Here is a 144179-nt window from a genome sequence, read left to right on the forward strand (position 1 = left end):
TCGGCATGGGCTTGGGCTCCTTGAGAGGCCTGAATCACACCCAAGCCCACCAGGACAGGCAGTCTGAGTTTACTAGAATAGACTGAATATTTATGTCCCCCTGAAATTCATCCTAGTGGGAGGTGATTAGGTCATGACAGCCAAACCCTCAGGAATGAGATTAGTGTCCTTTTAAAAGAGGCTCCAGAGAGCAAGCCAGCCCCTTCCTCCATGTGAACACAAAGTGAGAAGGTGTCATCTAAGAACCAGGAGGTGGACCTTCACCACACACAGAATCTGCCTTGATCTTGGACTTCCTAGTCTCCAGAATTGCGGGAAACAAAGTTCTGTTATTTACAGGCCATCTAGTCTATGGTATTTTGTAATGGTAGCCCAAACAGACAAAGGCAGTTGCTTTCCTGCTATCTTCATTCTCTAGCCTCTTAGGACAAAACTCTGCCACTCCTGTATTTCCCGCCCATTGAGCTTTTCTTTCCGCCTACGTGTCCCTCTCTGAATGATACGCCTAGTTGTGGGCTACGGTTTACCATCTCTCTGGCCAGCAGCACCAACCTCAACAGCTGCAACAGACTGTAAGTGAGCAATGAAGAGAGAGGCCCCAAAGCCCATGCCAGAAGCTATACATGTGAAGATTGTCAATCAGAATATAAAGACCACACCATGGGGAAAGGCAGTGGGTTTGTCACTGGGAGATCAGATGCAGGAGAAAGTTGAAGGAGTATAGGTTTTCATCTTAGCATTGGAAGTCCTGAGCCAGGATAGACTAGGCCAAGAGGAAATACTAAAGAGCTCTCCTGGCAGAACTCCCTGGAACTCAGTGGCAAGCAGAACTACGGCAGTACCCTGGAGCTTCCAAACAGTATTTCCTGCTTTTGTAGGCTTCAATAGCTCAGGCTTAGTAAATTTACTAAGTTTGTCCCTGCCATTTTTCTTCTTCATCAGAACAGTAATAGCAGGAAACAATAATTACTGATCAGCTAAAAACATACAAAAATCCAACCAATAAAAGGAAAATAGCAGGAAGCAGTCAGTGTAGGAGTTTTCAGGCCCTTAGGAAATCACCATAGTTCAAAACTGTTCTGTATTAAGGGTGATGCTACGGCTGGGCGCAGTGGCTCACACCTGTAATCCCAGCACTTTGGGAGGCTGAGGCAGGCAGATCACTTGAGGCCAGGAGTTCGAAACCAGCCTGGCCAACATAATGAACTCCCCATCTCTACTAAAAACACAAAAATTAGCCGAGTGTGGTGGCACATGCCTGTAGTCCCAGCTACTCGGGAGGCTGAGGCAGTAGAATCGCTTGAACCCAGGAGACGGAGGTTGCAGTGAGCTGAGATCATACCACTGCACTCCAGCCTCAGTGACAGAGCAAGACTCTGTCTCAAAAAAAAAAAAAAAAAAAGAGTAATGCTATGCTATTTTATGTTTAGTATCATTTTCCCTGGCAATAAAGAAAAAAATTGATCAAAAAGATTTCCCTCCCATGACTAGAAATGTAAACTTGTGTGCTCAACAAACACACTTCAGGTCCCTGGAAAACTCAGCCCTCATCGTCTGTGAATAGATGACGGGAACTTGTCCGACCCATGGCCCTCCCTCTAGTTCTGCTGGCTCAGGTGAGGCCACTCATCAGAAACTGCAGAGGAATGTCCTTAGGGCAGAGCGAGAGGGTCAGCTGGCCCAGGCCCCACCTTCACTGCCTCCATGGAGGGAGCAGCTGGATCTCCTGGAGGCAGGAGCCAGGCAGCGTCTCCGCATGGGCTTGGGCTCCCTGAGAGGCCTGAGTCACACCCAAGCCCACCAACACAGCTGATGGCACATCTCTGCCCTCCTCCCCGCAGGCTGCGCTGTGTTCCCTGATTTCCTTCCACTCAGCATCCACTGCCCTGGGTGCTCATTCTCCCATGTCACTGGGATGGAGGAAACAGTGAATGATTTCTCAGACCTGCCCTCTGGCAGAAGGGGCACTTTACCTCTGGCAACCCCTGACAGGTGCCCCGGACTCACACCTCCACCATCCTGGTAGGGAAAGTAAATGTATGAAGCAGTCCACAGGAAACAGCTGGGAGTGGTGGGAACTGTGGCCAGCTCCAGAAGCCATCCCCCAGTGCCAGTCGTTCCCATTCCATTTCTTTTTTGTTTGCATCACCAGCCTGTTCAAACAAACTAGAAACTATCCTCATTGTTTGCAGATTCTGTACTTGTGCATTCCTCTACTTGCTACACTGTATATGTAGCCTCCAAATGAATACTTGCCTGTGTTTATGGGTCATTTGCAGGCATGCATAGAGCAGCAAAAAATTGGAGGCTCCCCACCCGCCTGTCCCCAGATGAGGTCAAACAAGCCACACCCTGCCTTCCTGTTTCAGCTATCATACTGTAAATAAGTGTCCTTTCTGCTACCTATTTATTGCCACGTTTCATCTTTTGGTGGGGTTTTTCTCTGTGATTTTGCTGTTTAAAATGGCCTCCAAGTGTAGAGCGGAAGTGTTGCCTAGAGTTCTTAAGTGCAAGAAGGCTGTGGTGTGCCCTGTAGGGAAAATAATGTGTGTTAGTTAAGCTTTGTTCAGGCATGAGTTGCATTGCTGTTGGCCATGAGCTCAACATTAGCAAGTCAGCACTGTATATTAAATCTTTAAGAAGAAATACACACAAAACAAGGTTATAGATTTATTGGCTGACAAAAGCATTGTGACCAGAAGCTGTAGGAATTTAGCCCTGTATTTCTCTTAGGAGTAATTGTTCACAATCTGCCAATTCAGTGCTTGCAGCTACTATATAGAATATAACTGCCAATCATAAGAAGAATTATCTGTATCTAAAAGCCCCTATTTGACTGTCAGTTTGGGAGTTTCTGTTTGAACCTTATCCTAGTTCTCAGACTTCCCTCTTGTGGGACTTCTAAGGTATAATGGACTGTCACTGGGATTCAACATGAAGTACTAAAGTTTGTGTATGATGTTTTTTGTTTGTTTGTTTCTTTCTTTCTTTCTTTTTTTGGAGATAGAGTCTCACTCTGTCGCCCAGGCTGGGGTGCAGTGGTGCCATCTTGGCTCACTGCCACCTCTGCCTCTTGGGTTCAAGTGATTCTCCTGCCTCAGCCTCCCGAGTAGCTGAGATTACAGACACGGCACCCGCCACCACGCCCGGCTAATTTTTGTATTTAGTATAGACAGGGTTTCACCATGTTAGTCAGGCTAGTCTCGAACTCCTGACCTCAAATGATCCGCCTGCCTCGGCCTCCCAAAGTGCTGGGATTACAGGTGTGAGCCAGTGCATCCCGCCTGTGTATGATGTTTTAGAGTATTAAATGTAATTTGCAGTAATCTCTATAATAACATCACTTACATTCTGCAGTGCCTTCTAGAATGGGAGGATGTATTAGTCACAGCCCTCCTTCCTCACCTGCCAGTGCTTTCTGTGGCTAAACCCAATGGGAAGCCAGGTGGGGAGGGAGTCCAGGGTCAACCTCCAGGGCACAGGGAAGGGTGAGGAATAGGCCTGGGGGAGGGCTACAGGGGAGAGTTAAAACAGCACAAGGAGCCAGGTAGGAATCAAATAATCCCAAAATTAAAGTAAATATACACACTAAACACTCAGAAGGACAAGAACTTGATGTCCTAATGGCTTAGGACACAAAAGCATGACCCTGCAAGGGGGTGAGAAAGCAGGGCTTGAACTGAAATCCGAAAGATGAGGACGGGAGAAGAATCCCAGTAGAGGTAATTGCACGGCATGTGCAAAGGCCGCCAGAGGGCTGGGAGCAGAGGCAGTGTTCACAGAGAGTGGTTGGTAAGGATGTAAATCCACAGTCTTTTGAAAGGCAATTTGGCTGTTGCTATCAATTTTTAAAATATGCATTCGGCAAACCTCCACTAGGTTTCTATTCCAGCAGCTCTACTTGAGTGTGGCACAGAATAGTGTTAATCTGATGTTGAGGGCAGCGGTGTTTGTTATAGCAAATCTCTGGAAACAAACAAGGGAATGGTGATATCAACTATGAAACATTCATCTTACAAACAGCAGGCAGCAATGAAAATGAATGAAGCAGATAGAGATATGGTAGTTGGGAAATATCTAGAAGATACAGTCATTACAGAGAAAAAAATTGAGATGAAAAAGCATAATTGCATTTATGAAAAATATATTTTTATACAAATATATTCAAATATAACAGCAATGGAAAGATCTGAACGGATACACCTCATCCCAACAGGACAGTTACCTGTGCAGTGTGGCCAAAAAGAAATTTTTGCCTTTTTAATCTACCTACTAACTTCTAAATGATTTGAAGCCTTGCGAAGGTAATTTGTGTAAAATTTCCATAATTAAAAATAAGTACAGTATATTTTAAAAACAGAAAATAAGATTTTTTTGACTCAAGCACTGCTGGTATCTGTGAATTTTAGTCTTCGAACAGATAAGCGTTCCCAGAATAATTCCTTCCTATAGCTTATCCCTGTCCTTAAAGATCCTTTAGACCAGTGGTTTTCAACGTTGGCTGCTCATAGAAAAAACCTACGAAGCTTTCAAAATGATCATGTTCAGTCCCCTAGGTTGGTTGTGGTAGGAGCTGGTTATTTATTTACGTATTTTAAAGCTCCTAAATGATTCCAATGTGCAGTCAAGGTTGAGAACTCCTGTCCTATGGTATCTTTATTTCATGGGTCAGAAAGTCAAAACCTGGCCCAGAGGCTTTAGTCACCTTGGAATTGCCATGCCCTGGCAAAGACTAGTGGCTGGAAGGGGTATTGCTAAAGCCATCCTTACCCAGCACTATGAGTTATTGTCAGAGAGCAGGTATACACGTTAGCGTCTGAGTTCAGAAGATATCACTGACCGTCATAAGACTGTAAAAGCTACATGAGCAACAGGGACTTTGAAGACATACATAATTACAGAAGGTTTTTACTTGCCTGGTTATTTATTGAGCACCTACTATGTGCTTGGCCCTTGAAAACAGAACACAGACTCTATGCTTGAGTAGAGGTGAAAGGATCAAGAAGAACTTCTTTTCTAAAATAAGTGTTTTATTTTTTGTTTTTAGAATAAATAGAGACAGGGTTTTGCTGTGTTGCCCAGGATGGTCTTGAACTCCTGGCCTCAAAAAGTCCTCCTGCCTTGGCCTCTCAAAGTGCTAAGATTACAGGTGTGAGCCACCACTCCCAGACAAGAATAACTTAGAGTCGGGGAAGCTTGAGGTGTGTTTGAGACTGTGTTTATAAGGTGGACAGGATACTTCGTTTCTATGCAGGCAAATGATTGCCCTTTTGAGATTTAGTCACAGTGGGCTTAGCCTACGGGAAATTCAAAAGAAAAAGTAAACATATCTGTATGCTCAAAGAGTACATTCTCGATTTCTAACAAAGCATTATGAAAGATGACCATTGGGGAAGGTGGGTCATCCACAGATGACCAACTGTACCAGTTTGTCTTGTGTTCTGGACTGAATAGGTGCCTCCAAACTCATATGCTGAAGCCCCAACACTTTGGGAAGTCATTCAACTTATATGAGGTCATGAGTTTGGAGTCCTCAAGGTGGGATTTTAGTGCTCTTATAAGAAGAGACCAGAGAGCTTTCTCTCTCCCTCTCTCTGTCCTCTCTGTCTCTTTCTCTTCATTATGTAGGACACAGCAAGAAAGCAGCCATCTGCAAGCTGGGAAGAGAGCCCTCACCAGAACCTGACGAAGCAGGCAGCCTGAGCTCGGACTTCCAGCCTCCAGAACTGTGAAAAATAAATGTCTGTTGCTTAAGTCACCCAGTCTATGGTATTTTGTTTTAGCAGCCCAAACAGAGTAGGATGTCTGGGATGTGGGACTTTCCCTTTGAAAAGAGGGACGGTCTTGGCAAACAATTCCTGGTTGTGTAGGACTGAGAGGTTTCCTGGTACTTGGACTTTCTGTGCTAAGACTGGAAAAGCCCCAAGTAAGCCAGATGAAGTGGTTGCCCTACTCACCACACACAGTGCTCCTCTTTCCAAATATGGGGTTTGCTCCTTTTACAAGACAGAGGTAAGATTTTTGGCAACTCCATTCCAGGAGGTATCCCAGATGCTACCACCCCCACGGTTTGGGCTCTGGGGTAGAAGCATTTGCAAACAAGAGTGAATCCTCCTTGGCATAGGGCATGCTGCTTTCAGAAAATTGAAGCAGAAGGTTCTTCCATGAGCAAAGCCTCCATGGCTTTCACGACTAGTCAGACTGAGGAAGCGGCCCACTGAGAGGCACCTGAAATTGTATTTATTTTCTATTAATATATCTGGGCTTCTCTCGAGGTACCAAGTAAGCTTGATTAAAGTTCTCCTACAAATGATCCCCGAGTGGCTGCTTCCTTGCCTGTAATTCAAAGTCAAGTGCGGCTCCTTGTCAAATGGTTGCCAGGAGATAGCACAGGAGCCAACTCCCCATCTCCTCTGCCATGGCAACGTGCCGTTATTTCCTCATCCATCTTCCTTCTGCAGGAGTCTAAATTTCTGAGGGTAGTGTACCACCCTTAATTATTTAGTTAATCTTGCAGAGAAAAAAAAGAACCATCTCACCTTTCTTCTGCACAAAAAGCCCTTCTCGTGTGATACCAGCCTACCGCTAATTTTCCTTTGTGATCCTGCGCTGGAGTGGCCATTATTCTTTCTTATCCTCTCAAGGCTAAAGTGAAACACTTCTCAAAGCAGTAATACACTTTGAACCCATAAGAGTATAATCACTCACTTAAATGGTGGCTTCTCAAAAAGCAGGCAAAGTCTTTGTAATATGTCCCTTACCCAAGAGCAGGAAGCATGTTAAACACAGAGTTGACAGAACTGGGACTCACTAAGTGCCTCAGTTTTTCTATCTGTAAAATAGGCATGTACTCACTGGTAGGTTACTGTGGGGATTGAGTAAGTGAGTCTGTTAAGCTCTCAGAACAGTGCCTGGCAAATTGGAAGTGCTCAATAAATGTTAGCTCTTATCACTGTAAGAATTACTCCAACTTGTATTTATTAAAAACTTTAATCAAATTTACAGAAAAATAATATAAATTTTAGGACTGTTCTGGTTGTGACCACACAAGTAAAGGCGCCACATGGTTCCAAGTTGAGTTGTTTGGTTTCAAACAGCTGGTTCTGAGGGCCTAAAGACAGCTGCCAGGACTTGCCCTGTTACTTGGATCTGTTTTTCCCTGTTGCCTTCACACTCCAACAGGCACTCTCACAGCCCCAGACTGACCTCCTATCATCTGGCCATCCCAGTGGAAAGAGGGCTTCTCTTTTCCAAAATATCCCACAAGGATTTCAGGCTGGGGGCTCCCGGACTGACATCTTGTGCCTGTCTCTGAGCCAGTCTCTGTGGCCAGAGGGATGGGATATACAGACAGGCCAGAACCGGTTCTCAGCTCCACCCCTGGAGCCAGATGGGGTAGCAGGGTAGATGAGGGGGTCTGAGGACCTAGGGTCACCCTGACCCAAACCGCATCAGCTAAGAGTGAGGTAGGGGACCCCCCCCAAAGGAAAGCCAGAGTATTAGTACTAGAAAAAGGGGAAGAGATGGCAAAAACAACAGATACGTGGTACAATATCATTCCTGGTATATGGAATTATTACATAGTTTAAATCTAGTGGATTTTAACAAAGAATGAACATCAGAATTATTTATGGCTTTTTAAAAATTTGGAAGTCCAGCCTCAACTATGGAAATTCTGACTGAGAGGTTCTAAAGCAAGGCTCAGACATCCACATTTAAAAAAAAAACACAAAACTTCCCAGGTAAGGTTGATATAATGTGTAATGTAATAAATAGGTAAGTTTTTCCTTCTTTCTTTTTTTTAAGTCAGAGAGAGTCTCACTCTGTCGCTCAGGGTGGAGTGCAGTAGTGTGATCATGGTTTACTGCAACCTTGATCTCCCAGGCTCAGGGGATCCTCCCACCTCAGGCTGCTGAGTAGCTGGGACTATAGGTGTGCACCACTATGCCTAGTTAATTTTTGTATTTTTTGTGAATATGGGGTTTTGCCATGTTGCCCAGGCTGGTTCAAACTCCTGAGCTCAAGACATCCAGCCACCTCAGCCTCCCAAAGTGCTGGGATTACAGGTATGAGAGGTAAGTTTTCTTTTGTGTTTTTTTCTTTTCTTCTTCTATTTGACAAAAGCAGCATGCATGTTCTATATACTTCTAGAACTTTTTAAATCCCATGCCCATGAATCTGAAGTACACTAGAGTACCATAAAGAAAGAGGAAATACTGAATAGCACCTTCCTTATGCTACACTGATCAGTTACAGCCCTATAGTGATAAGTTACAGCCCTCATCTCAATCCTTCATCTAGTCATTCATTCATTCATTCATACATTCATTTATTCTTCTCTTACTCTTTGCTTGGTATGAGATATTCAGTAATCAAAGACACCACTTCCTGACTCAGAAGCTCCTGGATTTCTGAGAAGAGAAAAAGACAAACCCAGATAGTGACAGGACAATAAAATAAGAACCGCAATGTATAATGCTCACATGGGGTGATATGGAATGCAGAAAACCATGGAGAGGCTACTGTTTACCCATCTGTATCCCTCACTAGATGCTAAGCCCCATGAGGACAGGGATTATACATTTTCATTTAAGTTTCTCTCAGGTCCAAGAGAGGCTAGGAGGGAGTGAGACTGAGGCAAATCCAGGTTTTGTGGAGCTCAAACGTTTATACAATTTTTGAGGTACTCTCTAAGAAAAATACTAAGACATACCGAGACAGATGGATATTTATTTAGAATGAGAAGAGAAATCAGAACGAACTAGTGGAGTCCTGGAGATTCCTGTCCCTTTAGTGTGAGGTCTCTTCGGACAACAGAGAAATACTTGCTTTTTAACTTTTTTTTTTTATTTTTTACAGATGGAGTCTCACTTGTTGTCCAGGCTGGCCTCAAACTCCTAGGCTCAACCGATTCTCCTGCCTCAGCCTCCCAAAGTGCTACAATTACAAGCGTGAACCATTACGCCCAGAAGTGAAAAATACTTTCAATTGCTGATGAGTTTTGCTTCCCCACACAGAACACGTTTTACATTCCAACAGCAACTGGCATTCCAGAGGCCCATGTGAGTAGGGACCTTCAGGCTTCAGTTTCAAGAGCTTCAGGATAAATCCACTTCTGACAGAGTATTTCTTCCCAGCTCTCCCGCTATGGGCCACAGTGCCACACAGCTCTCACAGTTTTGGTTCTGGAACCTCTTTCTTCCCTTGTCCATTCAGGCCTCAAAGAGGTAACTGCACTTTAATGTAACCAGCCCTGGGGCACTGCTCTTACCCAGCAGCTTCCCTCCACCCCGCCCACAACTTTGTAATTAGTCCCTTCATTAGGGTCTTTTGAATGTTCTAGTTTGAATGTGCCATCAGTTTCTGCTAGGACTGTTCATTGATACAGAAAATACAATGCGTTAATTTATATTGTGCATGGGTCAGCACTCTCTCAGTATTACTATGTGACGTACACTATTATATTATATATCCCATATTATGCATGTAATGTCATTACTATATGCATACGATTCCTAGCTCCTTTTAATTCATTGGCATGAGAGTTCATTATTTTTATTTCTCTAGTGATAGAGATGCTAATACAAATAGAAACCTAAAAACTAAGACAGAAAAGAAGGAAGTCAGGCCTCCTCATTGGAGAAAATCTACCAAAGGCCCGTGAACAGTGAGTCATCCTCTTCCAGTCTCTACAAGTGAGCCCCCAAATCAAATGAGGACTCAGAGGCAACCCAGATCACCCATAGCTCAGGGACTTAGGCTGCTCGGAGGGCAAGAGTAGCTTCAAGCACAGAAAACTCACTACAGGCTCCAGCAGGAAGAGAAATCAAATCGCCCCAGCAACTAGCACTGTTCTATAATGTACCTGAACAAGCAGCATTCAGGGACATCCCGGAGCTCCAAACTCTAGCCAGTAAGCAGAATTTTAGCAAACCAAAGAGACCAAGTTTCAGCAAATCAACTCAAACTGGCTTAAGACAAAAAATGTAACAGCTCATATCACAAAAAAAAAAAAAAAAAAAAAAAAACAGGGGTAGATCTTGCTTGAAATGTGGCTGGATTGAGGTGCTCACAGGGTCTCACCAGGAATCCCTCTCTCTGCACCTTCTCCCCCTGCCCTTCTCTTTTTTTCCCTTGCTCTGTTTCTCTGTTTCTCCCTCAGTCTCTCCTTCTCAGCTTTACTTTCCACAGGGTTGATTTGCTTCTCAGTCGGTCTCTTCCCAAGTAATGGCAAAATGACCATGAACACCTTCAATTTTATATCCTATGTAATGGATACCTTATTTCTTCACAGCAACAGCAAACAGCCCAAAGCTGGGTCTGATTGGCCAAGTTGGGTCACATGTTCATCCCTATACCAGTCATCTTGGCCACTGTCTAGATTGGAATCGGGATGGGGTTTGCCCCACTGAAGCTACGTGGACTGAGAGAGGGGAAAGGGAAGTGGATGCTATCAGGAAAAGAGAAAGAAATCCTAGGAAGGAAAACAGCACAAATATCCATCACATCATGGTTGTAGGGCACCAGGCTAGATCTAAATGCCTCAAATCTAGGACCTACAGACAGATACTGGACCTAGGCCTTTGAGGCTTCTGCAATTGCAAGGTGGGGGAAAGGAGAAAGATGAGGTATCCCAGCTTGGCCACGGCTGACTCTGACCTCTCAAGTCACTTCCTTTCTTTGCCTTTAATGGCCTCAGCAGCAAATAGAGGTATTGGACTAGATTTCTAAGGGTCTTCCTGGATCTAGAGAAATCAATCCTTGAGTATGCAGATGTTTAAAACCTTCAAATCCCAGATAAAAACAAAGCAAAATTCACCACCAGAATAGAAGTCAGAAATATGAATTATTTTTTACTTTGTTCTTCCAGCTGCAGAGGCTAGCAGATCAGCATCCTCAGGCAACCACCAAATCACCCCATCTGGAGATCTCATCAAGGTGGCTTATGGGCAGACATTAGTGAGACTCATACATATTTCTCTGTCACACGCTGACCTTAACAAAGCACCCAGAGACATTTTCAACAAAGGATTTGACTTGAGGTCGGTAAAACTGGATGTGAAAACAAACTCATGCAGGAAAATGAAGCAGGCCTTAGGAAATAGAAATAGGGTGATATGGTATGACTTTCACAGAAAGTCAGGAACATCAATTACACTTAGGAAATATAAATTATTAAAGACCAGATTTGTCATGGTTTGAAATGGACATTTAATACTAACTCCCCAACAAACACAGGAAAGAGAAGGGATCAAATCAAGACTGTTTGCAAACAGGACAGTATAAACTTGATGGGATGTTGACTTTGATTTTGTCAGGCCTGCCATCCTTGGATCACTGTCTTTGGTTTTCAGAGCTGTCACATTGACCAGATGACCACTGACAGTGCCACATCAAAGCTGAGAAGGAATAAGTTTGCAGTGGGCAATGGCACACGGATGCCAATGCTGGGCAGCATTGAGAGTTTCAGTCCATCAAAAGTATGTAAATACCTGGATATCCAGCTTGGACAGCACGCACTAAGGGAATCCAGCTAACTAGCCATTGACCCCACTGCTCCATTTTCTGAAGAAGTCAATAATTCCACTCTAATTGGAACAAACCCCACTCAGCCCCTGAAGTCTGGTATGACATTCTCGCTGGCTGATCTGGAGTTGGATTCTGGCTGTGGACAGCAGGTTTGGCCTTATTATATTTCCAATTTTGTTTTTCTCAAGGGGATGATATAATCAAGGATGATTAGTACAGGAATATTTAAACAATTACTTGCCTGCTGGTTTCTGTTTAAATTGATTACTCAGTTACAACGCAGTCAACTACACATTATTTAAATGTATTTGTTTGTAAAATGCTGTCCACCAATAATGAAATAGACCTTCACTAAAACTACTCTTCCCTGCTCTAACTCTGCCCAGACCTTCTGGGTCAAGGTTATATTATCTATCTCGTATTATAGCAGTGGTTCTCAAACTTTATGGCTTCAGCACCTTTTTATATACTTAAAAACTGAGGACACTGAAGAGTTTTTGTTTATGTGGGTTAAATCTATGAATCTTTACCACATTAGAAATTAAAACTGAAAAAAAAATTTAAACATGTTTATTAATTCAAATAAAAATAACCCTACTTAATCATAATACAACTTTTTATGAAAAATAACCATATTTTCCAAAGTCCAAAAAAAAAAAAGAGCATTGTGGTAATGTCTTCCAGTTTTTCAGATCTCCTTAATGTCTGACTTTGTTGAAGACTACTGGATTCTCACATTTGCTTCTGCACTCAAGCTGTTGTGATATGTTGTTTTGGTTGAAGGACATGAACATTATCGTGGCTCACATAGACATACAGTTGGAAAAGGGAGAACTATTATAATAGCACTCTCAGATAATTGTGGATATTCTCCTTTAATTCTATACCAAAACTTGACAAGTAGAAGTTTCTTAAAAGTTAGTTGCAATGTGGAATCTGAATCCACATGAACCCTTTATACTCTGTGACTTTAAAACCCGGTGATCTATCTTGCATTGTTAATGATTTTGGAACATCATGCATTGGTGACCTGAAAAATATTAGTCCTCGGAGTTACACAGATCTTCCAAATATTTTATAACAAAAATAAAATATATTTTCTTTGATGCTAATTCCCCAACAAACACAGGAAAGAAAAGGGATCAAATGAAGACTGCAAACAGGACTACCTAAACTTGATGGATTGCTGACTATGATTTTATCAGGTCTACCATCCCTGGATCACTGCCTTTGTATTTCAGAGCTGGAACATGGACCAGATGGCTACTGACAGTGCCACCTCACAGCTTAGAAGGAATAAGTTTGCAGTGGGCAATATTATATAATGTTTTACATATATAGTTATAAATATTATATAATATTTTAAGCTACATTCATTAATATCACTATCAATCACATCAAAAGAGTCTTTAAGTATCAGAAAGCTGTTGAGCTCATAACGGAACATCATGTTCCCCAAAAGTCTAATTTTTGCTCGAAACAACAAATGTCATCATTGACAAAAAAAATTGATTGCCTTCCTTAAAGTCACAAACTTACTTTGTTACTTTTCAAGAAACTATGTCAGTTACACAAAACTAATATCCATAGTTTGTCCACCAGATATTCTTTTAAGTAAAAATGTTATTTCATGAAAAAGGTGGCTAGTTCAGCTCATAAATCAACTGCACAATTATTTTACTCAAGATACACACCCTTCAATATGCAGCAGTCATTTTTTATGCAGACAGTCCCATTTTTCCACTGGAATGTTTTCCAAATATTACATAATATTTAAAAGATATGTAATCAAGAGCTTAGATTTAATGCAAGTAATAATTTTTATGGGTTTATTAAGGACATTCTTAATGAAACTGGCTTTTTCTTTTAACTGCAAGTGCATAATGATGAAAATACAATCACTGCTAGTGCAGTTTGGTGGTGATGCCTTGATTCCTTTCAATAAGGCCTCAGCAGTTTTACCGATCATTGCTTTTACACTATCAGTGTAAATGTCAACATGGTGGAAAAGGGAAATCGTGGTTTGGTATTATATGATTTTCTCCAGTTACTGTCCACTGCTGAGGGACTGCATAGGCAAGCAACTGGGTTTTCACCAAGGCTGAGATTCTGCCAAGCAGGTACAAGAAGGACAGATTGGACTACGGAAGTCAAGAGTGTTTAAAAGGGAATGTATGCACTTAGGGATCTAAGTTGAGAAGGAAGGAGCTGAGAGCATAGAGGACAGTGGATAGTGAGACAGTGGTATGCCCAATGGAAGGATGGGGGTGACTATTCAAGCAAGATGATTCCTATTGAGATGTCAGAGGTACTGTAGTTATTGATGATCTCATCTTGGGTTTGACCCTGTGACACACCCTGTGATGATATGAGTGACTGACAATAATAAAAACAGTAACTAGCATTTATTCAGGCACTATGCTAAGTACTTTACAAATGTTGTATCATTTCGTCTGAATAAAATTTTAAAAATTTATTTTCTAAAATACAATTTTTTAGAAAGTCATTGACTTGGACTAGGCTCTTGCACTGGGCCCAACAGACCAAACCAGTATAGAAGCTGATCCCAGTAGCTGAGCTTCAGTTAATTGCAGGAGGCTCTGTTAGCAATTAATCAGTTAAGTTGTAACCAAGTAAGTTGCCTTTATACCTCAGTTTTTCTTTTCTTTTTCCCTCTTCCCCCAATCCTATACCTCACTTTTCTATAAATGCTGACTTATCATTCGCTTGGTGGGGGTCCTCTGAACCTGGCTCTGGGAGTTGCCCGATTCAGGAATCATTTTTTGTTTTCTTTTGCTTACTTTTTCTTTGCTCAAATAAACTCTATTTGACATAATTGGTCTGCAATATGTTTTTCTTTTAACAGCTCTTTATGTAAATTCTATGAGACAGGTACTATCATGATCCACATTTAAGTGATGAATAGTGGGCTTTTCATCACTATACAATAGTTTCCTATGCCCCAAAGAGCTAAGGCATCTGGAAGTGAGGTGTAGTTAGTCTTTGCCTTTGTAACAGAAGAAAGTTTGTATTTGGGAGGTGATGAGAAGGAGGAAGACATCATGGTGAAGACCTCAGTAATTAAGTTTGTGGTTATTTATTACAGCAGAAATAGGAAAGTAATATAGTAGGGCACCATTATTCGTCCTATTTAACAGATGAAAAAACTGAGTGAAAAGTTCACATGACTTAAACCTCACGCATTTCAGGAGGAAATGCAAAATGGTACAACCCATGGAAGACACTTTAGCATTATCTATCAAAATTACTGATGCAGGCCAGGCACGGTGGCTCATGCCTGTAATCCTAGCACTTTGGAAGGCCGAGGCCAGCAGATCACTTGAGGTCACGAGTTCAAGACCAGCCTGGCCAACATGGCAAAACCCTGTCTCTACTAAAAATACAAAAATTACCCAGGTGTGATGGCACACCCCTATAATCCCAGCTACTCAGGGACTGAGGCAGGAGAATTGCTTGAGCCCGAAAGAGAGAGGTTGCAGTAAGCGGAGATCACATCACTGCACTCCAGTCTCGGAGACAGAGCAAGACTGTGTCTCAAAAAAATAAATAAATAAATTACCGATGCATTTACTCCACTTACCCCTATCCTACAGATATGCCTCCTTTGCATTAAATGGCACATGTTCAAAATCATTCAAAGCAGTCTTGTTCATTAGAGAAATATACTGGAAAAATATATTTGTTTATCTCTGGAGGAACAGTGAAATAAGCTTCACAGTGGAACAGCATGCATCTGTGAAGAAGAGTGAGGAAGCTCTCTACAGGCTGATATGGAAAGATCTCCAAGATATACTGTCAAGTGAAAAAAAGCACAGTACAGAATAGTATATATAATGTGCTACCTTTTGTGTATGAAAAGGAGAAAATAAGAATATACACCCATATTTTCTTTTTTTTCCCATTTATTTATTTTATTGCATTTTAGGTTTTGGGGTACATGTGAAGAACATACAAAATTGTTGCATAGGAACACACGTGGCAGTGTGATTTGCTGCCTTCCTCCCCATCATCTACATCTGGCACTTCTCCCCTTGCTATCTCTCCCCAGCTTCCCACCCCCCACCGTCTCTCCCCTATTTCCCCCCAACTGACCCCAGTGTGTAGTGCTCCCCTCCCTGTGTCCATGTGTTCTCATTGTTCAACACCTGCCTATGTACACTCATATTTTCTTATACTTAAATGAAGAAACATCGGAAGGATACGCCAAAAACTTAATAAAACTAGTTACCTATGGAAGACAGGGCTGTGTGGAATGAGGTTAATGGGGAAGGAGAGGTACATTTTTCAATGTTCATCTTTTCCTATCTGATTTTTTAACTGAAGGAATGAATGAATTTAAGTAATTTACTGGTCTAAGGTTTCACGATGAATTATAACAGTAGCAGCAGGAATACAAACAGCAATAGTGGCAGCAGCTACCCCTTATTGAACACATGTTATGTGCCAGGCATTGTCAGGTCTTTCTCATCAGGTCCTTGTTATAACCCCTATGATGTAGGTGTCATTATTCTTCATTTATAGATGAAGAAACTGAAGCTCAGAAAGGTTGAATGACTTCCCTGTAGTCAGTCAACATGTAAGCGGAGGAGCTGGCATTCTAGCATAGTTCTCTCTGACTCTAAAGCCTGTGCTCTTGGACACCATGTTCAGTGCCCAGAAACCACTTCCACTTATAGCATAGGGCTCTTAATATTACAACGTACCAAGGCTGGGCACAGTGGCTCACTCCTGTAATCCCAGCACTTTGGGAGGCTGAGGGGGAGAATTGCTTGAGCCCAGGAGTTCAAGATCAGCCTGGGCAACATAGTGAGATCTCACCTCTACAAAAAAAAATCAACAAAATTAGCTGGGTGTGGTGGCATGTCCCAGCTACTTAGGAGGCTGAGGTGGGAGGATGGCCTGAGCCTGGGAGGTAGAGGCTGTAGTGAGCTGAGATCACACCACTGCATTCTAGTCTGGGTGATAGAGTAAGACCCAGTCTCAAAAAAAAAATTGTTGTAACATGGCATATCATATACATGTTGGTGACTGACTAAAATGGGACCCAAGCTGGCTAAGTGAAATAGGAGTGTTTATTCTATTTTTGCTACGCTCTTCTGTGCAGCTTTGGAAACTTAATTTGGAGACAACCCATTGTTTTTTAAAAACTCTATAAAATGATATAGTAAAAGCAGTCTCATTAGTGTTTGCACCATAAAATGAAATTGGCAGGTTCTTCCTTACTTTCCCAGCTAGGATCCAGATCCAAGCCTCCTGAGTTCTCCATCTACCCTACAGGCTGGACCCTAACATCTACAAGGTCTGGGGCAAGAATATAATTGGAGATCTGTGTACCATATTTGTGAATATGTATAAGTTATATGTCAAGCTATCAAATAAAATATATGCTATCCATTTATCTTAACAAATACACCTTCAGAACTATGTGGAATGCTAAGAGAGAAGTTAATTCTTTTTTTTTTTTTTTTCATGTCCTTAACTTTTAGGACATGTTTTTCTTAACCTCATACTATTGACATTTTGGAGAAAAGTTAATTCCTGGGTTCCTAAAAGTTCTGAGCCCAAACACGATATTGTCGAGATCTCTGGCCCCTGGTCCATGAACTATGCAGCTTCTCTTCCCATCTCCAGCTTCCCTCTATGCCATAATGGACTTCAAAATCCCAGTTGAAGCTGAGCGTCTGTAATCCCAGCACTTTGGGAGGCCGAGGCAGGCAGGTCACCTGAAGTCAGGAGTTTGAGACCAGTCTGGCCAACATGGTAAAACCCCATCTCTAATAAAAATACAAAAATTAGCTGAGCACAGTGGTGGGCACCTGTAATTCCAGTTACTAGGGAGGCTGAGGCAGGAGAATCACTTGAACCTGGAAGGCAGAGGTTGTAGTGAGCCGAAATGCACCACTGCACTCCAGCCTGGGCAACAGAGTGAGACCCTGTATCAAAAAAAAAAAAAAAAAAACCCAAATTCCCATCAATGTTAGACTGAATAAAGAAAATGTGGCATATATATACACCATGGAATACTATGTAGCCATAAAAAAGAATGAGTTCATGTCTTTGCAGGGACATGGATGAAGCTGGAAACCATTATTCTCAGCAAACTAACACAGGAACAGAAAACCAAACACCACATGTTCTCACTCATAAGTGGGAGTTGAACAATGAGAACATACGGGTACAAGGAAGGGAACATCACACACCAGGGTCCATTGGGGGCTGAGGGGCAAGGGGAGGGAGAGCATTAGGACAAATACCTAATGTAGATGACGAGTTGATCGGTGCAGCAAACCACCATGGCACATGTATACCCATGTAACAAACCTGCACATGTATCCTGGAACTTAAAGTACATAAAAAAATTAATGGAATACATCCTTAGCTTTTGGGAGTTATATGTACTGCTACCGTTTTATTATACCACAAAATAATTTGCGACTCTCATGTACACTAAAAAGGACTGTACCTAAACTACAACAGAGAAATAAAAGCCAAGCTTTAGATTTATATCAGAAGAAACACTCAAACATTTGTGTTGTTAATTGCAGTTCCCAGGTAACAATACCCACTAGACAAATTACAGCCTACTATAAAATCCTAGTCCACACGTCCAGGCTTCATCTACATACCCATGAACAGCCACTCCTTGGCCACCCTGTGGTCCTAGGAGTATGTGTGCAGTGGCACATTCTGTCCTTGGGAGGATGGACTCAGAGACCCACACAGAATCTGGAAGCAGACTCAGAGCCACTGAGAATTCTAGGGCCATGGTCTAAATGGTGAGAGAGATGGTTACAAGTAAGCACGGCTTCTTGACCTCTGGGACTCCCTGCCCTAGGAGGGGCTGAGGCCAGAAGAGAGCCACAGTCAGTGTCTGTCTGCTAAGCATGGGGTGCAGAGAAGGAATATTTATTTCTCAAGTTGAAAAGAAATACTACCCCTGCCCCCAGAAGTGTCCACAGAAGGGATCCCAGGAGATAAGTAAAATGCAGAGTTCAGGCTCAGTCAATTGCTTAGTGAACTGAAGATTACTATTTGAAGAGAAAGAATCAGGATGAACTCGTGTAAAATGGGCAAAGAGTGGAGGAAAGCAACTAGACTAGACTCAACACACTGGTGATGCGTTAGACACGTCTGAGCTCAAATGTAAATGATTGACAGTTGAGCAACAATGAAAATTCACCATTTTACTTTTTGTTGTTAATGTCAGAATATTTAAGCCACGCACGTGCAGATGCATGTATGCAGTTTTCATTTTAGAATTCATTCCCTCAGGCCATGAAAGTCCATTTCTGGGTTGTTTGTGCTTGTCAATTACAACGAACTCAGTGTCTCTTAGGTACCTAAAGTAATCGGTGTTTGTTGTAAGGCCTCGATGGGTCATACTGTTAACCTAGGTGTATCCCCAGACAGTCCCTCTCCCTGCCCACCAAAGAGGATTCTGACTGGGCCTGCTCAGTCCAGTTCTTACTCCTGTCTTTCTAAGTCAGACTTTGGGATTTTAAACTTTGAAATTGGGAGAAAAGGGAAAGGAGGATAAAAACTAGAAATCCAAAGGCTGGGGCTGGGGAAGAATTGAGGATGTGAGGCTGTATGGGGGAAAAAAATGTATTTAAAGAAATTTTAAGATGTTTTATTTTGGTCTATGTGTCCTCTAAATGGTGTTTAAGAAATACAAGTTGGAGTTTCTTAGAAATTACATTTAAATGTCGCAGAAGCCTCTGTCAGTGGTGACTTGGTAATGAGATGAGACCTCACAGGTGAAGCCTTCATGAGCTTCCAGCTGTCTGTGGAAATAAGGATGCTGGGACTCTCATAGGAGCATGAACAGGCATATTAATGCATCTCATGTCGACCAGAATATAATGCCAACAACCTTTCATGTGGTCTAGTACCAAAAGAAGCTTCAGCAGCATCGTCTGAATCCTGAGCGGCACAGCCTGGCCAATGCCCCCTGCCACACCCACACATATTCACACAGCTACGTTATATGACCCTCTTCATCTACACCTTGGCTTCTACTACTCCTGCCGCTGCCAAACAGCCAACAAGAATTTTGCTCAATTCACACTTTCTATGATCTCATGGCCTCTGCATGCTGCTCTCTTCTGTGTTCCAGTTTTAGTTTCCGCTCCTTTCCATATGGTCATTAGAGCAGTTCCCAAATCCTCTGGCTCTCTCTCCTTCTAAGCAAATGGTAAGATCACATTTACCTGCTCCATGAGAAGCTATGTGTGGCTATATGATTTCTTTTGGCCAATGAAATTGAGTAAAAGTGATATATGTCACTTCCAGGGGGAAGCTTTATGAGCCAGGGTGTGCTTAACCACATCTCTCCTTTCCCTCTGCCTCAGTGCCCAGAATGCTCCAGATAGTGGCTGCTCCATCCAACTAGGTCCCAGAGTGAGGATATCAACATTGTGGACTAGAACATGCAGACACTGCATGATAGACACATGGCATGAACAAGAAATAAGCTTTGGTAAATCACTGAGATCTGGGGGCTTGTCACTGCAGCATAAACTAACCCAGTAATTCTCAAAGTGTGGTCCCTAGATCAAAAGAAGTAGCAACAGTGTAGCCTGAAATTTTATTAGGAATGTAAATTCTTGGGTTTCAGCCAAGATCTATTGAATCAGAAACTCTGGGGTGATGGCTGGGTGTAGTGGCTCACACCTATAATCCCAGCACTTTGGAAGACTGAGGTGAGAGGGATCACTTGAACCTAGGAGTGACTAAGACCATCCTAGGCAACAGAGCGAAACCCCTTCTCTACAAAAATAATTAGCCAGGCATGGTGGCGCATGCCTGTAGTCCCAGCTACTTCGGAGGCTGAGGCAGAAGGATTGCTTGAGCCCAGGAGGTCAAGGCTAGAGTGAGCTATGATTGTACCACTGCCCTCTAGCCTAGGTGACAGAGCAAGGCTTTGTCTCAAAAAATAAAAAAGAAAAAAGAAGCTCTGAGATGCAGTCCAGCCAATCTGTGTTTTAGTAAGCTCTGCAAATTATTCTAATGTCCTCTAAATTTTAAGAGCAACTGACCCAACTGATTCCTCTTCTATTACTGATCACCTGATGCCCTGTATCCAGAAATAAAATATGCAAAGAGAGAACCTGTCTGGCCTAATTTAATCATCATCACCCTGCCTGGGCAGAGCTCTTGTTACCGTATCACCTCATGAATTATTGTACAAACATTAAACTGACCATCTTGGGTGATGTGCATCCCTTAGGTTCAATCAACCCCATCCCAGTGGCCACAGTTTGGAAGAGGCAAGGAGGGTCACTGATACGGAACACGGGCATGCATGCCTGCATAACCACCTGGAATTGCCCACTCAGCAGGGGCCAGAGGTTGGCAGTCTCAAGAGGGGCCATGGGTGCAGCAGGCACCATGAGTGTTCTCTTCAATACGTTATAGCACATACAGAATATATAACAAAATAGATGACCTTAAAGGAGTTGGAGGTGATTTGGGGTTCATGGCTTCATCAAAGTATTATATATCATGGGAGGGTTGCTGGCTGGGAAAAGCCAGCTAATTTGAAGTCTAGAGGTCTTCCAAAGTGATATATTGTTTAGGAGTTCAAGCCTGGGACAGTGGTATGCATTCCTTGTATTGTTATTTCAACTCACCCCTGGATCTACAAAAAATTCCTGGAGTCATACATGTGCCCTCTGATTTCCCTTTTGGTTAGTCATATATGGCCTAGAAAAGCTGTACAAGAAGAAATGATAAACATAAAGGCCAAGTAGACTGTAAAAGTTTAGACATAAATGGATTACCAACAAAAGGACGAACAAAAATCACTGATAAAAAGATAAACTGAAGTGATTTTTCCGAAGGACCTCATCATTTTTAAAAATGGACCTGGTAATATGAATCACCTTCTTTGTAATTGACTCTGACCTCTTTCTCTGACACTTGGAATTCAGGATAGGTAGTTTAGATATTTACCTTTTATGAATCAGGAAATACATGGTATCTATATTTAAAATGCAGCTAGTTGTACTTAATAATCTCATTCCTGAATTCCATTTCATTAATACAGCTTTCATTTCTGTATCTGTTGTTTTAACAATATGACAAATGGAAGGCTTGTGATTTAGACGCTGTTTCTAAATCAGTACTCTAAAATCTTTGGTTGACAGGTGCCTCCTGAGCGCAGTAGGTAGCCCGTCAGTCTCATAAAATCTTTAATTGTCTATCATTCATTCACATAAATGTGATGACTGCTCTAATTTCTTTGGGCTCTTCTCATTTGAGTGGGGTACAATTTTGCTGTGAAACAGTGCAGTCAGACTGTGCAGTTTTGGAGGTGATGATGCTGTTAAACACAAAGATAGAATTACTGTCAACACAATGGAGCAGCTTGTCCATGTAACAGTAACTACCGTTTATTGCTCTGAGGAAGATAGAAAAGATAGGGAAATAGGGGAAACTTTCTTGAAAGATAAAACGTCTTTTACATAAATGTTTAATATAATTATAAAATTCTATTTAAAAGCAAAGGAGTTGGGGCCGGGTGCAGTGACTCACACCTGTAATCTCAGCACTTTAGGGTGCCAAGGCAGGCAAGTTACATGAGGCCAGGAATTTGAAACCAGGCTGGCCAATATGGTGAAACCTCATCTCTACTAAAAATATAAAAATTAGCCGGGTGTGGTGGCGCACACCTGTAATCCCAGCTACTTGGGAAGCTAAGGCAGGAGAATCGCTTGACCCAGGAGGCGGAGGTTGCAGTGAGCCGAGATCGCGCCACTGCACTCAAGCCTGGGTGACAGTGAGGCTCTGTCTCAATATAAACAAATAAAGGAGCTGGAATGGGTTGTACTCATCCCATGGCTGTTTTCCCAGCCTTCTCTTTCCTGTTTTAGTCTGCCTTTTGCCAACCTGAGCCTACAAAGGACACCATACACACACACACACACACACACACACACACACAAATTATATCTATATATTTATATATAAATTTATATAGAGACAAATATATATAAATATGTATTTTATATTATGCATAAATATAAAATATATACATTATAAATATAATATATATATATATATATATATATGTATTTGAGACAGGGTCTCACTCTGTCACCTGGCTGGAGTGCAATCATAGCTCACTGCAGCCTCAAACTCCTGGGCTCAAGCAGTCTCCTTACCTCAGTCTCTCAAGTAGCTGGGAATACAGGTGTGCACCATCATGCTCAGCTACTTTTTAAATATTTTGTAGAGAGGGGATCTCAAGATGTTGCCCATGGCTGGTCTTGAACTCCTGCCCTTAAGCAATCCTCTGGCCTCAGCCTCCCAAAGCACTGGGATTATAGGCATGATGCACTGCACCCAGCTGCAAAGGACATCTTTTAAAGTTTAGCCCAGTCTTTCAGAATCTTGGGCACATTAAAGTCACCTGAGGAATTTAAAGAAACTACTAGACCTGTGTCTCCCTAAATAACATAAGGAACCCCACAGGGGATTTGCAAATCCAGGATGTGCGGGCTAGAGGGACCATAGGCATGTCCAAAGAGGTTAAGGCAAAAGGGAAGCTTTTAAAGGGAAAAGGGGAAATTACACATAATTTGTCGTGAGACAGAAAGAACATTGGTTACAGGGGCTTATCACAGGAGTTGATGCCAATTCATTAAGGAGACAGTGTCAGGCAAGTGTTCCATACGTCCAGCAAGCTTGTGACTCAGGTAGCAAGATGCAGTTTGAGAAGTCCTTGACTAAAGCTCTTGTTACAGGTATATGTGCATAAGAGCCCTTCTAAGAGTCTGTGTAACAGTTATCACAGGCATTTGCGCACTGAGGGCCCTCCCTTCTCATAATCCCAGCTTTGTTTATTTTCTGTTAGAGTTTAACACAAGTGACCCCATTTTGCTTCTGACAACTTTCATACCTGTTAATTCTAAATGTGGTTTGGGGTGTGTACATGCCAGATTTAGCAGGTAAAAATAAATTAAATTTGAATTTCAGTTAAGTAATGAATTATTTTTTGGCCGGTGCAGTGGCTCACACCTATAGTCCCAGCACTTTAGGAGGTCGAGGTGGGTGGATTATCTGAGGTCAGGAGTTTGAGACCAGCCTGGCCAACATGGTGAAATCCCCATCTCTACTAAAAATACAACAATTAGCCAGGTGTTGTGGTGCGTGCCTATAATCCCAGCTACTCGGGAAGCCGAGGTGGGAGAATTCCTTGAACCCGAGAAGCAGAGGTTGCAATAAGCCGAAATTAAGCCACTGCACTCCAGCCTGGGCAACAGAGTAAGACTCCATCTCAAAAAATAAAATAAAATAAAATAAATAAATAATAAATTATTTTTTAAGTATATCTTGAGCAATATTTGAGAAACACCTCATATAATTATCCATTATTCATCTGAAACATCTGAAATTCAAATTTAACTAGGCATTCCTGCCAACTGTGGTGGGGAAGAAACAGGTGAAGAGGAGAGTTGGATAAAGTTCTCCCAAGTGATGGCCACTTGGTATTTAAGATTGAGAACCTCTGGTTTTGCCCAACCCACCCCAACCTTACAAGAATAAGAGTTATTTTCTATCACCAGAGTTCTGAATAAGTCTAGAGTGGGGTTCATTCTTTTTAAAACACACATCAGATGGTGAATTTCCCATTCATTTATTTCTGCCTCTCCCCTCCATCACTTTGTAAGAGTATGCCATGATTGACAACCCTAGCATTGTCATTATGAATGAATAGCACATAATCTCCCATTATGTAAATGTCTCCCACCTCATTTGTGAATTAGTCATCAATTATGGCAGTAGGGAATGAAGAGGCTTAGTCAGAGGAAAGCTGCTTCCTTACTCAAAGTCATGGTGGAAAAAAGATGAATAAAATTCAAGTGTACCACTAGTTTTTAGGTTGGCACTCATAAATCTGATTTCAAGTGAGCCAAACATTTTTCCTGGATGTCAATAGGCATAGCTCTTTCCACAAGTGCAGAGGCTTATTAGGTTATGCTGATCTGGCAAAGCTAACACAATCAGAGGGGATTCTGGATTGAATCTCAATTTTTGGTTGCTGTAGTTGATTTAAAAGCACTCTGGAGGCAACTGGAGTAGAACACAGAGGGTTGCAGGATTACTAACTCAATTATTCGGGCAAACAGGTATGTCAAGGTTATCAGAGTGGGATGAGAACATTGGATTTGACTAAAACAGCTCAGAAAAGATACACCATTGTGTTTCAGGGTCAAAGATAACAAGTGATGATGACTTTTGAGAACAGCAACAATGTGAAACATCACAAATTCTTTTTAAATATGCTTTTAGAAACCTTTCAAATGATCAGAGTATAGTAACTTTATTATAAAATATTTGAAAAACACAGAGCCAAAAATTCATTCATAATTTTACTACTCTAATAGAACCACAGTATACATTTGGTTGCATTTTCTTCTAGATTAAAAAAAAAATTTTTCTTAGTGTGTTTCCAAGTGGTTGTCAAACATTCTTAAAGTCCAGCTACACTGGTGCCCTAATGCTGTTCATTACCTAGCAAGCAGCTCAAATGTCATTTTAAAGTTAGTCCTTGCTTTGTAAATCTCCAACTCTGTTTCAGTGGATGACTCACTTGTTACTTTGGAAAGCCCATAGATACCAACAGCTCTTGATCGGTGATTGCTTTCATCTCAACACATCATGGCCCCCTTATATAGTTCCATCATTTCCTTCACCCTCAAAAGGAGAGACAATCCCTCTTCTCCAAAGCTAACCCTTCACCTGTACTCTGATCTCCATCACTCCCTGCCCCCTGAGCTAACCCTCACCTGTCCCCTGGTCCCCATCACTCCATGGCTCCTTGGGAAGCACACCTCCCTTGATTATGGAGGTCTCTGTCCATATAATGAGATCTGGAATTCCTAACTTACTTGCAAAATTCCAGGTATGTAATTGTACAAATATGTGCAAAATGTAATTTTTCTCTACTTTTCTGTAATACCCCTCATTTGTTCATACAAATCCATATGTCATCGGATGGCAGAAACATAATCTCAGTTATTTCAGGGTTTCTTTTACCCACACATCTTCCTTGAGATTTTGTTTAAATTGTGGCAGGCTTATGTGACAATAATAATATGAAAAACAATGACTAACCCTTATATGCCACTAAGTAACTACCGTTTCATATGTCTTCCCCAACTTAACTCCTTTAATCCTTACAACAGCCCAAGATAGGTTCTACTATTATTGTCCTATTTTACATATGGAGAAACTGATACATGAAGAATTAAGTAATTTGCCCAAAGAAACAGATTTGTAAGTTTATGCCAGTGTTCATGCTCTAAATCATTTCCCTAGTCTCTGGTTTGGGTTTTCCTCCCAACATCAACCCAAACACGTGCCTGCTGGGTCATCCCTCACTCCTCACCTCAAAGCCCTTTCATGGCTGGCTAGCTTTCAACTACTGTCACCCTTCTTTTACGACCACTCTGTAGCTGTCTTACCTTGCTGAGCCTCAGACACTGATTACTTATCTAAAACCTTCTTGGTCTACATACAACATTCAACACTTTTTCTTGCTGACCCAGGTTCCCTCTACTACTAGGTCAAAATCCCCCAGCTCACTTGGGGTTTCTTTCCCCACCCCACCCTGAAGCTTGGCCCTGGAAGGCAGGGTTCAGAGACGCCCCCCTCAGGGACTCATGGTATCCATACGTTCCCTTCTGTTCTTTGACTCCCCTCTGCCTGGTCTGCAAAGTTTTATTTAAGTGAAAATTTAGTCTCAACCCTGGTTCCTCCCAAGTCTAAGGCTCAAAGTCTTCCCACAGATCACTGTAAGTGAGGCTTTTTTTTTTTTTTTTTTTTTGAGGTCTCGCTTTGTCACCCAGGCTGGAGTGCAGTGGCATGATCTCAGCTCACTGCGGCCTCCGCCTCCCAGGTTCAAGTTCAAGCAATTCTCCTGACTCAGCCACCTGAGTAGCTGGGATTGCAGGCATGCACACTCACGTCTGGCTGATTTTGTATTTTCAGTGGAGATGGGGTTTCACCATGTTAGCCAAGATGGTCTCAAACTTCTGGCTTCAAGAGATCTGCCCACCTTGGTCTCCCAAAGTGCTGGGACTACAGGCTTTAGCCACCATGCCCATCTCAAAGTGAGGCTTTTAAAACTCAAAACCCAAGAGCTGGTTTCTGTTTTTACCCTTTAACACTTAATTGACTAAATATAAAAAGAGCCAGAGGGTTCAATGAAACACTAAGAATGGCACCTGTTGCTCCATGATATTGAATAAGGGCTGAAATCTCTTACAAAACAGTTTCACATGAGTCTTAGAAATATTCCTGAAAGGATATTTTACCCACATATTCATGTTTATTTATTTAATGATGAATTCACTCATCAAAAATTTATCAAACATTTATAAAGCACTGTATTAGGGTTTCCTAGAGATACACAACCAATAATGTGTGTGTGCGTGTGTGTGTGTGTGTGTGTGTGTGTGTGTGTGTGTGTACACATATAAGGAGAGACACAGAGACAGATTTATTTTAAGGAATTGGCTCACATGATTGTTAAGAACTTCTACTGGCTGGATGAGGCTCATCCACATTATGGAAGGTAAACTCTTTTACTCAAAGTCTATTGATTGAAATGCTTTTTTGTTTTTTTGTTTTTTGAGACAAAGTCACACTCTGTCGCCCAGCCTTAAGTGCACAGTGCAATGGCGCGATCTTGGCCCACTGTGAACTCCGACTCCCAGGTTCAAGCAATTTTCCTGCCTCAGCCTCCCGAGTAGCTGGGATTACAGACACTTGTCACCATGCCTGGCTAATTTTTGTATTTTTAATGGAGACGGGGTTTCACCATGTTGGCCAGGCTGGTCTCAAACTCCCGACCTAAAGTGATCCACCTGCCTCAGCCTTCCAAAGTGCTGAGATTACAGGCGTAAACCACCTCACCCGGCCTGAAATGTTAATCCCACCTTTAAAAACCCCTCAGAGAAAGATCTAGAATAATGTTTGACAAAATATCTGGGTGCTGTGACCTGGCCAAGTTGACACAAAATGAACCATCACAAGCATCTACTCAACTGCTTTTCACTGAGAATGTAATCCAAGATAAACACAACCCCTGCCCCCCATGGTGTTTACTCAAAAACTTAATTCAACAACACCCAGATATACACAAATTCAAACTCAAATACAAAAGACTGAAACCAGCTCCTGTTCCATAGCAAGTATTGATAAGGAGGAGAAAGAGGCTAAAAGGTCTCTGGGCATCAAAAGCTAGGGACTGGGAAAAGGCAGCAGAAAGGGACTCTGGTATCTTTGAAGATAAAATTGACATCATTCACTGCTTTGTCAGGGTCATTGGTACTCCCACTCCTCCAACTAACTCTTCCAGGAGAGAATGGTTCCTATTAACATTAGGGGATGGGAGTAGTCAGGAGAGGCTTCACAGAGGAGGCAATGCTTAAACTAAATGTTGAATAATGGATACAAATACCTTTGGCAGAAAGAAGGGCAGGCAAAGGTCATTCCAGACATCAGAGGCCAACGAAGCCATAAATAAAGACAGAAGGGCAAATGTACTGCATTTGCTAGGCAAAAAGTACTTCCTGTGACTGTGGGATACGGCACAGTGGCAAAGCACAGAGACAACAGGGGTAAACAAGTACATCAGAGCCCTTAGTTCCCATAAAGGCCTGGACTTAGAAGTGAGAACCCATGAAAAGTATTACACTGGGAGGGGATGTGATCATTTTGGGTTTTAGAGAGATCACATACTAGCCAAGAGAGTCTTCTGAATGGTTCACTGTGGACCAAGACTAGAGTCAGAGACCATTAGAAGATGATTTAAAAATCCTGGAGTGAGGCAATGAGGGCCTGAAAGTGACACTAGAGACAAGGGAACAGGGTTATGATAATGCAGTGGGGTTAAAATAAGAAGACTTGGTGATTTATTGATTGTGGAGAGAGAGAGACAGGCAGAGAAAGAGGAGTTTGGCTTGGATAGTATATCATTCTCTGAGAAAGAGAACACAAGATAGAGGAGCAAGTGTTGGGGCAAAGAATCCCATTTTGGAACGGGGGCTCCAGCAGTGGTCCCTTCAATCAGTGGGGCTCTTGCATTCAAGTGGATCACACAGACCGGGCCAAGAGAAAACACACTCGTGGTGATTACCACAGAGGACACTCCCCAACCCCACATTCCTGGATCACATAAACCCAGAATTCTTATATAATATAACCCAAGAAACAGGAAGCACATTCTCTTAAACTCACTGGTACCAGACATAGAGCCTGTCTTTGCATACGGTAGATTAAAAAATAATTGGATTATGTGCCAGGCATAACCCAGAGCTGATAGCTTTATATGACTCAAGTTAATGCTTACTGAAACTCTATAAAATCAGTTCTATTATCATCCTAATTTTATGGGGAGACTACATAACTTACCCAAGGCTTTCCAGCTAATAGGCAGTGGAGTCGAAAGCCAAACCTTGGTATTTGAGCTGATTCAGTCATCAGGTTAGGGCCAAGAGGATGGAGCAACTCAGACATTATCTAAATCTCTTTGTTTTTATGCAATGCAGCTACCGAACAATGTAAGGATCTCTTGCCTTTTCCACAAAGGAACATTCAGTATAAAGCTCATCTGATTTATAATGTAGAGATGAAATCCTACAGTTTTCCTTTTGGTTTTCACTTTCCTTGGTGTTACAGTGGGAACAGAAACTGTTATCTGCTCAAAAAAACTGTGTCTAACCTCCTGCCAGTTCAGCCCAAAGGTCGGCCTGTCTTTATGAGCAAAACTAAAAGCAATCCTCTTTTCTTCTGTTACAGGTACATTGAACATACATTAAATGTAGTCATATACACGCCTTTTTAGATCTCGCACTTTCCCTTTAATTCTGCTTAGTGAAAGTCGTCTTTCTCCTCCCTCTGGATGAAAACCTGTGTAGCCTCCAAAACATTACTTTTTAAAAAAAAATTAATTTTAAGTTCCAGGATATATGTGCAGGATGTGCAGGTTTGTTACCATCAGTAAACGTGTGCTATCGTGGTTTGCTGCATCCATCAACCCATCATCCAAGATATTTCTACTCACTTTTAGGCTGCTTTAAATTGAAAACCAAGTCTTTGTTCAGAAAGCAAAAATTCTCAGTACAATATATTAGGAATCTCTTCAAGCCTCATGGGAAGGTAAGGCCTCTCTCCCTGAAGGTGAGCATATGAATCTTTCCCTTCCCTAACTGGCATTTCCCCACTCTAAGCTTGATCTCTTTCTCTAGCAGGGAGAGGGGGGAAATGTGAGAGCTACAGAAAAGTTGTTACTTGACTGACTCTCTGGTAAGATGGCTTAGAGCCCTGTGGGCCAGGCTGGAGCTTAAAAAGCACTCCCCTTTTCTTGTGGAATGCTTTTGAGGTTCTTTGGTTGTTCCGCAGCATTGGGACACTCTACTGCCGCTCCCTGTAGATAATTTTTATTTTACTGACTTAGCAATAATTGAAAGACATATGTTGGAAAACTTGTCAAATATATATATATACATACATACAGTCATGTGCCACATAAGGACATTTCAGTCAGCAATAAACTACATATACAAAAAATGCAAAAAAATACAAAAAAAAAGTCCAATAAGATTATAATATTGTGTATTTATGGTATCTTTTCTATATTTACATACACAAATACTTTCCATTGTGTTACAATTGCCTGCAGTCGTCAGTACAGTAACATTCTGTCCAGATGCGTAGCCTAGAAGCAACGTTACGCCATATAGTCTAGGCGTGTAGTAGGCTATTCCATCTAGGTTGTATAAGTGTACTCTGTGATTTCTGCACAATGAAAAATCACTTAATGAGGCATTTCTTAGAACATATCCCTGATGTTAAGTGATGTCTGTGTGTGTGTGTGTGTGTGTGTGTGTGTGTGTGTGTGTGTGTGTGTGTATTACATATTTTGAGGCAATTTGTAACAAATTTAGAATTATTACATATTTTAGTTTTTATTATAGTGGTCCTCTCTATATATTATTTTGTGGTCCTCTCTGTATATTATGTTGATAGTGGTCCTCTGTATATTATATAGTGGTTCTCTTTTGTCCCAATAATGTTTCTCATTTTTCACTCTTGTTTATCTGACATATGTTCCTGTTACCATAAAATGTTATGATTAAAAAAACTATCACAGCTGCCAGCCACAGTGGCTCACACCTGTAATCCCAGCACTTTGGGAGGTTGATGAGGACAGATTACTTAAGGTCAGGAGTTCAAGACCAGCCTGGCCAACATGGTGAAACCCCATCTCTACTAAAAATATATATATATATAAATTAGTCAGGCGTGGTGGCACATGCCTGTAATCCCAGGTACTCGGAAGGCTGAGGCAGGAGAACTGCTTGAACCCAGGAGGTAGAGGTTACAGTGGGCAGAAATCATGCCACTGTACTCCAGCCTGGGTGACAGAGGGAAACTCCATCTCAAACAACAACAACAAACAAACAAACAAACAAAGTCTATCATAGCTATCTTTTGGTTAGAATTTGCTTCTTTTAATTTCTTGTAATTTTTTGGTTTCAAACTTTGTGTATTCTTATAGTTTAAATATGTTCCTTACAAACAACATATAGCTGGATTTTGTTATTTCTGCCATTTCATTTTGTGCTTTCTATTTGCCCTAATATTTCTGTTTTTTTCTTTTATTGCCTTCTTTTGAATTAATTTTTTTTCTTATTCCATTTTCCACTTCACTGGCTTATAAGTTATATGTTCTATTTGTATTCTTTTTTCTTTTTTTTTTTTTTTTTGAGACGGAGTTTCACTCTTGTTACCCAGGCTGGAGTGCAATGGCACGATCTCGGCTCACCACAACCTCCACCTCCTGGGTTCAGGCAATTCTCCTGCCTCAACCTCCTGAGTAGCTGGGATTACAGGCACACACCACCATGCCCAGCTGATTTTTTGTATTTTTAGTAGAGACGGGTTTCACCATGTTGACCAGGATAGTCTTGATCTCTTGACCTCGTGATCCACCCGCCTCGGCCTCCCAAAGTGCTGGGATTACAGGCGTGAGCCACCGCGCCCGGCCTTATTTGTATCCTTTTAGTAGTTACTCTGGAAATTTTACAATGCCTAATTAGGGGCAGCTGAAAAGTGTCCCCCTCCACCTGCTCAAAGATGTCCACATTATAATCCCGAGAACCTGTGCATATATTATCTTACATGATAAAAAGGGCTTTTAAAATGTAATTTAGTAAGGATTATCTTGGGTTATCTAGGTGGGCCCAACGTAGTTACACAGACACTTATAAGAAGGAGGCAGGAGAGTTAGAATTTTAAAAAGGCAAGGTGATGACAGAAGCAGAGAAGGCTAGAGGATGCTGCACCAATGTCTTTGAAGATGGGGCTTGGGGAGGCAGAAGCCTGGGATGCAGATAGTCTCCAGAAGCTAAAAAGGCATGGAAATATTCTTTTGCAGAGCCTCCAGAAGAAAAATAGCCCTGCTGACCCACGTTAGACTTCTTTCCTCTAGATCTATGAGAATAAATTCGTGCGTTTTAAACCATTAAGTCTGCAGTAATTTGTTACAACAGCAATTGGAAGCTAATACAGACTTTGGTACCTGAAAGTGGAGTACCACTGTAATAAACACAAAAAGATGTGGAAGCAGCTTTGGAATTGGACATTAGGCAGAGGGTAAAAGAATACTGAAAATCCTAGATTGCCTTGAAGAAACTGTTAGTAGAAATATGAATGTTAAAGATTCTGCCAGTGAGAGCTCGAAGGAAGTGAGGAGCCTGGTAGAGAGAACACATCTTGTCTTGGAGAACACCTTAACCATCATAAAGATACCATTGGTAGAAACATGGATATTAAAGGCAATGTGGTGAGGGCTCAGAAAGAAAGAGAACATGTCAGAAACTGAAGGAAAGTGAGTTATATAGCAGGAGAAAACTTAGACCAATTGTGTTCCCTATAGTTGCGTGTAAATCAGAACTTGTAAGTGATAAAACTGGATGTTTAGCTGAGATTTCCAAGCAAAGTATTAAAGATTCATCCTGGTTTCTTCTTGTTTATATTACATGCAAAAGGAAAAGCTAGATTGATAAAATAGTAAACTAAAAGAAAGCAGGACTTAATGATTTAAGAAACTCTCAGTTTATCCAGATTGCAAAAGATGGTAAATTTAGGAGATTCACTGTTGGTACAGCATGCCAAAGATGCAGTTGGATAACATTTTGCTAGCGTCTTAACTCCTTAAAACAGGCATTACTATTATTATTATTGGTGGTGGTAGAAGTAGTAGTACTTAATATATTTAGATTTACTTATAAGATTACCAGTTTGTTTGTTCCCCATTCAGTCTTGCATTTCAGACCATCTTTTTGGAGTCATTTTCTTTCTTTTAGGAGTAGGCCGTTTAAAAATTTCTTAAGTGAGTCTCTGTCGATAGAAATTCAGTTTTTATCTGAAAATGTCTTCACTTCTCCCTCATTGTTAAAATTTTACATGGTGTACAATTCTAAGTTCACAGTTAATGTCCCTTAGCCTTTTGAACATATTCTCCTATTGTCCTATGGATCTCATTAATGCCGTAGGAAGTACACTGTCAGTCTAATTCTTGAGTTTTGGAGACATTCTCTTTCTTTCTCTCTAACAGTTCAAGGGATCTTATTTTTATTTTGTTGTTCTGTAGTTTTTCACTACAAGGTTTCTACAAATGAATTTTTGTCAGTTCTTCTTGATACAGTTTTTGATTCCTGGATCTGTTGGTTCATTCGGTCCAGAAAATTCTCAGCTACTATCTCTTGGAATATCTCTTCTCCAACTTCTGTCTCCTCTATTTTAGCACTACAGTTAGACTCCATTTAAACTTTTTTATTCTAACCATTGTGTTTTGTGCCTTACATATGCTCAATTCCCTCATCTCTGTGTGAAAGTTCTCGTCCACGTCACTAATTCTATTTTTAGCCACATCTATTTTGTTGTTTAACTTGTCCATTGAGTATTTTAAATTTTTTAATTTCATTTTCAAGTTTCATTTGGCTCCTTTTCAAACTTGGTAAACCTTCCTGGAGGTTTAAATCTATTATTTATTATATCTGTGGATTGTTGCTTATAGTGATATTTTTCCTCATGTGTGTAGAATTTTTTATTGCGAGGCAATATTTTGGGGATGTGCTTAATCTGTGGCAATATTGAGGAGATAGAATTGGGATGTTTTTCTTCAGAGAGGATTTACATTTCCTTTTTCTGGCCAAGAGTAGTACTATGGTTTGGATATAATTTCTTCCTAACAAAACATGTTAAAATTTAACTGCCAATGTAGCAGTGTCGAGTAGTAGTGTTTTTAAGAGGTGATTAGGCTGTTAACATGGGTTTCCCACAAGACTGATTTAGTTTGTGAGGCTGGATTCATTCTCAGAGGAACAGATTGGTTCTCCCAAGAGTGGGTTGTTATAAAACTCATTAGTCTCCTTTGTCCTGTCTCTCTTTATACACACCTGCTCATCTTTCTGCTTCTCTGCCATGTTGTGACTCAGCATGTGGCCCTCACCAGAAGCCAAACAGCTCCTGGTGCAACATTCTTGGACTTTCCAGTCAGCAGAACTGTGAGCCAAATGAGTTTCTTTTTTTTTTTTTTTGAGACAGAGTTTCACTCTTGCTACCCAGGCTGGAGTGCAATGGCACGATCTCGGCTCACCACAACCTCCGCCTCCTGGGTTCAGGCAATTCTCCTGCCTCAGCCTCCTGAGTAGCTGGGATTACAGGCACGCACCACCATGCCCAGCCGATTTTTTGTATTTTTAGTAGAGACAGGGTTTCACCATGTTGACCAGGATGGTCTCGATCTCTTGACCTCATGATCCACCCGCCTCGGCCTCCCAAAGTGCTGGGATTACAGGCTTGAGCCACCGCGCCCGGCAGAGTTTCTTTTCTTTATACAGACTCAGGTATTCTGTTAAAGCAACACTAAATGGACTATGACAGGGTGAGAGGAAGTAGATGAGCATTACCAACCTGGTACCACATTAACTAAAACCTTATTGGGTGACCTTGAATAGTAATTCTCAAAGAACTTCACAGAGAAAACTTATTTCTTCTCTTTTTTAATGAAAACAGATTTCATAACAGACTCCCTTTTTGGGCCAATGGATTTTTTTCCTAGTCTACCTTTACCCTAAGGGTCTAGATCCATCAAGACTTTTAGTGTAATGAGGGCATTTCAGCTTTGTACAAGCCCATATTATTATGTTCCATTCCCTTGTGGGATATTAATCCCGGAATCTCTAGGATTCTGAAGCCACACTGTCTGGATTCTAATTCCAGTTCTCCCACACACTATTGTGTAACCATGAGCAAGTTACTTAACTTCTCTGTGCTTCAGTTTCCTCTTCTATAATATGAATATTGGTCCTAGTTCTTCCCCCATAGGAATGTTATGAGTAATAAGTGAACTGCTATTATTAAAATTCATGGACCAGTACCTAGCCCATTGGGAGTGCTCTAAAAGTGCTTGCACGCACTTACTTACTTGGTATTAGCAAGTGCCTCCATGTTACTTTAAGGCTTACTCATTCAGTTTTAGCCCACTGAACTTTTTCAAAAAATGGATTTCAAGGATTTCTTTTATTTTCTTTCAAGCTGTTTGTTATAATTTATACAGAATCTAGTTGAACTACAGAAGGAAGCTTTTTGACTACTCAGTTTATGTATTACGGAGTCTGAGGGGAAGGAAGTGTCCAAGGCAGGTTTAAAGATTTGCCAGGGTACCTGGAGTCCCTTGAACATGTTAAGCTTTGCAGGAAGAGGAAAGGGTAAACACAAAACAATCAAGGGCTGTTTTGTTCCAGGCTCTCTTTAGAGGCATGACCATAAGCCCCACTTTCTGCTGTATTGAAAGCCTTACATGACTGCTCTGACAATGCTAAATGGAAATGGCTACTATCTTCTTTTCCCTATACTTTAGGCTGTGTGCAATTATCCATTACAGCATATGTATCATCTTATCTCTCAGTCAACCTTACATCCTCAGCACATAGCAGTTCTCCATAAATATCTGTTAAAGCCATGAATTAAGCTCATGCCTGTAATCCCAGCAGTTTGGGAGGCCGAGGCGGGTGGACAACTCAAGCCCAGGAGTTTGAGACTAGCCAGTACAGCAAGACTGTGTCTCAAATTAAAAAAAAGGAAAAAAATGCTTGAATGAATGAGTCCAAGACAAAGGCATTGGAGGAAAAAACATATATGAAGAGTGGACTCATTCTGTCATTTAAAAGTAAATATGAAACTTCCCCACAACTTTTCAACATGCCAAATTTTCATGAACAAGCCAATTGTTAAATGTTATTTAAAGGTATGGAAGTAACTAACTGAACAAAAAGCAAAGCATAAAAACTGGCTGCTTCTGAATAGTGCAAGGAAAGGTAAGAAAAGATGAATCAGCGATTTGTCCTTTTTCTGTAAAAGCCCTCTGAATGGTTTTATTTTTAACTACAAACTATTTAATTATTAACTATGTATAGCTTTACAAAACTTAAAATATTTAAAATGAAAAATTAGTCCACTTTTGGCCTGCTGTAAGTCTAAACATCCTACTGTGCTTTTGACCTCATACAGTGGAGGACAGCTCTTTCTCGTTTTGTTTGTTTGTTTTTTAAGTTTTGTGCCAAGAGTCCTGGCTACCAAAGAGTGTTGAACCCAAAGCTTGGTTAACAAATAAACAGAATGTTGAACCTTAATAAGGCAGTTCTAACGGAGCTAGCCTGGGCTGGACAGGCCTACTGACTGGTGCCTAAAGGTGGCTATAAAAGGACTAAGGAAATCAGTTAACTCCACAGTTTTCACAAAGTTGCTTGACATCAAAACTTTTATCCTTACATGCTTCACTGATCCTGTGGCAATGAAAATTGACATCCATAGTCATATTCTACCAAAAGAATGGCCAGATCTAGAAAAGGTAATGGTAACTAATTTGCTGAATTATTTCTGAAGCTTCTCCAGGGTTTCCCAATGCCTTTCTCTTCTTTGTGGAATTAGATGTCAAGTTTATCTGCCTTGGTCTGTGTCGGGGAGGTTAAATTATTTGGTAGTTCTGATTTCCTAGTTATTAAAAATGACTTTTATATTTATTTTGGAAGAACATTGGATTAAAGAAATAAGCACTTTCTCAGAGTCCCTTTTTTCCCTCAAATGAAGCATTCTTTAAAATTTCTGGTCAATTTAAGTTAGGCAGATTTACCTTTTTAAAAATCACATATTCAGCTGCTGGGAAGATACATGCCAACTACAGAATTTAAAGTTACAGTTTTAAGTAAAAGACTATTAAAAATGAAATGTGATCGGTTTTGGGGACTTCTAAAATGTATCTCCTTTCCAAAATGTTTAAAATAAGTTTTAGAAGCACCAAGAGATAGCTTTGTGAATTTTTTTTTTAGTCTATTTTAGGATACTGCCTGAAACCTTCACTGTTTGATGTTCTCTATTCTATAAATCTTTGTCATGAAGAACTAGGAAGTATGTACATCAAAAAACCCTAGAATACATGGCATGAAGCTTTTGCACAGTGACATCTCCTAAAGAATATTCTTTGTGTTTCTCTAAAGATGAAAATTTCCTTTTGTCATTAAGAACTTTTGAATGAATACAAAAAGAGGAAGGTAAGGAACATAAAGAAAATGTAAAATTGGCTAGAGATTTGTTCAGGCTTATTATCAGGTTTTATCCAATCTTCAGCATTCGGCCAGTACTTTCACACCACCAATAACGTTTCATCTTTTTTATCCCAAGTGAGGGAAAATGAATTAACCCGAACTTGAATTAAATGTGGTTCATTGTGCAAGTAGAGGAAACTATTTTCTTTTCATAGTTGTCTCATAGAAGGATGTTAATCTTAAGTACTGCTTTGTCAATTGGTATCTTAGGTAAGATGGGTGGCAGAAACTATGGATTGAAAAATACAAATGATACTGAGCCATCTTTGAAACATTTTAAAACAGGAAATAGTGTAGGTAACAGATGCTGTTGGTGTCCCACTCATACCCCTTGGCTTTGACACTTCTGTGCATGCTAGCCCACCTCCATCAGCCAGCGTCTGCATTTCATTGGTTGAGGCTTTCCCCTGAAATCTGCTTTGATCAAGCTATCCTAGCATGTCAGAAGTACTAGAAAATTAGCCCCCTGCATTCCCTCGGCCCAACAGCCCTTAACAGATAATTGACGGAGTTGTATATAAATACACCGAACACACCATACCCCACCCCTCGGTCACTAATAGCACTAATTCCTATGTTACAGCTTTTTTCTCTATTTGAGTATCAAAGAACATCCACATGAAATGCTTTGGAAACCACTATGGTGGTCTCTAGAGGACACTGCCCACCTGTACTCTCCCACTGAGAGAGCCAGCTAGCATGGTGAGCCCTCCAAGCAGGGCTCCAAGCTCCAGGGCATCCACCTCTTTGTCCAGACAAGGATTTTGAGGCTTAGAAAGAGCTACAGTCTGAATGTGTATGTCTCCCCCAAAATTCAGTCAAGACCCCCACCCACAAGGCAATGGTATTAGGAGAGACAGCCTTCCGGAGGTGATGTCATGAGAGCAGAGCCCTTATAAAGTAAGTCCAAGATATAAAACTGAATTCCCTGGAATGTTTTCAATTTGCTTTTTATTTGGCATGCTCATACATGCCTATGAGACACTGGTTATTGTCAAACACTTTCAGACTGTAAATACTTCCTGGCATATGCTTGGACCAAAACCACTCCCAGGGTCATAAATTTGAGACCCCAAGCTCAGCTCAACCTAGGATGAGAATGACAGGCTATGTCAAGCACAGACCTGGAGAAGAATAAAGTTGCCCTAAATAAGTTAGGTCTTTGCAAGGGGCCTGTGATATAAATTGGCACTTTATGCTTTCCAGGAAAAGGAGGGAGGGACAGACACAGAGTGACAAAAGGCTCTTTTCTTCACAGCTCTCCTTAGTTCTGACCCCAGGGTATTCCATTTGGGGTTGGAATAAGGCTGTCATCACTACTGCCACCCCCATCACAATCCCCACTGCTACTATCACCACGGCTACTGCTGCCACCACCATCGCCATCACCCACCACAGGTACCACCACTGCCACCATACTCACCACTACAGCCACACCACTACCCCCACCTCACTCCCTCCACCGTGGCCATTCGTGCCCCTACCATCGCCACTATCACCATCAGCATCATTGTTAGCATGAATGAAGCCCTGTCCACTGGCAGGTCTGGTGTCAGCAACATTACATGTACTGTCTCAGCTAATTCCCAAAAAACCTATGTCCCAGCCACTCCTGTTAGCATCATTTTATTAACACGCATTAGGAAACAGTGACTTGGAGACATTTCACACCAACAAAGCCAAGACCCTTGTAAGTGACTTGTTGCACGTGGGAGGATCCCTCTGCTCAGCCTTTCCTGCCTCCCTGCCCTTCCCCAAATGGAATACTTCTCTCACCTGCTAATATACAGAGTAGAGTTCCTTATACAATTACAAAAAAGTAAGAAAGAAAAAGAGTGAGGAACAAGAGGGAGAAAGCAGGCAGTAAAGAAAGAAGGAAATAAAACCTTTTCTTCTACATTAAGGATAAAAATTCAACAGCAAATTTCTAGTTGAGAGCGCATAGTTTTAAGTTTACTCTCAAGTATAACTGATTAAAGTCATATTCCACCCTTCCCGCAACACACCTGACTTGGCACTATTTTCCAGGGGGGAAGAAGGAAAGAATACAAGTGTATTGAATGCATGAAGGGTGGGAGCAGGGGTTGTGGGCACAGCAAAGGGGAGCCTGGTGCAGGGAGGAGAAGCTGAGCTCTATCCAATAGTTTCCCTTGCCTGCCCAGCCTGCAAAACTGGGTCTCCTGATGTTGCTGGGGAGGAAACAGAAGACAGATTTCTAAAGGTAGTATGATTATTTGGGGCTAGGACTCAGGAACAGACCTTGTACCTAGGTAGAATAAGACGGGTATAGAATTAATTCAAACCTTACGAAGCTGTTGAGACTCCAGGCACAGACACAGAGACACAAACACCTCTATACTGCACCGTGGCCCAGGCCCAGACCTTCCCCTCAGTGTAGAGGTGACAGGAGCTAGGGAAAGGGGTCCACCAAGACCTGACTCCCTACAGACAACTTCCCTACACCATGGCATGAAAACCAACTGCTGCACCCTGGCCTCATCCAGCCACAACAAGCAAGAGGTTGAGCTGATGTTCAGCTTGCTTTACTCATTGACCCATCACCGCTGACCAAATCAGAGCCATTAAGGATCTCTCTCATGTAGCTATCTCCTGCCTCCATTCCTTCCCTCTGACATCAAACTGTGAGAGCCATGCAGGGAGCGTGGAAATCCTGAACACTAGACGATCCTCTCCAATCTCACCCCAGGATAAGCTTTGCAACCTCCCTCCCAATACCGCAGCCCAAGGTGTAGATCAGCTCCCTCCCTGAGGCCCCCAGAGCAGCTGTGCATCATGGTCACAGTGCCACTCACACGCGATGATGTAGCCCTTGGACTCCTTGCCTACCCCAGCCTTAACTCCCAAGATTCTGTTTCACACGGATTGGAACTGCCCTTCACTTTTGTTTTCTCTGCCCTAGTAAGGCTGGTTGTAGATGAGACTGCATGAAAGCGTGAAGAATGAATAACGATATGATGGTATGATATGACAAAGCCAATAGTTACTTGAGTCATATTTACCTATGTTTTTAAGTCAGTGGCTTTCAACAGTTTTTATGCAGGATCCCCAGGAAGAAATCTATTTTACATTGTGACTCAGTACAAACACTTATATACATTAAACGGGAAGAAAAAGTGTTATGAAACCATTACCACATGGGAGACATCCTAATTTGTTCTATTCCTTTCCATTCTTTACTCTCTTATGTTTTCCAAAAAGCAGACCCTGAGACAAGAATTCAGACGCAAGTAGTTTGCTTTGGAGGTGATCCCAGGAAACACCAGTAGAGTAGGGAAGTGAGACAGGGAAAATAGGGCAGCCAGTGAAAGGTTTATATTCCAGAGCAGAATGTGTGCCTCATCTCCGCATTATCCTGACCGAGGTGGGGTGGTATGGTGTGTTCGGTGTATTTATATACAACTCCGTCAATTATCTGTTAAGGGCTGTTGGGCCGAGGGAATGCAGGGGGCTAATTTTCTAGTACTTCTGACATGTTAGGATGGCTTGATCAAAGCAGGTTTCAGGGGAAAGCCTCAACCAATGAAATGCAGACGCTGGCTGATGGAGGTGGGCTAGCATGCACAGAAGTGTCAAAGCCAAGGGGTATGAGTGGGACACCAACAGCATCTGCTACCTACACTATTTCCTGTTTTAAAATGTTTGAGTCTCTATCCACTAAACTGATATCACAATCTACTCAGGGATTGCAACCCACAGCTTGAAGAGCAGTATATTTCCCAAAAAGTGGTCCTTGGGGGCGATGTACTCCTGGTGGCCTGTGAAATGATTTTAGATGGTACATGAACAAATATTTTTTCATGTTAATCTTCATTTTAAAAATTCAAGCTGCATTAAGGGAAAAGATAAAACCAGCACTGCTGAGATACAGAATTTTTCTTCCTATATAAATATATTGGAGGAAAAATGTAAGTGAATTTAATTGTAAATGTTGAATAAGCGCTACATGGGTATGGGGAAAATGCAAAGGCAGTGCTTGAAAGATGGAGCTCAGGATCCTCTGCGCTAAGGATGCCCCTTGATTGCAGCCCAGTCTTTGCTCCGTGACTCTAACTGTGCTTCTCCCCACTGCAGAGGTTTGGCTATGGAGGCTGGGTGCAGCTCCAACACCACAGCAAGGTGAGTTTCTTCCAAAGCATGAGCATCAGTAGGACTCAGGGACAGCTGGGCCATGGGATACCTCACTGCAGGCTGGGCCTCCAGGGAACCCCACTCTTCTGCCCATGTATTAGCTTTGTTGTAGGCAAGGGAACAGCACTGAGATTTCTCAGAATAATTGGGAAAAATGGAGAAGGCTTCAAAGAGCAGTATTTAGGAAGTAAAATTAGAATTTGAGAGCCCATTAGAAAGTCTCTCGTTCTCTCTCTCTCTCTCTCCCCCCCTCCCCCGCCACCAGTCAATTTTAGCATTTACTGACCTAGTTCAAGGAAGTGACCTAGTGCTCTCTACAGGTTATTATAGTACATTAAGGCTGACCAAAATAAATGGAACAGTTAGGTTTGAGCACAAGCTGGAGAAATTAAACATTGGAGACAAAGGGGAGGAGACAACGTAACTAAGGGTTGAGTTGGTAAAAGGAAAAAGCAAAAAGAAGGCTTGTGGGCAAAGCCTTCTGGAAATGAGGCCTGAAAGTGAGCTGGAAGTCTAGCTCTGCCCAGGGTGTGGTTCTGACTTCATTTTCAGAGGCATCATATACCATCATATACCCTTTCAGGGTTCAGAAGGAATATCCCTGAGCTTCCAGTGGGCACACAGACATGACTAATGCGGGCTCTGGAGGACTCATGGTCTGAAAATCCAGTTAACGTGCAGGGTTAACCCAATGCAGCCTGGAAAGGTTAGGACTCCCTTTGCACCGGGTGCTAAGGGGCAGAGATTTGGGCACCATGGATCAGACATGGCCTTCTGGAGGAAGTGATGCCCATCCCACATCTTGAAGCAGGTGGGAAGGTTTGCCCAAGGAATAAGGAAACCATGTTCTAGGAAAAGAAGACAGGGAACAAAGTCATGAAATATTAAATATATGTGAGCCCAGAATTCAAGCACTTAGCTATGGATGGTACCAGCATTTCTCAAACTGTGGTCCCACAATTAGCAGGTTCAGCGTCATCGGGGAACTTGGGAGAAATGCAAATTCTCGGGCCCTACCCCAGTCCTACCAAATCCAAACTCTAGAGGTAGGGGAAGCAACGTGTTTTAACAAGCCTCTTGGTGATTCTGATGAACATTCAAGATTTTTTTTAATTATTAATTTTTTTTAAGGTCACGGTCTCGCTTTATTGCTCAGCTGGACTGCAGTGATACAATCACAGTTCACTGCAGCCTCCAATTCCCGGGCTTAAGCAATCTTCCTGTCTCAGCTTCCCAAGTAGCTGAGACTATAGGTGCACACCACCATGCTCAGCTAATTTTTTTATTTTATTTTTTAGACAGGGGTTCTCACTATGTGGCCCAGGGTCCTCCCACTTCAGCCTCCCAAAGTAGCACATTCAAGTTTGAGAACCACTGGTTCTCATACATTCATTCATTCACTGAGTCACTAATTTTTATTGAAACTTGTTTTATGTTAGGCCCACCAATCTAGACACTGGGAATATACTGGTGAACGAGATAGACATAGTCTCTGCTCTGAGGGTGCTCAGATTCCAGGGTTCAAAAGTCAACATGATCAATTCAGAGAATGGAATATAAAGCAGTAATGTGATAGAAAGCAAGAGACTGGCTGGCTGGACAGTGACCTGGCAAAGGCTTTGAGGGTGAGAAGGGAACACCTGGAAAAGTGTTCCTGGCTGGGGGAACAGAAGTTACAAAGGCCAAGGGGTAAAGAGTTGAAGTGTTCAAGGAACAGAAAGGAGGGCAATGTGGCTGAAATGGAGTGAAAGGGAGACAGTAAGAAACGGGGCTGGCAAGGTAGACAGAGGCCCAGCCACATGGGGACTTGCAGGGCATGCGAAAGAGTCTGGATTGTATTCTCAAAACAATGCAAATTCTTCGGAGGGTCTTAGTGGCTTTAAAAGACCACGTTGGTTGCTCTGTGGAGAACAGAGAGAGGCAGGCAAGAGAAGGGAGAGCAAAGCAGAGGCAAGAAGCTGGAGAGGAGGCCAGAAACCTCATCAGACAGGGCCATGAGGGATTTAGGGGTTTAGGCACCAAAACGGACTTAGGGCTTTGAACTTGATCTTGAAGACAGTGGGGAACCACTAAAGAGTTTTAAACATCACTGTCTCTGGGACAGCTCATCCTCACCTTCTTCAATGGGTCCACTAAGTGCCAATTCAAACACTGTGCTTCACTTCTCCCATTCAAAGTGCTTGCTCCTAGCCTGGAAGCTGATGCTCTATGCTGGCCTCAAGTCTCTCTGAGGGAAAGTATATGAATGCAGCCGACGGCAAAGCTGTTAGGAAGCCCCAGCTGCAAGGACAGGCAGCTGTGATTTTCTTTTCTTACTCCATGTCCCTCAATATAGGATTTGAATGGCCTTCATTTCATTTTGTTTTAATATCCAGAAATTTCATAAACTTAGTAGCCAAATCTCCAAAAGAAAACAAGAAGGAATTTTTTTCCAGTCACATCTACTGACTTACTTATTTCCAGCAAAATTTGATACAATGGTAATCAAATAGGACAAAAGACTGACACACTCCCTCTCTCTCAACAACAAAACAACGCAAACCAAAACAGACTCAGTCTGTATTTTTCATAATTACAGTGGTCAGGGATTCTCAAGTCCATAGAAAATAATATGCAAATGTAAATAACATGCAAATGTATATGATTATGCAAATTAGGCCAAGTGCAATGAGAAAATCCAGGATTCTTATCCACCTATGTTCCTTTAGTGAAGAAATATTTTCTACCCCCAGGATTGACTTATCCTGGAGATTCCTGTTCTCTGAAAGTTCTTTCAAAAACATTTCTCTGGTTTGCTGCATTTCTCTTCTTAACTCTTGGTTTTTCAGTGTTCCCCAAACAGAGAGGTAGTTGTTTGTCATGGTAAAGCCTTGCTCAGAATTGAAAAACATCATTTGTCTTTTGATTGAATATTTATAAAAGTATAAGTAGCAGGTCAGTCCTTGGTTTGTATGACAACCTGCCAGGAGCTGCATGGGCTGGTGACAGAATTGTACCATGATGGCAAGGACACCTGGGAGCATTTTAAAGCCTCCATCTCAGGAGGGCAGACATGGGCCCATTTCAAAGCTGTAGGTCAACAGTATCTAGAAACACATACTGAGTTCATCCCAGGGCCTTGGGAACACACACACCACACACACACACACACACACACACACACACACAGACACGCAAACATTTACATCACACTTAGCATTTTTACCCACATTATCCCGTCGAACTCCTCACCATTATCAACTATATTTGTGTCTCCCCCAAATTCATATGTCGAAGTACTAACCCCCTTAAAAAATGAAATAGATTGCAAAACAAAATAGCAGAATGCACTGCTTATGGTAAGGGTAAATATTGTTTCATGAAACTTCTGTCTCAGTTTGTATCTGTACAAATAGATATATATGGGTATTGTGAATGACAATGAAAAATAGGTTTCTTTTTTATTGTTGTTCTGAGATGGAGTTTCGCTCTTGTTGCCCAGGCTGGAGTGCAGTGGCATGATCGTGGCTCACTGCAACCTCCATCTTCTAGGTTCAAGCAATTCTCCTGTCTCAGCCTCCCAAGTAGCTGGGATTATAGGCATGTGCCATCATGCTCCGCTAATTTTGTATTTTTAGTAAAGACAGGGTTTCACTATGTTGGTCAAGCTGGTCTCTAACTCCTGACCTCAAGTTTTCCACCTGCCTTGGCCCCCCAAAGTGCTAGGATTACAGATGTGAGCCAATGCGCCAGGCCAAAAAACAGATTTCTTAATGTGGGGTCACAGCCAAAACTGGCTGAAAGTCACTGATCTAGTCCAATACCCTCAAATATTTTTATTTTTAAGAGTAATTTATTATTATTATATAAGTAATATTTGAATAAATGCTCCTTTTTAGATTCACGTCATTAGAGATAAAGCTACAATACTCTTGGACCAGCACTCCCTGTTCTCAAAAGTACTTCCTTTTTTAAAAATAATTTCAACTTTTATTTTAGGTTCAAAGGATACATGTGTAGGTTTGTTACCTGGGTATATCAAGTGACGCTGAGGTTTAGGAGTACAATGATCCCGTCACCCAGGTACTGAGCATAGTAACTACTGGAAATAGTCAGTTTCTAAGGCCTCGTCCTCACCCTCCTTGTCCCTTCTGGTAGTCCCCAGTGTCTCTTTTTGCCATCTTTATGTCCACGTAAACCCAATGTTTAGCTTCCATTTCTAAGTGAAAACATGCAGTATTTGGTTTTCTGTTCCTGTGTTAATTTGATTAGGATAATGGCCTCCAGGTGCATCTGTGTTGCCGCAAGGATATATGACTTCATCATTTTTTATGGCTGCATAGTATTCCATGATGTACATGGAATATACATGGAATACTACATTTCCTTATCCAGTTCATTGTTATGAGCACCCAGGTTGATTCCATGTCTTTGATATTGTGAATAGTGCTGTGATGAACATACAGGTGCATGTGTCTTTTTGGTAGAACGATTTATTTTCTTCTGGATATATATCCAGTAATTGGATTGCTAGGTGAATAGCAATTTTAAGTTCTTTGAGAAATCTCCAAATTGCTTTCCACAGTAGCTAAACTAATTTACATTCCGCCCAACAGTGTAGAAGCATTCTGTGTGTGTGTGTGTGTGTGTGTATGTGTGTGTGTGCATGTGTGTGTGTGTGTGTGTGTGTGTGTGTGTGTGAAGAAGTCTCACTCTGTCACCCAGGCTGGAGTGCAGTGGCATCATCTTGACTCACTGCAACCTCTTTCTCCTGGGTTCAAGTGATTCTCTTGCCTCAGGCTCCTGAGTAGCTAGGACTACAGGCATGCGCCACCATGCCCAGCTAATTTTTGTATTTTTAGTAGAGATGGGGTTTCTCCATGTTGGCCAGGCTGGTCTCAAACTCCTGACCTCAGGTGATCTGCCTGTCTTGGCCTCCCAAAGTGCTGGGATTACAGGTGTGAGCCACCGCACCTGGTCCACATTCCCTTTTCTCCACAGCCTCACAAGCATCTGCTATTTTCTGACTTTTTAATAATGGTCATTCTGACTGGTATGAGATGGTATCTCACTGAGGTTTTGATTTGCATTTTTCTGATGATCAATAATGTGGAGCATTTTTTCATGTTTGTTGGTTATGTGTATATCTTCTCAAAAGTAATTCCTATTAGCAGTTTGGTGGGTATCTTTCTAGACCTTTTCCTATGGTTTTACTTAAATAAGAATGCACCTTTAGAAATGACAGAGTAGAGCCCATCTCCGTGGCAGGGGATCGGGCTGCCTTGGCCCCTTATCCCTCCCGTCTTTTCCAGCAGTTGGAACGCTTCCTGTTGTCCTCATGCGCAACTGCCCATCGCCCCTGTCTCAGAGCCCCTCACGCGTCCCCTCCGGTCTTTGGCTCATTGGCTGCCGCCACCGGGACTTCGCCAGCCTTCACGTAGTGACTACTGGCCGAAGGGGTGTCTGTGGCTCTCCACCGCCCCCAGCCCTGCCTCTCCCAGGGCCCTGCCATGGCAATGACAGGCTCAACACCTTGCTCATCCGTGAGTAACCACACAAAAGAAAGGGTGACAATGACCAAAGTGACACTGGAGAATTTTTATAGCAACCTTATCGCTCAACATGAAGAATGAGAAATGAGACAAAAGAAGTTAGAAAAGGTGATGGAAGAAGAAGGCCTAAAAGATGAGGAGAAATGACTCAGAAGATCAGCACATGCTCGGAAGGAAACAGAGTTTCTTCATTTGAAGAGAACAAGACTTGGATTGGAAGATTTTGAGTCCTTAAAAGTAAAAGGCAGAGGAGCATTTGGTGAGGTACGGCTTGTTCAGAAGAAAGATACGGGGCATGTGTATGCAATGAAAATACTCCGTAAAGCAGATACGCTTGAAAAAGAGCAGGTTGGCCACATTTGTGCAGAGCGTGACATTCCAGTGGAGGCAGACAGTTTGTGTTGTGAAAATATTCTATAGTTTTCAGGATAAGCTAAACCTCTACCTAATCGTGGAGTTCCTGCCTAGAGGGGACATGATGACCTTGTTGATGAAAAAAGACACTCTGACAGAAGAAGAGACTCAGTTTTACATAGCAGAAACAGTATTAGCCATAGACTCTATTCACCAACTTGGATTCATCCACAGAGACATCAAACCAGACAACCTTCTCTTGGACAGCAAGGGCCATGTGAAACTTTCTGACTTTGGTCTTTGCACAGGACTGAAAAAAGCACACAGGACAGAATTTTATAGGAATCTGAACCACAGCCTCCCCAGTGATTTCACTTTCCAGAATATGAACTCCAAAAGGAAAGCAGAAACCTGGAAAAGAAATAGACGTCAGCTAGCCTTCTCCACAGTAGGCACTCCTGACTACACTGCTCCTGAAGTGTCCATGCAGACCGGGTACAACAAGCTCTGTGATTGGTGGTTGCTTGGGGTGATCATGTATGAGATGCTCATCGACTACCCACCTTTCTGTTCTGAGACTCCTCAAGAGACATATAAGAAAGTGATGAACTGGAAAGAAACTGTAACTTTTCCTCCAGAAGTTCCCATCTCTGAGAAAGCCAAGGATCTAATTTTCAGATTCTGCTGTGAATGGGATCGTAGAATTGGAGCTCCTGGAGTTGAGGAAATCAAAAGTAACTATTTTTTTGAGGGCGTTGACTGGGAACATATCAGAGAGAGACCTACTGCAACATCTATTGAAATCAAAAGCATTGATGATACCTCAAACTTCTGTGAGTTTCCAGAATCTTAAGCCAACAGTGGCCACAAGTAATCACCCCGAGACTGACTACAAGAACAAAGACTAGATCTTCATCAATTACACATACAAACACTTTGAGGGTCTGACTGCAAGGGGGGCAATACCTTCCTACATGAAAGCAGCAAAATAGTACTCTTGCCACAGAATCCTACGTGGAGCAGAGTTCTTTGTGCAACATCATGCTTTTCCTCTCACACTCTTGAAGAGCTTCTGAGAAGTTGATGTAACCCACGAATATGTCATAGTAAAGTCTCCTGAAATGTGATAATAAGAGGATTTTCTCCCATAATCCATCTGAAAACATAAACGAAGACAACCATTTCTACTGCATTGGTCATAAACAGCTTTCCTGCTTCTTCTGAAGCATCATGAGCCAATTCGATAGGTGTTTTCAAAACAACTTGAGCTTTCCTAAGTTCATCAGAAAGAAGGGGAAAAACAGCCACCATCCAACATTATTGAGATTGTCGTGTATGGTCATCGAATATCAGCCAGTTCCTGTGATTTTGTGACATGCTGTCTGCCAAGCCCACCAAGTATTTCTTTTTCCTTTATAGCTAAAAGTCCCATAGTACTAAGGAAATAAAGCAATAATGACAGTCTCAGCAGCCAGTATCCTGGCTGAAGGAAATGATCTGCCACCCTGAGGGGGGTGATGGAAGTTTCTGCCCATACCTCAGCCTCAGGAGAGTGGCTTATAGCCTCCATTCAGGGTGCACTTTATTTATGGTACTAAGATAAAGACTATCAGTCCATTGATTTATCTCCTCTCTGCCCCCAATATAAAATACCCATGCTGCTTTTCTGAGTGTTGATGGGCGTTACCAGCTTGATCCACTGCTGCTCTTAGAAGGCCCAGAAAGCCTTTGGGAATTGCCAAGGAATCCCGGATCATGTGGAAAATCCTCACTTTCTCTTCACGACTGTACCAGAAAACCCCTAAAACAGATGTTGCCGTGGACCAGCAATACCTGCAAGTACTGCCAATGGGAACTCAGTTTATTACTTGGGAACCTAACAAGGAGAACCCAGGCAGAGGCAGGAGGCTTGGAATCCTCTTGGCTAAGGTGCTGTTCCTGTCCCTGCAAGGTCTCCAGAACCTCTTTGGAGGTGGTGAGGGAACCAGCCCAATAGAAGTACAGAGCCAGCTGACAAGTCTTTGTAAAGTTCACTCCTCAGTCCTTGGTGCAACCATGTTTTGTCTCTTCTCTCGGTACTTCTTCTCGCCCAACTTTAGCCATTTTGCCTTGGAATTATGGTTACAGTTTTTTCCTTTGCAGATGCCTTCCTGGAGGATACTCCTCCCCACCCTAAAAGGTCGCCTGCAAGTTAGGCAGATTGGGTCTCTCTGCTGTGGCGTTCTCTCATGAGAGACTCTGAATTTTAGCACAAAGTGCCTTCTGTTTCACAGCTGCCACCCCCTTTAGAGAAAAATGTAGAGGCTCCATATTAATGCATTATTACTTTTTTAAAAAGTTTTGATAACTCTTAAAGCATCATTTGCACCTGTGTGGGAATTTTGCCTATTGCAGAGCATTGTGGCCGAGCTGCAGCTGGGAGCCTGCTTTCTGCCAGTCTTGAGGTTGTGAAGATCAGCTTTGAAAGGAAAGTATCTCCTAGCTTAGCCATTCAGAAAAGAAAAATGGAGTATCAGAGTTACAGTTGTCAATGAAACTGCTTTGGGTTTTAACCTCTTAGAGGAAGAAAAAAAGGTTAAGGAAGTCTCAACTCTTCAAGATGATGTGTTTGCCTCTCAAACTTTCATTCACAGCCTGCTAGTGAAAAGGAAGTAAATGAGATTCTTTTGTGTAACTTTGTAGTCTCTTTGTATTACCAAATAGTTGGGGTGTTGATTCCTGTGTGTTTTGCAAGAGTGTGTGGTAAGCGGTGGCTCACACCTGTAATCCCGGCATTTTGGGAAATCAAAGAAGGCGGATCACTTGGCGCCAGGAGTTCAAGAGATAGAGAAATAACTGCAGTGTTAGGAGAGTCTTTTTGTTAGGGGGTGGCAGGAAATGATTTGTTTTACGGGAAAATGCCCACATTTTAACTTTTAAACTTCTGAATAAATTGTGTCAAAACAGTAAAAAAAAAAAAAAAAAAAAGAAAGAAAGAAAAGAAATGACAGAGTATTATTAGTATGTTATAGTAACGGTTTTTAAAGCTAGCTGAATCAGGTTCCAAATAGAAAACAAATGGCACACTTAAATCAGACTACTTTGAAAAGAGTTCATAAAGAGATTATTTATAAAGGTGTAATCATGAGGAAGTTATGGAGGTAGGCAGAGGTGAGATCATGCAGGGCCTTACAGGCCAGGTTAAGGAGTTTGGATTTTACCTTCAGGGAAATGGGAATCTATTCAAGAGTTTTAAGTGGGGCAGTGACAAGATCTGAGTTGAGGATTTTTAAGTTTACTGTGACTGCTTTGTGGAGACTATGTTGAAAGAGAGCCAGAATGGAAGCAGGGAAATGGGACTGGAGGCTGAGCAATCGTTCAGAGAGAGAGAGGATGAGGGCATGGGACAAGCCTGAGCAGTGGAGGTGGAGAGAAGTGGACCAGCCATTGTAGGCAATATTCTGGAGACAGAATCAATGGTATTAGGAAATGGATTGGATGGTGGCCTATCAGGCAGAAGGAAGGGAAAAATGATGTACTCTAAGACCAATGAGAAAAGTAAGGTCAGCTTGAAGGATAGAAGCCACCAACCCAGGGGGAAAAGCAGGCCAGGGGCTGAGAAGAGCAACAGGCTGAGCAAATCCAGTTTGGGTTGGTTGTAGTAGGGCCTCCCGGAGGGGCTGTCCTTCAGAACCTGGGAATGTGGGAGTTGCAGTGACTACAGAGGTTGCTTCCTGGTGACAAGGTCTGGGCCATTTCTGCCAACTCTGCACCTCAAGCCCCACCAGCATGGCAGCTGATGTGTACTAGAGGGATTGCTTGAGTGGGCACTGGGAGGACAGGGAGGAGAATGGAAATCTGATGGTAAAAGACTGAGTTTCAAAATACATTTCTGGCTGGGCATGGTGGCTCACACCTGTAATCCTAGCATTTTGGGAAATCAAAGAGGGCGGATCACGTGGCACCAGGAGTTCAAGACCAGCCTGGCCATCATGGTGAAACCACGTCTCTACTATAAATACAAAAATCAGCCAGGTCTGGTGGCACATACCTGCAATCCCGGCTATTTGGGAGGCTGAGGTGGAAGAATCACTTGAACCCAGAAGGCAGAGATTGTAGTGAGCCAAGATCCCACCACTGCACTCCAGCCTGGACAACAGAGCAAGACTCCATCTCAATTTTTAGAAAGGAAAAAAAAGAAGAACATACATTTCTGATGATACATGCAGTAACAGATATTTGAAATACCAGCCATATTTGGGCTTGTTTGGGGATAGTATTAGAACTAGAACTTAAAATTCAGAAGTTTACAGGTTAGGTGCCCTAGGAATCAGACTCCAAGGTGAAGTTCTGGCTTTAAAAATATTAGAGATGTATTTAAAATATGTTATCTGGATAGTAATAGTTGCATGGAGGAATTCTTTTTTTAAAAAAACTTAATTTTCAGCCGGGCGTGGTGGCTCACACCTATAAATCCAGCACTTTGGGAGGCCGAGGCAGGTAGATCACGAGGTCAAGAGATCAAGACCATCCTGGTCAACATGGTGAAGCCCGGTCTCTACTAAACATACAAAAATTAGCTGGGCATGGTGGCGCATGCCTGTAGTCCCAGCTACTCGGGAGGCTAAGGCAGGAGAATTGCTTGAAACCAGGAGGCAGAGGTTGTGGTGAGCTGAGATTGCGCCATTGCACTCCAGCCTGGGTAACAAGAGCTAAACTCTGTCTCAAAAAAAGAAAAAAAAAAAACAAAAACAATTTTCTTTTGAGAGTTTAGAGAAAAAATGAGATTGGGTTCTAGTTGTAAATTAAAGCAGCTTGCTCTCATTACTTGTTATTAGTTTAGTTTAAGATCTTGGTTGATGCTGAGATCAATGTTAAAAAAAAAACAGGACCCAAGAAATCCCTGTTTCCTCCTCCAGCAGCAAATGCTGACCTCTGAGGCACATCCACAGCCCTGCAGGGATACTGAGTTCCTGAATGCAAAGCAACAGAAATCAGGGATTGATTTCTTACAATGGCTGTCAGCTCTCAAAATTCTGGCTGAAAAACCAATGAGAATTGGAGGCTTATTATAGGGGCACAGCTGCTCTGCGGTGACTTTTACTCAGAAAGAGTTCTACTGACTTGCTACCATTCATTTTTCTTACCATGGATCTAGCATGAAGAATGTGAAAAAGCAAAGTTTGATAAGTCTACTTCTCCTGCCATGTAATGACAGGCATCCCCTATCCCCACAAGATCAAACTTTTTAAGAAATTATAGTAATTAACTTTAGCCTACTACATAGACACCAATCACCAAATATCGGCCTCGTGAGATGGAAAATGGCTTCATAAACCGGGGCTCTATAGCAACTAAGCATATGGTCTTGGACAAGTCACTGTACCTCATGCACTTATTGGTAAAATGCAAGGGCTGAACTAAATAATCTATTGCAGCTTTAAGATACTCTGCTTTGTTTGAAATCAAAAGTTACTCAGGCACCTTCCAGAGAAACCCAATTTCCTCCCTTGCAGTTGACAATACATGGTAAAATCTGGCTGTAATTTATTGAGTGTGCTCTCTGGCCTGGTGCTAAGTTCTTTACAAACATTCCATGATTGAATCTTCTTTATCACTCAATATTCTTAATTGCAAACAACAGAATCCACTCTAGTTAGTTTAATTAGAAAAGCAGCTCATAGAGTTCCTGGGATCAAAAGCTCTGAGGCTGTGCTAACATGATCAATGCCCACATCACAACCTGGTGAGCCACTCCAGCAAGGATACGAGTGTTGCCACTCCCTGTCACGGACAGGATGCTCATGCTAACGCTGCCGAGATCGGAGACTAGAAGCGTTGCCTCTGCTGCTCCATTCATGTTCAACACCTTAGACAACACCCCTGTCTACAGGTGGACCCTGCATGGTCCCTACTTCCTAAAACTAATGAGTGGTTGCATATAATTGGCAAAGCCCAGGGCACATGTCAGTGCCCCATTACAAGGGAGACTGGGAAAGCAAATTTTGGAGTCTACCTCAAGAAAGCAGAATTTGTAATTGTGAACATTTCTTCACACACAGGATGTGTTCCAAGGATGTTGGATGGCCACAAGCATGACAGTTACAATGATCGCATTTTACAGACAGAAAAAGTGAGGCTTAAACTCAGAGGGCCTGTAACTTCACTAGTAACCACTGCTAGTAAGTAATTTAATGAGATTTAAACCCAGAGCTGTCTGAATGCACTGTGCTCTTTGGCACCCTGCTACACTGAGTATTTTATGGTGATTATGCTTTCCCAGCAAGGAGCAAAAATAAATAAAACCTCCAATTTGCCAAATCAAAGTTTGTTTCTCAACTTTTTCTTTTTCACTATCACCCCTCTCCTCTCCCTTCTTTGTCCAATGAAAAGATATGTGTTCCTATATCCTATTTGTGCAACCAGTATTAGTCAGGACTCTTCGTTGCAGGCAACAGAAACCAACAATCATTAGTGTAAGAAGAAAAGAAATATGTTGAAATTTTTTAACCCCCTCAAGAATTACAAAGTATCTGGGGAATCAAGCTCAGAAAACATGCAGAAGCTCAGGGAATTCCTATGATTGAAGCCACAGCCAAGACAACACCACAGGAACAGCCTGGCTAGGAGGCTGCTGCCCCAGTTGGATACTGCCGCCAGCACCACTGCCAATAGCCACTGTACATGGCCAATGCTGAAATCAATGGCAGAATAAATTCAACTCTTCCTGTCTTTTTGCAGCACTTGATGCAAAACCAAGCACTGATTGGCCAAGCTTGGGGCAGAGAGGACAAGTATTGGGGCTTCTGCAGAGGGAGGCTAGGCCCTGCCTCCACCCAGACTCCTGGAGGAGATTCTCCAACCTAGAAAGTGGTTCAGATGCTGGCATGGTCAGCTGAGGATCAGAACTGAAGCACATCAGTCTTGGTGTCCTGCTGTCAGAGACCCATCTCTGTTAGTATGTGGAACCTGTCACAAATATGCAAGTCAACTTGCTCACTGACTTGTTCCCCATCCCTGAGAAATAAAATGTGGATCTGAGGTCTTCCTCATATATGTGAAAAATGAACAGACTATAGCACTTAAAAGTATCCAGCCTTCATGCAGGAGATGGGGATGGTCTTGTCTATGGAGTAGAAGGATGAAGGCTTGGATGCAACTCACGATCAAGCCAAGAGGAGGAGGAGGAGAAAGGAGAAGAAGGGCAGAGGACTCCAACAAGCAGAGCTCAAAGCCTTTGATCATCACACACCCCCCTGGACATTCTATGGGGCCCAAAGGTAACCTTGAGGCCCTGAAGCACCACCAAAGGTGGTGTGCCCTCAAAGCAGAGGAACACTGTCTAGCCCCTAATTAGCTATACAAAATTAATAAGGAATAATCATAATAACCAGATACTCCACTAAGTGCTTTATATGGATTATCTTATTTCATGCTCACATAATCCCTTTAATGTAAGTCACATTCATTTTTTAAGGTAAGTCAATATCATCCCTATTTCAAAGATGAACAAACTGAAGCTCGGAGATATTGTTTAACTTGCTCAAGGTCACATAATAAGTGGCAGAACAAGAATTTGAATTCAGGCAGTTTTATTTCCAGGGCCTGCCCTAGTTCTTTCCCTTTTCCTTAGGAATCACAAACTGGAGGCCCAACGTAGATGTCACTGCCATGTTCTACACACCATTCAGTTTGGCCCCCTCCACTGAGTATTAAAAAGCTGTGTATTCCATAATGGCTGTACCAAATAAGAGCGTACAAGGGTTCCTTTTTCTCTGCATCCTTGTCAACATTTACTCTCTTTTGTCTTTTGACAACAGCCATCCTAACAAGTATGAGATGATATCTCATTTCTCAATGATTAGTGAAGTTGAATATGTTTTCATATACCTGTTGGTCATTTGTATATCTATTCTGAGAAATGTCTTTTCAGGTCCTTTGCCCATTTGATCACCTAGTTATTTGTTTTCTTGCCATTGAGTTCTTTGAGTTCCTTATATAGTTTGGATAGTAACTCCTTATCAGATGTATGGTTTACAAATATTTTCTCCTGTTCCTTAGACTGTCTCTCCACTTTGCTGATTGTTTCCTTTGCTGTGCAAAAGGTTTTTAGTTCCTCCAGCATTGTTCTTCTTGCTCCAAATTGCTTTGACTATTTGAAATCTTTTGTGGTTTACATGTAATGTATGAGCTTTTTTCTATTTCTGTGAAAAACATCATTGAAATTTTGGGAGGGAGTTTATTAAATCTATAGATTGTTTTGGGTAGTATGAACATTTAAACAATATCAATTTTCTAATCCATCTTTCCATTTGTCTGTGTCTTCTTTAATTTTTTCATCAGTGTATTATAGTTTTCAGACCTTTCATCTCTTTGTTAGATTCATTATTAAGTATTTTTAAATATTATTTAAAATGGGACTGATTTCCTGACATCTTTTGCAGATAGGGCATTACTAGCATATGGAAATGCTATTGGCTTTTTACACCAATTTTGTATTCTGCAACTTTACCCAATTTATTAGTTAAACAGTTTTTTGGTGGAATGTTTAGGGTTTTCTATATATAAAACCATGTTGTCTGCAAACAGAGACAATTTAACTGCTTTCATTCTGATTTAGATAACTTTCTTTCTTTTTCTTGCTTAATTGCTTTGGCTAGAATTTCCTGTATGATGTTGAGTAGAAGTGGCAAAAGTAAAGTGAGCCCCCTTGTCATGTTCCTGATCTTAGAAAATAAGTTTCCGCCTTTTCACCATTTTCACCATTGAGTGTGATGTTACCTGTGGGATTATGTTGATAAACAATAAAGTTCATGTACAGCAATCCCAGCTTTATTCCTTCTATATCTAATTTATTTTTTTAAGTCACAAAAGGATGTAAGAATTTGTCATGTTTTTTTGTGTATATTGATATGATCATATGTTTTCCTGAAAAATTTGAAAATAGAACTTCTATATGATCCAGCAATTCTACTTCTGGCTATATATGCAGAGGAAATGAAACCAGTATGTCAAAGAGGTATCTGCATTCCCATGTTCATTACAGCATCATTCACAATATCCAAGATACGGAATCAACCTAAGTGTCCATCAATGGATGAATGGATAAAGAAAATGTGGTTATATATACATAATGAAATACTATTCAGCCTTTAAAAAAGAAAATCTTGTCATTTGCAACAACATGAATAGCACTGAAGGACATTATGTTAAGCACTGAAGGACATTATGTTACGTGAAATAAGCCAGATACAGAAAAATAAATAGTATGCATACATGTGGAATCTAAAAAAGTCTAACTTATAGAAGAAGCAAGCAAAATGGTAATTACCATGGGCTGAAGGGGTGAGGAGAGATTGAGAAGGTCAGAGGATATGAAATTTCAGTTAGACAGGAAGAATAAGGTCATATCTATTGCACAATATGGTGACTATAATGTATTGTATACTTGAAAATTGCTAAAAGAATAGATTTTAAGTGTTATCACCTCAAAAAAAAAAAAAAAAAGCGGCCGGGCGCAGTGGCTCAAGCCTGTAATCCCAGCACTTTGGGAGGCTGAGGCTGGTGGATCACGAGGTCAAGAGATCGAGACCATCCTGGTCAACATGGTGAAACCCCGTCTCTACCAAAAATACAAAAAATTAAGGCCGGGCGCGGTGGCTCAAGCCTGTAATCCCAGCACTGTGGGAGGCCAAGGCGGGTGGATCACAAGGTCAAGAGATCGAGACCATCCTGGTCAACATGGTGAAACCCCGTCTCTACTAAAACTACAAAAAATTAGCTGGGCATGGTGGCGCGTGCCTATAATCCCAGCTACTCAGGAAGCTGAGGCAGGAGAATTGCCTGAACCCAGGAGACGGAGGTTGCGGTGAGCCGAGATCGCGCCATTGCACTCCAGCCTGGGTAACATGAGTGAAACTCCATCTCAAAAAAAAAAAAAAAGTATGTGAAGTGATGGACATGTTAGTTAGCTTGATTTAGCCATTCCAGAATGCACACATATATCAAAAGATCATGCTGTACAGCATAAATATATGCCAATTTTTTGTCATTTAAAATGTATAAAAATTATTGTAGTATACCCAGGCAAGCATGATGCCTGATGGAAGAAGTAACTCAGCACCAAATTTTGTGCATGCTACTAGACTGAATTCTTTGCCCACCTCCTCCCACAAGTGTTGGCACCAGTGGGTCCTGCTCTGTTTGACAAATCGTATACTTCCATTAGCCATACATTGCTTCTCTATAAAATGAGAGGGTTGGACTAGATGGTCTACCTCAAAGGTTCTTTTCAATTCTAAATGTTATATTTCTAACATTTTCCAGACGCTGAGCCACCCTCTTGGATCTAGAATCCAGGAGTTCAGATCAGCAAGGTGATCAGCCATTCTCGGTCGTGCAGCCCAGAGAAACATAACCTCAACCTTGCTAACTCTGTGTCCAGTCATTGACACCCACAGAGCACACCCATTCAACTCCAGGCCAAAGAAAAGCATGAGGAAAGAAAGCTGATTTTTGTTAAATTACTGATTTCTACTTCCACAAGAATTAAGTAAAAATCTTTTGAAATATTAGGGAAGAAATAGGTTCTAAAGCACATGAGGAAAGATTAGTCCAAGTGGGCTTAGACTACATTTTAGTAATGTGGTTTTTCTGCCCCAGGGAGAAGGAAAGATGTTGAAAGATGGGAAGGTCTTCAGAGTGGTGCAAGAGAATTGCTGGGATCCAGAAGTTCGTGTTAGAGAAATGGACCAAAAAGGTACTCTAAGAAATGCTACCAATGTTAGCATCTGATGTAAAAGCAATGTCTGTGCTTAAAGTTTATTGACAACCTTACATGATGGTAACTTCTAACCCTCTTTTCTCTGCCAGGACAGGCTGTTCCAGCTTCACTGGGGGAGGGACAGGGCCCTCGACTACAATGCTTTTAGAGTTTATATTCAAAATGTTTTATCTGAGTTATACCCTGTTTTAAAATTGAATGCTATATCATGAAAAAGATAAAAGAGGCATTTTATTATTTTAAAAAATTAGTTCAAATGTATAGTATTTACTTATTATAAAATCAATTAAAATAGTAAAAATTGGAAATCACAAAACTACGAATGAAAATTGCCTGCTCAGTAAGACTTAAGATCCAATTTCTCTCTGCAGTTTGTCTCACTGCACTCTACACAGAACATTCCCACTGACACATCAGGGGTGGAAATAGAAGCAGTTAAACAAAGTTAATTGTGTAATCTCAGAATACACTACAATAAAATCAATCCAGAAATTTGAAAGAAGAGAATTAGGAAGTGTTACTTTCAAAGCTGAATTGCTAACAAGCTCTAAGAACATCTTGCACTTTTTACATTAAATTTAAAAATCAAATGATTCCCCACAATTTAAAAGAATTTAAGGCCAGGCACAGTGGCTTGCACCTGTAATCCCAGCACTTTGGGAGGCCGAGGCAGGTGGATCACCTGAGGTCAGGAATTCAAGACCAGCCTGGCCAACGTGGCGAAACCCTGTTTCTACTAAAAATACAAAAATTAGCCAGGCATGCTGGCATGTGCCTGTAATCCTAGACTCTTAGGAGACTGAGGCACAAGAATCACTTGAAACAGGGAGATGGAGGTTGCAGTGAGCTGACAACGTGCCGCTGCACTCCAGCCTGGGCGATAAAGTGAGACTCTGTCTCAAGCAAACAAACAAAAAATTTCAAAGTCCTTCTAAAATATGACATGATGGCCACTTTATGCTTCACCTGTAACTGCCTGGCTGACTGTGCCACCCGAGGAGAGCATGCTCCAAGAAAATGCCTGAGCCTTCCAGACACAAACGTGGGCTGCATCCTTGGGCTGTGATGGGGAACTGACCACCACTGACATTGTCAGAACTACACATTTCCATTGGTGGAACATTGCAACCAGAAAAGAAACAATTCAAATACACAAATAAAAGAACAGTTTAGCACTTCCACCTTCCTAATCAAAGACAAATTATAAGAAGTTCAAATATACACAGAGATGTTAGGAGACATTTTATTCCAAGGTCTGCAGAAAATGAATCAACCCATCAGCCCAAAATGAGTAGGTGGTCTCCAGCATATTGGAATTAGCTGTAGATACCTTCATCCAGGTATTGCTTTATATATTTTTTAACAATTAAAAATAGAGCCAGCTGTGATGGCTCATGCCTATAATCCTAGCGTGTTAGGAGGCCAAGGCAGGAGTATCACTTGAGCCCAGGAGTTCAAGATCAGTCTGGGTAACGCAGTGAGATCCTGTCTCCACAAAATAATAATAATAATAATAATAAATTAGTCAAGGATGGTGGCATGTACCTGACATCCTAGCTACTCGGGAGGCTGAGGTGGGAGGATCACCTGAGCCCAGACGTTTGAGGCTGCAGTGAGCTGTGACTGCACCACTGCACTCCAGCCTGGTGGCAGAGCAAGATCCTGTCTCTAAAAAAATTCTTTTTAATTAACAGTATATTTTAGTGGCATTTAAATTGAACTTTGCAGAAAACCTGCAGCACCTCTGTAGAGTACCCCACAATATAGCATATATCACCCTGTTCTAAAAGTATATTGGAGTGAGAGGAGAGCTGGAGAAAGAACATGCTTCCCTGACCTACAGCAAACAGCAAGGTTTTGTAGGAAATGTGGAGCTACAGCAAGGACCTTTTCTCCTTTTCAAGGAGAAAACTATTGAGCATGAGACTTGAATGACTGGCGTCAGAAATCACTGCTTATGGCTGCAGGATAAACAAAGGGCATGTGTCATCTTTGGTTTTTGTTGTGTGTTTCATTCCTTGGCTGTCCTTGAGAGAATTAGTCATGACCAACCCTCACTGAGTATTTACTTTGTGCCAGGCACTATTCTAAGAACCTAACATGTATTAATTCATTTAATCCCTACAACAACCTTAGGAAGTAGGCCCTCTTGAAGACAAAAGATTCTTGGCATCTTGGATGCTACAGTCAAACTCAGGGTCCCATTCTGGGTATTCCAGGTCATGGGACTCCTTCTAGGATCACTCAGAGGCTGAATTAATGGGGCAGGGAAGGTGGCTGAGAGACATGCTCTGCTGTACATGACCTAAAATGGAAAACCTGAAAAAGTCTTGCTTAAATAAAATTTCACAGGAAGGAGGGTAGAAATAGCTCTCCAGAAATGGGGTCAGTTAGTTTTCCTTGAATGATCTCATTTGTGTCCAACCTTTACTTATTTCCCTAGAATCTGGGGCTGGGGGCTGAGGGAGGCCTAGGGAGGGACCGAGAGAGGGACACAGGGAGGGAGAGCAGGAGGACTTTAGGGTGGAGGCTGGCTGCCGCTTGGCCTTGGGAAAGGAAGGAGTGCCCAGGCTGTTCTTCTCACCAGCTTTGCCTTTCTTTGTGTCCAAATCTAGGAGTAACAGTGCAAGCCCTTTCCACAGTTCCTGTCATGTTTAGCTACTGGGTGAGTGTGAAACCGTAAGCCATCTCCTTGGTGTTTAAGTTTCGTGTCCAGCTCCCAAAACGTGAACAGATGCCTCAAGTCTGGACACCAGTGCCACTGACCACCCCCAACAACTGTCCTCCCCTTTAGACATCAGCAGGGTCCCCTCTCAGAACTGTCTTCACAGCCGAGTCTTTGCTCCAGTATGGTAGCCAGTAGTCACATGTTGCTATATGACTTGCATTATAGTTCCACTGTACAGTGGTTCTAGGCCAGCTTTAATCTCCACCAGAACTTACGTGTCTGGTGGCTCATTCCTACAATGCCTTGCTGAAGTAGGAAGATAAATCATGACGCACTACATTACCTCTCCAAGGGAAAAAGACAACTCAGAAGGAGAATCCTGAAGTTGGATGCTCTTTCCCAAGTGAATAAATCTCAAGCACTAAAAGTTTCAGGCATGATTTCCAGCCTATAGAGGAAAATTTTTGTACGGAGCTGGGAGCGTGCTAAGTCCCTGCTCATCCAAGCAGATACTCTCGTGATTTAAGGAGCAATGGAAATACCACCTGTTCTAACACACTTCTCCAACCTGTGCTCATAAATCCATTATTAGCGAGTGACTCCATCCTTACCTGTTCCTGCGAATGCATTCACTATTTAAAAGTGCCCTGAGACCTCAAGATGCCTGAATTTATCAGACTGGCTACCACTCTGACTAAACAACTGAGACTGCAGGAGAGGATCAGATTCCTAGCAGTGAGCTGGGGACAGTGGGGTGACAGAAGAAAGAAAACAGTGAAGAAGGGAGCTTTAGGGAAACAGACAGCAAACTTTGTCTGCCTCAGCATTTTGCCAAGGACAGTCCTGAATGTCACAGCCAACAGAAAGGACAGAGAGGAGGACAGACAGGGACAGGACAAGTCAGTGAGTCAGCCTGGCCACCCTCAATGAGACGTGACAAGGAGGTGCCTTGATGGTGGCCTGGGGCCCTTGGCTAGGCCTAACCTCCTGGGAGGTGGGGGGTGGGGGCATTAAGATCTTTCTGCAGTTGGGGATAGCCCATGCTCATTCCATCTCTAGTGTAAGGATACCAGGCCCAGTAATTGTGTCCTTCCCTTCTGATTCTGGCCTCAATTTTTCTAATGAATCAGCAATACACTTGCAGTTTTCTTTGCTTTACAAAAATTGGCTTCCGGATCTTAGGTGGCCAGCACCTTTCCCAATCTGTGCCTCTGTTTTCTGATGTGGTAAAGCCACTGAAAATTGCAAATATTATAGACACAAGGAGGCACTGTTCAGAGCAAATGTCTAAAAGTAGGGTGTGTGTGTGTGTGTGTGTGTGTGTGTGTGTGTGTGTGTGTTTGAGACGGAGTCTTGCTCTGTCGCCAGGCTGGAGTGCAGTGGAGCAATCTCGGCTCACCGCAACCTCTGCCTCCTGGGTTCAAGCGATTCTTCCGCCTCAGCCTCCCACGTAGCTAGGACCAGAGGCACGTGCCACCACGCCCAGCTAATTTTTGTATGAGACGGAGTTTCGCTCTTGTTACCCAGGCTGGAGTGCAATGGCATGATCTCGGCTCACCGCAACCTCCGCCTCCTGGGTTCAGGCAATTCTCCTGCCTCAGCCTCTTTAGTAGCTGGGATTACAGGCACGCGCCACCATGCCCAGCTAATGTTTTGTATTTTTAGTAGAGACGGGATTTCACCATGTTGACCAGGATGGTCTCGATCTCTTGACCTCATGATCTGCCCACCCTGGCCTCCCAAAGTGCTGGGAGCAGGTTTTCAACAATGCAGTTTTCCCTTTTCTGTCTCCACCAGGCCAAACCTCAGGACACTTTAAACCTATGCCAGCTTTTAAACAATGACCTTGCCACCACCGTTGCGAACTACCCCAGGAGGTTTGTGGGTCTGGGGACATTGCCCATGCAGGCCCCTGAGCTGGCAGTCAAGGAGATGGAGCGCTGTGTGAAAGAGCTGGGCTTTCCTGGGGTCCAAATTGGCTCCCACGTCAACGAGTGGGACCTGAACGCGCGGGAGCTCTTTCCTGTCTACGCGGTGAGTAGGCGGGGCTGCTCAGCCAACGCCAGCCGTCCAGCGCCTGGGCCGGGGACACTGCTGGGTGCTGGCGGGGAGGAGGTGAAGCACCACCTCACTGGGAGGGGATAGCAGTGCCCACGACTTATCAGATATAGGTAAAAGATGTGGAAATAGCTCCCACAAAGGAGTGGGCCATTCCAAAGAGGAACTGGTAGAATGGTTCCTAGGCCAGCGCTGAGTTAACACAGTGAAATCTCTTGTCCTTCCTTCCCCCTTGCCCTCCTTTTAATCTTTCACTTGGAAGCCAAAATACCCTCTTCACAGCCAGTGTGCAAAAGAATCATGTTAATGACATGTAAAAAAAAAATATTTCGGCCAGGTGCAGTGGTTCCCACCTGTGATCCCAGCACTTTGGGATGCTCAGGCGGGTGGATCACTTGAAGCCATTGGAGACTAGCCTGACTAACATAGCAAAACCTTGTCTCTACTAAAAATACAAAAAAATTAGCCAGGCATAGTGGCATGTGCCTGTAGTCCCAGCTACTTGGGAAGCTGAGGCATGAGAATCTCTTCAACGCAGGAGATGGATGTTGCAGTGAGCCAAGATTGTGCCACTGCACTCCAGCCTGGGTAAGAAAAGCAAGACTCCATTTCAAAAAAAAAAATCTGCTTTGGAAAAAAAATACTTAACATTTGTCAAAATTATAAAATAATTTGAAAGAAATTGTGGAAAATACAGAAAAGTATAAAGATGAAAACAAACATTATCCATAATCCAGCCTCTCAAAGATAAATTGCCACTGTTATAGTACATATTCACTTTTTTTGATATGCATATATCTATATTTTAATGAAACTGAAATTCTGTTACACATGTGATTTTGTATGCTAATTAAAAATTTCCAACATAAGTGAAAATTCTTTTAATGCATACTTTTTAAATAACTGCAGAATATTCTAATATATGGCTATGTTTTGATTTATTTAACCAATCTGTAATTAAGATACTTTTTAAATCATATATTTTGGAAAATGTTAACATTTGGTGAAACTAGGTGGTGGGCATATGGATGCTCATTGTGTTATTATTTACACTTTCTATACTTAAAATATTTCATGGTAAAATGTATTTTCAAAAATTCAGTGCTATTCATTTCTAAAATATCCAACCTCAAGTGTCCATAGTTTCAGTCATCTCCATCAGTCTTCTTCTTCTTTCTCCACTTTCAATTCTTTCTATAACCAAACCTTCTCATCTCAGTGCTAAGATTCATGATGCATAATTCTTTACTCAATTGCATTTTTTAATGTTTTATTTCCCTCCTAGAATTATAATATTGCTTTCTATTATTTTCATTATAAATGCAAAATCTTCAATAATGACTTAATTAGATGTTTGTGGACTCACCAGGCAGTGTGATTACTGATCATTTACACATTTAGTATTTATGGAGGTCTAACTACAGGCAAAAAATTTTCCATGTTTGTATCTATGGCGACTGCCCACCAGTCAGGGGATTGCCTGTTAAATTGCCTCCTAATGACTTGAAAGATTTAATGTTCCTCAAAATATTGAACTCCCTGAAGCTTACTGGCTGCAGTGGCTTAGCTGATGCAGTGAATGTTTTTTAGAAACTTTAATGAATTTTAAAAGAGGATTTATTTACTTATACATCCAAGTTGTTTCAGCACAGTGTGAGCGAGACTTCAGCTGCAAGTCATTTTAGCATTCATTGGATTTGGGCTTATGAAGTACTAAGGGGCTTTGAAAGCAACAGCAGCCGGTTGGGGTCCAGATGGATATTTTCATTTGTGTGACTAGCTCGACCCATCAATCATTCTAACTGGGCTGTTTTGGGGACATCCAGTCTCTGAGGGGATTCAGGAGCACAACCTGTCCCCAGGTGACTCATGACATCTTGGGGGTGGCAGCATATTTGTTTGGTTAGCAAGGTTTGCCTGCCTCTCTGCTCTCTAGCTTGCGTCAATAATGTGCTGAAACGAATTATCATGAGCCAAGTTGGCTTTGTCATTTCAAGGTGATCCTGGCACTCCAAAGGTCTAACTGTCCCTTTATCTCCTACACCTCCCTTTTTAGTGAGTAAACCCAATCACACATGCTCAGGTAAGTTTTCAGGTGCAAAAGCAACTTCGTTACTGGTATAAGGCAGACAGAATGGTAATGCCAACTGCCCAGCTCCACCATCTATCAGCCACAAGGCCTGAGTAAGTTAGCCTCTATCTGCCTTAGTTCTCTTCTCTGTAAAATGAGGGTAGTAAAAGTGTGCAACTCATAAAAAATTAATCTAGTTAATAATTGTAAAATTCTCATAACAGCTGTGGCACATAGTAAGTTTGCAGTCAATGTTAGTTATAATTGCGAGAGTATAACTTCTTTTTCTATTCTCTACAAAGCCTCACATATAGAAGGAGATCAACAATATGTTAATTTGAATTGAACAGAAGATTGGTATCAAAAAACTACCTACTGGGTACTATAGTTATTACCTGGGTGATAAAATAATGTGTACACCAAGCCCCTGTGACATATAATTTACCTATACAACAAACCTGCACACGTACCCTGAACATAAAAATTAACAAGAAATAAAATTAAAAGAAAAAAATTTTTAAAAAGAAAAGAACAACCAAAGGCACATAGGATGAAGTTGTGTCAAAATGAGGAGTCAAATCCCACTGAGATACCAACCTTGTACCTTTGCCAAACCCAAACCATCCCAAGAAGTCAATATTTTCTTTCCAACCTACATCTATTATCAGAAACCAATTAGCTTCTCTCTCTTTAAAAGGCTTATATCTCTTCTGCTCCCCAGAACCTGTTGAATCAAAAGTCCTTTCTTCAAGTTACCCTTTTCGTGACACTTCCAGAATCCCCTGTTGTCCCAGACCTGGTTTTCCATTTAAAAAATGCTCACGTACACAACTCACATTGCATCAGCCTGGCTAGCACAAATATTTATGTATGAGAGTAGGATGAGTCACTGCAGAATCTCAATATATGTGGTGAAGAATTATTCTAAGGGAAATCTCTTTTGAATCTTGATGAGCACTAATATTCAATGCCTGTTGAGGGGACTTCTTTTAATTAAACTTTTTGTTGAATAAAGGTCATTCCATCCAGATGGTATTTCCATTTTCAGAAGGCCCTGAGGCATGCCCATGACATTCATCTCAGTACCTGTCTGGCTAAGGCATTGATCTCTCCCCTCTCTGAGGTCATCTCACTCACAGCCGACTATTCAGAGACTCTGCTGGGCACCTGGGGCTGTGTGAATGCCTGTAGACCCCAGGGATTTCACTCAGGGCTGGGCTGTGAGTGGTCAGGTGGCTTGGGTCAGGCCAGCCAGCCCCAGCCCAGCACTGACCCTTTAGCGCCAGTCCATCACTTCCTCACTTTCCACAGACTCAGGTTTTCAAGTGGGGAAAAGGAGGGGCACTCTCATCCTGACTCCAAGGATATAGTTATTTACAAGCTGTCCTTCCAAAAGAGTAGAACAAGTTGGAGACAGCAGGGAAAATTTCTCCTACATTTCAGGTGTGGGATTAGTCCTTGAGCATTTTGCTCTCAACCAAAACATTTGAATGATGTATGTTTCCTGACACTTGCTTTATCAAACGATAAATTAAGTTCATCAACTTCAACGGTGAATCTGCCAACCCCCTTTGTTAATTCTAAGTGTCCCTTTTATTTTCCAAGCAGGAGCAGTTTGTCAATATCTCTTTTATATAGATCATAAAACAATTTCAAAAGCATTTTAGTTTATTTATGCAGACCAATATAGACTCAAAGAAAAGCAGTTTCCCCAAAACAGTACCTGGTATCTGCTCACTCATCAAAGTAACTCATTCTCTCTCTCTCATTGCTTCTTTGAAGGCAGCTGAAAGGCTGAAGTGTTCCTTGTTCGTGCATCCCTGGGACATGCAGATGGATGGACGAATGGCCAAATACTGGCTCCCTTGGCTCATAGGTTTGTGTCTCTGTGGGGTCTGGAACAGAGGACCAACTCTTGGGTTTGTCCAATCATCTATGGAAACCTATTATGTCAAATAGGGAAAGTATGAATAATTAACAGGATTATGAGTAATAGCAGTTATCACTTGCTGAGCTCTTACTTGGATTAGTGCTATATATTACCTCATTTAATTGTAAACATATCCAATGCCATTATAAATAAATCATATATTTAATCTATGAAGTTGGCATTATAATGACCATTTCACAGATGGAGAAACTGAGGCTTGGAGTGTTTAGGTAAGTTGCCCAAGTCACACAGTTAATATATGAAAATGTAATTTACAGATATGTCTGACTCCAAAGCCTGTCTTGCTACACAGACTTCCAAAAAGGCTTCAAAAAATGTAACCATGCCTATCTAGTAGATTTTTTAGAAGATAATAATAGCATCAGCTCATTCAAATGAGAACCCTGGAATTAAAAGTATAAGGTCAACTTTCACCACCCAAAGATTTGAAATATTAGATAAAAGATGACCCAGGCTTGCAATTTTCCTAGTATCTGCTTCTCTCTTCTCTCCTCTGGTTCCTGCACTATCCATAGTTCCACAAAAGAGTAGAGGAGAAAACTCCATTTGCTCTATTCAATCTCTCATTACCAGTTGTGATAAGAAGAGATAGGAAACAAATGTAAAATTCTGGAGCTATCAGTGAAAAATACAGCTCATCTATAAATCCAATGAAAACTTGGTCCCCAAATGAAAAGCACTGGATTTTTTTTTCTTTTTCTTTTCTGGTTTTTTTTTTTTTTTTTTTTTTTTTTGGGACAAGGTCTCACTCTGTTTCCTAGGCTGGAGTATGTGGCACAATCTCCGCTCACTGCAACCTCCACCTCCCAGGTTCAAGCCTGCCTCAGCCTTCCAAATAGCTGGGATTACAGAGGTGCAATGCCACGCCCCGCTAATTTTTGTATTTTTAGTAGAGACAGGGTTTCACCATGTTTGGCCAGTCTGGTCTCGAGTTCTTGGCCTCAAGTGATCCACCCACCTCAGCTTCCCAAAGTGATGGGATTACAGGTGTGAGCCACAGCACCAGAACTGGATTTTCTTTAAGGAGACCATTCTTCTTTCTCTCCTCAGCCCAATTAGTACGATCAGTAGTTATGAAGTAGTCAAAATGGCAATCACCATGTAGAATCAAAATGGGGCAATATACTGTAAGTCAATGGAATTTTAGTTCCAGCTTAGTGTCTATTTCACTGTATTTCCTGTAGTAAATCACTTTACCTCCACGGGCCCCAGTCCCTCATCCGTAAAATGAGAATGCTGATCTGGATTCCCCCAAAGGTCTCTTTCTGCTCTGATGTTTTATATATTCCTGTGATTGTTGTTGGGAACCAAAATATTTAGTAAAGCAGTTTCCTACTCATTCCACCAAATTCTTGGGCAGTAACTAATAGAACGAGATAACCCAAGATGCCCAGATACTGTCGAGCTTCCAAGAAAAATGTCACCCTTATTCACAAAACTTTGATAAGTCCCATAAGCTTATTTATACTGCAACAGGAGAGCATCTGCATATAGAGTCATTTCATCATCCATTTATGCAGCACAAATACACTGATTCCTTCTAGCATGCCACACCCTGTCCCAGTCACTGAGGATATAGACATGAACAAAATCTCTGCCTTCATGAAGCTTATATTCTGGTCAGAGGAAGGAGATTCTAAACAAGTATATATATATATATATATATATATATATATATATATATATCACAAGCAAACAGGCTAATTTTGGAATTTTATTCTGGATGCAAAGGTAGTTATTAGTGGAGTGGAGGATTCTCCGCAAAGAAGGGTCATAATCCAATTCACACTGTAAATGTAACTCTGACTCCTGCATAGAGAATGGATTGTGGGGTTATGGTTCAAGTGATTACTGGAAAATAGAATCACGTAACTAGAAGAAAATGATGCCATCCATCTCTCTGCCTTCAGGAAGCTCTGCCCACAAACTTCTCCTAAATGGGTATAAATTCATCATGCTTCCAGAATTCCCAGGCAGGCGGTGCTAGGGGTATCTCTGCCTGTGAAGCAGTGACCAGCCCCAGGCAGAATGAGCATCCTGTGAAGCCTCACTCCACAGCCTACAGAGTCAGGCTTCCCCAGAAGGTGCAGTGCACAGCTGTAGAGCGGTCAGATTTCTGAGTCATGGTCTGAAAAGCAGTCAGTGGCAATGCAGCTTGGACTGGCTCCTCAGGGGTAAAGACATTAGACATGGACCAGCTGCTTCTCCTAGGAGCGCAAAGCACTTGAAATAATTCATTTTAATCCAGTTATTTTCAACCTCAGCTACAAGAGGCAGTAAAGATTTGGTAGGAATGATCATAACGATAGTCATTATTTAGTGACCCTTTACTAAATGCCAGGTGCTGTCTGCCAAATCCTCAAAACAACCCACTGCAGGAACTTGCCATATTACAGATGAGGAAATTGAAAGAGAGGCAACTAATATTTTTGTTGAGCACCTGCATTGTGAAGTTCTGTCCAGGAACTTGTCTGACATCATTATTCACAAGGCTCCACAATAGTCTTGCAAAATGGGCAACATAAACGTCATCTTACAGACGAAGCACAGGCTCAGGGCCATGAAATAACTTGCCAGAGGCCACGAAGCAGAAACTGGAGGAGCTAGGGCTCAGCTCGGACTCGGCGTACTCTATCTGTCTCATTGCATCCCAAACTGAAGTTGGGAGAATTAAGGCAAACGCCAGGTCCTCTGCTCCTCAACTGCTCTAGCGATTAGACGACTCTCCCTGCAAGTGGCAAATAGGACATTTTACGTGGTTCTCCTTGCCAAAGTAATGCCCTATATTACAGCCATACAATGCCAGGGTACAGGGGCCTCAAGTTTCTTTGCACTGACAATTCCCCAGCCAATAACATCACTGAACTTCTTCTTGTGTGGGGTGATCATCCCTGATCCTTGCAACTATTTCCTCTTCCAGGAATGCCAACAGAGACCACAATAGCCATTTGTTCCATGATCATGGGTGGAGTGTTTGAGAAGTTTCCTAAACTGAAAGTGTGTTTCGCACATGGCGGTAAGACCCTATCTTTATTAGTCAGCTCGGGCTGTCATAACAAAATACCACAGATTTGGGTGACTGTAAGCCAACAGAAATTTACTTTCTCACAGACCTGGAGGCTAGAAGTTCAAGATCACGATGTCGGCAGGGTTGGTTTCTAGTGAGGGCTCTCTTCCTAGCTTGCAGATGGCCACCTTCCTCACATGGCCTTTGGTTTCTCCTCCTCTTCTTACAAAGACATCAGTACACCAGTCCTATTGGATTAAGGCCCCACCTTATGACCTCATGTAACCTTAATTACCTCCTTAAAGGTCCTTTCTCCAAGTATAGTCAAATTTGGCATTAGGGTTTCAGCATATGAATTTTGAAGGAATACGATTCAGTTCATCGCCTCCTTCCAGCCATCATTCTAGTCACATGATGGTTTAGGGACCAAATTCTATTTTTGTAGGCAAGTTTAGTTTTGTTGTCACCATTTTTGTTTTACTTTTTCTGTTTTTGGTTTAAATCCCTCTAGTTAGATCATGAGCTCCCCAGTCTGCAATAGTCCCTACTATTTTTCATTGTTTACGAATAGGCCTATTTCATTCATTTACACTGCCTGCCTGGTCCCTGTAGGTAACTGAATTTGTAACCCTTCAACAGACACAGACACATAGACACAGACACACACACACACACACACACACACACACACACAAAATATCAAACTATACATGTTACTCTCTATGCCTTTCCTTCTCAACAGCATAGAGAAGACATCTTTCCATGTCAACAAATACAGAGCTTCATCATTTTTGATGGCTTCGAGTATGGCCTTACATTTCATGGATATGCCATCATAATTCAGATGGTCCCCAACTGATATGCTGTCTCAGTATTTTGATTATAATCACACTATATTTGAAAGCCTTAATTGCATATCTTTACACATTTGTCTTCTCTCTTTAGGGTGAATTTCTCAAGTCTGAATTTCTAGATGAGTTATTGTCATTTCTTCCATCATCTCCCAGTGTTCAGAACACAATAGGTCCTTTGTAATTACTGTTAATCAGTTGGGCAATGGTAACTTCTTCCATGTAACATCAAGATGAAAGGAATCCTTTACGAGGAGGGGCTAGTGTTGACTAGCCCCTCAGTCATGGGTTTTACTTGCAGGTGGTACCTTCCCCTTCACAGTGGGAAGAATCTCCCATGGATTTAGCATGCGCCCAGATCTGTGTGCCCAGGACAACCCAACGAACCCAAAGAAATACCTCGGTTCCTTTTACACAGATGCTTTGGTTCATGATCCTCTGTCCCTCAAGCTGTTAACAGATGTCATAGGAAAGGTAAGCCCAGTCTGCCACTTAGATGTCTCATGGGGAGCAGAACGCTGCATCAGCAACCCGTTACTTGGCCTCTCTCCAAAAAAGGGATGGAAGAAACACATTAGATGAAAGGAGAGAGACAGTGAGGTTTGGGATTAGGTTTGCTTGCACAGGGGATTCTCTCCAAGGCCTCCCTCAACACAGAGTATATAATACTAAGAACTATTATATATGCCAGGGAAATCCCAGATAATCTACATGGCTTGGTATTCTCCCACATCAGCTCCTCTTCCTGAGGGACATCTCTATATATACCCAACATGACACATGGCAATGTAGTAAGCAGGAAAGAACCACAAGTTTCAAAGTCAAATTGACCTGTGTTAAAATCCTGGCTCTACCTTTCACTAGTTGGGTAAATTGTGAATGCAATCATCCTCATCCACTATGTGGAGAAAACTGGAAAATTGAAAGGGTAGAAATGCATAGTTGGGAAATTGCATTGGACAGGGAGTCAGGGGGAGATGATGTAGGGTCCTGTGTATCATGCCCTGAAATTTCTTCCTGGAATAATATGGTTTTTGATTCTCTCATTTAATTAAAAGACCAGCATGGTGGTACTTTAAAGCCCCCAAGATAAAGTATTTCCTCTGATGTGGTCTCATCACAAATCTCTCTGTTGGTGGCACATCCACCTTTAAGTATTCTTTTAAAATGCTAACTCAGCAAGTTTGAGAATTTCTAGGGGAAAGGCCATAGTGAAAAGTCTAAAATATTTTGTATTTCAATTCCATCTTATTACTTACAGATATCTATAGAAGATTTCCAAATTTTCCCAAGAGAAAAATCTTTGAGGTTAAAAGTTAAAAATTTGCAATATGATACTTGAGTTGAGTTTAGACTCTAAGGTTTAAAAAATCATGTCTAGCAAAAAGAGGCCCATCATTTGAAAGTTGCAAGTAGTGTCCAGAATGACACTTTATCTTGCATTAATGCTGACTGTTTCTCTGGCTTGAGAAAATCACCAGAATATAAATGTTAAGTATTTTAGCTTGGTAATCAATTATGTGGTTGAGCTGTGTCTTTGAGTTGTTTAGCTTTTGTGTCACCCCTGCAGAGACGGATGGTTAGCAATTGGTTGTGACTGTTGATTTTTTTGGTTTGGATGGAGCATGATGAGGAGGTCAGTAAGCAGAAGACTGCACGGGGCAGAAACTGAAAGAAACTTTGTGGGCTCTGGACATTGAGCAATGGAGGAAAGGAAGAGGGAAAATCATGTGGGATTGGGGAAAGGGCTGTTCTTATTACATCCCATCAAGCCTAGAACACCTTAGTATTCTTGGAAACTAAAACACCAGGAGAAAACACCACTGGCAAATCCAAAGCCCAGGCCAATATCCATGATGGACATCAATGTGAAATTCTTCAATAAAATACTGGCAAACTGAATCTAAGAGCACATCAAAAGCTTATCCATCACGATCAAGTCAGCTTCATTCCTGGGATGCAAGGCTGGTTCAACATACACAGATCTATAAACGTAATCCATCACATAAACAGAACCAAAGACAAAAAACACATGATTATCTCAATAGATGCAGAGAAGGCCTCCGACAAAATCCAACAGCCCTTTACGCTAAAAACTCTCAATAAACTAGGTATCAGTGGAACATACCTCAAAATAATAAGAGATATTTATGACAAACCCACAGCCAATATACTGAATGGACAAAAACTGGAAGCATTCCCTTTGAAAACTGGCACTAGACAAGGATGCCCTCTCTTACCACTCCTATTCAACATAGTATTGGAAGTTCTGGCCAGGGCAATCAGGCAAGAAAAAGAAATAAAAAGTATTCAACTGGGAACAGATGAAGTCAAATTGTCTCTATTTGCAGACGACATTACTGTATATTTAGAAGACCCCATCGTCTCAGCCCAAAATCTCCTTAAGCTGATAAGCAACTTCAGCAAAGTCTCAGGATACTATAAGTACCTTCAACAAGCACCCAGTGCAATATACACTGGCCAGGGGACAGGAGCAGAAGAGGAAAAATATGGGAACCACTTCATGGTAACCAGCGGATAGAGTAGTTGGTGAGCACATGTGAATACATTCCTATTAGGGACCTCCAGAAAAACATAGCAGGTACTTTACAAAGTCCTTGGTGCTGAGATCTTACATTCAAACTATGAAAGCTTCAGCTATAATCATTTGGGCATCAAAAGCAAATGTGGCCGGGCGCAGTGGCTCACACCTGTAATCCCAGCACTTTGGGAGGCTAAGGTGGGTGAATCACCTGAGGTCAGGAGTTTAATAGCAGCCTGGACAACATGGTGAAACCCCATCTCTTAAAAAAAAAAAAAAAAGAGCAAATGTAACCTTATTTTATGTAATCTCATAGACTCATGAATCCAGGACATAGAAGCAGTATATATTAATAATTTAGGATTCTGTTTAAAATATTAATGCTTCTTCATTCTAGTCATACGCACATTAGCAAATTCTCTTTTAAAACAATCCCCAAATCAGAACGGCTAAGGAAATTCCTAGCTGGACATCTGGGATAGAGAGCAACCTGGCCAGATTTGAGCAAGAAGACAGAATGCTGTGGAGGCAGGTCTCTAGAATGAAAAAAGTGGAACTGATGAATTATTTGATCTGTCTGAGAGTTGGAAATACTTATTGACAGACATTTAACAGATCTGTTGATGCATTAGGAATGAAAGCAGGGTATATATAGAAAATTAAGCAAATGAAAGAAAAGGCAATACTTAACTCTAAGAAAACAAAAAAAATCAATATGAGGGGCAATAATCACTGTACATTATTTGACTCAGCAGTGAGCAATATTTGTTGTCATAATAGGGTAAATATTAAGTACTGGTTTAACTGAAAATCATAATTCTATTAAGAAAATAGAGACAGTGAAGTAAGAAAGAAATTCTCAATGACCATAACGGGGAATCACTAAATATTCTCTATCTAAAGTTAGTAAATTAAGACACAATTGTATAAGCTTATTATCTAGGATTATAAAGGTAATTGTCAAATGATGCAAGCTAAAATGGGAAAAGTGGCTACCTTAAGGGATAAGAGTTGGGAAACTGAGCCAGGGTTTCATTCTGTTACCCAGGCTGTAGTGCAGTAGCATGATCACAGCTCACTGCAACCTCCACCTCCCGGCTCAAGGCATCCTCCCACCTCAGCCTCCTGAGTAGCTAAGACTACAGGCACACACCACCACACCCGACTCATTTTTGTATTTTTTGTAGAGACGGGGTTTTACCATGTTGCCCAGGCAAGTCCTGGACTTAAGCAATCTGCCTGCCTCGACCTCCCAAAGTGCTGGGATTATAGGCATGAGTCACCATGCCTGGCCAAAAAATGTTTTAAAAAATAGTGGCTTTTGAAAATAGAGATGTTTAGTAATATTTGATTGTTTATGTATAAACATTACTTTGATAAGTACATTTTTTTTTTTTGAGACGAAGTCTTACCCTGTCACCCAGGCACGTTCTCAGCTCACTGCAACCTCCGCCTCCCAGGTTCAAGCGATTCTCCTGCCTCAGCCTCCCAAGTAGCTAGGATTACAGGCGTGCACCACCACACTCAGCTAATTTTTTGTATCTTTAGTAGAGATTGGGGTTTCAACATGTTGGCCAGGCTGGCCTCGAACTCCTGAACCCACCTCAGCCTCCCAAAGTGCTGGGATTACAGGCATGAGCCACCACACCTGGCCGATAAATACAAATTTTAAATAACATCCTAAGAATATACAGATATAGGTTATATATAAAGAACCGAAACAATTATCGAGCACCTACTATTTCTAAAACTCTGTTATTTGGTCAAAAAGTATTTAAATTATATAATCTCTTGGCTTCCTTCCACCTCTACAATTCTTTTGCTTTTGAATTCTTTGCTTTGATTTTTAAACATGGATGCAAAGAATGCAGGTTATAGATTATCAGTCTATCACTATGAGAAATAGAAAAAAAGAAAAACTATAGTGCCTCCCTATATTAACTTGATCACAGAAAATACACTTCACGTATTTAAGTGGATAGATTTTTGAGAAGTTGGTCATATGCTCATTATAGGTATATCATAATTTTGGCTGGATCCATTGGTAACCTACTGCTGCGTAATTACATACTCATACATCACTTAACAGTGAGGATATGCTCTGAGAAATGCATCATTAGGCAATGCTGTGGTTGTGTGAACATCACAGTGCCCTTACTCAAACTTTTGTGGTACAGTCTACTACACACCTAAGCTATATGGTATAGCCTAGTTCTCCTAGGCTACAAAGCTGTACTTGTTACTGTACTGAATACTGGAGGCAACTGTAACCCAATGGTAAATATTTGTGTATGAAACATATCTAAACATAGAAAAGGGAAAGTAAAAAGAAGGTGTAAAAGATTAAGAATGTATAGGGCGCTTATCATGAATGGAGCTTGCAGGACTGGAAGTGGCTCTGGGTGAGTCAGTGAGTGAGTAGTGAGTGAATTGAAGGCCTAGAACACTACTTTACATTACTGTAGACTTCATAAACACGCTACACTTAGGCTACGCTAAATTTATATTTTTTATTTTAATTTTTTATTTTTTTGAGATGGAGTCTCACTCTATCGCCCAGGATGGAATGCAGGGGTGCAATCTTGGCTCACTGCAACCTCCGCCTCCTGGGTTCAAGTGATTCTCCTGCCTCAGCCTCCTGAGTAGCTGGGACCATAGACACGTTCCACCACATCTGGCTAATGTTTTGCATTTTTTGTAGGAGAGAGACGGGGTTTCACCGTGTTAGCCGGGATGGTCTGGATCTCCAGATCTCCTGATCCCCCCACTTCCGCCTCCCAAAATGCTGGGATTACAGGCATCAGCCAACGCGCCCAGCCACCATGCCCAGACAATTTTTTTTTCTTTTCTTTCTTGAATAATAAATTAACTTTAGCTTACTGTAACTTTTTTACTTTATAAAGCTTTAAATTTTTTAAACTTTTTGACTCTTTTGTAATAACACTTAGCTTAAAATAAGAACACACTATACAGCTGTACAGAAATATTTTCTTTCTTTATATCCTGATAAGCTCTTTTATATTAAAAAAATTTTTGCTTTTTAAACTTTTTTGTTAAAAACTAAGACTCAAGCACACACATTAGCCTAGGCCTACACAGGGTAAGGGTCATCATCTCTGTCTTTCATCTCCACGTCTTGTCCCACTGGAAGGTCTTCGGGGGCAGTAACACACCTGCAGCTGTCATCTCCTATGACAATGCCTTCTTCTGGAATACCTCCTGCAGGACCTGCCTGAGGCTGTTTTACAGTTAATTTTTTTTTAATAAGTAGAAGGAGCATACTCTAAAATAATGATTAAAAGGATAATATAGAAAATATATAAGCCAGTGCCATAGTCATTTATGTCATTACCAAGTCTTAAATACGGTACATCATTATCTGTGCTATACTTTTTTTTTTTAAGACAGTCTCGCTTATCACCCAGGATGGAGTGCAGTGGCATGATCTCAGCTCACTGCAGCCTCCACCTCCTGGGTTCAAGCGATTCTCATGTTTCAGCCTCCCAAGTAGCTGGGATTACAGGAATGTACCACCACACCCAGCTAATGTTTGTAGTTTTGTAGAGACGGGTTTCACCATGTTGGCCAGGCTGGTCTCAAACTCCTGACCTCAGGTGTTCTACCCACCCTGGCCTCCATAAGTGTTGGGATTATAGGCCTGGGCCACTGCACCCAGCCTATCTGTGCTAGACTTTTATAGGACCGGCAGGGATAGGTTTGTTTACACCAGCATCACCACAAACACTTGAGTAACACATTACACATAATAATAATGCAAAATGCATCACATTATGAGAGCTATAATATCACTAGGCAAGAGAAAGTTTTCAGCTCCATTATAATCTTATGGAACCACCATCACATATGCAATCTGTCATTGACCAAAACATCATTATGTGATGCACGACTGTAATCACCCCAAAACTTAGTGGCTTAAAATAAGCCACATAAACAACAATAAACATTTATTATCTCTCATGCCCTCTATATGTTAGGAATTTAGAAATAGCTTAACTGACCCAAAGTCTCTCAAGAGATTACAGGCAAGGTGTCAGTCAGGGCTGTAGCTATCTAAAGTCTTGGCTGGGCTAAAGAACTTATATTCAAGGTGGATTTCACCTGTGAGTGGCATGTCAGTGCTGGGTTTTGGTGGGAGGCCTCAGTTCCTCTCCAGGTGGGCCTCTTCACAGAGCTGCTTGAGTGTCCTCACAGCATGGCTGCTGGATGCCCCCAAGAGGAAGTTATCTTAGAGAGAAATAGGGAGAGATGGTAATAGAGACAGAAGGGAAGGAAAGAATGGGGTGGGGGGAGAGAAAGAGAAAGAGAGAGAGATACAGAGAGAGACTGACTGAGCACACACCAGACAGAAGCCGTTCTTTTCATGTCTTAAGAGTCAGAAGTCATGTAATATTAACTCCACCACATTTTATTCATAGAAGCAAGTCATTTTATCTGGCTCACATTCAAGGAGAGTAGAATTAGATCCCACCTTTTGAAGGGAGGCATACCTACCTCATTCCTCTTTCTGGCCACAAATTATTTATCCTCCTAAATGCAAAACACCCCCACCCCTACCAAGACTGCCCCAAAAGTCTCATCCATTTATAGCATCACTTTAAAGTCTAGGATTTCATTGCTTTGGTGAACTTGTGGATGAGGCTCCTCATGTATACTTTCTCCAAATCTGAAGAACTGTGAACTGAACAGACAAGTTCCTTTCTTCCCCACACACTCAATGTAAAATGGTGAGACAAGCATAGGATAGTTGCTATCCTTCCCATTCTAAAAGGGGAAAACAGGAGGTTCAGAGCAGTCACTCTGAAATTTCACTCTGGTTGCCCAGGCTGGAGTGCAACGGCGTGTCTTGGCTCACTGCATACTCTGACTCCTGGGTTCAAGCAATTGCCATGCCTCACCCTCCTGATAGCTGGGATTACAGGCATGAGCCAGCATAACTGGCTAATTTTTGTATTTTTAGTAAAGATGGGGTTTCACCATGTTGGCCAGGCTGGTCTCGAACTTCTGACCTCAGGTGATCCACCTGCCTCGGCCTCCAAAGTGCTGGGATTACAGACATGCACCACTGCGCCTGGCCTCTTTCCTTCTCTCTTTCCCTCTCTCCCTCCCTCCCTCCCTCCATTCCTTCTTTCCTTTCTTCTTTTTGATGGAGTTTTGCTCTTGTTGCCCGGGCTGGAGTGCAATGGCCATAACCTCTACATCTTTCACATTCAGAACTACTCTATTCAAGGGGGTCTGAAGGACTAGGATGATCAAGAAGCACTGAAAAGATTATTTATCATTAGAAAGATTTGATTATACCCAGAGTTATTGTAAGCAGCAGAGCATACCATAGATATTAGAAATATTTCCAACATAGCTTAAAACAAAAAGAGTTTCTCAGGCTGAGCGTAATCTCAACACTTTCAGAGGCCAAAATGGGAGGATCACTTGAGGCCAGGAGTTCAAGACCAGCCTGGTCAACATGGTGAAACCCCATCTCTACTAAAAACACACAAAAAATTAGCCAGGCATGGTGGCTCACGCCTGTAATCCCAGCACTTTGGGAGGCTGAGGCAGTTGGATCACTTGCGGTCAGGAGTTTAAGACCAACCTGGCCAACATGGTGGAACCCCATCTCAACTAAAAATACAGAAAGTAGCCAGGCGTGGTGATAGGCACCTGTAATCCCAGCTACTTGGGAGGCTGAGGCACGAGAATCACTTGAACTCGGGAGGCAGAGGTTGCAGTGAGCCAAAATTACACCCCTGCACTCCAGCCTGAGAGACACAGTGAAACTTCATCTCAAAACAAACAAACAAAAAAAGGGGGGTTCCTGTCTAACTCCACCTAACTTGACATTTAAATTTATTTGGATACTTCAGCTTCCAAGTATTTGGGTTATATGATATTTTCCTGTATACTAGAATCCTCAATAGAGTAAAAATACTTTTTTGAGACCTGTAAGCTTCCTTACTGTCTTCTCAAGAAGTTGTGGTAAGTGCGAGAGGGTTCAAGTCCTGGCTCTACTACTAGTTACGTGGTGACCAGTTAGCAAGTCACTTACCCTTCTCAGCCTCAGTTTCCACAGCTGTAAAATGGGAATGATAACTAGGCAGAGTTGTTGTGAAGAGTTAATACTATGCCAAAGGACTGTATAAATGTCAGAGATTTTTTTTTTTATGTCAGAGATTTTTATTACCTACTCCAGTGCTTTACAAGTAGTAGGTGTTAAGTTAATGTTTGTTTAATTCAATTGTATAATGATCTTGGAGATATAAAGCTAATTTTACTTTGCATTGATTAAATTAAACCAGGCACTTTCTCTAGGAAATTATGTCTCAGGGAACAAACTAAATATCTGGTATACTAGAATTTTTGGAATAAGTTATAACAGAGTTATGTTGTATTTACTGCAAATGCTACTAATGAGATATGCTAGTGGGAAGATAGTTAAGTGTTCCTTTTCCAGAAAATAAATGAAACTTTCTCCCATGATTAGAACTACTTTGTAAGCCACATCTTTGTGTTTGCAGAACTCCCTAAAAATGTAAAAAAGTTAATGTATCCCAGCAGGTGAGAAGTTTATTTCTTTTCCCTGGCAGGAATATTAATCACTATTATTATCAGCTCAGTAAGTCCTTGACCTCATAGGGAGATGTGTGCAGCTGCTGACTTTGGGGAGGGAAATGTATGTTAGAGTAAAGTGTTGATTATCTACTGTTTTACTGCCTAATAAGGAAAGCCAGCATCTTTCCAAAAGGTAGAATTTCAGGATCCCAAACGAGGCAGCCATGGTTCCTAAAATGTCCACCATTAGAATTATTCCTTGGGGTTTAAAAGAGTCTTTAGAATATGCCTTACTAAAATGTGGATGTTGTCAAATGCTATATTAGCACAGAAATCTTTAAAAACTGGTACATGATCATGGTGGATACTAAGGGAATAGGACCTTGGATCACAGACAAAAAGAGAGAAGAAATTTCAGCTTTTGGGAGGCCAAGAACAGATATGTTATTTGATGTCAAGAGAGCTTTGGGTATCTCAGGGAAGTAAGGTTCATGGAAACAGAGGCAACAGTCATCCAAGGCATATGGTATGCCTCCTTAACCCAGGATTGCTCATGTAATTCATTTAAAACATAATCAATTTGCAGTTGAGAAATAATAGGTGATAGAATTAGCAATAGAAAAAGTAATTTTTTGTTCAGAGCAGTGGAACAAAGTTTCCCACTGTGGGACACACTGATACTTTAAGTCACAAAAGTTTACATATGTATATGGTGAGAAGGAGAGAAACAGCTTAACATAACTCATCATTGAACTGTAGTTTAAATAAATGTATAACAATGTGTCCAGAAAAAAGAAAAGAAAAGAAAAAGTAATTTTTTTAGAGATAAGGTCTCACTCTGTCGCCAGGCTAGGGCACAATGGTGCGATCACAGCTCACTGCAGCCTTCAACTCCTGGGCTCAAGTGATCCTCCTACCACAGCCTCCTGAGTAGCTGGGACACAGACACCATGCCTGGCTAAATTTTTGATTTTATAGAGACGGGGTCTCACCATGTCGCTCAGACTGGTCAACATAGGTTCCTTCTGGCTGCAAGTGATCCCCCCACCTCGACCTCCCAGAGTGCTACAATTACAGGTGTAAGCCACCACACCCACCCGAAAAAGTATTTTAACCCAAGTATTTATTAAGCATCTATCAAGAGGAGACTGGCATTACTCAATGGAGTATGTGACCTTCATCCTACAGGATCATATAAGTCTTGAAGAATCTCTTCCCTCCCATTTTTTCTTGGTACTATCTCTACTCTCTCTGAACAAGAAACTCAATAAGAATTTCATTTCCAATTTTTTTATGCCTATTGCTCTCTCTCTCAAGACATTACTGACAAGTCAGAAAGGGTCAGAGATTTACCAGAAGTTATCAATAAGAGATGTACAGATAGATAACAGGTATGAAAAATGAAAAATTCACAAACCAAATACAAGTACATACAATTATCTACTTGTACATAACTACAAGTAGATAATTAACCTCTTATAGGGAGGAGTTGTGAACGATAGCTACTAAATAATAATTAAACATTGCCAAACTCTGAGTTTGATGTTCTGCAATGGGCATCCAAAATCAATTTAGGAAGGAAAGCAGGGAAGTGTCTTAACCAGAAGGACAAATTGCAGAAGAGTGATTTTCGTTTCTGCTTTAGAATTATTTGCTTTCTCCAGATTAAAATGGAACATACCCCTCTTAAAATATATTTATATACAAGAAGGCCATAATAATAGGAATGGAAGAATTCCTGACTAGAAGGCAAAATTAAGTTCTAGGCTTCATTTTCATGTTAATGTAGTTGACAAATGCAGTGAAAGCATGGGACTTTTAAAAATTATGTTGTGTTTTGGAATTGTAAACAGCTTTAGCAACAGGAGGTTAGAAATAAGGACAAATGAACCTCCAGTGAATACCAAGCAGACAGTTCAGAATGAAATCAGCTGTTGGCACAGATGTAAGTAGACATAATTTAGGGTCTTTAGGGCTTCTATCAGCAGGTATATGTGTTTGGTTTCATACAGTAATGACTACAGAAATCTAAAAATTGACTTGTTAGTCTATCATGGCCTTCCTCTAAACTGTATTATGTACCTTCCCATATTATTTCATATAAATGTAGTCATAAAACCTAGGAAAATCTTTTTTGGGGATAGAAATCAAAGTGTCATTTATCTCAAATATCTCAAATTTAGAGTATTTAAAATATATTTATTATTTCAGGCCTAGGCCGGGCACTGTGGCTGACGCCAGTAATCCTAGCACTTTGGGAGACTGAGGTGGGTGGACTACTTGAGCTCAGGAGTTCAAGATCAGCCTGGCAAACATGGTGAAATTCTGTCTTTACAGAAAATTAAGAAATTAGCCAGGTGTGGTGGTGCACACCTGTAGTCCCAGCTACTTGGGTGGCTGAGGTGGGAGGATAACTTGAGCATAGAAGGCAGAAGTTGCAGTGAGCTGAGACATTTTCCTCAAAAAAAAAAAAAAAAAGTGTGTGTGTGTGTGTGTGTAAATATATATAAATATATACGTGTGTGTATACATATATTTTTTCAGGTCTAGTTACAGTCAGACTTTATCCTTCATATATTCAAGCATTCATTCCTTCAACACACACATATTTGTTAAAGTAACTCTTATATTGATTATAAGCATGTGTCAGAGTTTTATACCAAACTTGTATCAAATAAGAAGCATTCTCAAAAGTCCAATTCAAAAAATCCATCTTGCAAACACATTTTACAGGGAAAAAATCATCAGATTTTTAAATAGATTTTCTTAAAGAAGAAAAATAATATCTAGTTAAGGATGATAGCCTCTTTGCCTTATTGGTTAAAGGTCTTAGACTAGTTTCAAGAGTAATAATCAATCAAGTGGATTTCCTAAGAGGGTCTCTTAAGCTCATTACTCTATTAGAAAATTGCTCAAGTATTTTATCAAGAAGAAAATTACTTCTCAAGGAAAAGCAGCTAGTCACATCAGACCACAAAATTCTGCCCCAACAAAGGTCTGGGACCCATTTATTTCTCATATTCATTGGGGGCTGCTTATGCCATGCTAAGGAACTTGAGCTTTACCTTCTAGGGAATAGAAAACTATTGACATGGTTTAAGCAGGGATATGCCATGATCAAATCTGTATTTTTAAAAGACCATTCTCTTCACTGTTTAGTATTGACTGAAGCAGATGTGACTGGAATCCCAGGAATAGGATGGCCTTAACTTTTGAAAATCAATCAGTGTAATTCACTATATTCATGAAATAAATACTATGATCATTTTATAGATGAATAAAAAGTACTTGGCAACATTCATAACCCATTCATGATTTTTAGTCAAACAAAACTCTCAGCAACTAAGAAAAGAACTTCTTCAGTCTGATAAAGGGTGTCATAAAAAAAAATCACAGCTACCACCATACATAATGGTGAAATATTAAACACCTTCTCCCTAAGATGGGAAGAGAGGCAAAGATGTCCACTCTCATGCCTTCCAATCAACATTGCACTGGCAATCCTAGCCAGTATAAGAAAATAAGAAAACGTAAAAAGGCATACAGATTGGTGAAAGAAGTAAATAGTCTCTTTGGCAGATGACATGATTGTTTATGTAATTAATTCTAAGGACCCCACAAAGCAATTACTGGAACTAATAAGTGGCTTTAACAAGACTGCAGGACATAAAGGCAATATTTTAAAAATCCGTTGTATTTTTATATACTAGCCATAAGCAATTATAAAATTAACTTTTAAACAATTCAATTTATAATACTGTTTTAAAAACTAAGATACTCAGAAATAAACTGAACAAATGATGTGTAAGACCTCTACACTGAAAACTATAAAATAATGCTAAGAGAAACTTTTAAAAATCTAAATAAACAGAAAGTTCTATCATGTTTATGGATCAGGAGATATCAATTCTCCTCACATAGATCTATAGCTTCAATGTAATCCAAGCTAAATCTAAAAATCTAAAATGTATACAGATATACAAAGGACTAGATGAGCCAAAATAATCTTGAGAAAGAAAAATAAGTTAAAAGTTTGCATTAACTGACTTCAAGGGTTATTACAGAACAACAGCAATCAAGAGAGTATGATATTGGAATAAGGACAAACAAATATATTAACAGAATAAACTAGAGAATCCAAAAATATATGCTTTTTTTTTTTTTTTTTTTTTTTTTTGAGACAGGGTCTCACTCTGTCACCCAGGCTGCATTGCAGTGGCACGATCTTGGCTCACTCTAACCTGTGCCTCCCAGGCTCAAGTGATTCACCTGCCTCAGCCTCCCGAGTAGCTGAGGTGTGCACAGTCACATCTGACTAGTTTTTGTATTTTTGGTACAGATGGGGTTTCACCATGTTGCTCAAGCTTGTCTTGAACTCCTGGCTTCAAGTTATCCTCCCACCTTGGCCTCCCAATTTGCTGGGATTACAGTCATGAGCCAGCACGCCCAGCCCAGAAATATATTCATCCTTACATGGTCAATTAATTTTTGACAAAGGCACAAAAGCAATTATGTGGGGAAAGGAAAGCCTTTTCACAAATGGTGCTGAAACAAGAATCCATCAAATGGGGGGAACATAAGCCCTGACCCTACCTTATACTAGCCATACACAAAACTTAATTTGAGCAGGATTATGCAACTAAACAAAAAAGCTAAAACAATAAAGCTTCAAGAAGAAAATATAGAAGAATATCTTTCCAACCTGGAAGCAGGCAAAAATTTCTTGAATAAGACACAGAAAGCAATAACCAAAAAGAAGAATTTGACAAATTAGACTTTATCACATTAAACACTTTATCTTATCATAAGATAACATTAATCATATGAATAAGTAAGCCACAGAATGGTAGAAAACATTCATAAAACATATATATGACAAAGGACTGATATCCAAAATATATAAAGAACTACTAAAACTCATGATGAAAAGTCAAACAATCCTGTTTAAAAGTGGACAAAAGGCTTAAATGGCCACTCCCCAAAAGAAAATAACAACTAGCCAATAAACATATTTAAAGGTGCTCAACATCATTAGTTCATCAGAAAAATGCAATTTAAACTATGACGAGAAAATACTGCACATCCATTAAATAGCCAAAACCAAAAAAGACTGAGAATTCGGCTATAAGCAAGGATGTAAAGCAACTAGAATTTTCATACAGTGTTAGTAGAATTTACTCCTATCCTATGACCCAACAGTTTTACTCCTAGGTATTTACCTAAAAGAATTGAAAATACAAATCCACACATACACACATACAACTCGTATAAAAAAGTTCTTGGCAGCTTTATTCCAAATAGCCAAAAACTGGAAAAAGTGTTAGATGTCCATCTACAGAAGCATGGATAAACATATTACCATGTATTTGACACAGTGGAATACTACTCAGCAAAAAACAACAACGAAACAGAAAAGAAAAAGAATAATTTGCTGGTATACACTACAACATAGATAACTCTTACAAAAGGCTGAATGAATGAAGCTGGATACCAGAGAGTATAAACTGTATGACGCCATTCATATGAAGTTCTTGAACAGGCAAAACCAGACTAAGGTGAAAAAAAAAAAAGGGAAGTTATTACCTTTAGCAGGAGAATTGAGAAGACAGAATGACCAAGAAGGAGTATTAGGGAGCTTTCTGGGGTGATGAAAATGTGCTGCATTTTGATAGGGATGTGGGCAATTCCAGTCTATTCATTTGTCAAAAATCAACAAATTCATCACTCAAGAATTTGCATTTTACTCTATGTAACTATTACTTTAAAAAAAATACATTGAATGCTAGCTAGTATATTCGCTTTTTGCAGTGGTATGGGTTTACAATTCTGAAAATACTTCATGTGCATTCTAGGCTCATGCAAATGAAGAAACAACATGAGTAAAATGCCAGGTGTCTTACTGTTGTATAAGGTAGTTAGAAATATGAAGAGTAGGAAGAAGATGAGAAGGTACCCTGTAGTGTTTGGATTGAAAATGGATGTATTGGTATAAACTCATGGTTTTTAATATAGAAAAATATGGAAATATAGATACGTGTGTGTGAGGCAGGTATTTCCACATCAGTAGCAGTTATCACTTATAGCGCCCAGATCTTGGTTTCTAGTTACCATTTTCCATCAAAGGAAGCTAGTCTGCTTGGAGAAAAGATTGTTTCCAAGACAGAGAAAATACAAAGTGAGCTAGAACAATATTTTGTACCCAAAATAAAGGAAGTACAGTCAGCCCTCTGTATCCACGGGTTCTACACCCACGGATTCAACTAACTGCAAGTTAAAAATAGCTTTAAAGATAAAAATAACACAACAATAACAAATAAAAATATAAAGAATAATACAGTATAACAGTTGTTTACATAGCAACATTGTATTAGATAACATAAGTGAAGAGATGATTTAAAGTATGCAGGAAGATATGCATAGGTTATATGTAAATACTACATCATTTTATATAAAGGACTGAGCATCCGAAGACTTTGGTCTTGAGGGATAACTGTACTCAAAGGATGGTGGGGAAGTAGCATAAGGACACAGGAGTCAACTTGAAGAGATGATTCACACTAAGCAAATCTGATATGATCTGGCTATCTAAACAAACAGTGATAATAATGGATTATCACCAATTGGATAAAATTAAGTCTATGAGTCCAAAATGATATAAATAAGAATGAATATATGAATAAATAGGTAAACATATATATTTTATATAAATTAATGTGTTTTTGTACATATGAAGTAAAATCTCTTCTTTATAATGAATATAGAAAGAATAAAAGTTAGAAAATCATTATTGAATGATAACACCAGTGGATGAAAAGTTGGAAAAGGAACAAGATATTTACATGATCTCAAAGTGGCTCATCCCAAATTGCTTATTAATCATGATGAGAAAAAATAGTGACTTTACATTAGAGAAACCCAGCAAACACCAACTTAGTTAAATAATCAAAATTAATGCACTGAATAAGACTTAATACCACTTCTGTAGTATTTCTATCCTAAATGCGTCATTTGTATAGAATCACAAGGAAACATCAGACAAACACAAACTGAGGACATTCTATAAAATAATTAATCTATAATCTTCAAAACTATCCCAGATGAAAAGTGACAAAAATAAGGCCAACTGATCCAAATTAAAGGAAACTGTAGAGACATGCCAACTAAATTTAATATGTGATCATCAATTAGATCTTCAACTAAGGAAAATAATTAGCTATAAATCCCATTATTGGGACAACTGGCAAAATTTGATTATGAACTGTGGATAATAAAATAACATTGTTATCAATGTTAAAATTCCTGATTTTGAGAAGTATACTGTGGTCATATAAGAAGTATCTCTTTTTTTAGGAAATAAACACTAATTTATTTAGGAGTAAGGAGCCATGATGTCTCCAACTGACATATGGCTCAAAGAAGTGTGTATATATATATATATGGAAATATCTATGAGAAAACGATAAAGCAAAGATGGAAATGTATAAACAATTGGTAAACCTGGGTGAAGGTTATATGAAAGGCTCTTGAATTTTCTTGCAACATTTCTGTTAGTTTGAAATTCTGCCAAAATAAAAAATTATCCACCACATTCATTAATGTTAGTGAATAAAAAATAGGAGTACAGACTAGTCAGGAAACCATAAAATATCTGTATAAATGTTCATGTATTTTGCTCGATTTTTAATGTGGTTATTTGTGTGGTGTTTTTTGTTGAGTTCTCTGAACTCCTTATGAATTCTAGATATCAATACCCTGTCAGGTAAATGGTTTTCAAATATTTTCTCCCATACTGCAGGTGGTCTGTTCACCCTGGTAATGATTTCTTTTGTTATGCAGAAGCTATTTAGTTGAATTAAGTCTCATTTACCTATTTTTGTTTTTGTTGCTTGTGCTTTTGAGGTGTTAGTCATGAATTATTTGCCTAAACCAATGCCCGGAAGAGTTTTCCCTAAGTTTTCTCCTAGTATTTTCATATTTTCAGGTCTTGCATTTGAAGTTTTAATCCATCTTCAGTTGATTTTCATATATAGTAAGAGATGGGGGGGTCTGGGTTCATTCTTTTGCATGTGGCAATCAAATTTTCTCATTTATTGAAAACGGTGTCCTTTCCCCAGTGTAAGTTTTTGTCAACTTAGTCAAAGTTCATAAATAGACATATTTCCAAAGAAGATATACAAATGGCCAACAAACATGAAAAAAATGTTCAATATCACTAATCATCTGAGAAATGTAAATTAAAACTACAATGAGATATCGCCATACACCAGTCTGAATGGCTCTTATGAAAAAGTCAAAAATAACATATTGGTGAGGAAATGCAAAGAAAATGCTTACACAGTGTTGGTGGGAATGTAGGACTGTAATTTAGTACAACCTCTATGGAGAGCAGTATGGAAATTTCACAAAGAACTAAAAATAGAACTACAATTCAATCCAGAATCCCACTACTGGGCATCTACTCAAAGGAAAAGAAATAATAATATCAAAACCTACACTTGTATGTTTATAACAGCACTATTCATAACAGCACTATTCACAACAGCAAAGAAATGGAATTAACCTAAGTGTCCATCAATGAATGACTAGATAAACAAATTGTCATATACATGCACAATGGAATACTATTCGGCCATAAAAATGTATGAAATCATGTCTTTTGTAGCAACATGGATGGAACTGGAGGCCATTATCTTAAGTGAAATAACCCAGAAACAGTAAAATATTGCATGTTCTTACAAGTCAGAGCTAAATAATGTGTACGCATAGACATCAAGTATGGAAAAATAGATATTGGAGACTTGGAAGGGTGGGAAGGCAGATGGGGCTGAGGATGAGAAATTGCTTAATGAGGGCTATGTACATTATTCAGGTGATGGTTACACTAAAAGCCCAGACTTCACCATTATGCAGTATCTCCACGTAACAAAACTGTACTTATACCCCTTAAATTTATATCAAAAAAATTTTGGTATAACTGGAAAACTGTGTGACCCATTTAGGGCTCCAGCAGAAAATAAGATTACATACACGAATTGGGAGAACTAAACTAATAAAGGGAAATTAATAAAGGGATTATCAACAAAGTTGTGAAAAGCTCCATTACTATTCCAGGCCAAAACTTGAAGCTAGAGAGGATCTGTAAAAAGGGCCTGTGCTGAAGTCTTATGTTCTATTGTTGTGAAATAAATAAATAAATAAGGGCCTGTGGACAGGAGCTGAGACTTCTAGGTTTGAGGCTAGATGACTCCATGGAAGGCAATTAAATACTTTAATTAATATAATACTAGGTAATTAAATACTTTCCTTTCATTCTATAATCTCCTGCCTGTGTTGCTCACTAACTAAACCCATCTGGAAGCCAGGGTCAAGGGGGTCCACTGTATACTTCATACAAATCAGTCTCCAGGTGACACATAGGAGTGAAGAAGGATGGAAAGTAGATCTGGAAGAGCAAGCAGCAGATATCCAGAATGAAGGTGGATCAAAGTGGGGAGAGGCCAGGAGAGCAAAAGCAAGAATGAGAGTGACAGAGAGAATGGGAATGGACATGATGTTGAGTAAATACTTAGATGACAACTTCAGTATTAGAATAACATGCTGAGTTGTTTTGTTTTTTGTTTTTTTTTTTTTGAGACGGAGTTTCGCTCTTGTTACCCAGGCTGGAGTGCAATGGCGCGATCTCGCCTCACTACAACCTCCACCTCCTGGGTTCAGGCAATTCTCCTGCCTCAGCCTCCTGAGTAGCTGGGATTACAGGCACGTGCCACCATGCCCAGCTAATTTTTTGTAGTTTTAGTAGAGGCGGCGTTTCACCATGTTGACCAGGATGGTCTCGATCTCTTGACCTTGTGATCCACCCGCCTTGGCCTCCCACAGTGCTGGGATTACAGGCTTGAGCCACCGCGCCCGGCCTTAATTTTTTGTATTTTTGGTAGAGACGGGGTTTCACCATGTTGACCAGGATGGTCTTGATCTCTTGACCTCGTGATCCACCTGCCTCGGCCTCCCAAAGTGCTGGGATTACAGGCGTGAGCCACCGCACGCGGCCCATGCTGAGTTTTAATTGCCTGTGAGGCAGCCAAGTGTGGCTGTCCAGCAGGAAGTCACATACCAGGGCTTGAGGCTTAGGATAAGACTGACTGCCCAAGCAGCACAAATAGAGTGTATCTAGGAAGGGACATTGTAGAACATAGGAAGGGACATTTCGGAATCCATTGAGGTCTATGTGGAAAAACCAAATATCCTATGATAAAACCTAGAAGCAAACTGTCTTTGAAACTGCTTTGCAACCTGTGGATTCATCTCACAGAGTAGAGAAAGAGAAGTAAGGAGTTAACATTTAGATTTGCATTTTTCACCACCCATTTACTTTTCATCAAACGCATTTGATTTTTTTCTCTATCACTCACTGAAACTATACTTAATAAAGCAGCCAAATCCAATAGATACTATCCAGTCCTTATCTTTGTCATCCTCATGTGAATCATTACCTATTAAATACTTTTCCTTCCAATATATCTCACTGCATTTTTTTTTTTTTTTTTTTTTTGGAGACAGGGTCTCGCTCTGTCACTCAGGCTGGAGTACAGTGGCATAATCATAGCTCACTGTAGCCTCCATCTCCCAGGCTCAGGCAATCCTTCCACCTCATACTCCCAAGAAGCTAGCACTACAGGTGTGTGCCACCACACTGAGCTAATTTGTTTTATTAAGGTCTCACTATGTTGCCAAGGCTGGTCTTGAACTCTTGAGCTCAAGTGATCCTCCTGTCTCACTCTCCTAAAGTGCTGGGATTACAAGTGTGAGCCACCATGCTGGCTACATTTTTTTAAATACTACTCTCTAGTTCTCTTTCCACCTCCCTGCCTCTATCTGCCTCTTTTGTAGGCATTCTCCCTCTGTCCTCCATTTCTGCAATCACTCTGCCCACCATGTTTATGATACCTATGATTCTATCCCTTAGCCCTCCTCATAAACCATGGAGGCTAGAAAGCAGTGGAAGACAAATTTAAAGTACTAAAAGAAAGAAAGAAAAAAAAAAAAAAAACAATGCTGTAACCCTGTAATGTGAGAATTCAGTTTCAGGCAAAACTATCCTTCAAGAATGAAGGAGAAATTAAGATATTTCTAGATGAACAAAAAGTGAGCTAATTCATCATTAGTAGACCTGCCATACAAGAAATGCCAAAGGGAGTTCTTCAGGCTAAAATGGAAGGACACGAGACAGAAGAAGTCACAAGAAAAATTAGAAAATATTAGACATGAATAGAATACAAAAACACAACATTCTAAAACTTATGGAATGCAGCTAGAAGCAGTACTTAGTGAAAAATTTATAGCTGTAAAATACCTATATTAAAAAAGAAGAAAGACCTTAATTTGGTGGCATAGGACCTGGCCTTGAGGGCTAGACAAAGCAGAGCAAACTAAATCCCAAGCAAGCAGAAGAAAAGAAATATTATATATTAGATCATATAAAAGAAATAGATTATTTAAAAAATAGGGAAAATCAGTGAAACCAAAATTTGGTTATTTGAAAACATCAACAAAATTGGCAAACCTGTAGCTAGACTGACCAACAAAAATAAAGAAAAAAGGGTCAAATTAGTAATACCAAAATGACAAATGAAATGGGACAGCAGTACTGCAGAATTTACAGAAATAAAAAGAATTGTAAGTAAAAATTTGAGTAATTACATGCCAACAAATGAAATAACCTAAATGAAATTATGAAATTCCTAGAAAAACTACCAAAACTGGCTCAAGAAGAAATAGAAAATTCAAACAGGCTTATAATAAGTGAAGATATTAAATTAATAATTTTTAAACTTCCCACAAGGAAAAGCTGATGACCAGATGGCTTTGCTGGTTAACTCTATTAAAAATGCAAAAAAAAAAAAAAAAAAGAAATTAAAACAAATTCTTCACCAACTCTTCAAAAAATATAAAAGAGCTCAATAAGCAAGGAGTGGAAGGAAACATCCTCAACCTAATAAAAGGCATCATGACAAACCACAACTAACATCATGCTTAATGATGAAAGACCAAAGGCTCTACTCTCACCACTTCTATTCAACATTGTACTGAAGGCTCTAGTCAAGGCAATTAGGCAAGAAAAACAAATAAAAGGCATTTAGATTGGAAGGAAAGGAACACAATTATTTCTACTTGCAAATGACATGGTCTTGCATATAAAAAGTCCTAAAGAATCCACAAAGAAACTATTAGGGCTAATAGATTTAGCAAGCTTAGAGAGTACAAGATAAATAAAAAATTAATTATATTTCTATTTACTAGCAATGAATAATCCATAAATGAAATTGAGGACACAATTCCATTTATAATAGCATCAGCAAGAAAAACACTTGTGAAAAATATAACCCAAAAAGGCACAAAACATATACCCCGTAAGCTACAAAACATTGTTGAAGAAAATTAAAGATGACCTAAATGAGAAGACATTCCATGTTCATTGATTCAAAAGCTTAATATTGCTAACTGGTGATACTCCCCAAATTGATCTATAGATCCAATGCAATCCCTATCAAAATTCCAGATGTCTTTTATTTTGTAAAAATTGATAAGCTAATCCAAAAATTAATATGAAAATGCAAGGGAGCTGGGCGCAGTGGCTCATGCCTGTAATCTCTGCACTTTGGGAGGCCAAGATGGGTGGATCACCTGAGGTCAGGAGTTTGAGACCAGCCTGGCCAACACAGCAAAACCCCATCTCTACTAAAAATACAAAAATTAGCCAGGCGTGATGGCATGTGCCTGTAATCCCAGCTACTTGGGAGGCTGAGGCAGGAGAATTGCCTAAATCCACGAGGCAGGGGTTGCAGTGAGCCAGGATCACGCCAGTGCATTCCAGCCTAAGAGAAAATGCAAGGGATTCAGAATAGCCAATCAAGAAAAAAAAAAAAACTGGCACAGTCACATTCCCAACTTCAAAACTTTCTGTACAACTACAGTAATCAAGACTGTGTGTGACTAGCCTGAAGACAGATATAAAGATCAACTAACTTTCAACAAGGGTGCCAATACAATTCAGTGTGATAAAGAATAGACTTCAACATATGGCAGTGAGATAAGAGTGGATATCCACATGTAAAATAAATATATAAATAAAGTTGGACTCCTTCTTTACACCATGCAAATTAACTCAAAATAGATCAAAGACTTAAATTGAAGAGCTAAAACCACAAACTCTTAGAAGAAACCATAGGCGTAAATCTTTGTGACTTTGGCTTAGGCAATAGTTTCTTTACTATGACACCAAAAGCACAAGCATCCAAAGAAAATAACAGATAAAGAAGACTGCATCAAAATTTAAAACTTTGGTGCTTCAAAAGGCAATATTAAGAAAACAAAAAAGACAACTCACAGAATGGAGAAAATATTTGCAAATCATATATCTAGAAGGCTCTAGTATTCAGAACATAAAGGTCTCTTATAATTCAATGATAAAAAAATAAAATGAACATGGATGTACATAAGGGATCTTAATAGACATTTCTCCAAAAAAGAAATACAAATAGCCAATAAGCACATGAAAAGATGTTCAACATAATTACTTATTAGAGAAATACAAATAAAAACTACAGTGAGACACCACGTCATACCTACTGAAATGGCCATAATCAAAAGAGGAACAATAACCAATGTTGGTGAGAATCTGGAGAAACGGGAACCTCAAACATACTGGTGGGAATTCTACAGCCATGGTAGAAAATAGTCTCTCAAAATGTTAATCATGGACTTACCATATGCGCCAGCACTTCCACTCTTAGGTATAGTATTGATTCAAGCAACAATATGGATGAACCTTGAAAAGTTTAAACCAAGTGAAAGAAGGCTACATATTATGTGATTCCATTTATGTAAAAAGTAAAAAATAGGCAATTCTGGAGACACAGAAGGTAAATTAGTGTTTTCCAAGGGCTGGAGGGAGAAGAGAATGGGGAATCACTGCTAATGGATATAGAGTTTATTTTGGAGGTGATACAAATCTGCGGTTATATAAGATGAAAAAAATATTTTTAAACGTTTTATAATTAGTGGAAATGATTACACAAACTCACGAATATGCTAAAACCCATTGAATTACACATTTTAAAGGGGTGACTTTTATGGTATGTGAATTATATCTCAAAAACAAGAAAAGGGAATCTTCTGACTCCCAAACCCTAGTCCTCCTCTATGGAGGCAATTAATGTTACTTGTTTCTTAGATATCATTTCTGAAATAGACTATATATGTACAGACACATATTTGTGGGTCTGTAGGTCCCTTATTAAAAACAGATATATAAGCATAGCAGACACATTGTTCTAGACTCTTTTTTTTCTCTTTATAACTTCAAGATCAATGTTCCTTGCAGATTATTCCATTTCAGCATATGTAAGTATTCTTTATTCATTTTTATTTTGGGATATTTTATATTTTAGTTGGCTAGTCTTTTGCTGTTCCAAATAATGTTCCAATTAATTTCCTTTTATATCTTTCCAGCACAAGTGTATGACTGGAATACATTTTGAGAAGTAAAATTTCTGGTTGAAAACATTTTTATTTTAATAAATTGCCATTATTGATTTAATGTCTTTCTCACTTGATTATGAGCTCCTTGAGAAAAGACACTATGTCTGTTTTGTTCACCAGAGTACATCTAGAGTCTGGCACATTGTCTGACATACTGCTTAATATACTTGTAGATTGACAAGCCTATGCATTTTACCGTGTAAAGTGACAAATAGAAATTCAAAGTTATACTGTTCAAAAACTCATGATCCAGTTTATAGGAATTGTTTATAAGAACCGATCCAGGCATAAGAATTGTTTGGGGATTTTCTTTTTCTTTTTTTTTTTTTTTTTTTTTACTTTTTATCTAGTTAATTTGTGTTTTATTTTTCCTTTCCTACTCTGTTAATAGAATGCTTTGAAAAATTGTGAAATCAATTGCAATGTACATTCTAAGAAAGACAGAATCCCTTAATCTCATCTGAATATATATATTTTAGTAAATAAAAATTTCTTATATTTCAGTATTCTGTATTTCAGTTATTTAAAAAAGAGAGAGAATGGGGTTGATTTGGAACTTTAAGAGACCTAATAGTGACACCTGCTGGAAAAAAATGTCAGAATAAAATTTGAACCGTTAAATCTTTTTAAAATTTTAGACCAGTTTTATGTTTCTATTAATCGGAAAGAAATGTGTTATTTTATGACAGGAATGTTTGTAATAAGTAAATGTAATTGTTTACAAGAAGCTCTTTTATGTTCTACAAGATTATAGAGAAATACATCTTTTCTTTTTTTTTAGGACAAAGTCATTTTGGGAACTGATTACCCCTTTCCACTAGGTGAGCTGGAACCTGGGAAACTAATAGAGTCCATGGAAGAATTTGATGAAGAAACAAAGGTATAATGTCTTTTACTTCACAGCTTTCTTACTGACTTTTCCTGCTCTAATTGGGTTTGGTTTCAGAGCTCTTTGATATATGAAAACAAAGAACAGAGGAATCATTACACTTAAATCCCAAAAACTATTACTCTTATCTCCATAAATAGCTAAACTATCAAAAGGCAAAAAAAAAAAAAAAGACAAAACTGAAAGTCAGCCTAGTATAACTAAATTCATATTACTTAAGAAAGAAAATTATATAGAAGCATATGACAATAAAATATGCCTGCATGTTAGATGGATCATAGAAGAAAAGTCTAAATTTTTTCTATATTATTTCTGTTACAAATATACCAATCTTAAAAGTTGTAATAACTCTAGTTATTTAGATAATGAAACTAAAGTCTTGGTTAAAAAGGACCAAAGGAATCAGATACTTCAAGTATCTGGACTTTTTTTTTCCTGGCGTTTGACTTTTAAGGTAGGTAAACTAATATGTGCTATAATGCTACCATTACCCCTTAGACTCCTGAACCGAGATGAGTTTAAAATGAGATGCAGTGTCTTAAGATTCCTTCTCCTTTGCCACTCCTTCCACACCCCAATCCTTCAGAAAAAAAAAATAACTTCTTCCTAAGGCCTTCACTGCTCATCACTCCCAGAGGTCAAGGATAGCCAAAAATAACAATATGGGAATATATAAACTCTTAATAAATCTTACAAAAGTCTTAGTTGTAATCCTTTGGCATAATTTTTGGCTTTCTTCTAAACTAGAATCCAAAGTTTACTTTGAACTCTCTCTGCCTTAATCATTAAAGATATTGTTCATCAAATCTTCTCAATAGGCTTGAAACACATTAACAGATGCCAAGAAGAATTCGTTCTGCAGTATACTAGTTACAAGTTATTAACTGGGAAACCTCAGACTATTTTACAAAGAAAGTGTCCCCTGTGGCACTAAAAGTCTTGAACTGTTAAATATTAACTACTAAATATTGTTAAATATTTACCTGCTTCCTTCCTAAAGTAGGAAGTGTTGTAAAGACATTTTTTTTTAAACAAGAAAGGTTGAAAATGAAAAATTTCCTGTTAACCAAAATTAAACAGAAACCAGATGATCCCAAATATCCTGATTAAAGACTTAATGGAATAATAGTAATTATTACATGCCTTTTATTTATTCATATGTGCTTATAACTTTCAAGTTTTTTTTTTGTAATCTTGCATAAAGGTTTTATACTGACACAAATTCACAATGACATTCGGTACAAGTTTACTCATTGTAATACTGTAATATAGAAAACAATCTTTAGGGGAATAGTTAAATAAATCATAATATATCCACACAATGGAAACTATGCCACCACAAATAAATTAGAACTCAATTTCCAAGATACATTAAATTTTAAAAAGCAAGGTATAAAACAATTTGTATAGTATACTTCCATTTGTAGATCGAATACATCTTTTGTGAAAAAGAATCTTTATATGCCTGAATATAAGTATTTGCTTATGCAGTATAAACATAAAATATCTCTGGAACATAAACAAGAAACTGATAACTCTGGGAAGAAGAAGGTAGTTAGATGGCAGTAATGGAATGAAGTATCTATTTTATACATTTTGAATTTTGAACCATGCAAAGGTAAATACCACTAAAGAAATTTAAAATAAAATAAATAAATCCATTTGATAAGTACAACAACATTGGAAAGTACAGCAGTCCCCCCTTATCCTCAGTTTTGCCTTCTACGGTTTCTCTTATCCCAGTCAACCACAGTCCAAAAATATTAAATGGAAAATTCCAGAAACAAACAATTCATAAGTTTTAAATTCCATGCCATTCTGAGTAGCACAGTGTAAGCTCACACTGCCCTGCTCTCTCCAGCCCAAGATGTGAATCATCCCTTTGTCCAGTGTCTTCATGCTGTATCCACTCCCTCCCCATTAGTCACTTAGTAGCTGTCTTGGTGATCAGATGGACTGTTGCCATATTGCCATGCTTATGCTCAACTCACCCTTATTTTACTTAATAATGGCCTCAAAGCACAAGAGTAGTGATGCTGGCAATTCAGACATGCCCAAGAGAAGCTGTAAAGTGCTTCCTTTAAGTGAAAGGGTAAAAGTTCTCAATAAGAAAAAATAGAAAAAGTATATGTTGAGGTTACTAAGTTCTTATTTTGTAAGAATGCATCTTCTATCTGTGAAACTGTGAAGAAGGAACAATAAATTTGTGCATAGCATTTATAAGACTCTATATAGCATCCACAGAGGGTCTTGGAATGTATCCTTCATAGATAAGCAGGGGCTGCTGCGTATAAGCAGATGCATTCCACCATGAAGATGTGGAGAAAGAAAACAAGACTTGGGAGTTTAGTGACTTGTCAAAGGCAATATAACTGGTGGGTTATAGCATATGGATGTGATCCCAAATCCCTGGACTCCAGGATCAGATGTCCATCTAACATTCTAAAGGGTACCTCCCTCAAAGGATACATGGTACCAAGCTATCTTAAAAGGTAAAGCACATGGTTTCTCCAAGCAGCAATAGTCACTTCTGAAATCTTCCTCTAGAGGAGGATGTCCTAAGTATGTACTGGGGAAGTACTCTGAGTAAGAGGTCCCTGCCTCAAATCACCCACTTTTCAAGGCTGTGTAAAAACCCTAAAGTGGTCACAATATAGAAGGACATATTAATAGTATGGATGTTACACAACCCCATACATTTCTTCCATCCTCAGCTACATGTCTGTCTTTTGCAAGCTGGATAAACAAATTAAGGTTTCACAAAGTTACTTCTTAAATCTCCTCTTTAGGCAGAGTTGATATAGTTTATAGCTAGGGAGTCTTTCTTTTACGTGAATATTTTAATATGTACAGATTTGTACCCTCATCTGAGACCCTTCATTTATATCACTTCTCTTGCTTTGAAAAAGCTTAACTTTTGTTTAGGGCCATGTGAAAAAAACAACACATAGGCCTAGCAGCTGGGGGATGACTAGATGATTTCTGGGCAACTTTTGCAGCCCTTGTGTCCCACAGATCTAACTGTACCTTTTCTCTGTATTTGCCTCCAAATGGTCTTTAAGATCCAACCTGTTACAGGGTCTAGTTTCCCAAAAAGGGCATCTCCTAAGGAAGGCTCTCCCCCTTATAAGTCTTTTCTCTCCCCCTACAATCAAGTTTCAGATTGAGATTTCAAATAGCAGGGCAAAACATAAGTCAAGAGGATTTGGGTAAGAGATTCACTGTATAATCTGCTAATATTTTTCTCTCAGATTGGGGAGCTAATTTTTAAAAAACCCGATCAACATATTCAATGTAGCACTTAAAAAACAACCAATAATGCTTTAACATAAATTATTTTGTTTTCTTTTCAGAATAAACTCAAAGCTGACAATGCCCTGGCATTTTTGGGTCTTGAGAGAAAACGATTTGAATGACTGAATTTACTACAAAGGCAAACTTTCAAAAGAATATCTCATTTTTGTTTTTAAATATGTATCAACAGGCATTAACAAAATCCTATTTTACTCAGAAATAGAATGTCTCAAATATCCTAAATTATTCATAACAAAAATGATTCATAAGTTTTCATTCTGAAAAGCAGTACATTATTTCATGTGCAAATCAAAAATGATTTCCCCAGTGCCCTTTTAATTAATCTGAGGAAATACAAAATAAAATGTCAATAATGATTTATATGGAGAAAGATTCATCCTAGAGAGCTCAGGTAGGTTGTCCATTTTGAAGAAAGAGATGTGAATTGGACTCAAATAACCTGTTCCATCCACCTTTAACACTTACCATTAGCCCAGAATTGGGCTGGAAATGCTTTAGCCTCCCCAAAATAAATAACATGAATTTAGAATATCCATAACCTCAGGGAGCTTCCAATTAAGGACTTAAGACATGTTCATGGAATAATTACTAAGCTATAAATTTGACTTTGAGTATCAATGAAGTTTCATTAAGAGGAATTACTTTGGCCTAAAACTGTTGAGCAGATCTTCACAGAGATTGGAACTTGAGAGTACAGGAGATGAATATGGCATTTTTAAGGTTAGAGGATGAGTAACAGGAAGGCAAAACTATGGGAACACAGCTGTGGTTTCAGAGTGAATGAGACATCCATTTTGGAGAAAAGTTTTTGTCTATAATTTTACTTCTACCAGGAGCTCTTTTTATTTAAAATACTGAGCAGAATATATAAAGCTAGCTCTGGAAAGTTAATAGGGTAATACGAGGGTAGCCTTGTTTTAACCATTTCATTTACAGCCCCACTTGGGCTGCTGAAAAGGAACTTGGTCCTGGAATGGGTGATGAACATCTATGATTCATCTACCTCTGGCTGAACTCTAAAATCAAACATGATTTTTCAAAACTACCCTCTTGCTTTGGATTCATTCATACTTCTTTTCCCTTCCATTCATCTAGAAAATCAAGAGTTGAGTATTCAAAATGCCAAGGGACAAAAGAGAGAATAAAAATTAAAAATAAAAAGAGTTGAGTATTACCATGTAAATTGTGCTGACCCCTCTCCAGAATAAAGATGAGATCTAATTCTTACTTCACTATGCTCACTCCATTATTTTCACTTTATATAGTTCACTGCCCCTCTTCTTTCTCACCTGCCCCCTGTTTCTTTCCAGGATTTTACCCCCCACCACCGTCATTCTGCTCATTGCTCCAATCTGCCCAAAAAGGAAAACTAAGTTGAACAAAGCAACAACATGAAGTATATGTTGTTTTTTCCTTCCCCAATCTTTGGGGGTAATGTCTACACCTTTTCAAATATTCTATATTTGAGCACTCTGAACACAACATATAATGATTGTCTTATTATAAAAAGCAACCCAATCACTTTTTTTTTTTTTTTTGAGACGGAGTTTCGCTCTTGTTACCCAGGCTGGAGTGCAATGGCGCAATCTCGGCTCACTGCAACCTCCACCCCCTGGGTTCAGGCAATTCTCCTGCCTCAGCCTCCTAAGTAGCTGGGATTACAGGCACGCGCCACCATGCCCAGCTAATTTTTTGTATTTTTAGTAGAGACGGGGTTTCACCGTGTAGACCAAGATGGTCTCGATCTCTTGACCTCGTGATCCACCCGCCTCAGCCTCCCAAAGTGCTGGGATTACAGGCTTGAGCCACCGCGCCCGGCCCTGCAACCCAATCACTTTATTCAATATCATACACACACACACACACACACACACACACACACACACACACACACACACAGAGTGAACAGGTATATCCATATTTACCTGCTTTCTATGTGCCTGGACTATAGGAATGCTCCAGGCACTGGTAGTACAGATGTAAACAAAAAGGATAAAATTCCTTCTCTGACAAAACCTACAATCTAAAGAATGAGAAACAGAAGGTAAGGAAGAAGAAAAAGAGGAATAAAAGGAAGAAAGATAAACACTATGAAGAAATCAAAACAAAAATGTGGTAGCGACTAGGAGAAATATGGGGGTAAAATATTAAGTTGTAGAGTCAGAGAAGGCCTCTTTAAAGAAGACTCTGAACTGAGATTTGAATGATAAGGAAGAAAATGAAAGGTTCTGAGGCAAGAAATCTTGTGACCAGTGTGTGAGCAAGGAAGAGAGATAGGAGAGAAAGCCAAAAAGTCGGCCAGATCAGTAGATAATGGTCAAGGGTTGAGATTTTTACATTGTTTCACAGGAAGCCATTGGAGACTTTAATAGGTCTGTGACATGCTCAGACTTATGTTATTCTTAAAAAAAAAAAAAAAAATTAGCAGGGTGCAGTGGCTTATACCAGTAATCCCAAGACTTTGAGAAGTGGAGGCATGAGGATCACTTGAAGCCAGGAGATTGGGACCAGCCATAGCAATCTCTACAAAAATAATTTTAAAATTGGCTGGATGTGGTGGCTCATTCCTGTAGTCTCAGCTAGTCAGGAGGCTGAGGTGGGAAGATGGCTTAAGCCCAAAAGTTTAAGGCTGCAGTGAGCTAGGATCATGCCACTGCATTCCATGCCTGGGTGTCCGACTGAGACCCTGTCTCAGAAAAAAGAAAGAAAAGAAAAGCTGAACGGCCGGGCGCGGTGGCTCACGCCTGTAATCCCAGCACTTTGGGAGGCCGAGGCAGGTGGATCACGAGGTCAAGAGATCGAGACCATCCTGGTCAACATGGTGAAACCCCGTCTCTACTAAAAATACAAAAAATTAGCTGGGCATGGGGCTGCGTGCCTGTAATCCCAGCTACTCAGGAGGCTGAGGCAGGAGAATTGCCTGAACCCAGGAGGCGGAGGTCGCGGTGAGCCGAGATCGCGCCATTGCACTCCAGCCTGGGTAACAAGAGCGAAAACTCCGTCTCAAAAAAAAAAAAAAAAGAAAAGAAAAGCTGAAAAGAGAAACCCACACATATTAACAGCTTTGTAGAGACTTAATAAAGGGGGTCAAGAAAGGAAGTAAGAGGCTAGGCAAGAAATGATGGTGACGCAGGCACAAATACAAGAATGGGGATCATGAGATAAGTTTCTAGGCAGAACCACCAGCATTTAATGATGGACTTACTGTGATGAAGAGGGAGGAAGGGAAGGAAGGAAATCAAGGTTGACTCCTGGGTGTGTGAATATGAAGCGTATGTACACATGTGCACGCTATGCTTTTGTTAATCAGTCTCCTATCTTTGGGCATTTAAATATTCCTAATATTTTACAATTATCAATAATTATGTAATAAAATTTGATTCATTTCCCAAATCATACATATGGATAAACTATAACTCTGATTGGATCAAGTACTTAATTCTAAAATATTAAACTATGCAGGTACTAGAAGAAAAGATGAGTGATTTCCTCTTTAATCTGGGTGTAAAGAGGGTTTTCTAATTATGACTTTCCTGGGCACATAATCCTGGTGACATTTAAGCTTTGAGATGATTAATAGTAGTTAATGGTATTAAACTCATCCATACTTTCAACATGGGTGCTTTGATTCCCAGGTTTTTCACTTTAACAGCTGGGTAGATATATTACAATTTACCATAATGAGGAAGATTATGAGAGAAACAGTCTTGAGAGGAAAGGGAACCAACAGTTTTGTAGCTGGACTTGTTATGTTTCAGATGAATCTGAGACATTTAAGTAGGAATGTCAAGGAAGTACTTGAGTATACTAGTCTGGAGAGTTCAAAAGAGAGGCTGGGGAAAAGTCACCAGTGTATAAAAGGTATTTAAAGAAACGAGACTGGATGAAATCACCTGGTGAAAAAGTAAAGCAGAGATGCAAAAGACCCTAGAACTAATTCCTGAGATTCACTAACAATTAGAATTTAGGGCTGGGTGCAGTGGCTCATGCCTGTAATCCCAGCACTCTGGGAGGCCGAAGTGGGCAGATCACCTGAGGTGGGGAGTTCAAGACAAGCCTGACCAACATGGAGAAACTCCATCTCTACTAAAAATACAAAATTAGCTAGGCATGGTGGCGCATGCCTGTAATCCCAGCTACTCAGGCGACTGAGGCAGGAGAATCGCTTGAACCCTAGAGGTGACAGTTGCAGTGAGCTGAGATCGTGCCACTGCACTCCAGCCTGGGTGACAGAGCATGGCCCTGTCTCAAAAAAAAAAAAAAAAAAAAGCAGTTAGATGAAGGCACCAGCTTTGTACACAGAACAGTAGCCAGTGAGGTAGGGAGAAAACCAGGAAAATATACTCAGGAGTCAAGAACAGACAATGATTCAAGAAATCCTAACAGCTTTAAATTCAAGAAGTCCTAACAGCTTTAGGCGCACACACACACACACACACACACACACACACACACACACACACAGAGAAATCAAAGCTACAATACTATGATATTCAATAGAACTATATGCCTCAGATATAACTCAATCCTTTTATCCCCAAATTTAATTCCACTTCTTATAGTCCCGACCCTGATTAACAGCATTACCCACTCACCTAAGTCGTCTCCTTCACCCATATAAATACACCATTAAATCCAAAAGATTCAACCCATTTTATATATTTCATTTTTTATCTGTTCTTTCCTCCCTATGGCTTCCAACTAAATTCAGGTCTTCATCTCTCAGCAGGATATTGAAATAATCCTTTATTTGTACCCCTGCCCCTTGGCTTAGTCTGATACAACTCATCTTCTACCTTGGTGCCAGAGAAAAATTTCCAAAGTATGTATTTGATTATATTACTTTCTCAGTATTACTGAGTAATTTTAGGTTAAAATTACTCAGGACCTAAAGTGGTGGTTACTAGATTTTAGAATTTCATTGCTCAGTAAGTCCCCTTTTAAAAAAAAAATGTAGTGCTATCTCTAACAGAGCACACGTCTCATTTTGAGTTGTGATTCCTATCTTCCTTCTAGACTGGACTTTCTGGAGGGATGACCTATACCTTCATTCACTCATCCATTCAACAAAATTTATTGAGGACTTATTATGGGCCAACAACCATGCTAGCTTCTCAGAGTATGAAAAATGCAAACATGGTTTCTGCCCTCAGTTGTGCTTATAATCTAATTAGGGAGACATGTATCAAGTAAGCAACAAATTGATATAAAATTGCTGCCACAACAGAAGCTACAAAGGAAAGGCACACAGTGGGTAGAAATCTTATTATAAAGGATTTGTCCTAGTTAATAGTCAGAGAAAGATTTTTCAGAGAAAAGTTTTGCTTGAGCTAGAATCTGAAAGCAAACAAGAGCTAAAAGCTAAAAACGGAAGGGAAGAGTATTCCAGGCAGAAGAAACAGGATAAATGAAAGCCTTGTGTCTGTGTAGGAAAACAGTCATTGTATGGCAAGAGTGACTCCATCTGGGAGGGGACTCGTCGTAATAACTGATGTTTGACCCCTGCATACCAAAGTGTTCTGCAGCAAGGTCTTTAAGCAATGCCTACAGCATATGTAGCCCTGTATAAAGATGCTTATCTAACCTCCCCAGTCGTCATGAGTTACAGCAAGAAAGACTGAGATGTAATCAGCTGCACATGTTTGTACCTTGAAAGCTTGCTATACAAATGATACTTTCTGTATGGTGAATGTAGGGGCCCACCATCACATGGCCACCCTAGATATCACTTCTATTTGTAAGATCCTATTAAATATTTCTTTCTGACAAACTGAATTTGTCAGCCTCTTTCTTCAGCCTCTCAGCTCCCTCAGCCTTTGGGGATGGGTTTACACAGACCTGCTCACCACGGAACAGGCAGGAGAGAACACAGCAAGAAAGAAAACCACTGTGGCTCAAGATGAGAAAGGAAGACATTCTTGGTATAAAGTGACAAGATCATGTGATGCCATAAGTCAGTTGAGGAATTGTATATATTGAAAAGCTGTGAGAACTCACAAAATGGGAGAAAATATTTGCAAACTACCCATCTGACAAGGGATTAATAACCAGAATCTATAAGGAGCTCAAACAACTCTACAAGAAAAAAATTTAATAATCTGATTTTAAAATGGGCAAAAGATTTGAATAGATATTTCTCAAAAGAAGACATACAAATGGCAGACAGGCATATGAAAAGGTCCTCAGTATCACAGATCATCAGAGAAATGCAAATCAAAACTATATTGAGATACCATCTCACCATAGTAAAAACGGCATTTCTCCAAAAGACAACCAGTGACAAACACTGGCACGGATGTGGAGAAAAGGGAACCCTTGTACATTGTTGGTGGAAATATAAATTAGTACAATCACTACGGACAACAGTTTGGAGGTTCCTCAAAAAACTAAAAATAGATCTACCATATGATCTAGTAATCCCACTGCTGGGCATATACCCAAAAATTGGAAGTCAGTGTATCAAAAGGATATATCTGCACTCTCATATTTGTTGCAGCTCTGTTCACAATAATCAAGATTTGGAAGCAACCTAAGTATCCATCAACAGATGAATGGATAAAGAAACTGTGGTACATATACACAATGGAGTACTACTCAGCCATAAAAAAGAATGAGATCCTATCATTTACAACAACATGGATGGAACTTGAGGTCGTTAAGTGAAATAATCCAGTGACAGAAAGACAAACTTTGCATGTTTTCAGTTATTTGTGGGAGCAAAAAATTAAAATGTTGAATTCATGGACATAGAGAGCAAAAGGATGATTACAAGAGGCTGCAGTGTGTAATGGGTAGGGGGATGGGGATGGTTAACGGGTATCAAAAGTAGTTAGAAAAAATGAATAAGACCTAATATGTGATAGCACAATAGGTGACTATTATAGTCAATAATAATTTAATAATACATTTAAAAATAACTAAAAGTATATGCTGAGTTGCTTATGACACAAAGGATAAATGCATGAGGTGATGGATACCCAATTTACCATGATGTGATTAATATGCATTGCATACCTGTATCAAAATATCTCATGTACCCCATACTACTATGCATCCACAAAAATTAAAAATCTAAAAAAAAAAAAAAAAAAAGAGTTGGAGGCAATGTGACCACAGAAGCATAGATTGGAGTCTTATGGTCACAGAAAGGCCTAGAGCCACCAGAAGCTGAAAGAGCCTAGAAACAGATTCTCCTAAATAGCCTTTGCAGGGAGCACAGCCCTGCTGTTTTAGTCCAGTTTTCATTGGTTATAATTACTTCCTAGAGTTATGGAGGCTGAGAAGTCCCAGGTTGAAGGGCCCCATCTGGTGAAGGCCTTCTTGCTGGTGGGGACTCTGCAGAATCCCAAGGTAGAACAGGGTAACGTATGGTGAGGGAGCTGAATGTGCTAGCTCCAGCCTCGTCCCCTTCTTATAAAGCCACCAGTTCCATTACCGTGATAACCCATTAATCCATTAACCTATTAATCCACGCATGAGGACTCTGCGCTTATGACCCAATCATCTCTCAGTACTGCCACACTGGGGATTAAATTTCAACATGAGTTTGGGAGCGGACAAACATTCAAACCATAGTCCCTGCCAACACATTGATTTTAGACTTCTGGCCTCCGGAATTGTGAGAGAATAAATTTCTGCTGTCTTAAGTCAAAAAACAAGACCAAAATAAAAAACAACAACAACAAAAAGAAAAGCAATGAGAAGGTTTTAAGTGGGGGATGGCATTAATTAGAGCTTATTGTGTTGTTTTTTGTTTTGTTTTTAATACTGCTCCTTCAGGATAGAGTTGAATTTTGAAAAGACTCCTCTTGCAGGCTGCAGGATGGCAAAAGCTTGCACCCGAGCTTAAGTGGAAGCCTGGGCCAAGTTAATGATAGTGCTGCTGGTGGAGAAACATATGTAATAGACTCCAGAGATAATAGGAAGGTCAACAGAAAGGCTTTGGTGATCGATTAGATATGGAAGATGAGGATTAGAGATACCAAAGATGAACCCTGAGTTTCAGACTTGCGTAACTGGAAGTAGTGCCATTTTACTGTCATACAAGAGGCACAGAGAGAAGACCATGTTGGAAGGGCAGGATTATGAGTTTAGTTTGAAGAAATATTGAACCTTTGAGACATACAAAAGGGAGAGTCAAATGTGCAGACTTACGCAATTTGAATTTCCTAGCACACAGTAACATCTCCATTAGCATTCACTGAATAAATAGTAAAATAAAAATAAACAGATCTTCCTCTTAAAATGAGCAAAGAAATGAGTTAGAAATCAATATTCACTGAGTATGTTGGGAATTCATGTAGATCTGAGTATAATCCAAATGGCAAGGTCTCACAAATTTGTGACTATGTACAATGACTTGAATCTTCACTATCCTCATGAGCCTTTCTCCTTCAGCCTAGTGAGCCCTTCTCCTTGGCTCATAGATGGGTGTCTTCTCCCTGTGTCTTCATATGGTCTTTCCTCTATACATGTCTCCATCATGACTGACTCTTCTTCTATGGACACCAGTCATACCCACCCTAATTACCTCACTTTAACTTCATTGACACTTAAAAGAAAATGCAGCCAAATATAGTCACATTCTGAGCTACTTGGGGTTAGGACTTTTGGGAGACAATTCAGCATGTAACAAATGCCTTATATATATTCACAAACCAATCTAGCAATGTCCATACAAGGGTGTCATCTGGTGACAGCAGGCATTCTTCTCGGATGCCATTAGCAGCACAAGGTTCTAAAGAAAGGTAAAGAGAATAAGTTTCTTAATGCCATATTTGATTGCCTGGCCCTAGAACAATACTGCTCACAGAGTGAATCTGCTCACAGAGTGAATCTGCTCACAACACAGAATCTAGAAAAGTCACTCAGGAAAATCGCCTTTTCAGTGTTTTCTCTCCTTTCTTATCTACTGCAAGTACTTCTCCAAAAACAACTTTTTAAAAAAATTCCAATGCCCCAGACTCCAAAGGAGAAACAACCACTCATACCCATCCAAGCACCTTTCTCTTTCACTTGTATAGTACTTGTATAGTACCTTCTCCTATATTCCCTAAAAAAGGAAGCCAATTCTGGCTCAGCCTAATTCAAATTTCCCAACCAAAAAGTTTAAATCTGTATTCAAGGTAATCGCTTTAGATTAACATACCAAGAGAAATACAGCTTTAAATTTGTTTAACTTAAAGAGACTATTATAAGGATTTTTCCCAATCAAAACTGAAAAAAGGTAAATTGATGTTTCCATTTCTGAAAATAAAAAATGCTCACAACTTAAAAACATTAAAGTACACTTTTAAAATGTCAACACAAACATATGTATAAGTTCAAACAGATCATATTCAACCTATGTCTCCCAGTCTACACCCCAGAAGGAACAATTTTATCTGTGTGTGTATTCTTTGCAAACACAGTCTATGATTATACAAGTATTTGTAAGTATATATTCCTTTTTTCATTTTAAGCAAACAGTAGAATTTGCCCTTTTTCTGGTAACTTTTAAGTATCTTGCAGTATACTTAATACCTTGGTGATCACACCACATATAAACTGCCTCTTTCTTTTTAATGGGTGGATCCTATGAATGATAATTGCATAGATTACATAGATGTACCATAATCATCTAGTCCTCAATTCATGGACATTCACATTTCCAATCTTTTGCAATTATGAACTGTTGCTGAGAATACCCTTGTTACTGGAAAGGGGTCCCAATCCAGACCCCAAGAGAGGGTTTTTGGATCTCATACAAGAAAGAATTCTAGGTAAATCCATAAAGTGAAAGTAAGTTTATTAAGAAAGTAAAGGAATAAAGAATGTCTACTCCATTGGCAGAGCAGCCCTGAGGGCTGCTGGTTGCAACCTATTTTTATGGTTATTTCTTGATTACATGCTAAACGGGGTGGATTATTCATGTCTCCCCTTTTTTAGACCATATCCCCTTTTTTAGATCATGACTTGCCATGGCATATGTGAAGTGCCAATGAAAGTGTCATTTAGCATGCTAATATATTATACTTAGCAAATAATGAGCAGTGAGGATATCCAGAGGTCACTTTTGTCGCCATCTTTGGTTTTGGTGGGTTTTAGCTGGCTTGTTTACCACAGCCTGTTTTATCAGCAAGGTCTTTATGATATGCACCTTGTGCAGACCTCCTATCTCATTCTGAGAATGACTAACCTCCTGGGAATTCGGCCCAGTAGCTGTCAGCCTTATTTCACCCAGCCCCTGTTCAAGATGGAGTTGCTCTGGTTCAGCATCTTTTCATATACCTATTTGCCATCTGTATACCTTCTTGTGAGGTATGAGTTTAGATCTTTTGCCCATAGTTTAATTGGGTTATTTTTTTATTGCTGAGCCTTAAGATTTTTTTTTAATTCACCATCTAATCTTTTAAAAACTTATATGGGTACCCATCAACTATCCCCATATCCCCACAAGTCCCGCCTGCCCACCCTTCCCAGCCTCTGGTAACCACCCTCTACTCTATCCATGAATTCAAATGTTTTGATTCTTAGATCCCACAAATAAGTGAGAATATGCAATCTTTGTCTTTCTGTGCCTGGCTTATTTCACTTTACATAATGACCTCTAGTTCCATCATCTGTTGCAAATAACAGGATCTCATTCTTTTTTAAGGCTGAATAGTATTTCTTGTGTGTATGTACCACAATTTCTTTATCCATTCATCTGTTGATGGACACTTAGGTTCCAAATCTTAGCTATTGTAAACAGTGTTGCAACAAACATGCAAGTGCAGATATCTCTTTGATATATTGATTGCCTTTCTTTTGGGTATATACCTAGCAGTGAGATTTCTGGATCACATAGTAACTCTAATTTTTTTAGGAACCTCTAAACTGTTGTTCATAGTGGTTGTACTAATTTATATTCCCACCAACAGTGTACAAAGAGTTCCCTTTACTCCATATCCTCACCAGCATCTGTTATAGCCCGTTTTTGGATAAAAGCCATTTTAACTGGAGTGAGATGATATCTTATTGTACTTTTGATTTACATTTCTGTGATGATCTGAGAACCTTTTCATGTCTATCTGCTATTTGTATGTCTCCTTTTGAGAAATGTCTATCCAAATCTTTTACCCCTTTTAAAATGAGATTATTAGATTTTATTTCCTATAGTTGTTTGAGTGCCTTATAGATTAGGGTTATTAATTCTTTGTCAGATGGGTAGTTTGCAAATATTTTCTCTCATTCTGTGGGCTGTCTTTTCACTTTGTTGATTGAATCTTTTGCTGTGCAGAAGCTTTTTAACTTGATGTGATCCTATTTTCCAATTTTTACTTTGGTTGCCTGTGCTTTTGAGTATTGCTCAGAAATTTTTGGCCAGACCAGTGTTTTCTTGTAGTAGTTTCATAGTTAAGGTCTTAAATTTAGGTCTTTAATCCATTTTTGATTTTTTATCAAACAAGAGATAAGGGCCTAATTTCATTTCTTTTTCATATGGACATCCAGTTTTCCCAGCACCGTTTACCGAAGAGACTGTCTTCTCCCCAGTGTATGTTCTTGGCACCTTTGTTACAAATGAGTTCACTGTAGGTGTGTGGATTTGTTTCTGGATGCTCTGTTCTGTTCTGTTGATCTATATGTCTGTTTTTATGTGAATACCATGCTGTTTTGGTGATGAAAGCTCTGCAGGAGAATTTGAAGTCAGGTAATATGATTCCTCCAGGTCTGTTATTTTTCCTTAGGATAGCTTTGGCTATTCTGGGTCTTTTGTGATTCCATATACCGGATTGTTTTTTCTATTTCTGTATAGAATTTCATTGGTGTTTTGATAGAGATTGCATTGAATTTGTAGATTGCTTTTAGTATAGACATTTTAACAATATTGATTTTTCCAACTCATGAACATGGAATATTTTTCCATATTTTGTATCTTCAATTTCCTTCATCAGTGTTTCATAGTTTTTGTTATAGAGATATTTTGCTTCCTTGGTTAATTCGTAGGTAATTTTATGTGTAGCTACTGTAAATCAAATTACTTTTTTTTTTTTTTTTTGAGACAGAGTCTCGCTCTGTTACCAGGCTGGAGTGCAGTGGCATGATCTCGCTCACTGCAACCTCTGCCTCCCAGTTTCAAGCGATTCCATTCTCCTGCCTCAGCCTCCCGAGTAGCTGGGACTATAGGCACTTACCACCACGCCCAGCTAATTTTTGTATTTTTAGTAGAGACAGGGTTTCACTATGTTGGCTAGGTTAGTCTTGATCTCTTAACCTTGTGATCTGCCTACCTTGGCCTCCCAAAGTGCTGGGATTACAGGCATGAGCCATTGTGCCCAGCTGGGATTACTTTTTAATTTCTTTAACATTGTTCACTGTTAGCATATAGAAATGTTACTGATTTTTGTATGTTGATTTTGTATCCTGCAACTTTACTGAAATTGTTGATCAGTTCCAATCATTTTCCTGTGGAGTCTTCAGGTTTTCCCCAATAGAAGACCATATTATCTACAAACAAGGATAATTTGACTTCTTTCTTTCCACTTTGGATGCCTTTATACCTTTCTCTTGTCTGATTGCTTTAGCTAGGACTTCCAGTACTACGTTGAATAACAGTGGTGAAAATGGGCATCCTTGTCGAGTTCCAGATCTTAGAGGAAAAGATTTTTTTCCTATTCAGTATGCTACTAGTTGGGTCTGTCATACATGGTTTTTATTTTGTTGAGGTATGCTTCTTCTACCCCCCGTTTTTTTAGGGTTTTTATCATGAAGGGATGTTGAATTTTATCAAATAATTTTTCCGCATCAATTGAAATGATATGGTTTTTAGCCTTCATTCTGTTGATGTGATGTATCACATTGATTTGCAACCATCATTGCCTCCCAGGGATAAAACCCCTTTGGTCAGAGTCTCGTCCTTTTGCCCAGGCTGGAGTGCAGTGGTGAGATCTCAGCTCACTGCAACCTCTGCCTCCAGGGTTCAAGCAATTCTCCTGCCCCAGCCTCCTGAGTAACTAAGGCTATAGGCATGGATCACCTCACCCAGCTAATTTTTGTATTTTGAGAAGAGACAGGGTTTCATCATGTTGGTCAGGCTTGTCTTGAACTCCTGGCCTTAAGTGATCCACCCACCTCAGCATCCCAAATTGCTGAGATTACAGGCATGAGTCACCATGCCTGGCCAGAGGTTTTTAATTTTAATGAATTCTAACTTACCAGTTTTTTCTTTCATGGACTGTGCTTTTGGTGTTGTATCTAAAACCTCATTCCCAAACACAAGGTCAACTATATTTTCTCCTGTTATCTTCCAGAAGTTTTACAGTTTTGCATTTCACATTTAGGTCTGCAGCCCACTTTAAGTTAAATTTTGTGGAAGGTATAAGGTCTGTATATAGATTCTTTTTAAAAAAAAAAAAAAACATGCCTTTCCAGTTGTTCTAGCACCATTTGTTAAAAGGACTATTACTGCTCCATTGACTGCCTTTGCTCCTTTGTCAAAGGTCAGTTTATATTTATGGGTGGGTTCTCTATACTGTTACATTGATCTATGTGTCTATTCTTTCTCAAACACCACACTGTCTTGATTACTGTAGCTTGATGTCAGGTAATGTCAGTCCAATTTCTTTGGTATTGTGTTGGTTATTCTGGTTTTTTTTACCTTTACATACAAGTTTTAGAATCAATTTGTCCATATAGGCAAAATTACTTGCTGGAATTTTGATTGGAATTGCACTGAATTTGTAGATCAGCTTGGGAAGAACTGACAAGTAAATTGAGTCTTCCAATCTATGAACCCAGAATAGCTTTCTACTATTTAATCTTTTTTGATTTTTTTCCATCAAAGTTTTATTATAGCTTTCTGCATATAGATCCTCTACCTATTTTAGATCCATATATACATATGGATATGGATCTAAAATATATATATATATTTTAGATCCATATATATGGATCCATACATATATATATGGAAGGATCTAAAATACACATATATGGATCTAACATAGGTGCAGGATCATATGCAGAAAACTTTAATATAATTCTGATGTTTTATTACTATTTATAAACATTATTTATATATAGTATTACTATTTAAAATATTTTATTTATTTATTTAGATAGAGTCTTGCTCTATAGCCCAAGCTAGAGTGCAGTGGAGCAATCTCAGCTCACTGCAACCTCCAACTCCTGCGTCCAAGCAATTCTCATGTCCCAGCCTCCCAAGAAGCTGGGATTACAGGCATGCACTACCACACCCAGCTAATTTTATTTTTAGTAGAGACAACGTTTCACCATGTTGGCCAGGCTGGTCTTGATTCCTGTCCTCAAGCAATCCCCCACCTTGGCCTCCCAAAGTGCTGGGATTATAGGCCTGAGCCACTGGGCCCCCTCAGATCCATATCTAAGTACAGGTTGAGCATCCCTAATCTGAAAATCAGAAATACTCCAAAACCCAAAACTTCAAGCCCCAACATGACATTCAAAGGAAATGCTCATTGGCGCATTTCAGATTTAGGATTTTTGGATTAGAATGCTTAACTGCTAAGTTTATAATTCAAACATTTCAAAATCTAAAAAAATCTGAAATCCAGAACATATCTGGTCTCAAGCATTTCAGATAACGTAATACTTAACCTGTATTACTTTGGGAAGACAGTACTATTGTAAATGGCATTGTGTCTTTAATTTTAAATTTCTCTTTTTTTTTTTATTTTTTTATTTTTTTGAGACGGAGTTTCACTCATGCTACCCAGGCTGGAGTGCAATGGCGCGATCTCGGCTCACCGCAACCTCCGCCTCCTGGGTTCAGGCAATTCTTCTGCCTCAGCCTCCTGAGTAGCTGGGATTACACGCGCCACCATGCCCAGCTAATTTTTTGTATTTTTAGTAGAGACGGGGTTTCACCATGTTGACCAGGATGGTCTCGATCTCTTGACCTTGTGATCCACCCGCCTCGGCCTCCCAAAGTGCTGGGATTACAGGCTTGAGCCACCGCGCCCGGCCTTAATTTTAAATTTCAATTGTTCATAGCTGCTATACAGAAAAAAAAACTGACTTTTGTATTCAACCTTGTATTCTAAAATTCTACCCTTTTATTTTTTCTTTCCCAATATGTATACTTTTTTTTTTAGACGGAATATCGCTCTGTCACCAGGCTGGAGTGCAGTGGCACGATCTCGGCTCACTGCAACCTTCGCCTCCTAGGTTCAAGCAATTCTCCTGCCTCAGCCTCCCGAGTAGCTGGGACTAAAGGCGCGCACCATGACGTCCAGCTAATTTTTGTATTTTTTGTAGAGACGGGGGTTTCACCATATTGGCCAGGATGGTCTCGATCTCTTGACCTCGTGATCTGCCCGCCTCCTCCCAAAGTGTTGGGATTACAGGTGTGAACCACTGCACCTAGCCAAGGATGTGTACTTCTTAAATGTTGCTTTAAATCAACACTATCCTGAAAACTGCAAGCAACATAAAACGTAAACAAAGGAGGTGAGTAGGAAATGAGGTAATTTGGGCAACTGTTCACAAGAACTGCCTATTATAATCAATATTCTTGCGCAATACAGTATGCTGAGCGCAGGAGCCCCAAAACAATGACAAAAAAAAGCCTGGAGCTTTAATTAGGAATTCAAAGCGACATCACTTGCCTCTATGGTCTTTGGCAAATAGATATTATTTCATTTTTCATTTTTGAGACAGGGTCTTGCTCCATCACCCAGGCTGGGGTGCAGGGGTGCGATCTAGCTCACAGCAGCCTCCACCTCCTGGGCTCAAGCCATCCTCCAACTTCAGCCTCGGGAGTAGCTGCGACTACAAGCTACTACTATATTTTTTGGTAGAGATGGGGTTTCGCCATGTTGCCCTTGCGCTCGAACTACTAACCGCAAGTGATCCGCCCGCTGGACCTCCCCAAGCGCTGAGCTTACAGGCGTGAGCCACCGTGGCCGGCCTCGAAATAGCTACGATTTCAAACTTAGAAACCTTATTCACAACACAAACTCCGAATGAAGCTCTGTGGCATTTTCTTACAGGAAGAAATGCGGAAGTTAACAGGTATGTGGAATGTTACCGCATCAAATCCTAAAGATAAAATTTTAACTCAGTTCCTTCTCACTATTTGCTTCTTCCCAGCCTTGTCTCGCAGAAATCAGCGCGGTCTAAAAACACTAGATTCAACACCTCGTTTAGAAATTCAATTTCTCGTTGCTAGATGGATAGCGTTTGGCAAGAAATTTGAAAAAATAAAAATAAATCCACGGCCGGAGTGGTCTGGGATTCAAATAATATAACGCAGGGTGAAAAAAGCACTCAAGCGCGAACAGCCATGGAGCACTACTTCCTGTGCCCCCTTTCACCGCCAATCTCACGCCAGAGCCGCGCGCTGAGCGGAGGCTGTTGGTAGCTGAGGCCGGAGTCGCCCGCCACGAGACTGCGCAGACCCGCCCGAAAGAAAAATGGAGTTGGTGGCGTGAAACTGCGACAGAGAAGGGTATTTTTCTCTTTTCAAAGGGCCGCTAGACCTCCCATCAAAGGAAGCACCCGGCGGGCCTTCGGCGTCCACGCCCAGACTCCAGAGTGCAGCCCCCCGCGACCGCCTCTCTCCACACCAGGCGGAGTTCCTCCCCTCCCCGCCCCTTCGTCCCGTCAACCCTAGACCCGGCATGCACTGCGCCGACCTTTTTCTTCCGAGCCGACCCCCACCTTCGGCGCCTCCCAATGACAAGCGGCGCGGAGCATTGTGGTCCCGTGAGCGAAAGCGAGGCGGAGGGCAGAAAAAGAAAGCAAAAGAGTAGGGCGTACCAGTAGAGCAGACTCCGCGCCTGCGCATGGGCGGCGGCGGCCGTGAAAAAGGGCGGTGCGTGGTCTACGGCGAGCGGAGGGGGGCGGGGTCGCGCGCCTTGGCAGAGAGTCCGAGAGCCGGGAGGGGCGGGGGGGTGGATGAGGGAGCGGGCGGAGGAGGAAGTGTCATGGCGTCGGGCCGTGGAGCTTCTTCTCGCTGGTTCTTTACTCGGGAACAGCTGGAGAACACGCCGAGCCGCCGTTGCGGAGTGGAGGCGGATAAAGAGCTCTCGTACCGCCAACAGGCGGCCAACCTCATCCAAGAAATGGGACAGCGTCTCAATGTGTATCCTTTCCTATCCGCCGCCTCTCACGCCCTGTTTCTCTTGCCCGGTTCCCGGGCCTGGTGCTCCGCGAATATGGCGCCGCCGCCTCGGCCTTTGCTGCGCCTCGGCCCTGCGGTCAGGGAATGAAGGGTCCTGCTCGGGAAGTCGCGGGGGTCAGCAGAGAAGGGGTGGAAGAGAGAGGAGCCCAGGAATGTGGTCCAGGAGCCCGCGTTGTGTAATCTGTTTGGGGCAGCGCGTGGTGGTGACGGCGGGGGATGGGAGGGCGACTCAGGGGAAAGGAGAATTTTAGAAATTATTGCAGAAAAGGGGAGGCTCCTTCGATTTGTCCCTGTCTCCGAAGGGTTTGAGGTAGGAGGGTTAGAGATGCTGAAAGGTCTAAATGGTTTCCGCTGCCTTTCCCCGCTCTCCTCGCCGGCTTGATGGCGGCTCTCCTACCTTCGGGGCGCACTGGAGGTCTTTATGTTCTTTGCGTGGTTTTGTATGGGGGTGTGCGCGCGCGTTTCAACTGTCTCATTTTGAGTTTAGTCAGTCGTAGCCATTGGTAAATAGTTCCAGGGCCCTCGGCGCTGAGCGAAAAGCTCAGCAGTTGTTATTCCCATTTATTTGGCGTCGAGCCTATTCTCTCCCTGCCGCCCCACCCCCCGCGGGCATTATTTCCAGTTTGGAGTTTGGTTTTGAATGGGAGGTATTGGAAAAGAACCTGGGAATTTTTCATCAAAATTGTTTTGAGATGAGGTCTTGTTTTTGTCAGATATTTCCTAAATGTTGCGTTCCAGCTCTCAGCTTACAATAAACACCGCGATTGTTTATATGCACAGGTTTTATATGCATCATTCTTTCACCAAATTCAGCAGAACTGTAAGTACTATTTTGTTGTCTGTTTTTACTGTCACCAACTTTGAGAGTAAAGCGATACGCAGAAAAAAAAAATTGGTCATTGCTTGCGTTGTTGGATTCACTTTTCTGAATTAACGATAAAGATACGTATCGTGATAAATATTTTGCTTCAAATGCGGGTTTTTTGTGTTTTTTTACATTTATGATGAATTAAACTGCAACGTACTGATAAGCTCTGCCAAACCTTTTAGGCTTAAAAAAAAATTTCTTTGTTTAGAGAGTTACTGCATAGGTTTTCTTCATTTAAATTTTATACCTAACGTTTGAATAATTTCAGTAGTAATGTACAGTGTAATTTGGGCAAGCCTAGTCTTTCTGTGATACACCTTCATTATGTTGGACTTATTGTTTAAAATATTGTGAATTGGGATTAAATTAATTGTGACATTATTTTGAAAGAGCTATTTAGCAGAAATAATTCATTTATTCGTTTGCTAACCCAGTAATTTCTTAAGCTGTCAAACATTTCTGTTTATCACATTAACATCAGTTGTCTCCTAAAATTTTTGGTGATTCAAACGTCAACTCTTGCTTCAAATATACTACGTAGGGAATATGTTTATGTATTATTAGTAAAATTTACACTTGAATACTAAGTTACATAGCCTGTGAATCTTGACAAATACAGTAGTAGCATTTTGTTGAAATGTTTATTTTCATTTATGAAAGATACGAGTTTGGTGTATGTTGAGTAACATGCATACTGTGTTGTGTGTTAATAAAGAACATTGCACATTGTTTAGAAATGTTTAACCCTGCCCTAATACTATCTTTGTTACTTTTTATCACAGTTATTTTTAGAATGTTATTCTGAAAGATGTGTGTAGAAAAATGTACCAAAGAAGACTTGCTGCTGTTAGTGATTCAAGTCATTAGAACTTATTTGCTAAGAAAACAATCCTAGGAAAGATCCTCATTCTCTTCTGATCCTAAGTCTGATTTCGTTTATCAGTTTCGTGTATAGGTTAGTCTTGGACCATATGTATTTTAATATGCATATTGGTCTCTTGAAGACTTTTTGCTTCCATTTCTTTTCTAAATTTGCATGATTCTGGCTGTGTTGCTTCTAGTTTCCTAGTTATTTCTTGTGCGTGACACTTAAGTCAGTGATAGTGTTATGGAAGAGAAAGGAAGCCATTGGTAATAACATTAGATTAAGGGAATTCCATTTTTATGTAAATTGTCTCCAAAGGCAGCAGTGAACTAATAAATGTTAATATAAATGTGGATTTCCTTTCATAACCCTGGATAATACTGGTTGAAATTACAAGTCAAAATAGTTCCTACCATTCTTTATATGGCTACAGACATCCCGTTTGCAGAATCAGGCATACTTTTCTACCTCCGGTAAATGATCTAGCCCCAAGTCTTCACTTCTTTTTCTTTTTCTTTTTCTTTTTCTTTTTCTTTTTCTTTTTGAGAGGGAGTCTCACTCTGTCGCCCAGGCTGGTGTACAGTGGTGCTGTCTCAGCTCACTGCAACCTCCGCCTCCCAGGTTCAAGCTATTCTCCTGCCTCAGCTTCCCAAGTGGCTACAGGCATGTGCCACCATGCCCGGCTAATTTTTGGATTTTTAGTAGAGATGGGGTTTCACCATGCTGGCCAGGCTGGTCTTGAACTCCTTACCTCAGGTGATCCGCCTGCTTCAGCCTCCCAAAGTGCTGGGATTACAGGTGTGAGCCACTTCACCCAGCCATCTTAACTTCTTTTTTGTGAGCCCTTCTTATAATTTGCCTTTGTGGCCTGATTGGTATACTTTACAATAAATACCCTGCTTAAACTTTGGATTGTCGTTTGCATTCTAGCTTTCGCTGTTTTACTTGTTTTCCCTCAATAAAAAGGTCAGGGTATTATTTTTTATTACCTTTGTTAATGTCTTATTGTGTATGAAGGTAAACTTCAGCATTTTTATGTTGAGTCACTATTAATTGAAAACTGTTCGCCGGGCGCAGTGGCTCATGCCTGTAATCCCAGCACTTTGGGAGGCCGAGGCGGGTGGATCACGAGGTCAAGAGATCGAGACCATCCTGGTCAACATGGTGAAACCCCGTCTCTACTAAAAATACAAAAAATTAGCTGGGCATGGTGGTGCGTGCTTGTAATCCCAGCTACTCAGGAGGCTGAGGCAGGAGAATTGCCTCAACCCAGGAGGCGGAGGTTGCGGTGAGCCGAGATCGCGCCATTGCACTCCAGCCTGGGTAACAAAAGCGAAACTCCGTCTCAAAAAAAAAAAAAAAAGAAAAAGAAAACTGTTCATTTCTGTTTTGAGAAATAGTATTGTACCCTTCGTGTCTAACTTTTGTCTTTTTTTACCTTTGCTGTTATAATACCAAAAGTGATTTTTATATTTGTGTTGGTGCACTTGCATCAATTGCACAGCCTCACTTTTATCTTTTCTTCCCTCTGTTCTTTTAGGGTGAAGGGGGTGGTCTTGAATGTGAGTCACTTTGAAATTTGTATTCTCCCACATCATTGGGAAATTTTTTTCTATTATACTGAAATGTCATAGTAAACTTTAAAAAGTGTGAGTCTTCACCAGAGTGAACACCATTCAGCAAATTAAACCCTATGAAATAAGCTTAAATGTTAAGATGCTAGTGACAAACTGTATCTAGTCTTATAGTAAACATTAATAGCCTGCGTTAACTATAGGAAAATATTTTTAAATGTTCATGTGACTTAATTGTATTTTCCCACATTGACATTAAAAGTTTTAAAACACCCAAAAGTGATGTGCTTTGTATTAATATTTAAGAATAAAATCAGTATCTGCATGTATTGGTGACCCAGAAACTGTTTCTTATCATTGAGTTATTTTGTCAGTTACTCAGAGTTGAATAGCTGTCAGCAGTAAATGACTTTTATATGTAGCCTAATTAGGTAAATCTACCTTTGTTCACTACAGGTAATGAGGTTCATGTAATTGAAATTAATAATTAAAGAACGGCCTTGCTGGATCAAGCTCAAAATAAATTTAGTAAAGGGTAAAAGCGCTGGAGCCAAAAGTGCTGCCAAGGTGTATACTGAGGGACAGCACCCACTCCCAAAGTCAAACTTAGGTAGATATTGACCCAGCTTCTCTTAGAAACTCCTAATTTGGAGTCTTTTAGTCTTTTGTGGTGTGTTTTTTAATACCAGCCCCAAGTAGCCTAAGATTCGGTTCTAAAGAACACAGCCTTTTCTAAGTATTTTTGTTGGTCATGGTCTGTTCTTATACCACATCACCAATTTACTTGATCTTTTCTATCTTACCTTCACTTTCCTTAGTTCCATGGCCTCTTTCTTGAATTCTAGCAATCAGAACTCCATGTATATTATGCAAGATTTAAAGGTATTGTAGGGCCTGGCATGGTGGCTCATGCCTGTAATCCCAACACGTTGGGAGGCCGAGGTGGGCAGATCACTTGAGGTCAGGATTTCAAGACCAGTCTGGACAACATGGTGAAACCCTGTCTCTACTAAAAATACAAAATTAGCTGGGTGTGGTGGCACATGCCTGTAATGTCAGCTACTGGGGAGGCTGAGGCAGAAGAATTGGTTGAACGTGAGAGGTGAAGGTTGCAGTGAGCTGAGATCATGCCACTGCACTCCAGCCTGGTCAACAGAGTGAGACTCCATCTCAAAAAAAAATAATATTTTTGCTTTTCCTCCTGTTATACTCTGGTCATGTTTTACAGGAGTCAAATCATCGTGTCTCGTTGTGAAATCTAAGCAGATGTTTGTATTATAGCTCACTTCTCCTTTTGCTTTTTAGTTTAATAAAGCAGTAATTAATCCAAGAATAATCTTATGCCCAAGATCCATTAGTATTACTTGGAAATACTGCAGTGTTGTCCAGTAGAACTTTTTGCATAGTGAAAGTTTTGGGTATCTGTGCTTATATTCGAGACAATTAGCCTAGATAATTTTTAAATTCCTTTTAAACTATAAATTATCTTGTTGAAATTTTGTAAAGATCTCACTATGACAAGCACTTTATATTTGTCTTGTTTTCTCAGGTAAAGTATTCTCCTAAGGAAGCAGACACAGTTACCGAGTGACTTGTCCAAAATTAAAACTATTACATGGCTGGGATTTGAACCGAAGTCCATTGCTTAATCCCAAACCGTAGTTCTTACTTTTTCCTATTCGAGTATATTTCAGAATTAGAGCACAGTAGCTATTTATGCCAGTGATTTGTAAGGAGATTTATAAAGTAAACAATGAAAAAAAAACTTCAGATTTTGATTTGCCCACCTCATTGCACTAAATCTAATGAGATCCTCTTTATAAAAAGTTCCAGATTCCTCTTTTTCACTTAGCATTTATGCATTCTGTACCACTGTTTTTCATTAGGGTGCTTTATTTTTGCTTTCATGTGACTGTGCTCTGTCAGGTTTTAAGACTCAGCTGAAAGTTGCTACTCTTTCATAAAGCATTCCCCAGATAATTTGCTGTTCACCATTTCTGAATTTATATCTCTGATATTACCTTTGAATCTTATTCACATCCTGTTGTAATCTATTTGGGGGTTTATAGTACTGTTGTATAACTGTACATATATGAGGTGAGTTTTTCCTTTTTAATTATAAAATAAACATATAAAACCACCAAGCAAATGTAGAGCTTAGTGGATTATTATAAAGCAAACAAACAACCTTATAATCACCACCTTATAATCACCTTATATTGCACACCGAAGTCAAGAAATAGAACTTGAGTAACTACCCCAGAATACCTCCGTTGTCAACCCCCTTCCTCCAAAAATAACCAATTTTTTTTTTTTTTGAGACTGAGTCTCACTGTTGCTCAGCTGGAGTGCAGTGGTTTGCAATCTCAGTTCACTGCAGCGTCCACCTCTTGGGTTCAATTGATTCTCCTGCCTCAGCTTTGAGTAGCTGGGATTACAGATGTGTGCCATCAAGCCTGGCTGATTTTTGTATGTTTAGTAGAGATACGGTTTCACCACGTTGGTCAGGCTGGTCTTGAACTCCTAACCTCGTGATCTGCCTGCCTTGGCCCCCCAAAGTGCTGAGATTACAGGTGTGAGCCACTTTGCCTAGCTCCAGTATTCTTACTCTGACAGTAATTACTTTCTTTGTAGTTTTAGTACCCAGCTCTCCATTCCTAAACACCATAGTTTATTATTGCTCATTATTAAAAATTTGCTAGGTCTTTGAAGTCTCTCGGTAGGCATGTTTCCCCTCCGTCCCTTTATGTCACTAAGTTTTATCTGTTGAAGGACCCTAGTGTGGGTAACCCCCCATATAGGCATCTAGGAATGAGAGCTAAGCAGAATCCTGGCACAGCTAGGGCTTGAGGAATATCTCACTTTATAGTGTTACTACTCAGCTATTTCCTTTTATATAATCCTTTACATAATCATATATTAGTTTATAGAAATAGGGCTTGAAGAATCCCTTTATGTAATCCTCTATATATAATCATATAATAGTTGATAGTATGAGTGCCTAAAGAATATTTCCCTACATATATACCTATAATTATATCTTAGTTCATAATCGGAGGAATGCCTAGAGTGTACACAGTGCAGAGCATGATTTAAGGGAAAAATAGTTATACCAGGACAAGAATCCATGGCCCAGACGGCAGCGTTCAGTATCGTAAAGATACCCGCTGTATGGCAGGCTTGGGGCGAGAGCCACTCCTCCTGATAAAGGAGTTGTAGGACCTTACTCTAGTTCTTGTGGAAGGCTGCCCTCAGAATGGCAATCCACCTTGGTGACTGTGAACTTTATCAGCTGTTGATACTGTGCTGCTTGAAAAGCATCTTCTCATGGAACCCATTGGAAGCTGCCAGAAAGTGGTGGTAACCTTGACAGCTCTGTCATTGCTATGTGACTTAAAGCATCCTCCTATAAACCTTCTTAGAAGTAGTTTGCCCACAGATAGAAGTATTGCACACTGCACCCTCTTCACTGCGCATGGCCCACCTTCAAGCCTCGGTGGACCCCTTACTGCACACGGCCCTTGCCTTCAGGGAACGGGCCCCTTGCTGCGCACTGTCCACCTCCTGGCCTAGGTGACCTAATGGGAATGGACCCCATGTTTTATTGCTCACGACCCTGTCACTATCCTTAAAGATGATTTCACTCACTGCCCTGCCCCCTAACCTATACACAATAAATACTCATGCTTCTGGACATTTGGGGCCTCGCCTGACTCCACTTACAGGTGGCATGGCCCCCTGAGCCCAGCTGTGTTTTCTTTGTATTTCTGTGTCCTGTCTCTTTATTTCTCGGATCCTGTGCCTCAGCACAGCATAAGGCTCACCCCACGACCCTGTGGCGTAGGACCCCCTACACCCTAGGGTGTGTGACCTGTAGAGTTTGCAACTGTCTGAATTTTGCTGATTGTCGTCTTATGGTGCAGTTTACTGTGTTCCTTTGTTCATGCATTCCTGGAAAATTGATTTGATCCAGGTATTTAATCAGACTCCTGTTAGAGATCCCTTAGGCAAGACTACAGATGGTGTTAATGTTCTTTCATCAGAAGGCCTAATGTCAGGTTGTCTCTTCTCTTTGTAGTGTTAGTGGCTGCTGATGCTCAATGCCTGGGTCCTTTCATTCATTGGTGACACTCTAATTCTGTCATTTCTTTCTTAAAAATTGGTATGTTTGTGTTGAAATGCTTGATTCATCTCCTATATGGACACCCAGTGGTGTGTATCATACAGTATAATTACCTGATTCTTGCCCTTTTTGAGATATAATTCACATACCATACATTTCACCTATTGAAAGAATATGATTCCATGGGGGGTTTTTTTGTGTTTTTTTTAAGAAAATTCACAGAGGTGTGCATCAATTTTTAGAAGTTTTCACTATACCTAAAAGAAACAGCTAACCTCACAGTCATTTCTCCCTATTCTAAACATTTCATAAATGGAATCATACAGTATGTTGTCCTTTGTGACTGCCTTCTTTCACTTACCATGTTTTCAAGGTTCATCTGTGTTGTTGTATTTATCAGTACGTTATTTTTCTTGCAGAAGCACCCATTATTCGTGGGTACTTCATACCCTAAAATGGCTAGACTACATTTTATATATCTGTTCATCAGTTGGACATTTGGATTGTTAGCCACTTTGGCTGATATAAACATTGCTATTAAGAACATTCATACACAAGTTTTTGTGCAGACTTGTGTTTTTGGTATCTCTTGGGCTTATATCTAGGAATAGAATTGCTGGTTCATACAGTAACTTCAGATTCCAGTAATCTTGGATAGCTGCCCTTTTTTTGTTTTGTTTTGTTTTGTTTTTTTGTTTTTGAGACTGGGTCTCCCTCTGACAACCAGGCTGGAGTGCAGTGGCACAATCATGGCTCACTGCAGCCTCAACCTCTTGGGCTCAAGTGGTTCCCCCACCTCAGCCTCCCAAGTAGCTGGGATTACGGGCATGTGCCACTACAAAGTTAATTCTTAAAATTTTTTGTAGCGACAGCAGTCTCACTGTGTTGCCTAGGCCATTTTTAAACTCCTGGACTCAAACAGTCTTCGTGCCTCAGCCTCCCAACACTCAGCCTAAAGCAGTTCTTTCCAGTGTGATTTGTTGGTATAGGCACAGCTCTCCTAATTTTTTCTTTTTGTCTTTTTTCTTTTTCCTTTTGTGGAGAATGGGGTCTCACTATATTGCCCAGGCAGATCTCGAACTCTCTCTCTTTGTATGAGCTGAATACTCTTTGGTTACTCATTTTTGTGAGATACTAGCTTTCCTGGACTTTAAAAAGGTGATATAGCTTTAATAATTTCAGAGTAGCTTTAATAATTTCACAGAGTTCCTTTTTCTGTTATTTTTATATAATGTTAAGAAGTGTAGCAGCTTACTTTCCAGGAGTTTCTGGCTCTCTTCCCCTTCACATTTTTAGTTTCTCTTTTCCCTTGTCCCTATCTTGTTGATTGTGCTTTTCCTCCCAATGGTTTCTCCTGAAAATTGGAGTCTTGAAAGAGAACCTTGGGAGATCAATTTCAAAAGTTCATAGATGTTAGCTTCAGTCTTTTAATTCTTGCTCTAGGTCTCTTGCATCCATCTACTTACTGGACTAGTAAAACTCCCAGTTTTAGCTGCTGTTCTCACATTGGTCTGCCATGATTTCTAGTGAATGTCTGTTGGCTCTTCGAGGTTCTTGTTTTATCAAGTCCAGCACATGCCCCATTCCTTTGCATCTTGCTACACTATGCTGTGTATTGTTATATAGTAGTCTGTTTTGTCCTCATTCGTATGTATTAGGAATTCCCTAGGAATGGCTTGTCATGTGATTAGGTTGTAACTATCCATGGGGTTTTGGTTTTGCTATCTTGTTGCTCTGTTTTTCTGTGGGGATTTGGGTATCTCCTCTGCAGCCATCATCTCAGAACTCTTCAGGTAAGTCACTAAAAGTTTGTCTTCATTCAGGAGTTGATACACTAATTTCCAATGGAACCACAATAGGCTATCATTTAAATGTACCTACAAGTACTTCTAGGAAGGTGAAGCTGATGTTTTAAAGGAATAAATCACTTGGAAGTTTATGTTAAATAAGGAGGCTTTGGGAGAGTTCATTTATTGATAGGCATTAGAAGGTATTTATGATGTTCTTGATTGATTTTCTCAAATTAATTCTGAAAGTTACCCTAGAACTCCCCCATAAAGCTTTAAGTGTTATTTGAAACAAGCTGCTCTTATCTGCCTTATTACAGGGATGCTGACTTCAGTGGCTCTGTATTATTGTACAGATCTTTTGAAGTATTCCTGAAGCCACTTAAAATTCTTATTGCGAAATTAAATGATTGTGAAATAACTCATAACTTTTCTCTGCACACACAGATACATGTGTGTTTTAGTCTTGGTAATTTATATGCTTCTCTGGTGGCTCTAGCTCAGTCTTTTTGTTGAGTCATCGCATGGCAGGAGTTCAAGAGAGTGAACCCAGTCATGCAAGACCCAAGGCCCATTCAAACCATAGCAAAATTCTAGACTTGGGTGTATAGCATGGAATAGGTTTTTATATTAACAAATGTGCATTGAGTGTTTGCATTGGCCAAGGCACTTGAATGTCTCGGTGTAAAATAAGACAGATTTTATATAGTTTATAAACTGATTTTCAAGGCCATTTCAGAACAGGAGTTTTGTTTTTAGTATTAATACATAAAATTGGTTAAGGTGATTTTTTAAGTGAAAATCCAATTAGATCACTGTATTTTGTTTATAAACATATATATATATATATACACACACACATTCTAGGGAGTACATATTTACACATTTTCTAGGGATAAGGGGAAATAATGGAATCCTCCTTACTACTCTACATTTTAGGGTGTTAACCTAATACTTTACCATTAAATAAGCCAAGGTTCTGGTTGTTCAGTGACATATTGTCTTCTCTTTATATGGCTGTATTTAAGGAAATACATGTAATGTGAAGTTTTTCTCTAAATTATTTGGAGCTGATAGAGAAGAAATGGATGAGAACTGTACAAGTTCACCTATTCCTTGTTAAAAGTTAAAGGTGTGAAGTTAATGACTTGTGCTTAGAGACAATATGCTGTATATTTACATGACAGTAGGACCATATTATTCCACGAATATTAAGTGCATAGTAATATGAAGAGCCATATGCAAAGATGGGATTTATTTTCTTATAAGTAATTAAAACATAAATAGTGCTTTCCCTAAGGGACGTATATTCTAGTGGGAGAGGGAGAAAATAGTGCTTTACTTTAAGTTTGTCTGTCTAATGTAGATATGACTAGGAGCAGTAATCAGTTTGAGCTATTTTGTGACACCTATGAACGTTTAATGCATTTATTTATTTATTAAGACAGTGTTTCTCTGTTGCCCAGGCTGGAGTGCAGTGGCCCGATCTCGGCTAATTTTTGTATTTATTTATTTTTTTATTTTTTTAGTGGAGACAGGGTTTTACCCTGTTGGTCAGGCGGGTCTTGAACTCCTGACCTCAAGTGATCCTCCTGCCTCAGCCTCCCAAGGTGCTGGGATTACAGGTGTGCGCCACCACACCTGGCCTATTTAATGCATTTTCATTTGCTTCATTGTCTTCAGAATGCCAACTATGGATTTAAATGCTGTAATGTAATAGCCATGTGTTAGAAGTACTGTAGCTGTTAGATACTTGAAATGTGAATACTGCACTGAGGAACTGCATTGTACTATTAGATTTTAATGAGTTTACATTTAAAAATTAAAGTTATATAAAATAATTTATGAAATGCAACTCTTGTTTTTGTAGGACTGCATCTCATTTAAATAGTAGCATCTGAATTGAGACACAGTTATCAGTGTAAAATACCAAATTTTGAGAGCTTGATATGGGAAAAATATAAAGTCACTTTTTAATACTTTTTATGTTTATTATATATTATTGAGGTAAAAATACATTAAAATTGTTCCCTTTTTTTTTTTACATGGTTATTAGAAAATTTTAAATTATATTTGTGGCTCACCGTGTGTGTGTGTGTGTGTGTGTGTGTGTGTGTGTGTGTGTGTGTGTTGTTTTGTTTTGTTTTTTGAGATGGAGTTTCGCTCTTGTTGCCCAGGCCAGAGTGCAATGGCACAATCTCTCAGCTAACTGCAACCTCTGCCTCCCAGGTTCAAGCAATTGTCCTGCCTCAGCCTCCTGAGTAGCTGAGATTACAGGCATGTGCCTCCACGCCTGGCTAATTTTGTATTTTTAGTAGAGACAGGATTTCACCATGTTGGTCAGGCTGGTCTCAAACTACTGACCTCATGTGATCCACCTGCCTTGGCCTTCCAAAGTGCTGGGATTACAGCCTGAGCCACCTTGCTTAGCTTCACATTATATTTCTATTTGACAGTGATGGTGTGAGCTACAGTCATTTGCATCCACTAACAAATAAAATTGCTGTTGTCGTTCACACTGTAGTAATTCCTTCCAAAGGCAAATGTGCACTTTCAAACTAATCTCACACTGAGGCTTCATTTAGAAGTTGAAAAAAATGAGAAAGATAATTCTTTTGTGGTCAAAAACCTAAAGAAAGTGAAACTATATAGTTGATACTTGAAAAGAAATAGCTGAGAGGGGAGGAAGAGAAAATTCTAAGGGTTTGGAATCTTTAAGTGATGTAAGGATTCAGAGAGGAAACCAGGTATTTCCACACACACCCACCAGGTAGGTATTATAGTTATTTTGTGTCATTATAGCTCAGCGATTGTTGTTTTGAATGCCTAGTATGAGTAACTATTTGAATTGATATGTAGAGCTAAATATCTGTTAAAATTATTTTTGTTACCCAAACAAGCAATTAATGGTTTTCTGAAATAATTGCCCTTTTTAAAAAATTTTTTAATTCCATAATGTAAATGTCAAAAAGTTACTTGCTATTTAAGAAGTGGATATTCTCAAAACAAAACCTGATTCTACTTTTAAATTTAAAAATGTGTGTTAAAGTTATACAGGTACATGCTTAAGATGCATATTGTTTGTTAGTATTTTTTGTAATTAGGCTTTTGGTTTTCTTGAAATTTATTTCGTTAGTGCATGTACACTACATCTGTAGAGATCTGGCCAAGCACAGTGGCTCACACCTGTAATCCCAGCATTTTGGGAGATGGAGGTGGGAGGATTAAACCCAGGAGTTCGAGAGCAGCCTGGGCAACTTGGTGAGACCCTGTCACTACAAAAATTAATAAAAGAAAGAAAAAAAATTAGCCCAGCATGTTGGTGTGTACCTATGGTCCCAGCTACTTGGGAGGCTGAGACAGGAAAATCACTTGAGCCTAGGAGGTTGCGGCTGCAGTGAGCCACGTTCACGCCACTGCACTTAAGCCTAGGTGACAGAGCAAAACCCTGTCTCAAAAAAAAAAAAAAAAAAGAGAGCTAATAAACAGATGCCCCTTTATTTGAAATGGAATCTCGCTCTGTTACCCAGACTGGAGTGCAGTGGTGCAATCTCAGCTCACTGCAACCTCCATCTCCCCGGTTCAAGAGATTCTCCTACCTCAGCCTTCCCAAGTAGCTGGGATTACAAGCATGCACCACCACACCTAGCAAATTGTATTTTTAGTAGAGATGAGATTTCACCATATTGGCCAGACTGATCTCGAACTCGCGACCTCAAGTGATCCATGTGCCTTGGCCTCCCAAACTGGTGGGATTACAGGCGTGAGCCACCGCACCCAGCATAAATAGATGTCTTTAATATTAGCCCCTTAAAAAGAAATTGAGATACAATTCACATACCATAAAATCCATCCATTAAGTAAGCATAATTCAGTGGCTCACTTAGGGAGTTACACAACCATCACCACAATCTTTATTTAGAATATTTTAATCACCCCAAAAAGAAACCTGGTTTCTATTAGCAGTTTACCAGTTCCACTCCCCTTCCCAACCCTGGGCAACCCCTAAATTATTTTTTGTCTCCATAGATTTGCCCATTCTGGACATTTCATATAAATGGAATCATATATATATGGTCTTTCACTAGCATGTTTTCAAGGTCCATTGATGGTGTAGAATGTATTAGTACTTCATTCCTTTTTACTGCAGAGTAATTGATACTGTTCATCATGTGGCTGTACCTCCTTTTATTTATCCATTTATCAGCTGATGGACATTTGGGTCGATTGCACTTAACAGCCATTCCACTGGCTATTATGAATAACACTGCTGTGAACATTCATTTACAAGTTTTTATATGGAGGTATGTTTTCGTTTCTTACGGGTGAGAGATATGTGAGTGGAGTTGCTGGGTTGGTTTGGTAATGCTGGACTCCAATACAGTAATCTTTTTTGATAGCTTTTAAAAAACATTTTGAGGAACTGCCATACTGTTTTCCAAAGTCGCCATACCATTTCGTATTCTCACTATGTGTGAGGGCTCCACTATCACCACATTTATTGTCTTTTTTTTTTTATTGTAGCCATCCTGACGGTGTGAAGTGATAGCTCCCACTGTCTGTATTGTACTTTTTTATGTTCATGGTGATATTTGCAGCACAAACATCAAATTTATTAATATTTTTCTTCTGTAACTTGTGTTCTTGACAGCATATCTAAGAAACCTTTACCTAATCTGGGGTCATAAACATTTATTTCTCTTTTCTTTTAAGAGTTTTATAGATTTAACTCTTAAATGTAGGTCTGTGGTTCCTTTTTGAGTTTTTATGTGTGATGTAAATAAGGGTTTGACTTTTTTTTTTTTTTTTTTTTTTTTTTGGATATTTGAATATACAGTTGTCCCAGCACCATTTGCTGAAAAGAGTTCTTTCCTGACTGAATTTTCTTGGGATTGTTAGTGAAAATCAATTGATCATAAACGTAAGGGTATATTTCTGGACTCTGGATTCTATTCCATCCCCTTATACAGACCACATACCCTTGATTACTGTAGCTTTGTAGTAACTTTTGAATTCAGGAAATAGGAGTCTTCTAACTTTGTGCTTTTTCAAGATTATTTTGGCTATTCTTAGTCCTTTGTATTTCCATGTGAATCATTAGTTTCTGCAAAAAAGGAAGCTGAGATTTTTATGATTGCATTGAATCTGTAGGTAAATTTGGGTAGTACTGCCGTCTTGATAATCTGTTCTGTTCAAAAGAAGTGGCCATTTGTAACATTTATGTAGTATATTTGAATATCTGTGCAATGTTAATGTTCTTGTTTCACAATATTATATGTCATTTTATTGTCCTTTTAGTTTTTTAAGAGAAGGGAATCTCACTCTGTTGCCCCCAGGCTAGCCTCAAACCCATGGGCTCAAGCTGTCCTCCCACCTCAGCCTCCCAGGTAGCTGGGACTTAGAGTGATATTTTTTAGTGTTTATTGTAGGCTGGTAGAAGTTGTATCTATATAAGAGAGAGTAGATAGTGCCTTAACTATGAAATACTAAGTATACTTTAAAGTTGATTTTTTTTGGAGACAGAGTCTTACTCTGTCACCCAGGCTGAAGTGCAGTGACACTAGCTGCAACCTCCGCCTCCCAGGTTCAAGCGATTCTCCTGCCTTAGCCTCCTGAGTAGCTGTTATCACAGGTGTGTGCCACCACACCCAGCTAATTTTTTTGTATTTTAGTAGAGACAGGGTTTCTCCATGTTAACCAGGCTAGTCTGGAACTTCTGACCTCAGGTGATCCTCCCCTCTTGCCTTGGCCTCCTGAGGTGCTGGGATTACAGCGTGATGCCACCGCGCCTGGCCAATATTTTTTCTTTTTTAGAAACGTTCATAATGCACAGGTACTCCCCACAAAATAATTTTTAAATGCCAGTTTATATTAAGCATATTACATATATTGTTTACATATGATGTAGTTACTCTATGGAAATCAAGCCTTACTCATTTAATTAGTACTGCTTTTCAGCAATATTGAATACTAATGTTTTGTGGCCGTTATTAAGCCAACTTTCTTTCAAATGTAATTAGGTATCTTAACATCTAGCTTGAAGAGTTTTTTAATTCTTAATATAAATTTTCTTACATGTATTTCACTCACACATAATTATTTGGATAAGAAAACACTTAAAATACCAGACTGGGTTAATAACATTTTCTGCAGTTCCTTAATTTAAGCTGGTGTTTTTAGTGCAGTCAAATTAAGGATATAAACCACTTTTTAACAATGTGCTGGATTTTTGGTTTAATAGGCTCAAGCTTGGCAAATGCCAGTTAACAAATGGGCACTTTGATTTATTCCACTTCCTTCTTTGTGGGCTTGTTACCTCTCTTGTCTTTCCTCTACTTTCCTTTTCTTATTCTAAGACCTTTCTGTCATGTCTCAAACTATAGCCTTAGCAAGAAATTTCCGAATTCTGAGCTGTGGTGTGTAGAACTTGCTGAATACTTATTAATGAAGTCCTTTTCAAGGCACTGAAAATAGTTTTCCTAGTCTTAGTCAGGGTTGGATAGGGGGATGTTCAGGGCAATTAAGGGCAAGGGGAGAAATGGCATCACTAAAGGTGAAACACAAGAATAGGTTAAAATGAACCCGTTGGTAATAGTAAATGAAAAAGCAAACTTGGAAGCCTTTTCTTTGCTTCTTTTGGGGTTTTTCTGGATTCAGAGATTTAATGTTGAAGAGTAATCAAATAGATTTGGCTAGTTCTTAAATACAAATGCACCCACCAAGTGTTTGTACAGGATTAATTATTAATATTAAGAGAATAAGGACTAGAGTGACTCATTGAAACTGAATACAGCCATCTTCGGTAACTTAGAAATTACCCAGACTTTCTGCTAATTCAGCCTGACCTTGCCTCCAGCTATCAAGGTTGAAGCCATCAGTGGGGAGTAAATAATATCAGCAGTAAAAAGGTGTCAGAAGCAGAGAGGGAAGACAGCAGCCAGGAATGGACAGGAGGTAAAAAGATGGAGAAGGAAGGAGTCAGATCAGGAGGTAGGAATGGAAATAGAAAAAGAGAAGGAGCAAAAAGAATACGGATGTAAATCATTGAAGTAATGTCAAGTATCATAACTTCAGTGTTTGAATATGCTTGCTTAGACTGCAGCAGGACAGCAGGACCTTCCAAGAATAAAGTTTAACCTTGGAAGGAAGGAGGTGAGCCAAAGAGAAGGGAAGTTTAAAAATACACTTGTTAAAATGCTTTTTAAATTTAGGATCAACATTAACAATGTACAATTTTTTAACATAGTAATAATATTTGAGTCATTCTACTATGGAACACTGTTCTAAGTCCTGTACGTATTGGTTCATTTAATCCTTACACAACTTTACAAGCAGATACTATTAATATTTCTCTTATTTTACAGATGCAAAAACAGAGCCACAAAGAGAGTAAGTAATTTGTCTAGGCTAGTCAGATCACAGAGCCAAGATTGTATTTGAGGCAGCATGACTACAGCTTTATCACCTTTACCTCCCCGTCTCCATGATTTGTATGATGTATTTCTATAAAAATTTGTCTTGTTTTCAGAGTGTTACATTTCCTTGAGATAGTTATATATATATCTGCTAGAGTGACAAACTCATGACATTATTCAGAGTTCAAACAATTGTAGACACCATTCATATCAACTTCCTTTTACTTTTTTCCTTTTAGAATAATCTGAGAAAGTTTATTAAACTAGGTCCAGAATATAAAAATAGATAGTGCATGGTCCCTGTCCCCAGTGAACTGAATCTCAGTTTGTAATTGTTTGGTTACTTGAACCAAACCAGTTGTACTTCTCCAACAATACTAGTGTGAATTATTTGGCTTGAACCAAGCTTGCACGTGCCAGTGAATGTTTGCTGGCTTCAAAAGTATGCTCACCTTTAAAAGCTGTGGACCAACTAGTAATATTTCTGTTACCTAAAACATTTGGAATTCTTTTAGGCCTCACGACAAAATCAGTCTTCCATACAAAAAGCTACAATACCTAGTTTGATCACCTTCCTTAGTCATCCTTGAAATTAAAAGCCTCACATGGATATTCACAAAGTATTTATCAAAAAAGATGTTTTCTTTTGTTTTTACAGCCTTGATAGAGGAAAATGTTTGCAGGTTATAGAGAAGGAAATGTGAATGGAGTTAGTGGCTTTCACCAGGATCTTTGGAGGAGTGTTGGGTATTAATGTTGCACTGGAGGAGGATAAGAATTGAGCCCTGTTTAGAGGGAACAGAAAGACTTCTATGAGGAGTGTGGGTAAACAAATGAGCCTACCCTGAATATCACTGCTTGGCTCCCTGAATACTTAATTTTTGAAGTTATTTATAGAATTTTAGAATGATTAGTACACATTCTTTGTTTCTTTTGAGACTATCTTCTAAGGAGAAGGTCTGTGTAGTTGGAAAGTATTTCTTGATAAGTGTCTTTTAGGCAAGTAAGAGAAATTTTGGATCATTTGACAGGAACTTTAAATACTAAATTGAGTCTAATTTGACTTTTGACCTGAGCCTCTGTTGCTTTGCTCTGACAAATAGTTTTAGCATTTGAAGGCTTGATTAGCCATTCCTCTGTTAGACATTAATAAGAGGAAAACTGAGAGTGTCTTTATTTTCTTGAATGTCTTATGTGGCCATTGGCTCTCAGAATTTTATAGTGGCATTTAGAATACTTTGAATTTAATATTGATGTCATTATATATTACCCATATCTCATTCATTCAGCAAGTTGAACTACAGCCACATAGTGCTAAATACTGGGAACACAAATAAATAACTGTTCTGTGGTCAGGCTACTTCCAGACTAAGTTACTCTTTTTTTTTTCTTTTTTTTGAGGTGGAGTTTCGCTCTTGTTACCCAGGCTGGAGCGCAATGGCGCAATCTCGGCTCACTGCAGCCTCCGCCTCCTGGGTTCAGGCAATTCTCCTGCCTCAGCCTCCTGAGTAGCTGGGATTACAGGCACGCGCCACCATGCCCAGCTAATTTTTTGTATTTTTAGTAGAGACGGGGTTTCACCATGTTGACCAGGATGGTCTCGATCTCTTGACCTCGTGATCCACCCGCCTCGGCCTCCCAAAGTGCTGGGATTACAGGCGTGAGCCACCGCGCCTGGCCCTAAGTTACTCTTTTGAGTATTCTTAATTTTTCTAATCTTTTCCTTGTTGTAATTTTAAAAGGAAGAAATAAGTTGAAAGTCCAAATTAAATTTATTCACTCATTTTGAGGTAACATTATTTCTGGTTCCAGGGAAATTTTCTTCACCTCCGGTTTGGCATTATTTCTGTACGGTAATTCTTGACCCCCCAAGATATAATGAGACTCAAATGTTCACCTCTTGAAAAATGGGTACCCAAATCTTGACATTTAGAAATTGTCTTCTCATGGGAAATTTCTTGTATGTAATCTTAAAATATGAGTTTATTTTATGCCTATTTTCTGAGTCCACAGTTACTTGGTTTATTATTAATTTTAGGGGTAGATATTCAAACTTGATGTTTCTCTGTCTTAGTCAATATCTTTGTAGTGCTGTGTTCTTATACTTCCATCCCAAGGACCTAATTTCTAAGCTTAAAAAAAAAAATTGCTAGTTTCTGGATCTCTGATTAGCAAAGTTTCTACTATCTTGGTTTGTATTACATGCTTAAATCCTGGTGTTACAGCTGCTTTTATTATTGCTATAGTTAAGTAATAGAGATAATTAAGAAACAGTTTTGTGTTCAGAATCCTCCTTATTGTCTTCTAGATACTTTTTCTGTCCCTTCAACAAGATAGTGAAGATAGGTATCTTGTGTGGCAGTTACAGCCACTCAATGAATCATTGCTTGATTTAAAAGAGCACTAGAATATGGTGACTCTGTGCCTAGAAAAGGAGTATAGTAGATAAATTGGACCCGCTTCTCCCCCTCCTCCTGCCCCTGCTCAGGTATAGCATCATCTTTTTGCTTGAGGTATTTTTTTTTTCTTTGCCTCTACAATGTGCAAATCAATATTATTTAAACTTTCTCTTATTTGGCATTTTTAGTATGTTAAGTCAACTTATTTAGTATATCTTTTCCCTTTCTTGGTTCTATGTGTAAAATGAGTAAAACAGATTTTATAGAGTAGCTCTATTTAATCAATAACTTTATTAAAACTATTAAATAATCTAGTCATAGCCCAACGCAGAGTTCATACTATTAATATTGCTTTCCTTCCTTGCACATCTCACCCTTAGAAAATAGAGGGTTTTGGCCTGGTGCTGTGGCTCACACCTATAATCCCAGCACTTTGGGAGGCTGAGGTAGGTGGATCACCTGAGGTCAAGAGTTCGAGACCAGCCTGACCAACATAGTGAAGCCCGATTCTACTAAAAATACGAAAATTAGCCTGGTGTGGTGGTGCACGCCTGTAGTCCCGTCTACTCAGGAGGCTGAGACAGAAGAATAGCTTGAACCCAAAAGGCAGAGCTTGCAATGAACCAAGATTGCGCCACTCCACTCCAGCCTGGGCAACAAGAGCGAAACTCCACCTCAAAAAATTTAAAAAGGAAAATAGAGGGTTTTTCAAAATGTATTTGTTTTTAAATCACCAGATTTTTATATTTTCTGCAGATAATATCGCCTACTGCATTATTTTTGGCTGCAAAAGTGGAAGAACAGGCTCGAAAACTTGAACATGTTATCAAAGTAGCACATGCTTGTCTTCATCCTCTAGAGCCACTGCTGGATACTAAATGTGATGTATGTAAATAATTGGGTTTTTTATTTTTCTTTGTAAATTTGAAACTTTTTCGTAATGTAGGCCTAGTAAAAACACAGTTCAATTAGTGTTGCCTTCCAAATGCTGCTTATTTTTATTACCTCTTAGGAATGCAATGCTAGGAATCAGTCTGGCAGGAAAACATTTCATGTATATTCATAAATTTGGATGTCATTCTGAATTAAAAGGCTTTGGTTCTAGATACTTTGTAGATTCAAAGATACTTTGTTTCACATTTTGTTGTTCAGAGCTATGACATATGTAGAGGATAAGTCATATCACCTCCACTGATAGCTGTATTTGAGACCAGAATATAAATAACTCTCTTAAATTGACAGCAGATGAAGAAACAGAAAGTCTTCTGAATTTACCCCTAGACAAGTAATTAGTGTTTTTAAAGTATTTTTCCTTTTTTAGTGCATGTACTACTACTTACCTCTCTGATACATAAAGCTGCATTTTACTATGCTTTCATGAGCAGTGTTCTTTTAGTATTTTAATTTTCTGAAAGAGTAATGTCACTTTCCAGATAACTTTTCATCAACATTGTAAAATAAACCTTATTTGAAAGAACTATTTTAAATTTTTCTGACATCTGAAGATGGAAGTTAGAATTGTGGCCCTTTAAAATCATTTTTCTAGCATCCTGAGTTGCTTAATCAGGAACCTTTATTCATTGAATGACTAACAGATTATATTAATTGAAGTTGATTTAAGTTAAAGTCCAGATTAATTTAAGCTTTAATGGAACTATATCTGATTTTATTAATAGCAAGTTTTATCATAGATTTTGGCTTTAAGGGAGTAAACTGTTAATGTAGCCATTAAATAATAATGAGTTTGTCGCTATTTAAAGATAATTCCAGCAGTTTCTATTAACTATACAAATTCAGAATTATTTCCAGGGGTACTGTTCAAATAATAGAAATTCAGTACGTTCTAAAAATCAGCTCAGTGACCTTTCAGAATAGAGCATAAATAAAACGAAAGGTGCTTTTACTCTCTGGCTTTAGCAATATGTCCTTACAAAAATGAATATAGGTATATTCATTAGGTAATATAGTATTTCCTTATCACTTTGGTCAATTGTCATGATTTCAGAATAAGACAGCAGTAAATTTTTCATATCCTTTATTTCCAGAGTAATTGTAATGGAAGGATAATTTCTTGCAATTGAGTAAGGAGGGTCTCTGATATTTATGTCCCCATGGGTATGAGATAAATTATTTTGGTATGTTTGGTCACTCCTGAGGTGGCAGAGAAGTTAATTCTAAATTAACTCACTGACTTACTGTGACTTTCAAGGTATTACCACATGAAATATCCTAGAGTGAGTTTGTAAGCCGGATTTGAGTTAACGTCAGGTTTGAGTTCAGTGTTTTTAGTTGACTTGGTGCTTCCTGTCTTGAATATCTCTTGAAGCGCCAGTGCCTAGAATGTTTCACTTTACAGACTGTGCACATCTTATTTCAATTAACTTACCCCTTTCATATTGTTTACTTTTTTGTTTTTTGCTGTTTATTTCCTGTTGTAGAAAATAATTCATTTCAGACTTGCTACAGAATATATGTTTTCTCTGTCACCCTCAGTTTATTTTCTCCGTATTTCCAAAGTACTATGGTTCTTTTGTAATCAACCTGTAATTCTCACAAGATGTAACAGTCATGTAGTCTAGTAAAGTTATTTTTATTTTAATCAATTTGATAATATTTTTATCTGACAGGCTTATCTTCAACAGACTCAAGAACTGGTTATACTTGAAACCATAATGCTACAAACTCTAGGTACGTACTTACATCAGATAATGGTTTTTGTTTGTACTTCAATAAAGTATTCTAAATAAGAGAAAAGATTTCTGAAATAATTTTATTATTGAAGTTATTTTAAAACAGGCTTTAGACCAGAATAAGATTGCCTGGTTATAAGGAAATTACTTTTCTAGAATTTAATTTCATTTGGCATAATTAAATTGAATGGTAAACATACCTTTCAGTGTGATTTCTTAGGTGTTCAGGTAGTTGAAGTACTGTGCTTCACTCTGGATTTGCACTGGAGAGTAAAATGGTGCTTTAGGGCTGTTTCATATTGTGATGTGTGCCAGCATACACAGCAACCCTTTTTCTCCCTGAGCTTCCAGTCGGTATTTTATGAGTATATCGCATGATTTTTAACGTGACATATTATTTAAATGTTGGTCATCCTTTTCTGAAAGTTGTATCTTTGTATGCAAGTTCATTTACTCTCACCATTCACCTTACTCAGTTTACTAAAATTGAGCCCTAAGAAAGTGATGGCTTATCTAAAGTCATACATTAGTTCTGGATGAACCTACCAGGATGTTTGAGAAAGAACATGGGCTTTGGGGAGATCTGAGTTAAAATCTGTAGGCCTCCAACTTGCTTTGTAAACTTGGGCAAAAGTTCCTTTACCTGTTGTACCTTTCATTCTGTGGAGGTGGAACAGTATCTGTATCATATCGTGAATTTGTCGTTTTTAAATGTATTACTACATTCCCAGATAGAAGTGTGATAAATCAGTCACAACTTCCCGTTGTGACAGACTCTTCATTACAAAACTAGCTTGTGTGAAATACATATACAGTTGACCCTGAAACAGCACAGATTTGAACCGCATGGGTCCACATGAATTTTTTTTCAATAAATAATATTGGAAAAATGGAAATTTGCAACAATTTGTAAAACTGTAGATGAACAGGCCGAGCGCGGTGGCTCAAGCCTGTAATCCCAGCACTTTGGGAGGCCGAGGCGGGTGGATCACGAGGTCAAGAGATCAAGACCATCCTGGTCAACATGGTGAAACCCCGTCTCTACTAAAACTACAAAAAATTAGCTGGGCATGGTGGCACGTGCCTGTAATCCCAGCTACTCAGGAGGCTGAGGCAGGAGAATTGCCTGAACCCAGGAGACGGAGGTTGCAGTGAGCCGAGATCACGCCATTGCACTCCAGCCTGGGTAACAAGAGCGAAACTCCGTCTCAAAAAAAAAAAAAAAAAAACTGTAGATGAGCTATAGCCTGGAAATAATTGGAAAAAATAAGAAAAAGTTGAATATGTCATGAATGTGGAAAACATATGTAGATATTAGCCTATTTTATCATTTACTGCCATAAAATATACACAAATTGATTTTTTTAAAAGATAAAAAATGTTTAAAACGTAGGCACACAAACACAGACCATACATGGTTCTATTCTCAGGTAAGAGAAAATGTAAATAAAATAAACAAATGTAAAGGTACAGTATTAAGTCACATAAAATTAACTTCAGTACATATGTAACTCTACTGCTGTGATAATTTTGTAGCCACTTTCTGTTGCTATTGAAAAGAGCCCATGTTATGAGTATCCACTTAAAAATGCTGTGTGACTCTTGTCATCTCTGAAGAGTTTGTCTGTGCAATAAGTCACCTATCTCAGTAAAAGCAGTTCTCGAATAATTTTTACCATATTTCATGCAATACTGGAAACTTTGATTAATACCATGGGACCCATACAGAGTGCCCCTAGTGATTCCAGAGATGCTCCCAAGAAGCAGTTAAAAGTTGTGATGTTAGAAAAAAACGTTGAATTGTTTGATATGTACTGTATATTGAGGTCTATAGCTACAGTTGCCCACCATTTCAAGATGAATGAATGCAGTATAAGGTTCATTGTGAAAGAAGAAAAAGACATTTAGGCAGCTATCGCTGCAACTATACCAGCTGACACAAAAACCTTGCACTTTAATCTCATATTGAAAATGCAGCTTTTATGTGAATGCAGGATTGCTGCAAGAAAGGCATGCCTATGGACTCTACTATAATTTGAGAGAAGCTTAAAGCAAAGGGAAGTTGAAGGATCTAAAGCCAGAGAATTTAATGCCAGCAAAAGACAGAAATTGTGGTGTATTTCTGTAACGTTGCACCAAGTGTTGCCTCCCTCTCCTGCCTCCCCGTTTGTGTCTTCCAACCTGAGACAGTAAGACCAACCTCTCTTCCTCAGCCAACTCTATATGAAGACCTTTATGATGATCCACTTCCACTTAGTACTAGTAAATACATTTCTCTTCCTTAGGATTTTCTTAATAGTTTTTTTCTTTAGCTTACTGTGTTGTAAAAATACAGTACATGCTACATATACAAAATATGTGTTAATCGACTGTTAATGTTACCATTAAGGCTTCAGTGGTAAGCAGGTTCTGGTCAACCATAGTTAAGTCTTAGCAGGGGAGTACGTGGATTTTCGACTGCGTGGGGATCATCACCCCTTAGGGCCTGCATTGTTCAAAGGTCAACTATAAATTATTTGAAGTTTCTATAAAATAAAAAGATACCAAAAATGTGAGGGTCTTATTTCTTCCAAATTCAGTGATTTAGCATCTTAATGTTTTACTATATAAAATTATATAAATTTCATTTAGGTAAAAAATTGAAAATTAAAAACTATAAATCATAAAATATAATGCAGTTATTTGTTATATAAAATAATGTAATATCCATATTGTTTATGACATATTTTTAAGCACAGAGAATGCAAAGTGTTATTTTAAGGGGAACATTAGAATTTAGAAGATATTCCTCTGTGGTTTTATTTAAAGTATTTTGCATATTTAATTATAATATGTGTATAGACCACACGACAACTTTATAAATCTAGATTACCCATTTATTAGGATTTTATTTACTTACTGCTTCTGAAGACAACCAAATGTGATTTTCACTTTTAATAACAACAGAAACCTTGCTACCCCTAAGGGTTGATTGCATGTTGAAAGCTTTTAAACATTTCATCTTTGGTATTAGAAACAGTGGTTTAAGCAGTCTTGAGACCTATATGATTTGTTTGTCATATTTTAATTATTAATGAAGTGTAGTTATAAGTGGTTAAAACCCTTTGATCTAGAGTACCGTATCATTTAAAAGCTCATTTCTACCAGTGTGCCCCAACAGTTATGTTTATGAAAACTGCACTTTTCACGTCTTACGAAAGAAAGCTTTGGAATATGAAGAAAGATGTTGTGTAGTTGAATTCTCTCCTTAAATAGTGGGACCAGGTTAACAATTGTATTTGCCATTTGTTTTTAACTTTAAGATAATCACAAATCATTTATAATTCAGAATTTTGAATATATTTACCCTTAGTCTTTAACTTGATTTTCATAATTAAGACATTGTATTTCAGAAGAAATTATATCTTGTCTTTGGAAAAGTAATGAGGATGTCAGTGATGAGAAACTTTAACTTAATATATTATATGTTTATGGCATTTCTCAGGCAAGTATTGTAGTGGTAAGTGATTGGAAAAAAAAGTGCTTATCATTTCAGGTTTTGAGATCACCATTGAACACCCACACACAGATGTGGTGAAATGTACCCAGTTAGTAAGAGGTAGGTGATCCTTGAAACTTTTCAGATAAGTATTAATGCTTTTTATTATCTGTAATTGATTTGGATGCTATGTTCTTCTAGCCTTTTGTTGAGTTTCATTAAAATTAGTGGGAAATGTCATTTTTTAAGCATTATTTTTTAGTGTTTTACATCTGCTTATTCATCTACTTCTATTTGTGATTCTACCTGGTATGTTAGCTTCCTTTAAGCATAGGTAAGAATCTCATTTCACCAAACTTTGGAGGGCTTCCAAGTATTAGGGCTCTTATGTATCCCCCATTGAGCTTTACAAGTTCCGTTTCAGTCTGGTGTGGGCCAATAGTGCATAGGTGCAGAAAATATATTAATTTTGGGTTTGTGTCAAACTTTGACTTTTTGAAAAGTGGTAGCAGTTGAATAATTTTCAGGCCAACCTCAGACCTTTCAGATAAAAATTGCCTTTGTTAAAAGATTTGTCGACTGGGTATGGTGGCTCACACCTGTAATCCCAGCACTTTGGGGAGGCCAAGGCAGGACGATTGCCTGAGCTCAGGAGTTGGAGACCATCCTGGGCAACATGTGATACCTCATCTCTACAAAAATGCAAAAATTAGCTAGTTGTGGTGGCACGTGCCTGTAGTCTCTAAACTGTTCAGGAGGCCGAGGTGGGAAGATGGCTTGAGCTTAAGAGGCACAGGTTGCGGTGAGCCCAGGTCATGCCCCTGCACTCCAGCTTTGGCAACAGAGTGAGACCCCTTCTCAAAAAAATAAATAAATAATTTTTGGGGGGAGTGTTCTGCTCGTAATAATTTGGGCAAACTAAAATTGATTTAATGTGTTTTTCAAGGGTTTTTGACGTTACTAAAAGTGGTTTCCTTTTTGTGTATAATGGAGAAATAATTATAAAGTATAATACGTATAGTTTGTGATGTGCCTATTAAGCCTTTTATAAACAGGAGTACTTGTTAAAATTATTGCTTTACTGCTTGTAAAGTATCTGGTAATACCTGATTTCTCTACTCCTAAATGAATCCTGTATATCTGTTGTATCCCTAAAAGCATTTTTTAAACAGCTGTATGTTCTGCTTCTTACTTCTATTTTCCTGTTTTTATTTCAAGTGTTACGTATTCATAGCAACCACTTCAGACCTGTAGTGTGCCATTTTCTGTTACTTCCTTTTTGAAAATAGAATTTTGTAATTTGATTCATTTTCTACCAAGCTTTTGTGTCCTAAACAAAATGAGTAAGGCTTTTGAAAGTCTTTTTAGTATTTACCTAAGTATTTTCACATTTTATTCATTCTAAATTGAATTCGTTTTATACCTGGTGATTTATTATGTTAGTGGCTACATTTTTTAAAAAACTGGTAGTGTCATTAAGAAGTAGATGTCTGAAAATCCAATTTGTATTTTTTGTAGTAGCATACATTATCATTTGTAAGCTAGAGTATATTTAACTCTGGTTCCTGTTCTTTGTGGTTATATGAATGTGTTTTATAGCACATTTTCATTTCAGTACTACAGTATAGCATAGAATTATATACATAACTAGCTACAGATGTTGAATTAAGAACAAAAGGTGCTGGGTATGGTGGCTCACGCCTATAATCCCAGCACTTTGGGAGGCTGAGGCGGGTGGATCACCTGAGGTCAGGAGTTTGAGACCATCCTGGCCAACATGGTGAAACCCCATCTCTATAAAAATACAAAAATTAGCCGGGCGTGCTGGTGGACGCCTGTAATCCCAGCTACTCGGGAGGCTGAGGCAGGAGAATTGCTTGAACCCAGGAGGCGGAGGTTGTAGTGAGTGGAGATCACGCCACTGCACGCCAGCCTGGATGACAGAGCAAGACTCTGTCTCAAAAAAAAAAAAAAAAAAGTTGAAAAAGGTAAGCTAAACTTTGTAAGTATTATACCAAATAATTTTCTTGAGAGTCTATTAAAGAAACATAGTTGAAGGAAGTACTAGTATATGCTTAAAAATATTACTTACGAAATTGGATTTTCAGGTTACTGCCGTGAAATTTGAGCCAATTTTAAATTTCTTAACAGATTTTCTTTTTTCTTTTTCTTCCTTTTTTTTTTTGATATGGAGTCTTGCACTGTCAGCTGGGCTGCAGTGCAAATGGCGTGATCTCGGCTCACTGCAACCTTCGCCTCCCAAGTTCATGCAAATTCTCCTGCCTCAGCCTCCCCAGTAGCCGGGATTACAGTCACACACAACCACAGCTGGCTAATTTTTGTATTTTTAGTAGAGACAGGGTTTCACTATGTTGGCCAGACTGGTCTCAAACTCCTGACCTCGTGATCCATCCGCCTCAGCCTCCCAAAGTGCTGGGATTACAGGCATCAGCCACCGCGCCCAGCCCAAAGGTTAATATTTTTTGCCCATGTTCTTTTACAGATGAAATTTTTAGAGACATGAAGTCAGTTTGCTTGAAAAATGAAATAGTAACTTTTCAAACATTACAAAAACTACGAATTTGATAAATCATCCAAACCAAAATATTTAGACCAGATTTTTTGTTGTTGTTAATGTTAAAATGTGACTGATTCTTAAATTTGAGTACAAAGCACGTATATGTTTAATGTCATTTTGTCTGACTAACATTTCAGGTAACTATAGAGTATATCTCCATTTTAAAAGCATTCTTTCATGTGTGGCGTCTCTTTTTTCTTTGCTCTTTTACACCTTTCAGCTAACAAAACATTTCCCCTCTATTCTCTGTTGCACAGTGACTGTTTCTAGATCACTGAATTTAGATACATTCCTTGGTGAAAACTGCTAATGGCATTTTTAAATCATTATTTTTTTTCTTCTCTATGTATTTTTATTCTGGGCTGGGGGGAGGGGAAAATAAATTTGATTTCTGTAGTCTTTTTTTCCCCCTCTGGAGATGAGAAAGTTGATAATATGCTACTTTGCTGCAGAATTGGCTAATGTCATTTTACAGGGACCTTCACTTCTGTGATTTCTCCTTCCCTCCCCACCAGGAAAGTCACACTGCCTCCAAGACATCTGATGCTTTGACACTCTTCCTTAGCACAACTCTGCTAAACCCAAATCCCTTTTGTAAAACCTTTATGTTGATGATCCACATGGGGCAGCAGGGATTACAGGTGCCATGAATAAAAAATAGGGGATGGGGAAGAAACTTGAGGACTATTAGAGGGGTGGAGTTGAGATAAACCTATTCTAGGTGAGAAGAGGGGAAAGGTATGTCAGTGGTTGTGAATGTAATTGGGGAAAAGGGAAACTGAAAAGGAC

General features: G+C 39.8%; 2 protein-coding genes and 1 pseudogene across 10 annotated transcripts in view; all 3 read left to right on the forward strand.

Annotated features, from left to right (window-relative positions):
• Positions 1 to 36297: 36297 nt before the first annotated feature.
• On the forward strand, positions 36298 to 99723 carry ACMSD (aminocarboxymuconate semialdehyde decarboxylase). Of its 5 annotated transcripts, none has more exons than XM_032250671.1 (10): positions 36298 to 36484; positions 41331 to 41375; positions 57914 to 58010; positions 60650 to 60699; positions 62500 to 62736; positions 66614 to 66707; positions 69703 to 69798; positions 70942 to 71114; positions 95069 to 95167; positions 98530 to 99723. In XM_032250671.1, the coding sequence occupies exons 1-10, from the start codon at positions 36428 to 36430 to the stop codon at positions 98590 to 98592; spliced, it is 1011 nt and encodes a 336-aa protein (XP_032106562.1). In that variant the 5' UTR covers positions 36298 to 36427; the 3' UTR covers positions 98593 to 99723. The 5 variants fall into 5 exon arrangements, with proteins under 5 accessions (XP_032106562.1, XP_032106564.1, XP_032106563.1 ...); XM_032250673.1 differs by lacking the exon at positions 98530 to 99723 and adding an exon at positions 87731 to 87778 and having other exon boundaries at positions 95069 to 95124; XM_032250672.1 differs by lacking the exon at positions 41331 to 41375 and having other exon boundaries at positions 36341 to 36484.
• LOC116531768 lies at positions 46446 to 48422 on the forward strand (annotated as a pseudogene).
• Positions 99724 to 115374: 15651 nt separating the features above from the next.
• CCNT2 (cyclin T2) overlaps positions 115375 to 144179 on the forward strand; it is a 44202-nt gene continuing 15397 nt past the window's right edge. For 2 of the 5 annotated variants that reach the window (XM_032250684.1, XM_032250685.1), the window contains exons 1-5: positions 115384 to 115574; positions 116352 to 116433; positions 135401 to 135529; positions 137272 to 137332; positions 140870 to 140932. Coding sequence is in view for 2 of the 5 variants with exons in the window: in XM_032250682.1 (XP_032106573.1) it covers positions 115417 to 115574; positions 116352 to 116433; positions 135401 to 135529; positions 137272 to 137332; positions 140870 to 140932 (493 nt within the window). In the remaining 3 variants the exon portion in view is untranslated. Of the gene's footprint in view, positions 115575 to 116351; positions 116434 to 135400; positions 135530 to 137271; positions 137333 to 140869; positions 140933 to 144179 lie in introns of all 5 variants that reach the window. The other 3 variants (XR_004260576.1, XM_032250682.1, XM_032250683.1) reach the window with 3 other exon arrangements.

This window comes from Sapajus apella, unplaced genomic scaffold, assembly GCF_009761245.1.
Source record: "Sapajus apella isolate SASKATOON/1434 unplaced genomic scaffold, GSC_monkey_1.0 scaffold72, whole genome shotgun sequence".
NCBI lineage: Eukaryota > Metazoa > Chordata > Mammalia > Primates > Cebidae > Sapajus > Sapajus apella.

What these genes read in the sequence shown, in the direction of transcription:
- ACMSD (XM_032250671.1), top strand. Translation starts at nt 36,428, where the DNA reads ATGAAAATTGACATCCATAGTCATATTCTACCAAAAGAATGGCCAGAT. An exon ending in TAGAGAAATGGACCAAAAAG is followed by an intron (nt 58,011 to 60,649) that starts GTACTCTAAGAA and finishes GTCCAAATCTAG; the next exon opens with GAGTAACAGTGCAAGCCCTT. An exon ending in CTGGCTCCCTTGGCTCATAG is followed by an intron (nt 66,708 to 69,702) that starts GTTTGTGTCTCT and finishes TTCCTCTTCCAG; the next exon opens with GAATGCCAACAGAGACCACA.